Source organism: Rhinatrema bivittatum, chromosome 14 (genome assembly GCF_901001135.1).
Source record: "Rhinatrema bivittatum chromosome 14, aRhiBiv1.1, whole genome shotgun sequence".
Classification (NCBI taxonomy): domain Eukaryota; kingdom Metazoa; phylum Chordata; class Amphibia; order Gymnophiona; family Rhinatrematidae; genus Rhinatrema; species Rhinatrema bivittatum.
The window spans coordinates 68,801,107-68,945,285 of NC_042628.1; the positions used below are offsets into that span (position 1 = coordinate 68,801,107).

The following is a 144,179-nucleotide window of genomic DNA, read 5'->3' on the forward strand; positions in this document are numbered from 1 at the left end:
TTTCAAGTGGTGTATGGCCGCCAACCATTACCTCCATTACCTCTACCACTCTCCGTGACATCTCCAGCAGCTCAAGCCACCGCAATAGAATTGCAACAATTGTGAAAACAGACTAAAGAACTACTCCTCAAAGTGGGGGAAAGAGCCATGAAGACTTACGATGCTCACCACAGGAAGGCTCCTCAATTTCAGCCTGGGGATAAAGTATGGCTTAGTACAAAGTTCCTCCGCTTAAAGCTTCCATCAGCACGTTTTGCTCCGTGGTACGTCGGACCTTTTGTGGTCCTCCGACGCCTTGGGAACTTGGCTTACAGTCTGAAGCTACCGCCATCCATGAAAATTCATAATGCCTTTCACGTGGCCCTACTGAAATCCCTCGTACTGTATGAATTCTCCATCAAAGCTCCAGAACTCACACCGCTTGATGCAGAAGAAGATATTGCATATACGGTTGATGACATCCTGGCTGTACGCAAGAGAGGTAAAAGATGGGAGTACCTTATCTCCTGGAAAGGATATGGACCGGAGGAGAACTCCTGGGAGCCCATGGCCAACATCCTGGATAAAGACATGATCCGTCGCTTCCATCAGTCTCATCCTCGTAAGCCGAAACCCCCTGGGGGGGGGCCCTTGGAAAGGGGGTACTGTTGCACCCATCGGTCGCAGATGGCTATGCCCTCTGTTCCTTACCTTTCTTCTGCCTAACTCCGTTCAACTTGGGAAAATGGCTGCCTCCACCTCTCTGCGCCGACCCCTCCGGCGTCTCCAGTCCGACATGGGCGATTGCATTCGCCATCTTTCTCTCGGGATTACCTAGGGCATGCGCGTGCGTAGCCCTGTACTTTACGTGTGACATGGCGGGAACCTCGGGGGCATCCCCACCGCATGACATCACAAGCTCAGGACATTTAAACCCAATTCACAAATCCAGCTAAGAGTTAGCAAGGAATCCTCCATGCTGATCTCTCCTCACTACCAGACGCTCCCGCTCTGTGTATGCTCGTTCCAGGATGACTTAGGTACCCGCTCCTCGGGGGCCTTGCCTCGTTCCTCTTTACCCTCCGGGGTAACCTGCTACCAACAAGAATGCCTAAGGCACCCGCTTCTCGGGGGCCTTGCCTCGCTCCTCTCTACCCTTCAGGGTATCTGCTACCAACAAGGAAGCCTAAGACACCCGCTCCTCGGGGGCCTTGCCTCGCTCCTTTCTACTCTCTGGGGTATCTGCTACCAACAAGGACACCTAGGTACCCGCTCCTCTGGGGTCTTGCACATCCGAGACCTCCGCTCCTCTGGGCTCTCTCCTACTACAACTACCAGCATCAGAGTGAGTACTGCCGCATTATTCTGTCTTTGCTGTGTCTCATCTCTCTCTCCATAGACTCCAGAGCACCCTGCACCACGGATCTGGTGAGACTGTGGAATTGTCATTCCACTCTGCTACGTACAGACGGAACAGTATCATCTGGCTCTCCTCTCCTAGCTGGGATCCTCACCCAATCCTCGGGTTACCATCTATGTTGCAGTACAATAAATATATATCTCTGTGTCCATCTCTGCCTAGAGCTAGCCTATCGCTGCAAGTCCCCACAGGGCTCCACCCTGTGGGAGGAGTCACCCCTTACAGAGACCAAGGGCCCACGCTTCAATGTCCAAAAGTATAACAATTATTCAAAGTTGTTATATCACAAGAGGATTGTGAGAAATTTCAAGAGGACCTTGCAAGACAGGGAGACTGGGAATCCAAATGGCAGATGAAATTACATAACATAGGTTTTGCCATGCTGGGTCAGAGCAAATGTCCATCAAGTCCAGCATCCTGTTTCCAACAGTGGTCAATCCAGGCCACAAGTACCTGGCAGGATGCCAAAGTTCAATAGAGTCCATGTTGCTTATCTCAGGGACAAGCAGTGGATTTTCCTAATTCCACCTTAATAATGGTTTATGGACTTTTCTTCCAGGAACTGGTCCAAACATTTTTTAAACTCAGCTACACTAACAGCTTTTATCATATCCTCTGGCAACGAATTCCAGAATTTAATTATGCACTGAGTAAAAATGCATTTTCTCCTATTTGTCTTAAATGTATCACTAGTAACGTCATTATGTGTCCCCTAGTCTTTGTAGCTTTTGAAAATGTAAACAACCAATTTGAATTTACCTGTTCCATTCCACTCATTATTTTATAAACCTCTATCATATCACCCCTCAGCTGAAGAGTCCTAACCTCTTTAGCCTTTCCTCATAAGGTAATCGTTTCATCACTGTAGCATTTTCGGCCCTGCTGCGATCTCAAGAATAACGCATAAACACAATAAGGCTGGACCAATTTAATTTTATTATTTCTTTACAGTGCTTCAAGGATACAGAACACAAAATAGTAGCTCAACTTATGTTAGGTACAACTATCAGGTACACTTACTCCGTCCAGATGTATCGTGGGGTCCTACCAGCTCCCTGGGACCCCTCCAAGCTTTCTAAGCCTGGGATCTTATGGTAGGGTGAAAGGACCCGCCCTTCACCCAGAATCCCTTGCGGCGTTCTGCCTTAAGGAGGTCTGGGTTAAATCCCTGAGCCTGACTTCTAAAGGTAGAATGAGGGAGTTTTCGGTACACTCTGTCACAATCCTACTTATCATTTTGGTTGCCCTTCTCTGTACTTTTCAAATTCTGCTATATCTTTTTAGAGATGCAGTGATCAGAACTGCACACAGTGTTCAAGGTGAGGACATGTTCACAATGATGCACATAGGAAAGAGAAACCCAAATTATAGCTACACCATGCAAGGTTCCACTTAGGAGTCATCACCCAGGAAAAGGATCTAAGCGTCGTCGTTGAAATCTTTTGCTCAGTGTGCGGCAGTGGCCAAGAAAGCAAATAGAAAGCTAGGGATTATTAGGAAAGGAATGGAGAATAAAACAGAGAATATCATAATGCCTCTGTATCACTCCATGGTTGACCTCATCTGGAGTATTGTGTGCAGTTCTTGTTACGCTTGGGCTCCGGTCAGGAGTCGTGAACACCACCCAGCAGGGTGGCTCCAGGTGGAGAGAGACAGGAAGCTAGAAACAGTGTCTGGTTCCAGGCTGGGTCAGGGCAGGCAGCAAGTAGCAGTGTCTGGGTTCAGGCTGGGTCAGGGCAGGCGGCAAGTAGCAGTGTCTGGGTTCAGGCTGGGTCAGGGCAGGCGGCAAGTAGCAGTGTCTGGGTTCAGGCTGGGTCAGGGCAGGCGGCAAGTAGCAGTGTCTGGGTCTAGGCTGGGTCAGGGCAGGCGGCAAGTAGCAGTGTCTGGGTTCAGGCTGGGTCAGGGCAAGGCAGGTCAGAAGGCCCGTAGGCCACACACACACAGAAGGCCCGTAGGCCACACACAGTAAGCAAGGCAAGGCAGAGAAGGCCCGTAGGCCACACACACACAGAAGGCCCGTAGGCCACACACCGTAAGCAGGGCAAGGCAGGTCAGAAGGCCTGTAGGCCACACACACACACAGAAGGCCCGTAGGCCACACACCGTAAGCAGGGCAAGGCAGAGAAGGCCCGTAGGCCACACACACACACAGAAGGCCCGAAGGCCACACAGCGTAAGCAAGGCAAGGCAGAGAAGGCCCGTAGGCCACACACACACAGAAGGCCCGTAGGCCACACACCGTAAGCAGGACAAGGCAGGTCAGAAGGCCCGTAGGCCACACACACACAGAAGGCCCGTAGGCCACACAAGGCAAGGCAAGGAATAAGGCCCGAAGGCCGCGCAAGGCAAGGCAAGGAATAAGGCACGAAGGCCGCGCAAGGCAAGGGAAGGTCCAGGGACCAAATGCACAGCAAGCAAGGAAGGCTAGAGCAGGGAGCCCAGGCGAGCTCGATGCCGAAGCACTGAGGGAACTGTCAGGCAGGGTTATAAGGGACAGCCCAGAACATAGAGAGAAGGGAGATGGACTGGGCCTGTCAGGAGATCCAGCTCTAGAGGGACCCCTGGTGGTGAGGCGGTTGCACAGCAGCCATAGCCGTAACAGTACCCCCCCCTCAAGGCCTCCCCCTCCTCCTGGATCCCATCTGTGCAGGAGGTAATCAATAATAACGTGAGACCACTCCGGGGGTGATGCGGCAGGTTCAACTCCTTCCTGAGGCAGTAAGGCAGTCCATACCCCCACCTGGGGTGATAAGGCGGCAGGGTTAGACCCCTCCTGGGGTAGCAGAGGCGGTGCAGATTTCCATAACCCCTCCTGGGGTGACAAGGGGAACACAAACCCCACCTGGGGCAGAGAAATAGTCCGTAACCCTTCTTGAGGCGACAGTAGGGCCGGTCTGGACCCTTCCAAGGTCGGCATCAGGACCGGTACAGACCCCTCCAAGGGCGGCAGCTGGACCAGTACAGCAGGCTCAGATAGTTGAGTAACAAAGTCAGTTGGCAGGCCCGGTTCGGACCCCTCCGGGGGCAGCAGCAGGACCGGTACGGACCCCTCCAGGGGCAGCAGCAGGACCGGTACGGACCCCTCCAGGGGCGGCAGCTGGACCGGTACAGCAGGCTCAGATAGTTGAGTAACAAAGTCAGTTGGCAGGCCCGGTTCGGACCCCTCCGGGGGCAGCAGCAAGACCGGTACGGACCCCTCTCGGGGAGGCAGCTGGACCGGTATGGACCCCTCCAGGGGCGGCAGCTGGACCGGTACAGCAGGCTCAGATAGTTGAGTAACAAAGTCTGTTGGCAGGCCCGGTTCGGACCCCTCCGGGGGCAGCAGCAGGACCGGTTCGAGCCCCTCCAGGGGCGGCAGCAGGACCGGATCAGCAGGCTCAAATGGCTGAGTCAGAAAGTCTGTCAGTAGGACCGGTTCGGACCCCTCCAGGGGTGGCAGCAGGACCGGTTCGAGCCCCTCCAGGGGCGGCAGCAGGACCGGTTCGAGCCCCTCCAGGGGCGGCAGCAGGACCAGATCAGCAGGCTCAGATGGCTGAGTCAGAAAGTCTGTCAGCAGGACCGGTGCGGACCCCTCCGAGGACGGCAGCAGGGCCGGTTCAGACCCCTCCGAGGATGACAGCAGGACCGGTTCAGCAGACTCAGGCTCTTCTCGGGGTAGTGCAGGAGACTCGGACCCCTCTTGGGGCGAAACAGCAGACCCAGACTCTTCTTGGGGTTGTGCAGCAGGTTCAGATGGCAGAGTAGCAAGGTTAGAAGTAGTGTGCATGGAAGACACAGATTGTACTGCCGTGGGCTTGATACCTCGAGCCAAAGTCTGACGCTCCTGATTTTGTTTCTGGAGGAACAGTTTAGAGAAGGCACAGGCAGTTCTAGAACGTCTAGGGAAGGTGCTCGTTAGTGTCCACTTGGCAGCTGTGGGAAGCAGAGCCCTGCTAGAGTTAATTACTTCCCTCTGCTTCTGTTTCTGGTGCTCTAGCGTGGAAGTTATCGAAGGCTTCTTAACCCGGTGAGTTCTGAGATTTTCAGAGCAAGTTTTTTCCAAAGTGTCCAGAGATGAAGTGCTAGAATGCTTAATCCATAAACTGTTACATGAAATAATGTTGTTAACTGGGCCAGAAGCTGAACGCACGGTAGTAGAGCTGACTGTTCTCCCTAATGAAGCAGCTGGTCCTGTAGCTGAACAACAGGGGCACGGTTTGCCTGGTGGTAATAGGCTGGGAATACATGAACATTTCCACCATCCCGACTTTGGAGTAGAACAGTTTAAACACTCTTGGTAGACAGAGACATTTCTCTTATTGCAGTTACTGCATGTCCAGTGTTCCTGACCAGCAAGTTGACAGGCTAGGCAGATCTGATAGCTTGGGTAATTCAAGGTCTGACAGGAATTGCAGGTATAAAACTTTGAAGAAGGAGGCATCTTGTAATAGTGAAAAAGTTGACTCACCGGTTTAGCACACAGATCTATCTCTTCCCCTGGAAATTTGGTGGCTTCGGCATACTGTTACGCTTGGGCTCCGGTCAGGAGTCGTGAACACCACCCAGCAGGGTGGCTCCAGGAGGAGAGAGACAGGAAGCTAGAAACAGTGTCTGGTTCCAGGCTGGGTCAGGGCAGGCAGCAAGTAGCAGTGTCTGGGTTCAGGCTGGGTCAGGGCAGGCGGCAAGTAGCAGTATCTGGGTTCAGGCTGGGTCAGGGCAGGCGGCAAGTAGCAGTGTCTGGGTCTAGGCTGGGTCAGGGCAGGCGGCAAGTAGCAGTGTCTGGGTCTAGGCTGGGTCAGGGCAGGCGGCAAGTAGCAGTGTCTGGGTTCAGGCTGGGTCAGGGCAGGCGGCAAGTAGCAGTGTCTGGGTTCAGGCTGGGTCAGGGCAAGGCAGGTCAGAAGGCCCGTAGGCCACACACACACAGAAGGCCCGTAGGCCACACACAGTAAGCAAGGCAAGGCAGAGAAGGCCCGTAGGCCACACACACACAGAAGGCCCGTAGGCCACACACCGTAAGCAGGGCAAGGCAGGTCAGAAGGCCCGTAGGCCACACACACACAGAAGGCTCGTAGGCCACACAAGGCAAGGCAAGGAATAAGGCCCGAAGGCCGCGCAAGGCAAGGCAAGGAATAAGGCCCGAAGGCCGCGCAAGGCAAGGGAAGGTCCAGGGACCAAATGCACAGCAAGCAAGGAAGGCTAGAGCAGGGAACCCAGGCGAGCTCGATGCCGAAGCACTGAGGGAACTGTCAGGCAGGGTTATAAGGGACAGCCCAGAACATAGAGAGGAGAAGGGAGATGGACTGGGCCTGTCAGGAGATCCAGCTCTAGAGGGACCCCTGGTGGTGAGGCGGTTGCACAGCAGCCATAGCAGTAACAGTTCTAGTCACCACATCTCAAAAAAGATATAGCAGAATTAGAAAAGATACAGAGAAGGGCGACCAAAATGATAAAGAGGATGGAACGATTCCCCTCTGAGGAAAGTCTAAAGAGGTAAGGACTATTCAGCTTGGAGAAGAGAGGGCTGAGGGGAAATATGATAGAGGTCTATAAAATAATGAGTGGAATAAAATGAGTAAATGTTAATCGGTTATTTACTCATTCAAAGAGTACAAAGACCAGGGGCTTTGTACTGAAGTGACTAAATAGTGCATTTAAAACAAATAGGAGAAAATATATTTTTACTCAATGCACAGTTTAGCTCTGGAACTCATTACCAGAGGATGTGGTAAAAGCTGTTAGTGTAGCTGGATTTAAAAAAGGTTTGGACAACGTCCTGGCGAAAAATACATAAACTATTATTAAGGCGGACTTGAGAAAATCCATTTCTTATCCCTGGGAGAAGCAGCTTGGAATCTATCTACCCTTTGGGATCCTGCCAGGTACATGTAACCTGGATTGGCCACTGTTAGAAACAGCATACTGGGCTTGAAGGACCCTCGGTCTTATGTTCTTACATTACATTCTTATTTCTACATTTTGAACTGTGTTTCATTTTGTGCCTGATGATTCTGAAGGTTTTGAATAAAGCTATCATTCTTTGTGGTGGTACCAGCATCTCTATACACCCATGTTAGCAGTGAGCATTTATCTTTATCTACCATCGTCTGCTATGAGGTCCATATTCAAAGGGGGCTGTCTGGCTAAGTTCAGACTTAAAAAAAATCTGAGTAACTTTGCTGCTCACCAGCCTACTGAATATGGATATGTTACTATGGCACTGACAGAAAGGTAAAACACAAACTATGGCGTGCTCTATACTTTCTTGGATGATGGTGACTCGGAGTTTGCACTTAACTCATGTGGCCAGATGGCATGACATGTATGTATGAAATGAAATACTGACATGCTGACAGAACGCGAGAGGAAGGAACTGCTCCTAGATGGAATATTAATTAGTCACAGTGACTGCTAAGCTACAGGAAATATGAATGTAATACTTCTGTTTTGTCATCTTTTGCAAAATAAGGAACTTCTGCCTTATCAGAAGGCAGGAGTCAGAGTTCCGGCACAAGAAGAATCTGAGCACAGCGAGTACCCAAACTACAGGGCATGCATTTCTTCTATTTTCAGGGAGCTTCATTTTCATGATTATAAAGAAGGAGGTTGGGAACAGCAGGCCGATTCATCTCTGGTGAGTAAATTAATGGATTGCTGCTAAAACTAAGGATAGTGCAGTTCCTGGAATCCACTGGATAGCAGGATCCAAGGCAGCGTGGTTTTACCAGAGTTAAATCTTGTCAGACGAATCTGATCAATTTCTTTGATTGGGTGACCAGCTTGTTGGATAAGGTAGAGCGCTACACGTAGTGTACTTGGATTTCAGTAAGGCCCTTGACATGGTTCCGCACAGGAGTGCCCTTGGTATGGAACCTAGAGTAACCAGGGTAGAAACTGATTGAGTGGGAGGAGACAGAGGGTAGTAGTAAATGGAATTCACGCTGAGGAGGGGGCCGATACTAGCAGTGTAGCACAAGGATTGATCCCTGCACCAGTTCTTTATCAACATTTTCATAAGTGATATTGGGAAAAGTTTGTCTTTTTGCTGATGATACTGAAATCTGTAACAGAGTAGACAGCCAGGAAGGTGTGCGAAACATGAAGAGGGATCTACTGAAGCTTGAGGGATGGTCCAGAGACTGGCAGATAAAATTTAATGCTAAAAAATCCAGTCATGCATTTGGGCTAAAAAAAATCCAAGGGAGCAATCTCATATCTCATATGGAGCTTTTTCATTGCTCTAATATCTGAAGATCTCAAGGAGGTCAAATAGGTGGTTAGGGTGACAGCAAAATCCAGAAAGATGCTTGGCTGCACAGGGAGGGAAATGGTCAGAAGAAAAAGAGAGGCGATAATATTGCCCCTGTAAAGGTCCCTGGTGAAACCTCACTTGGAATAATGTTCACAATTCTGGAGACTGCACCTTCAGATGGATTTAAACAGGGTGGAGTTGGTCCACAAGTGGCTACTAAAATGTAGTAGCCTTCATTCTGAAGCATAAGGGGATAAAGATCTAAACTTAAACATGTATACCCTAGAGTAAAGGTGAGTTAAGGGAGATATGATAAGAGACATTTAAATATTTTGGAGGTATCACTGCATAGGAGGTAGGTGTTTTTCAACAAAAAAATGAGGAATGAGGGGTCATAGGATGAAAGTGAAACGGGTAGACTGAGGAGTAACCAAGGAAGTATTTCTTTCCAGAAAGGATGGTGGATGCATAACACAGACTCTCAGTGGAGGTTGGGAAGACAAGGACGAAAGCCAAATTCAAGCATAGGGGTTTCTGAGAAAGTGGGAGGCACTGCAGAGCTGAGCAGTTTTGTGGATGTGGTCTTTTTTTGCCATCATGTTTCTATTATACGCATTGCTGATCAGTTAGATTTATATGATAAATAAGGTGGATAATAAGGTTATGGACAGTGAAAAGCTTTTCCTGAGCTGCAATGAACTAAAAGAACTATGGGCCGGATTTTCAAAAGGTTACGTGCGTTGGGCCCCGGGAAGCGTGTAAGTCCCGGGGCTTTACAAAAGGGGCGGGCCGGGGAGGTCTGGGGGTGGGGGCATGACCAGAGCCCTCCTCACATGTACGCTGCGCGCGCATGTTATAAAATCTACCCCTATGCATGCAAAAAAACTGAGTAACAGGGATACGTAGCACTGTAAAAAAAAAAAAAAGGGTAGCAAATACTGAGACCTGGAAATCAGTTACTATGAATATGAAAGGGCTGAATACCCCTCCTAAGAGACAAGAAGTGATGAGAGAGTTCCTGCAGGAGTAAGGGCAAAGAAGAAAATATTACATCAGATACAGTGCAATAGAAAGGGACACAAAGGGAGGCGGCATCTTCTCAAAATGCCTTTTACAACAATCAGACATCCAGGGTAAATGTTAACATTTATAGGCCAAGGGCAATTGTATGAACCCGGCAGCATTTTCTCCAGGGGTGCTGGGAAGGTATTTGGAGCTCTTCCGAAGGCATCCAGGACTAATACCATACTGACTTATGCTGAAACAAATGTTAAATGATTTGGCGGTGGAAGATACTTGGAGAGGCTTGCATGCAGGTCAGAAAGTTTACACTGAATACTCCCATCCACGAGTCCTCGTTCTGAATTGACTGTACATTTGTAGGCAGCGCTTCTCTGGCAGATAGTGGCAAGGTAATTTGGTCAGCTCATGCTTCTTGCTGGATGGTGGGGTGAGAAGTCCCACTCAGAGCACCAAGGAAAGATTTGGGATGTGAAACAAAAGCTGAGAGACGAGAATACAAAGGAAGAAATCAGAGAAGCCATTCTAAACTATTTTCAATTAAATGGGAAGAGGAGAAGATGAAGCAGGGAATAAATCAGCCACACACATCCCCATGCTAGCCACACAACGCAGCTTGTAAACATTTTAAGATAAAACCCACTAAAAAATGTTTATTTGCACCATGATAAACACCTATTTTTAGTACCTACCAATTGCCTGAAAAACATACCCCTAAATTTGCAATTTGTAAGCCCCGAGGATCAGAAGCCCTAGATTAATTAATTAATTAAGAACCGGTATGATGTCCCCTCCAATACCGGTATAAAAAGGGTTTAAAATAAATAAATAAATAAATGTATTTGTCTTTTCTATACCGACATTCGAATGCTTGCATGAAAGTAGTTATTAGAGGCAGACTGACAGTATGAGAAAGAATAAGCAAAGAAGATGAAAATCAAATAGCACAATTGGAAAAAATACTTGGAAAAACGGCACAGAGCTAAGAGGGAGACGAAACATAATTTTAATAGAAGGAATTGCTTTTAAGCTACAGAAAATGAGTCAAACAGTTCATGAAACAAGAGAATAAAATGAGCAGAATACTAGCCAGCAAATGAAAAGCTGCTACAAGGGATGCATTTGTTACAAAAATGAAAGCCAGGGCAAGGAATCTAATGTCGATGGCAAATTAATATGAAACAGATTTTATGAGGAACTATATACTAATAATTTCACTAGTAAAACACAGACAATACAGGATTCAGATCCATTTATACCAGGAGAAGACCGCTGAATACTAGACAGAAAGATTGCCAGATTTTGCTCTGTGCAAAATGTTACAGGAGTTACAGTGTGCACCAGAGAACAACTGGAAGATGATGAACCAGACTTACAGCCCGATAATGTAAAGTGCGCTTGGCCGTGTGCACTGTATAACAGGCAGAAATTGCGCATCCACTACCCTTATACTGTAAGGGGTTTAGCATGTCGAAAATGCGTGTCCAATTCCCCCCCCCCCCCCCCCCCCGAAACTAATAGCGCTCACCACATGCAAATGCATGTTGATAAGGCTATTAGTTATTCACCGCCGATACCGAAGAAAAATGTGCGGCCAATCCAAGGGCAGGCGTTAATTTCTGAGCAATCTGAAAAGTGTACAGAAAAAGCAGAAAATGCTGCTTTTCTGTACACCCTCTGACTTAATATCCTAGTGATATTAAGTTGGAGGAACCAAAAATGTTAAAAAAATATATATATATATTCGTAATGAACTCCCAAACAATACTTTATTATGGGCTTACCAATCCTTTCAATGTAACAGTACCAATAAACAACCCCAATATTAGAGGAACCTTTTACTCAAATATTCAAACAATTATAAATTCATGCTCTGGGAAATTGTATCAGAAAATTCTTGTGCCTTACAGTCGCCTGGCTCTTGCAACCAGTTTCGTGTATGTAGCACTGTTAATTACCTCATTTACTTTTTCCCATCCATTTCATTTATTCACCAAACATTTTTTTTTAAATTTTTCTTTTTCACTCGTGACCCCAAATTTAAAATTACATCCAACACATCTCCTTAATATTACTTCCCAATTTTACACTATTCACTTTCACTTTTATACTTGCTGTTTTTGTCTGCTATTCTGTATCAAAATCTCCGGTGCCTTTTGCTGCGAATACTCGCAACATTGATGTTATACTTTGATTGCAGTTTTGAACTCCGCGACTGCATACACGTTATTCCAAAGCCTTCTATTCACTCCATTGATCTTAAGCTTCAATTGCAGTACTATCTCCCGCTGCTGCACACATGCTATTCAAACTCCCTCCCAACATCGATGTTTCTGCGGTTGTGTCCGCCTTCCTCAGGGGATGTCTTTCAGTTTTCTGGCCGCACCCGGCTCCTTCCCACAGCACACCGAATCACAAGTGGCGCTTCTCACGCTCGTGAGGAAGGCGGACACAACCGCTGAAACATCGATGTTGGGAGGGAGTTTGAATAACGGCTGAGGGGGGATATGATAGAGGTGTTTAAAATCATGAGAGGTCTAGAACGGGTAGATGTGAATCGGTCTTTTACTCTTTCGGATAATAGAAGGACTAGGGGGCACTCCATGAAGTTAGCATGTGGCACATTTAAAACTAATCGGAGAAAGTTCTTTTTCATTCAACGCACAATTAAACTCTGGAATCTGTTGCCAGAGGATGTGGTTAGTGCAGTTAGTGTAGCTGGGTTTAAAAAAGGATTGGATAAGTTCATGGGGGAGAAGTCCATTACCTGCTATTAAGTTCACTTAGAAAATAGCCACTGCTATTACTAGGAACAGTAACATGGAATAGACTTAGTTTTGGGGTACTTGCCAGGATCTTATGGCCTGGATTGGCCACTGTTGGAAACAGGATGCTGGGCTTGATGGACCCTTGGTCTGACCCAGTATGGCATGTTCTTATGCTCTTATAAGACTTTATGCCCCAACAAGCCTATTCCCCCAAAAGATGGACCTATAAGAATAGGAGGAATCCAAAATATCAAAACCCCTCCTACTGCCCCTAGATAGAAAAATCACACTCCCCCCCCCCCCCCCCGTGACTTCCCGACTACAAAAAGAAAAATAATTGAATCAGGATGATGGTGCAAGAATTTTTCTTTCAATCTTAATAGTAAATCCATTTAGTAAACATATAACAGCCTATATAACTTGATGTAAGTTATAAATTAATAATTTCATTTGTTCGCACAAAACTAGTGGTTACTCCCATGAGGTAGATACCCTAGTTCATCCCTTCATATCTTCAGAGGTGAAGCTACTCCCTATACAATAGGTACTGGTTCACATCACCTTGATAAATACACCTTTCACAATTTCCCATAAGCTCATGGTGGAAGGAACCATCATAAGAATATAAGAAATTGCCATTCTGGGTCAGACCAAGGGTCCATCAAGCCCAGCATCCTGTTTCCAACAGTGGCCAATCCAGGCCATAGAAACCTGGCAAGTACTCAAAAACTAAGTCTATTCCATGTTACCGTTGCTAGTAATAGCGGTGGTTATTATCTAAGTCAACTTAATTAATAGCAGCTAATGGACTTCTCCTCCACGAACGTATTCAATCCTTTTATAAACCCAGTTACAATATCTGCACTAACCACAACCTCTGGCAACAAATTTCAGAGCTTAATTGTATGTTGAGTGAAAAAGAATTTTCTACGATTAGTTTTAAATGTGTTACTTGCTAACTTCATAGAATACCCCCTAGTTCTTCTATTATCCAAAAGAGTAAATAACTGATTCAGATATGCCCATTCTAGACCTCTCATGATTTTAAAGACCTCTATCATATTCCCCCTCAGCTGTCTCTTCTCCAAGCTGAACTGCCCTAACCTCTTTAACCTTTCCTCATACGGAAGCTGTTCCATCTCCTTTATCATTTTGCTTGCCCTTCTCTGAACCTTCTCCATCGCAACTATATCTTTTTTGAGATGCAGCGACCAAAACTGTACACTGTATTCAAAGTGCGGTCTCACCATGGAGCGATACAGAGGCATTATGACATTTTCCGTTTTATTCACCATTCCCTTTCTAATAATTCCCAACATTCTGTTTGCTTTTTTGACTGCTGCAGCACACTGAACTGATGATTTCAATGTGTTATCCACTATGACGCCTAGATCTCTTTCTTGGGTGGTAGCTCCTAAGATATAACCTAACATTGTGTAACTACAGCAAGGGTTATTTTTCCCTATATGCATCACTTTGCACTTGCCCAGGTTAAATTTCATCTGCCATTTGGATGCCCAATCTTCCAGTCTCGCAAGGTCCTCCTGCAATTCATCATAATTCACTTGAGATTTAACTACTCTGCATAATTTTGTGTCAGCTGCAAATCAGATCAGCTCACTCGTAATTAGTTTTAATTATTGGGTGTTTGATGTGTCTGCTATTTTAAAATATTTTACTGGTGTTTGAATGTTTATTCTTCAGCTGTCCAGAAATATTTATTTTCGTTGTTAATATAGTTTTACGATTATGATTGATATTTTATATTTATTGATTTTATTATTTGATATTTTATGAGGAATGGTAGTTTCTGTTTTTGCGTTGCTGCACTGTAAATAGAGTCTGGCTTTTTGCGATGACCCGTTCAGTTTTTGTGTGCATATTTCTATTTCTACTTTATGGTCTATCTATTCTGTATTTGGTGAGGGTCTGTCAGTGTTTTGCATGTGTGACAGAGGTGAAGTATTCTGCTACTGTGTAGCTTCTGTGTAGGGTTATATAGCAGCCTGGCTTCTTCCATTTTCCTAATAGGCGGTGTGTTGGTATTTTAGGAGCTGGTGTTATATTTGCAGTGTTACTTTTCATAGGCAAGATTGTTATTGTTTGAGAGCTGGCAATGTGTTGCTTTGGCACGGGACATTTACTATAATGTAATTGTTTATTCATGGCTTTCTGAGGGTGAAGCCCACATTCAACATGCATTATTTAGATTTTTATATTCCACTTTTCAGCGCTTCAAAGTGTACATCAAACGGATTACATTCAGATACTATAAGTATTTCCCTGTCCACACAGAGCTTACAATTTAATTTTTGCATTACAATAGGCCTAATAACATATGGGTATTTTTGCAGGGTTTTCTGGTTGGCACCTCAGCAGTGCATGTAAACATAATATATAGGTAGTTGTAAGGATATTTTCATCTCAGAAGACTGTACTCAGAATGTTATTTTAATGCAAAATCTGCTATTATAGATGCATAATTTATAATTGTGTGTTTGCAGAGGCCCGGAGTGGGGGAGTGGGGTGCTAGGGCATCTAATACTCATGCATTGGCCATGAGCTCCAGAGGAGAGGAGGTGGACCCAGGTAGGGAGGAATGCCAGATTTTAAAGTTCAGTTTACTGGAGGGAGATGAATGAATCATGGGGGGGGGGGGGGGGGGGCAGCACACTACTTGTTCACACAGGGCAGTAAAAAAGCTAGCGCCGGCCCTGGGTGGCATTATAGCAATAGGAGGAATCCAAAATATCAAAACCCCCTCCTACTGCCCCCTAGATAGAAAGATCACATTGGGAATATGTTAGTGACTGGTGTAGCCCTGTCACATCCAGATAGCACTGCCACTCACCCAGATAAACATTATCTGGATAATTGGGAGGTGTTTCCGGGTCATTCCAGGGTGGAGTTGAGTTGTCCAAATAAATTATCCAGCTAAACTCCATAATTGGTTTAAGCCGAATAAGAACATAAGAACATAAGAAAATGCCATACTGGGTCAGACCAAGGGTCCATCAAGCCCAGCATCCTGTTTCCAACAGTGGCCAATCCAGGCCATAAGAAGCTGGCAAGTACCCAAAAACGAAGTCTATTCCATGTAACCATTGCTAATGGCAGTGGCTATTCTCTAAGGGGCGGATTTTCAGAGCCCTGCTCACGTAAATCCGCCCAAAACCGGGCGGATTTACGCGAGCAGGGCCCAGCGCGCCGGGAAGCCTATTTTACATAGGCCTCCCGGCGCGCGCAGAGCCCCGGGACTCGCGTAAGTCCCGGGGTTCTCTGAGGGGGGCGTGTCGGGGGCGGGCCCGGTCGTCGCGGCGTTTCGGGGCGTGTCGGCAGCGTTTTGGGGGCGGGTACGGGGGCGTGGCTACGGCCCGGGGCGGTCCGGGGGCGTGGCTACGCCCTCCGTACCCGCCCCCAGGTCGCGGCCCGGCGCGCAGGAGGCCCGCTCGCGCGCTGGGATTTACTTCTTCCTCCGGGAGGCGTAAATCCCCGGAGAAAGGTAAGGGGGGGGTGTAGACAGGGCCGGGGGGGTGGGTTAGGTAGAGGAAGGGAGGGGAAGGTGAGGGGAGGGCGTTAGAGGATTCCCTCCAAGGCCGCTCCAATTTCGGAGCGGCCTTGGAGGGAACGGGGGTAGGCTGCGCGGCTCGGCGCGCGCCGGCTATACAAAATCGATAGCCTTGCGCGCGCCGATCCAGGTTTTTAGCAGATACGCACGGCTCCGCGCGTATCTACTAAAATCCAGCGTACTTTTGTTTGCGCCTGGAGCGCAAACAAAAGTAGGCTATTCGCGCGCCTTTTAAAATCCGCCCCTAAGTGAACTTAATAGCAGGTAATGGACTTCTCCTCCAAGAACTTATCCAATCCTTTTTTAAACACAGCTATACTAACTGCACGAACCACATTCTCTGGCAACAAATTCCAGACTTTAATTGTGCGTTGAGTAAAAAAGAACTTTCTCCGATTAGTTTTAAATGTGCCCCATGCTAACTTCATGGAGTGCCCCCTAGTCTTTCTACTATCCGAAAGAGTAAATAACTGATTCACATCTACCCATTCTAGACCTCTCATGATTTTAAACACCTCTATCATATCCCCCCTCAGTCGTCTCTTCTCCAAGCTGAAAAGTCCTAACCTCTTTAGTCTTTCCTCATAGGGGAGTTGTTCCATTCCCCTTATCATTTTGGTAGCCCTTCTCTGTACCTTCTCCATCGCAATTATATGTTTTTTGAGATGCGGCGACCAGAACTGTACACAGTATTCAAGGTGCGGTCTCACCATGGAGCGATACAGAGGCATTATGACATTTTCCGTTTTATTCATCATTCCTTTTCTAATAATTCCCAACATTCTGTTTGCTTTTTTGACTGCCGCAGCACACTGCACCGACGATTTCAATGTGTTATCCACTATGACACCTAGATCTCTTTCTTGGGTTGTAGCACCTAATATGGAACCCAACATTGTGTAATTATAGCATGGGTTATTTTTCCCTATATGCATCACCTTGCACTTATCCACATTAAATTTCATCTGCCATTTGGATGCCCAATTTTCCAGTCTCACAAGGTCTTCCTGCAATTTATCACAATCTGCTTGTGATTTAACTACTCTGAACAATTTTGTGTCATCTGCAAATTTGATTATCTCACTCGTCGTATTTCTTTCCAGATCATTTATAAATATATTGAACAGTAAGGGTCCCAATACAGATCCCTGAGGCACTCCACTGTCCACTCCCTTCCACTGAGAAAATTGCCCATTCAATCCTACTCTCTGTTTCCTGTCTTTTAGCCAGTTTGCAATCCACGAAAGGACATCGCCACCTATCCCATGACTTTTACTTTTCCTAGAAGCCTCTCATGAGGAACTTTGTCAAACGCCTTCTGAAAATCCAAGTATACTATATCTACCGGTTCACCTTTATCCACATGTTTATTAACTCCTTCAAAAAAGTGAAGCAGATTTGTGAGACAAGACTTGCCTTGGGTAAAGCCATGCTGACTTTATTCCATTAAACCATGTCTTTCTATATGTTCTGTGATTTTGATGTTTAGAACACTTTCCACTATTTTTCCTGGCACTGAAGTCAGGCTAACCGGTCTGTAGTTTCCCGGATCGCCCCTGGAGCCCTTTTTAAATATTGGGGTTACATTTGCTATCCTCCAGTCTTCAGGTACAATGGATGATTTTAATGATAAGTTACAAATTTTTACCGACCTCTCTGAAATTTCATTTTTTAGTTCCTTCAGAACTCTGGGGTGTATAACATCCGGTCCAGGTTATTTACTACTCTTCAGTTTGTCAATCAGGCCCACCACATCTTCTAGGTTCACCGTGATTAGATTCAGTCCATCGTGATTAGATTCAGTCCATCTGAATCATTACCCATGAAAACCTTCTCCATTACGGGTACCTCCCCAACATCCTCTTCAGTAAACACCAAAGCAAAGAAATCATTTAATCTTTCCGCGATGGCCTTATCTTCTCTAAGTGCCCCTTTAACCCCTCGATCATCTAACGGTCCAACTGACTCCCTCACAGGCTTTCTGCTTCGGATGTAAGTTATTCAGCTAATTGTAGATGTGGTCAAGAGTTATCCCAGGTCATGTAGGTATCATTGTATGTGTGCGTGTAAGTTTAGTGGAATCACTTTCAAAGCAAACCTACACATCTAAGTTCACTTTGAAAACTGGTGTAACTTGGGTGCATAACAGCCTGCAAATTAAGAACATAAGAAGTGCCCTGCTGGGTGAGATCAAGGTCCACCGAGCCCAGCATCCTGTCTCTGACAGTGGCCAGTCCGGGTCACAAGTACCCAGCAGAGCCCCAATAGTTGCTCTATTTCTTGTATCTCACTCCCAGGGATAAGCATTGGCTGATAACTGTTTATGGACTTTTCCTTCAGGGACTTGTCCATTCCTCTTTTGAACCTCACTATCTTAGTCACCTTGACCTCATCCTCTGGCAACAGATTCCATAGCCTGATTGTGCACTGAGCGAACAAATACTTCCTAAGATTTGTTTTAAATGTGCTGGTTGTTAGTTTCATGGAGCGTCCCCTAGTCCTAGTGTAATTGTTTGAAAGGGTAAATCACCATTCCCCATTTATTCGTTTCACCCCACTCATGATTTTATAAATCTCAATCATATCCCCTTTCAGATGTCTCGTTTCCAAGTTAAAGTGCCCTGATCTGTTTCTCCTTTCTGCATAAGGGAGATTTTCCATCTCCTTTATCATTCTTGTCACACTTCTCTGCACCTTTTCCATATCCGTTCTGTCTTATTTGAGATGGGGGGACCAGAACTGCACCAGTACTCAAGGTGCGGTCACACCATGCATCTGTACAAAGGCATTATGATATTCTAAGATCTGATCTCTATTCCTTTCCAAATAACTCCTAACATTCTAGTTACCTTTTGACCACTGCCTCACAGTGAGCCAAAGATTTCAATGTATTTTCCATAGGGACTCCGCGGTCCTTTTCCAGGATGGCGACTCCTAGCACAGAACCCGGCATTGAGTATGTGTAGTTGGGATTATTTTTCCCTATGTACATTACTTTGCTCAAATTTTGCATTTGACATTTAGAAGCTCAGTCTCCTAATCTCACAAGGTCCTTCTGCGGTTCTTTACAATCCGCTGCCATTTTAACAACTTGAAACAATTTTGTGCCATCTGCAAATTTGGCCACCTCACTTGTTCCTTTCTCCAGATTGTTTCTGAATATGCTAAATAGCACAAGTCCCAATACAGATCCCAAGGGTACTCCGCTAATGACCTTTGTCCATTTGGAAAATTATTTGATTTTACTATTATGTTTGGCCATTCACGGGCAAGCCCTGCAACCAATCACACTCACCTCCATAGCTGCTGACGCCAAGGGAGCCTCTGCTGTGGCTAGAACGCCGTTGCCATGCTTCTCCCGCTGGTCCCCTTAGGTGTGCATGTGTCATGCCTCTGAATTTAAAGGCCCCACAGCAGGAAAGTGCCTGTGGCAGCAGGAGATGACATCAGAGCTGGCTGGGGATTTCAACCCCAGCCACACTCCCACTCGGTGCCTCAGCAGCGGGTCTCCTGCTCTGTAGTATGTGTTGCCTGCGTTCATGTCTGCCTAATCCTTGCCTCATCTTGTCCAAACCTGCCTTGCCCTTCTTCTCCAGCCTGCTTCGCTTCATCCAGTCCTTCTTGCCTTTCTCCTGCCCTTGCCTCAGACTGATGTCTTGCTGTTGACTGGACTTTGCCTACTCTTGCTTGCCGCCTGCCACTGACCGCTGCCTGGATCTTGAGTACTCTTGTTTGTTGCCTGCCACAGATAACTGCATGGACCTGACCTCATTGCCTGCTACCTGCCCCAACCCTTGGCCTGTCTGTGGTGTCCTCTCTGACCGCTGCTTGCCCAGACCCAGCTTGACCCCAGACTCTTATCTCTCTCCTTTCCCTGTGGAACTTTCATCTATGTCCTGCTGGCCCCCAGAACTCAGGGAAAAAGGTGGGTAAAAGTGAAGCTCCTGACCAGTCCCATTTCAGGGTATATCCATCCACATTGGTGTGGGCCTGAGGGTTCGCTGCCTAGGCTACGTCAACCACACCACACCACAGCACAAGGGTCCATGTTCCTTATACCTACCCTCTATTTCCTGTCTTTTATCCAGTTAGCAGCCAATCCCATGATCTTCCAATTTCCTGAGGAGTCTCAAGAATGACTCTTTCAAATGATTTCTGATAATTCAAATACACTGTATCAGCTGGCTCACCTTTGTCCATCCTCAAAAAAATCTAGTAAATTGATAAGGCAAGAGTAATTTGCAAAAACCATGCTGACTCTCCCACATTAAATCATGTCATTGTCTATGTGGTCATTAATTTGGTGGCCTGTTATAAAATTACCCCCATAATTAACGAATGAGAGGTACATGGTAAATGAGGCCAACTATGTGGACCTGAAGAAAAGATTGCCAAATGATTGAAAGAGATGATTTGCTTACAACTTGTCACGTATTAACAAATTCTCAGGAGATTCATTTTGGGGCCAACGTTCCAACTGTGCAGGAAGTATTGGAAGCCTTTATACACAATTGACTTGCACAAAACTTGCCCCTGCTCTTTTTTTCTTCTGAATTTGTGCATTTACTTTTTGCAAGTTTAAAGTATGGGCATGAATCCCAACTCTATCCCCAGAACGCTTCCACGGATGTGAGTGTACATTCACGGGCATTAGTGATGTATTCGCAAACGGGTGGAGAAACTTTCCAAGGCATCAGTTATGTGGGTAAAGCACTGCCTTTAAAAAAAAATGGGTTTCACACTCTTTCAGTGCACTGCAAGTCCCGGGAGGAAGGGGGAATACATTTCGGGAATACATATGCAATTATTTTTGGAATAGCAGACTGCTCACAGTGATTTCTTTATTTCATTATGTATTTTATCTCCTAAGATGCAGCCAGTTTTGAGTGGTTAACATCTTACAATCCACATATTTTTGCACACATAAAACAATACAATCAGACAGCATAAAATTACATCTCCAAGTGATAAAGGGAGCACTATACATATACAATACATGCCTGCATAACAAGGTAGTTTAATAGTACTAGTGTCAAACAAAAGCCAGCCCTGGATGGGCAGTCTTTCAGAATACCACATGATGCACAGAATCTGAGCAGGCATATATGGAGGAGCTGAATTCATGATCAGCTATAAGAAAAGCGAATAGGGTGATTAAGACCCATGTACTGAGTTTATATTATAAGTCTGGGATAATTTCAATATATATAATAAATTAAGAAAAAAGTGTTAGAGCCTATTAGGAATAATAAAATGTTAACAACCTAGGATTTAAACACTGGGGAATAAAAGTTTGGAAGATGTGGGACAGTTTTAGTGGTGGAGAAACCCTAAGACGTTTGATGAGTTGAAGGAGGAGTTTAATTTGACTTTATGGGTTCTGCTAGTTCATGAGGCAACAGATCGTTAAGCAAGAAGAGATGGGGGAAGTCATGCAAAACTAATAAGGGCTTAATATCAAAACTCTCTCATACCGCGAGGCCCAGCATAAACAAGAGAAGAACTGAGTTGTGACATATCTGATGAGAATTTGGATAAGGTGTTCAAAACCACCAGCCAACTTTCCATAGCTTTTGGGTACAATGTATTTCGTAGCTGGCTATTTACCACCTCATAGGCTTCAGAAGAGGTCCCCTCAGGCATCAAATAATTGCTGGAGGCCACGTAGCATGAAAGGAACAAGGCCCAGAGAAAGGAGGAGCACGTGCATGGCTACTAGAAATCACTATCTTGGGATCTGAAACTATTCTTATCACCCTTCCTTCACATGGGAGGTGATATCCGAAAAAGCAAATGGGCAGCTCATCTATTAGCGTCTATAAAATGAATGACAGCAGAGCATTGGAAAAGACCCAACTCACCTGAATTTAATTGCATGCCTTTCCAAATCTGAGTTACAAATTTAGCTACAGTTCTTAAGTCCCTTCCACAGAGGGCTTACATTGATACCTGAAGCAAAGGAGGGGGAAGGGACTTGCCTATGGTCTCAAGGTGTGTTTGTGGGCGAAATGGGATTTGAACCCTGGATCTCAGTTCTCTCCTCTACTACCTATGCTTCCATTCAAATGGATTAAAACAGGTTGGAACATACTGTATAGGTTATGGCCAAAGAAAATATTTTGCACCCAGTTGATTATGATCTAGTGCAATGGTTCTCAACCTTTTTCCCATCGTGTCACACCTGACAGACCACGCTCACATGTGTGACACACTACTCATTACAATTCACGGCGGAAATAAAAAATAAAGGTCCAGTATTATTTTTATTGTTAAGAATGACACAAGAAAAAGATACGTATTCTGTCTGAACAGAAATTGCATAAATGGTAAACATCCCACACCAAAACAGCATCAATTTCCAGCACTTAACAGTAACCACCTTACCTAAGAAAAGGCAACACTGAAAATATTATACAGGCCTTAAGTCATCAATACATCTCCTATTAGGAAAACGGACCAAGTCAGGCTGTTATAGAGCTCTACACAGAAAGTACACGCCAGCAGAAAACCTCACCTGAATCACATATGCTGACCCTCACCTAACAAAGAATAAAGAGACCAAAACGCATAACTAGAAGCATGCAGACAAAAACTGAATTGGAAACCAAAGCAAGCCAGAGTCTCTGTATGCAGTGCAACAAAGGAAAAAAAGAAACATCACCCATCCTTATAAAACAAATCAAGAAATATAAAATCAGTAGCAGTAAAACCATATTAACAAAAAGAATTATATCTCAAAAAAGATATAGTTGCGATGGAGAAAGTAGAGAGAAGAGCAACCTACTCTTTGTTTCCTGTCTTTTAGCCATTCGTAATCCACGAAAGGACATTGCCACCTATCCCATGACGTTTTACTTTTCCTAGAAGCCTCTCATGAGGAACTTTGTCAAACGTCTTCTGAAAATCCAAGTACACTACATCTACCGGTTCACCTTTATCCACATGTTTATTAACTCCTTCAAAAAAGTGAAGCAGATTTGTGAGGCAAGACTTGCCTTGGGTAAAGCCATGCTGACTTTGTTCCATTAAACCATGTCTTTCTATATGTTCTGAGGTTTTGATATTTAGAACACTTTCCACTATTTTTCCTGGCACTGAAGTCAGGCTAACTGGTCTGTAGTTTCCTGGATCGCCCCAGAGCCCTTTTTAAATATTGGGGTTACATTAGCCATCCTTCAGTCTTCAGGTACAATGGATGATTTTAATGATAGGTTACAAATTTTTACTTATAGGGCTGAAATTTCATTTTTTAGTTCCTTCTGAACCCTGGTGTGTATACCATCCGGTCCAGGTGATTTACTACTCTTCTGTTTGTCAATCAGGCCTACCACATCTTCTAGGTTCTCCGTGATTTGGTTCAGTCCATCTGAATCATTACCCATGAAAACCTTCTCTGATACGGGTATCTCCCCAACATCCTCTTCAGTAAACACTGAAGCAAAGAAATAATTTAATCTTTCCGCGATGGCCTTATCTTCTCTAAGTGCCCCTTTAATCCCTCCATCATCTAACGGTCCAACTGACTCCCTCACAGGCTTTCTGCCTCGGATATATTTTAAAAAGTTTTTACTGTGAGTTTTTGCCTCTACGGCCAACTTCTTTTCAAATTCTCCCTTAACTTGTCTTATCAATGTCTTACATTTAACTGCCCAACTCTTATGTATTATCCTAATTTCTTCTATTGGATCCTTTTTCCAATTTTTGAATGAAGATCTTTTGGCTAAAATAGCTTCTTTCACCTCCCCTTTTAACCATGCTGGTGATCGTTTTGCCTTCTTTCCACCTTTCTTAATGTGTGGAATACATCTGGACTGTGCTTCTTTTTTATAATTGAAAATTTTATTGAAATTGTGCATAGAACAAACAACAATGGCTTAAACAAGTAAACAGGAAACAATAAAGATATGTTACCAAAACAAAATAGATCTTCCAATCTACAGTTCTTTGAGAGACAATGCACGTATCATATATGATCCCCTCCCATCCCCCTCCCTCCCAACCCTCCACTTGCATACATATGCGAAATAAACCTTCTAAAGAAATCACAGGCAATCAATCTTTCGGTGAAAGTGTTATGAGATTTAGGAGACCGATGCATTACGGTAAGCCAGCCATTCCCGATACGGGTGCCACACCCTCCGAGCTGATGTCACCTCACAGGCACGAAAAGTACTCACACTGTCATGCAATAGACTGAGGGTCTGCAACTGGTCATGTATCTTCTCTATATCTATTGGACCCGGCTCCTTCCAGACCCGTGCAATCTGGCATTTGGCAACTGATATAATACAATGAACCAATTTCCCCTGTAACACTGGGAGATCAAACGGGAGATTCAATAATACTTGTTCTGGAGTAAGAACCAACACAATCCCCAATATGGTTCTGAGTAATGCAGTCAGGTCAGCCCAGAACTGCTTTAAGTAGGGGCAAACCCACCACATATGGTAGAACGTACCTTCCTCCCCGCACCCCTTCCAACACCGACAATCATAAGTGGAATTGAACTTATGTAGCCTAGAAGGCGTATAATGCCATCGAAATAATACTTTGTATCTATTTTCTAGGATTGGGGAATATGGCAGCCCCTTTTTAGTACTAATGAATATCTGGTCCCATGTCTCTTCCGACAAGGAGCGAGTCAAATCCCTCTCCCAAGCTTGCATATACGGTGGTTTAATTTTAGGGTCCTTATTAAGATAGTTGTACACCTGGGATATAGCTTTTCTCAAGGTATCCGCATGTTCACACCAGACTTCAAATTGTGTCTTGCCAAACGCCATATCCCTCCCCACCATCTCCGTTTGGAAAAAGTGTCTGATCTGTAAATAGGAGAATACATCTCCCGATGGTAGGTCATATATCTCCTGCAATGATTTGAAAGGGAGAAGTCCCTCCAATCCCCATAATTTGCCAAAAGTACTGATTCCTTTCGTATACCAGCTCCCAAATGCTAAGGAGGTCATACCCAAAGGGAATTTAGAGTTCGTCCGAAAGCTGGAACTATAGTAATATCGTCTGTCCCCAGTCAGCTGTATCCTCCACTTATCCCAAACTTGGAATGAATGGAGAGTCGTGGCCGCAGCCTGCACTAAAGAGGGATGCGTGTTCTTGGGCTGCCATAGCAGGGAGCTAAGCGAGGTCACCCCAGCTAACTCTTGTTCAATTACTGCCCATTGTTTCTGTTCCTTTAATCTATGCCAATCAAACAGAGCCCGTAATTGGGAAGCAACCAGATACCATCTTAAATTGGGGACTCCCATGCCCCCCCGAATCCGAGGTCGATACAGAACCGTTCTGGAAACCCTCGGGGGTCTTCGTTTCCAGATGTAGGAAAAAATGCGTTTCTGCCAGCCATTCACTATGACATCAGGGATAGAGATCGGGAGCGCCTGAAACAAATATCCAAGCCGGGGCAGGATATTCATTTTCACTGAGGCTATTCTCCCCATCCAGGAAAGGTAGAATTCAGACCAACGATCCAGATCATAAAAAATTTTACGAAGAAGGGGTGGATAGTTCAGCTGGTATAGCTCCGCTGGATCTTTGCTGATATATACGCCTAAGTATTTAATTTTGGAGGTCGCCCAGCGGAACCTAAACTGCCGTTTGAGGTCTAAAAGCTCCGAGTTATTCAATGTAACATTAAGAATCTCAGATTTGTCTACGTTGAGCTTAAAACCCGACACCGCACTAAAGTTACTTAAGGCTTCTAAAGCCGCTTTTAATGAGGTGGATGGGTCAGTCAGGGTAAACAAAATGTCGTCCGCAAAGAGGGACATTTTATAAGATCTGCCCCCTACCTCCACCCCCCGTACTTGCAAGGTGTTCCGTACCGTGGTAGCCATCGGTTCCAGGAACAATGCGAACAATAATGGTGACAGGGGGCACCCTTGTCTGGTTCCCCGCTGAATATTAAAGGCTTCGGAGTAGATCCCATTGACTTTTACACGAGCCGTAGGATTCGTATATAAAAGCTGTAACCATGTTAAAAATTTGTCCCCGAAATTCATGGCCCTCAAAGTCTGAAATAAAAACTGCCAATGCACCATGTCGAAAGCCTTCTCCGCATCGACTGCGAGCAAGACCATCGGCTCACCCTCCTTCCGGGCCCACCCAATTAAATCAACAATTTTGCGGATATTGTCCGCCGCCATTCGGCCTGGTATGAACCCTGCTTGATCAGTATGGACCAGCCTGCCCATAACCCCATTCAACCGATTTGCCATGATTTTAGCTAACAATTTAAGGTCGATATTGAGAAGCGATATGGGCCTGTAAGATCCACAATGGGTAGGGTCTCTACCTGGTTTCCCTAAAATGGTGATTCCGGCTTCATTAGAGCCTAATCTTAAGGGTTCACCAGCCCGCAGATAGTTAAATAGCTCCCGTAATAGCGGATTTAAAGAATCAGAAAATGCTTTGTAAAATTGAGGTGTATAACCGTCCAAGCCAGGAGCCTTATTCGCCTTGAGATCCTTAATAGCCCACTGAATTTCCAAGGGTGAGATCTCGTGATCTAATCTACTCCGCTCTTCCGATGTTAAAACAGGAAGAGAGACCCTGCCCAGATATTCCTGGATCTGTGCATCAGTAATATGTGTCTCAGCCGCATATAAAGTACCATAAAATTCCTGGAACCTCTTACGAATATCTGGGGGGGAAGTTAGCAGTTCCCCTCCTGCAGACCGAATCCCCAAAATTTGATTTTGCAGTTGTCTACGTTTTAAGAATCTGGCCAATAATTTCCCAGACCTATTTCCCCATGCAAACCTTTCTAGATTCACCATGCGTAATTTGTCTGTCAGCTCGACTGATGCCAAGGCTTTCAATTCCTCCCGGGCCTGTTGTAATGAAGCATAAATAGCCGCCGACAGCGTTTTTTTGTGTTCCCGTGCTAAGTGCTCAATCTTCTGTAGAAGCGTCTGCCTATGCGCTAATTTAGTACGCTTCACATACGCTCCCTGCGAGATACATTGACCCCTCAAGACTGCCTTAAGGCAATCCCAAATCAGGGTGGGCGCTCCAGAATTATGAGTAATATACTCCTGAATACCATCAGTGAGCTGCTGACGAAATCTATCGTCGTGAAGCAGTGTGTCATTCAGCTTCCAGGTTTTGATGCCAGTAGTGGCAGGTTGACCCCTCAGCTTTAAAGTTATGGAGGCATGATCGGACCACTTAATAGAGTGTACATCCACATCCCCAATTTTGTCCATCAGTAAGGTATCAAGTAAAAAGAAATCTATACGAGAATAGGACTGATGGGGAACAGAAAAGAACGTATATTCCCTTCCTGTGGGATTCCGCTGCCTCCATGGGTCCACCAAATTCCATTTATCAATCAAAGATTTGAGGCGCTTTCTATGAGGATGGGAACCCTCCTGTGCCCCCTTAGAGTTATCCAAAAGGGGATTCAGGGTCAAATTAAAATCACCCACAACTATGAGCATTCCCTCCCCCTCCTTTTCCAGAAGCTTATCAATCTGGGAATAGAAGTCCCCCTGCTGAACATTAGGTGCATATATATTCAGTAGGGTATAAGTGGTCCCCTGATAATCAAAACAGACCAGCACGTACCGACCATTCTCATCCCCAATATGTTTATGTATAACATAATCGTCCCCCCGACAAAATAGAGTACAGACCCCCGTGTATTTAGCCTTTGGACGCGCTGCAGAGAAAACCCTATGAGTAAACTCTGGCCAGTGTAATAGATGCTCATACCTCTTTGTGAGATGGGTTTCCTGCAGGCATAATATCTTGGCACCGCTAGATTGAAGATCATGACGTAAAAGATGCCGTTTCCGTGGGGTATGGAGCCCTTTTACATTAAGAGATAGAATGTGTAACGCCATAAAAGAAAGTGTACTGTATCGCAGTGGTCACATGCACAACAGAAATACAAATCCTTAAGCCCATCAGGATACAAAATACCCCTCCACTCCCACATCTCACACACTTGTCCTCCCCGTACATTTGGATTAACCTGTGAATGCCCCACATCGCGATTGTCCTGTTTTCCCATAATCCCCCCCACCCCCGCACCCTCCCCCTTCCCCCTCCCCCCCCCCCCAAGCATATGCGCCAAACTCGCATGACGCTTCTGCCTAGGCAGATGAGACAAGTGAAGTCCCTGTAGCGGCCCCCCGCCACTCCAGTGCCTATTAACTTAAACGATAGAGAAATCGAACTCGAACTGTCCCGAACCAAATATGTTCACAATATCTGAGTTCTGTCCTCTGGTGCGACGTGCATCCTGATATTACCAGTCAAACAAAACAGGTGTCACCGCTTCGGTGTTTCCTCTCCACCAAAACCCCTGAAAAATGCAAACTGCTGTACAATTAGCCCGCAGAGCACATTGAAGGAGCTCCTTCAAGTATCGCCCTTCTTCTCTCCCGTCAAAAGCTGGTTACTTGCATTTCTCCGTAGCCGGCGGCCACCATTCTCCACTCGCTGCCATCTTCTGATCTCCGGTCTCTCCCGCTGTGACTGTGTCGACGGAACCTGGACTGGAAAGCCTGCAGTCATCAAGATGGCCGCCGCATCAGAGATAGTAAAGGCCTTAGATGTAATGCCTTGAATGGTGACTGCTATACCCATCGGGAACAACCAGCGATATCGTAGCTTCTCTCTACGGAGCACTGCTGTTATGGGTTGGTATTCCTGCCTCTTTTTTAAAGTGATGGAGGAGATATCAGCATACACCGCTATTTGGTGAGTTTCCCACTGCCAGGATTGCTGTTTTCGCGCCACCGCTAGTATTTTTTCTTTAATGGGAAATCTCAAAAAGCATGCGATGATATCCCGCGGTTGATTGGCGCCCCGCGGACCCAGGGTACGATGCGCCCTTTCGATCTCAATGTCCGGTATAGTGTCCAGCGTTTCCCCCGACGTCTCCGGTGATAGAAAAAATTTGCAGATGGATCTTACCACCGCCTCACAATCAGCATACAGATCGGACTCTGGGATGCCCCGAAATCTTAAGTTGCATCTACGACTCCTATTTTCTAGGTCCTCTAATTTTGCAGTAACCTCCACACATTTTTGGCTTAAAGAAGCCTCTTCTTCCTGCATCTTATCCAAGCGTATCGCCTGGCCCTCCAGACGTATATCACACTCGTCAACCCGTCGTCCAATGTCCGCCATGTCATCCCGAAGTTCCGCCATTTTCGCCATCATTTCACGCTTATTATTTTTTATATCCTGGCGAAGATCTTGGAACCAACGGCGAAATTCATCGCGAGTAGGGAGAGTAGTATCATGCTGCCCCTGTTCAGGATCTGAATGTTCGTCCTCTGCCATCGCCGTGACACTCGCGTCCGGGGTTTCAGGGCCCTCCGTAGGCCCCTCTTCATCTTTCCCCTTCGCGTAAGTGAATTGCCGCAAATCGGGTCCTTTTCGTTTGGATGTCATGGCTAGATAAATAGAGGATCGTAAGAGGCTCTCAAAGCGTGTAAAAAAGCGGATGGTGCTCGATTCTCAGCAAAGTTAGCGTTAGGCGCTCTGGAGCTACCGACTCAGGCCGCCATTCAGGTACGTGACGTCACCCGTCTCATCTGGACTGTGCTTCTAAGATGATATTTTTTAACAATGACACGCCTCTTGCACACTTTTAACCTTTTAAGCTGCTCCTTTCAGTTTTTTTCTAACTATTTTTCTCATTTTATCAAAGTTTCCCTTTTGAAAGTTTAGCACGAGAGCCGTGGCTTTGCTTACTGTCCCCCTCCCCCCCCCCCCCCCAAAGGGGCATGGGATAAACACTGTAGATCCCTAAAGGCTAGAGGATGGGAATAAATAAAAAAGCTAAACCAGCACAGAGCAGCAGTAATACCCTTAAGAGAAACATAGGGGTAACCTGCATGGAGCGGCAGTTACTAACCTCAAGAGAAACAGTGGGGTAACCTGCACGGAGCGACAGTTACTACCTTGGGCAGCTTGCAGGGCAGACTAGATGGACCATTTTGGTCTTTTTCTGCCGTCATTATTTTACTATGTTACTATTATATATATTAATTCAAATTTGATCATATTATGATCACTATTGCCAAGCGGCCCCACCACCGTTACCTCTCTCACCAAATCCTGTGTTCCACTGAGAATTAGATCTAAAATTTCTCTCTCTTGTTGGTTCCTGAACCAATTGCTCCATAAAACTATCATTTATTCCATCCAGGAACTTTATCTCTCTAGCATGTCCCGATGATACATTTACCCAGTCAATATTGGGGTAATTGAAATCTCCCATTATTACCGCACTACCAATTTGGTTAGCTTCCCTAATTTCTCTTAGCATTTCACTGTCCGTCTCACCATCTTGACCAGGTGGACGGTAGTATACTCCTATCACTATACTCTTCCCCTACACACAAGGGATTTCTACCCATAAAGATTCAATTTTGTATTTAGTCTCATGCAGGATGTTTATCCTGTTGGACTCCATGCCATCCCAGACATAAAGAGCCACACCGCCTCCCAGCTGCTCCTCTCTGTCATTGCGATATAATTTGTACCCCAGTATAGCACTGTCCCATTGGTTGTCCTTCTTCCACCATGCCTCTGAGATGCCACTTAAGTCTATGTCATCATTCACTGCTATACATTCTAATTCTCCTATCTTACTTCTTAGACTTCTGGCATTAGCATACAAACATTTCAAAGTTTGTTTTTTGTTTGTATTTTCATTCTGCTTTTTAATTGATAGGGATAAGTTAGAATTTTTTTAGCTCAGGTGAGTTTTTAGTTACAGGCACTTGGACTACTTTTCTTATTATTGGAACCTCACTGTCGGGATGCCCTAATTCTAATGCATCATTAGTATCCTTTGAAGATACCTCCCCCTGAACCATGCGCTGCTGAGCGACTGTCAGCTTTCCCCTTTGTTCTAGTTTAAAAGCTGCTCTATCTCCTTTTTGAAAGTTAGTGCCTGCAGCTTTGTTCCACTCTGGTTAAGGTAGAGCCCATCCTTTCGGAAGAGACTCCCCCTTCCCCAAAAGGTTCCCCAGTTTTTTACAAAACTGAATCCCTCTTCCTTGCACCATCATTTCATCCACGCATTGAGACTCCAGAGCTCTGCTTGCCTCTGGGGACCTGCACGTAGAACAGGAAGCATTTCAGAGAATGCTATCCTGGAGGTTCTGGATTTAAGCTTTCTACCTCAGAGCCTAAATTTGGGTTCCAGATCCTCCCTCCCACATTTCCCCAGGTTGTTGTTGCCCACATATACCACGACAGCCGGTTCCTCCCCAGCACTGTCTATAATCCTATCTAAGTGATGCGTGAGGTCTGCCATCTTCGCACCAGGCAGGCAAGTTACCAGGTGGTCCTCATGCCCACCAGTCACCCTGCTATCTACAATTCTAATAATTAATCACCAACTATGATGGCTGGCCTAACCCTTCTCTCCTGGGCAATAGCCCTGGGAGACTTGTCTTCAGTGCGAGATGACAATATATCACCTGGAGAGCAGGTCCTTGCTACAGGATCACTTCCTGCTACACCAGGGTGATGTTCTCCTTGGGAGACCTTTCTGATCCAAGGCAGCACTGGGGCTGCCAGATTGGATTTGGGACTTGGCTACTATGTCCCTGAAGGTCTTATCAATTTACCTCTTTGTCTGCCTCAGCTCCTCCAAGTCTGCTACTCTAGCCTCCAGAGATCGGACTCGTTCCCTGGGAGCCAGGATCTCTTTGCACCCAGTGCACACATACAATCTCTCGCCAGCGGGTAAAAAATCATACATGTGACACTCAATGCAAAAGACTGGAAAGCCCCCCTCTTGCTGCTAGAGTGCTGCCTTTATCTTAGCTTTATTGAGTTCCTAGCTAAGCTGAGGATACTAAGGGAATTGGAATTAGAGAACTTTAAATTTACAGGTGAATTTACTAATTAATCAGTTAGTGTCCTACAAGGGGATGATTAAACTTTCAATGAGGGCTGGTACAATAGTATGATTTAGATAAGACCCTGATTGATTTTTAATGAGAAAGTATCTCTTGCCTAAAAATCAAGGGTTGAGTTGGTGGGAAAGACAGACACTAGGATTAACTATCTCTGGCTTGCTTATTACCTCAGGCTCACAAAAAACTGTAAAGAATATATCTCTCTATTTCACCTTCACCATACTTTTATAAGTCCAAAGATTTCCCAAAGCTATACTTACCAATCCTCTTTAACCATCATTAAATTGATCTTCACTCAGTTAATTGAAGGGTTTGAGATTTGTGCGCCGTTAGGGGCGCGTGTTGCGTTCATGCCTATTTTCGCCCTCGCTCCACCCTCTCTACCTTTGTGGTGACTCCCTTCGGCTCAGACGGACAGATGCAGCCGTGGCTTCTCTTGGTCCCTGTATCCCCGGGCTGGCCTGATGCCACGGATCCGCAATGTTCCTGATGACGTAAGGGTGCGCTCGCGCTCCAGACTTTGTACCAGCAAGGGCGCGAGCCTCGGGGGCTTCCCCCTGTAGTGATGTCATCCATTTTCAATTTAAAAGGTCTTTGTTTGCTAACTACAAACGAGTTAGCAAGGAACTCCAAGGGGACTTGCTTTGGCAGTCCACGATACTTGCAACTACAATCCGAGTCAGCAAGGGGAAATCTTTCTCCACTGCTCGGCCTTTTCAAACTTACCAGGAGTACCCACTCCTCGGGAGCTCCGTTCTCTCTCTTCTTGACTTTAGATTGTTGGACGGGATCCGGTACTCGCTCCTCGAGGGCCTATGTTCCCAAAGACTCAGAAGACTCCTATTGCCTGGAGGTGATCGCAGACGTGACCACAGTGAGTCCTATTACAGACAGGAACCGGTACTCGCTCCACGAGGGCCCTAGTTCCTAATCTCTAAGACTCCCTTCAGTCTAAGACGTTATCGCAGGTATGGAGATCGTGAGTTACCATTGCAGATTGCAGATAGGAACCGGTATTCGCTCCACGAGGGCCTATGTTCCTAATACCTTTCTCAGACTCTCTTCTTCCTCAGAAGATATCACATACCTATATCTTATGGATTACTATTACAGATTAACAGATAGGAACCGGTACTTGCTCCACGAGGGCCTATGTTCCTAAATCACTTCTAGCCTCTCTTCTATTCCAGAAGCCATCCCATACACAGTTATTCTGAGTTCTATTTCAGACTGCCTATAGAAACCAGTACTCGTCTGCGGCTCCTGTTCCTGTATAATGAAGACTCTGTTGCATAAGAAGACATTACAGATATCTACAATTGTGAGTGTATCCTGTCTACTCACTACCTATAGTCTCTCCTTACAGCTCAGCAACTCAGAGATCACAGTTCCAGTATCAGAGGGACTTCAGCCCTACCGGGCACATCAACTCATTACTGCTACCTCTGGTGGTTCTACTTCCAGTCTAATAAATAACTATCTGTGTTTGTCTCAATACTCCAGCCTAGCCTGTGGTCCCTCTCAGGATCTCCACTTGAGGGCGCTGTCACCTGCCATCAGCCCAGGAATTCACTATTTCTACTAAGTGTTACTCCTTACACTATTAGAGCGGTATTATCATCTGCCACTCTGTGGGAGCCAACCGACATCAGACCATTACTCCTCTCTCTGCGGAAGCTGATCCATATCGGATAGCTATCTCCTCGTGGGGATCATACAGGTTGCTGGCTCATCTTTCTACAGGAACAAAACATAACAGTTGCTACTCCTTCACTCTGGGGGAGCAGAGCACTAACAGATTGCTAAATCCTTAGCAAAATCCGTAACAAATTGCTAAACTCCTCCTCCTACAGGAGCCAAGCCTATCAGACTGCTATCTCCTCCCCTTGGGAGGAGCTGATCGATACCAGATCGCTTACTCTGCCCTCCTGGCGAGGTAAGCTCTAGCAGATTACTAACTCTGCAGCCTAATTCATAACAGCGCGCTTCTGGTCCTCTTCTACCTCAAAGGGTGCGAGGCCTCTGGAAGCTGGGGCTGTGGAATTCAATCCCAGGATCGCTTGCGGTGACCTCTGGACTCCTCTCCCGGGGGATGCCGGGAGCAGTATGCAGATGAGCCTCCCAGTCCTCTTTCTACAGAAAGGGTGCGGGGCCTTTGGAAGCTGGGGCTGTGGAATTCTATCCCTGGATCGCTTGCGGTGACCTCTGGACTCCTTTCCTAGGGGCTGCTGGGAACAGTATGCAGATGAACCTTCTGGTCCTCTTCTACTGCCATTTTGTCCACAATGACATCAAGATCCTTTTTCTGGGTGGTGACTCCTAAGATGGAACCCAGCCTTGTATAAATGTGCTTAGGGTTATTTTTCTCTATGTGATTCACTTTGCACTTGTCCATTTTAAATTCCATCTGCCATTTCGATACCCAGTTCTCAAGTCTGGCAAGGTCCTTCTGCTGTTCCTCACAGTCTGGTTGTCTATTAAAATTACTTTGAATATTTCTGTGCTATTTGCAAATTTGATCACCTCGCACATTGCTCCCTTTTCCAGAACATCACTGAATAATTTAAACCCTGGTCCCAGTACAGATCCTTGGGGCACTCCACTATTTACCTCTTTCCATTAGGAAAACAGATCATTCAGTCCTACTCATTGTTCCCCATCTTTTACCCAGTTAGCAATCCACAGTAAGACATCAACTCCTTTACCATAACTTTTTAGTTTCCTGAGGGACTTTATCACACGCCTTCTGAAAATCCAAATACCCTAGGTCTTTTGTCTCAACTTTGTCCACATGTGCATTCACACCTTCAAAGAATTCTAAGAAATGAATAAGCCACAGCCTCCTTTTGCTAAATCCATGTTGCCTACCATGTTTATCAGTATGTTTAGTAATTTTATTCTTAGCAATAGCTTGCACTGTTGAACCCAGCATAATTTTACCCGGTGCTTGAGTCTGTAAAGGAATTTAGTCTTACATGGTTATGTGATGTTTCAGTCAGATAAAATAAGGTCCAAGTACTTGTAAAGACAGCAGAATGCCTGAACCGTTCTTGAGGTTGAGAATAATAGTTTTATTGTAGCAAAATGAAATAAACAATGGTTTATATATGGTTTCTGGTTTAACAGAGCAAAGCACTCTTGTTAAAAAGGTTATCAAACGCCTGTGTTAATTCAAAGTTAACTTACACATGTCAAATGCAATGCCAATGCGCTATCCCAGCTTAAAGTAGTAAGTTAGCCAGTTTATCTTACCCTGTCCGTGTGCACGCAGATGTCTTGAGGATGGCTCTGCACGGAGGACCCCAGTTAGACCTCCATCAGGCAAATGACAAGTTAATACCACAGTCTCAGGGGAGTAGAACCAGATCATAGTGATGCTTCTATAAATTATGCAGGGAAGAACGGGGTGAAGATAGCTTGGCTTGCCAAGGCTTAAGCATGGACGAGTCTCCACAGTTAATGGATCATGGCTGGGCTGAGCTGAGCCTGGTCTCGAGGCTTAGCTTGCTTTGCGAAAAGTCTTGGGTACCAAGTTCACAAGTTTGTGTGAAGGGTAGCAAGCAGCACAGTGCTGTGCTGTAGTGTGGTCTGGAATCTGTAAGTCCAAAATCCTTTTCTTTCTTTTCTGGACCGTACATATGCAAACACATGTGATCCAAAAGTTAACCTGGATTAGATGTTGCCACAATCTATTGACATGGAATTGGTGTTGTGGCTTGATGCTGCTGGAGAGGATAGTGGACCCTTGGGCCGACCTACCGAGGGTGACAGGGTAGGCCGGGAGGCGGAGACGCAGCCTGGCAAAGCTTCACCCAGAGCCGGGGACCCCCCAGGAGGAGCCCGTAGGGACCTGGGCCCTTGGGACTTAGGCGCTTGATAACAAATGTCCAGAAAGGCTGAGGTGGAGAGAAGGCTGGAGGCCTATCAGCAGCAGAGGAAGAGCGGGTCGAAGGGCTGGACCAGCAGGGACGCCGGAACCAGGGCAGGCAGAGTGAGAAAAGAGTTCGTGATACCCGGGTAGGCTTGGGAGCTGGCTGAGCTGAGCAGAAGGTCGGGTGGAGGCAGGGCAGACCGGAGGCTGCAGCGGAGTCAGAAGCAAACCGGAGTCTGAGGCAGGCAGCGGGCTGTAGCGGAGTCAGAAGCAAACCGGAGTCAGAGGCAGGCAGCGGGCTGAAGCGGAGTCAGAAGCAAACCGGAGTCAGAGGCAGGCAGCAGGCTTGTAGCGGAGTCGGAAGCAAACCGGAGTCAGAGGCAGGCAGTGGGCTGAAGCGGAGTCAGAAGCAAACCGGAGTCAGAGGCAGGCAGCGGGCTGAAGCGGAGTCAGAAGCAAACCGGAGTCAGAGGCAGGCAGCTGGAGGTCAACAGGAATGCAACTGGAAGCAACTAAGAAGTTGGGAACCTCGTTGCAAGGCGTTTAGGGAACGTCTGAATGCCGGTTATATCGGGAGCCGAGCGTGACATCAGCCGCGAGGGCGGGGCCGGGCTTCCGGGAGCCGGGCGCACAAGAAGGACGTCCTCGAGCGCGAGACCGGAGAGGAGCAGGCCCGCAATGGCAGCCGCCATGTGGGAAGAGAGAGGCCACCGGGGCCCGGACCGGGCAGAATCCGGCGACTACTGGAGCGGAGGTAGGCGGGCCTGAGTCCTATCAGGAAAGGGGCGGTCGGGACCGCAACAGTACCCCCCCCCCCCTTTACGGCCCCTCTTGAGAGGACCGGGCTTCTCCGGGTGGTCACGGTGAACTGTTGCAAAAGGGATTTGTCCAGGATGTTACAGCTGGGCTCCCAAGTGTTGTCCTCGTCACCGCAACCCTCCCAGGCGAGAAGATATTCCCACCTTCGGTTGTAGAAACGAACATCTAGAACCTCGTGTACCTGATAAGTGGGATCATCATCGATGGAAGTGGGTGAAGGATCCGGAGGTTTTCGGTGGTAGCGGGAAAGAACTACGGGTTTTAGCAGGGATACATGAAAAACATTGTGGATTCGAAGAGAGGACGGCAATCTCAGCCAGTACGAGATCAGGCCCACTCTCTCAGTGATCCGGAATGGCCCACAGAACCTGGGTGCAAATCTCCTTGAGGGAAAGCGGAGATGAATGTTTTTCGTACTGAGCCAAACCCGGTCTTCTGGCTGATAGGTGGGAGCCGGGCGTCGGTGGCGATCAGCCGTTCGTTTGGCTGAGGAAGCTGAGAGAGTCAACTTGTCTTGGGTTTTCTGCCAAAGGGTCTGCAATTGTTGAGCCGTCAACTGGGCGGCCGGGGAGGCTCTGGGCGTAGAAATGGGAAGCGGAGTTCTCAGCTGTTTCCCATATACTAGCTGGAAGGGCGAGAGTCCGGTGGCGGCATGAACCTGGTTGTTGTAGGCAAACTCGGCCCAGGGCAGAAGCTCAGACCAGTTGTCCTGCCTTTCGTTGATGAAGGCTCGTAGGTAGGTTTTCAGGGAGCGATTCATCCTTTCGGTCTGCCCATTACTTTGAGGGTGGAAAGCAGTAGAGAAGCTGAGCTGCACCTTGAAGCATTTGCAGAGAGCCCTCCAGTAGCGTGCGATGAACTGCGGCCCACGGTCAGAAACTATGTCTTGAGGAAGCCCTTGCAGCCAGAATATATGCTGGGCGAAGAGGAGAGCCAGTTCGGGTGCAGAAGGTAACTTAGGCAATGGAACAAAGTGCACCATTTTGAAAAACAGTCGGCGGTGACCCAGATAACCGTCTGACCGCGAGACAGCGGCAGGTCGACCATAAAGTCTGTAGCGAGATGGGTCCAGGGTTCTGTGGGGACTGGCAGAAGCTGTAGAAGACCACACGGAGGTCCAGGACTGGGCTTTTGTCGAGCACAGGTGGGACAAGAGCTTACGTAGGTGCGAACATCTTGTCGGATGTTGGGCCACCAGTAGTATCGATTGAGGAGTTCCAATGTTCTCTCTCGTCCGGCGTGCCCTCCAGTGAGGGAGTCGTGGGCCCAGCGCAGGGTCTTTAGACGGTCTCATCGGGGAACCACGGTCCTATCCTGGGAGAGAACCGTCAGGGTGGATAAACGGACCTTGCTAGGGTCCAGAATACTGCGGAGGCTCTCGGTCCTCCTCGGACATGGAGGTCCGCGAGAGAGCATCGGCTCGAAGATTCTTGGCTGCAGGACGGTATTATAGGGTAAAATCAAAGCGGCTAAAGAACATGGCCCATCGGGCTTGGCAGGGGTTTAACCGTTGGGCCTGAGACAAAAACTCTAAGTTCTTGTGGTCAGTGTACACGGTGGTTGTGTATCTTGCTCCCTCGAGCCATTGCCTCCATTCCTCGAAGGCGAGTTTGATCGCTAACAGTTCTTTGTCGCCAATGGAGTAATTCGCCTCAGCAAGGGAGAACTTCTTGGAGAAGTACGAGCAAGGCAATAACTGTCCAGAAGCGGAGTGTTGGCTGAGGACCACCCCCACAGCCACGCTGGAGGCATCGACCTCGACGATGAAGGGGCTTGCCAGATCCGGATGGCGAAGGCAGGTGTCCACCAGGAATGCCTCCTTCAAGTCGGCCAAGGCTTCGACCGCAGCGTCGGACCAGTTCTTGGCGTCGGCTCCCTTGTGGGTCATGGCAGTAAGGGGAGCGACCCGATGCGAGTATCGCGGAATAAAATGTCTATAAAAATTAGCGAATCCCAGAAATCTTTGGAGAGCCTTGAGGCCCCGGGGTTGAGGCCATTTGGTTATGGCCGAGACTTTCTCAGGGTCCATCCGGAAGCCCGTGGATGAAATGATGTACCCCAGAAAGGGCAAGGACTCTGCTTCAAAGACACACTTTTCTAGCTTGGCATAGAGATGATTGTCCCGGAGAGCCTGCAGAACTTGTGTGACGTGGTGGCGGTGAGTCTCCAGGTCCCTGGAAAAGATAAGCACGTCATCCAGATAGACAATGACGTGAGAGTGCAGCATCTCACGTAAGACCTCGTTCATGAGGTTCTGGAAGACGGCCGGGGCGTTGCAAAGTCCAAAGGGCATTACTAAGTACTCGTAATGCCCGTCCCTGGTATTAAAGGCCTTCTTCCATTCATCCCCTGGACGAATACGGACGAGGTTATAGGCCCCTCGGAGGTCTAGCTTCGTGAAGACGCGTGCTCCCTGAAGGCGATCCAAAAGTTCAGGGATCAGTGGAAGCGGATAACGATCCCGCTTGGTGATGGCATTCAAGCCTCGATAGTCTATACGGGGACGGAGTGAGCCGTCCTTCTTGGCCACAAAGAAGAAGCCGGCTCCAGCGGGTGAACGAGAGGGGTGAATGAAGCCCTTGGCAAGGTTCTCAGTCACATACTGAGACATGGCACCAGTCTCTGGCAAGGACAAAGGATACACCCAGCCACGGGGAGGTATGGTACACGGTAGCAAATCTATCGGGCAATCAAAAGGCCGGTGCTGAGGGAGAATCTCAGCCATCTCCTTGGAGAAGACGTCAGCGAACGCCTGATATGGCTCTGGCAAGAGAAGAGACGAGCACAGATGCAAGGACTTCGGTGGATGTGGAAGCTGTAGACAATGAGCAAAACAGAAGGGACTCCATTGGGTTAGCTGAAAGGTATCCCATTGAATAACGGGCGAATGCCGTTGTAACCACGGAAGTCCAAGGACCAGAGGGTGCACGGCCCATTCCAAAACCAGTAGGGAGATTTCTTCCGAATGGAACAGCCCGGTCTGGAGAGTCAAGGGAGCCGTGCAGCAGGTGATGGTTCCAGGGAGCAGCGTACCTCGGATGGAGGAAATACGCAATGGAGGAACCTTTCGCTGTGTGGGAAGAGACAGCTGGTTTACCAGATCAGCAACAATGACATTACCCTCGGCACCAGAGTCAATGAAAGCCCGGATCTGGAGTTCCTCACCGGGGTATTTAAGAGTCACTGGTAAGGTGCATTGAGGAGCTGAGCCCGCAAAGCCTAGGAGTACCTCCTTGGTGTAACCTAGGCACAGTCGTTTCCCGGACGCTCCAGGCAGTTGGCGAGGAAGTGCCCCTTGCCTCCGCAGTAGAGGCAGAGACCCTGCAAGCGGTGTCTCTTCCTTTCCTCGGGGGTTAGTGGAGATCTGCCCAGCTGCATGGGCTCTCCTAGGTTGGCAGAAGCAGGAGGTCCCTTGGGTGCTGGGATTCTGGCGGCAGTTGAGGACAGTGGTGGTGTTCTACGGTAGGAGCGGGTCTCCTTATCCCGCTGCTGTAGGCGGCGATCCACCCTGCCGGCGATGTCAATTAAGTCATTTAAGTCCTCCGGGAGATCTCGGCCTGCTAACTCATCCTTGATGCGGCTGGCAAGACCTTCCAGGAAGATCCCCTAAGGCAATCATCCCGCCAGCCAACTTCCATGGCTAATGTGCGAAAGTCTATAGTATAATCCGCCACCGAGCGTGTCCCTTGCCTGAGATGCAAGAGTTCCGAGGCAGCGGTGGTCTGGCGTGCAGGATCGTCCAAAGCGAGGCGAATGTTGAGGACGAATTCTTGAAGATTCTGTAACAAGGGATCCTGACGGATGTGGGAGAAGCCCAGTCGAGTGCTTTCCCATCCAGTAGAGAAAATATGTACGCCACTTTAACTGCGTCTGAGGGGAATTGCGCAGGCAGGAGAGTGAAGCGCACGTAGCATTGATTCAAGAAGCCACGGCATGTCTTGATATCCCCGGCATAGCGGGTCGGTGCGGGCAACTGGGTCACTGATGCCGGACTGGGTACTGAAGCAGGAGAAGGGACTGGAGGCGGATCCGGAGGAGCGGCCTCCAGACGACTGACCAGCTGTTCCACGGTGGCAGCAAGAGTGTCTATACAGTGCTGTTGCTGCTGGAGACGTTGTGCCATCCCCGGGATGGCCTGTAGGCTTGGGGCCTCCGCCGAGTCCATGGCTTTGCAAACTGTTGCGGCTTGATGCTGCTGGAGAGGATAGTGGACCCTTGGGCCGACCTACCTAGGGTGACAGGGTAGGCCGGGAGGCGGAGATGCAGCCTGGCAAAGCTTCACCCGGAGCCGGGGACCCCCCGGGAGGAGCCCGTAGGGACCCGGGCCCTTGGGACTTAGGCGCTTGTTAACGAATGTCCAGAAAGGCTGAGGTGGAGAGAAGGCAGGAGGCCTATCAGCAGCAGAGGAAGAGCGGGTCGAAGGGCTGGACCAGCAGGGACGCCGGAAACAGGGCAGGCAGAGTGAGAAAAGAGTTCGTGATACCCGGGTAGGCTTGGGAGCCGGCTGAGCTGAGCAGAAGGTCGGGTGGAGGCAGGGCAGACCGGAGGCTGCAGCGGAGTCAGAAGCAAACCGGAGTCTGAGGCAGGCAGCGGGCTGTAGCGGAGTCAGAAGCAAACCAGAGTCAGAGGCAGGCAGCGGGCTGAAGCGGAGTCAGAAGCAAACCGGAGTCAGAGGCAGGCAGCGGGCTGAAGCGGAGTCAGAAGCAAACCGGAGTCAGAGGCAGGCAGCTGGAGGTCAACAGGAACGCAACTGGAAGCAACTAAGAAGTTGGGAACCTCGTTGCAAGGTGTTTAGGGAACGTCTGAACGCCGGTTATATCGGGAGCCGGGCGTGACGTCAGCCGCGAGGGCGGAGCCGGGCTTTCGGGAGCTGGGCGCACAAGAAGGACGTCCTCGCACGCGCGCGAGACCGGAGAGGCGCAGGCCCGCAATGGCGGCTGCCACGTGGGAAGAGAGAGGCCACCGGGGCCCGGACCGGGCGGATTCCGGCGACTACTGGAGCGGAGGTAGGCAGGCCTGAGCCCTATCAGGAGAGGGGCGGTCGGGACCGCAACAATTGGTGGGCATCAAAGCTAGTACCTATATGCATATTTTCACGAAGATGCTGGAATGAGTCAGAAGACATCTGTGAACAATATTGGATTTCATGGCTGGATACATATTTTGTCAAGGCCACAGCTTAGCAAGTCTGTGTCTGGCAGGATCAGCAAAATTGTAAGGTGAAGACAGATGCTCGATATGAAAAAGAACAGCAGCTTCTTCTCCTCCTCTGTGTAGTTCTGACAGGCATTAAAACTGCAGAGGTTCATCTCGTGGCTGGACCTCCATTTTGTGTTGCTCGGGTCTGCAAAGTTTGGTTCGGTTGCACACTCCATTTTAGGGTGGCTAACTTATACCTACAGGTTACCCCTGGAGCCTGTTTTGAAAATCGGTGTTACATTGGCTACCCTGCAGTCCTCGTGTACAGAGAGGCAGATTGGAATGATAAGTTAAAGATTACCAGGACCAAGTCTGCAGTTTTGTATTTGAGTTCTTTTAGAACCCTGGGATGAATACCATCAGGGCCTGGAATACAGCTGTATATTAATTACTTATTCTTTTCTTTTGCGAAGTGGTTTCTGGCTTGGGCTCCATTAGGGGATTTCCAATTGGGTTACAAGATGAAGAAGAATTAAGAGGCAATGGCAAAGCAATCAGTGTGCTATCTGGAAATGCAAAACGAATACCCCGTGTGCACTGAGCAATGTGTGAGAAGTACAAAGCACAGCCAGTAAATTCCTGTCACCATCAGTGAAGAACTTCTCTTTGAAATTATTTCTGAAATTCAAGCTGCTCTCTTGCCATTCCCCACCACCCTAGTGAGAGTGGGGAGTGGACCCTGACAGGAAAGTCACAAATTACACCGTGCTGACCTGTAGGTGAGGACCCCATCCTCACAGCATGAATGCATGCTTTATTCCCCACGGCAGTCTGACGTATGGGTCCTCTCTCAGCATACCTGGCAACGTTTGAGTTGTAATCACACTGACAGACCAAGGCAGTAATCTGGGTGCTAAGAAAATGTGCGCTGGTTTTCAGTGCACATTTTTAATGCCTAGATTTTTTTTTTTTAAACCCACAGTGCACACAATTCTGATTTATCCGTCTAAGTAGCGGTGGCTGCCAGATAGCCACATAAGTCAGTACTTATACAGCTATCTGCTGCTACTTAGCCGGATAAGTACTTTATCTGGCAAACCATACCAGATAGCTGAATAGTTACTGACTTATGCGGTTATCTGGCAGCTGCTTCCCACTGCCAGACAGATGAATAAATCAGAATTTATCTGGCTGAGTGGTGGCGGCTGCCCAGATAAGTCAGTACTATCCAGGTAAGTGCCAGCTGCTACCGCAAGTAATTATCTGGTTAAGTGGCAGCAACAGCCAACTCTTACCTGGAGAGTTTCTGATTATTTTTTAAACTTGTTTTTCATTGCACTGGAAACTTAACTCCAGCTCTAACTTACTCCTGGGCAAATTCTGCGCACAAAAACTTAAAATTCTGCAAAAGTTTGCAAACTTTATATTGGTCAAAATAACACAATTTACATGACAGTCTTTAAGTAATTACATAAGAACATAAGAAAATGCCATATTGGCTCAAGCCCAGCATCCTGTTTCCAACAGTGGCCAATCCAGGCCATAAGAACCTGGCAAGTACCCAAAAACTAAGTCTATTCCATGTAACCATTGCTAATGGCAGTGGCTATTCTCTAAGTGTACATAGTCTCCCCCTTTTATTTATTTTATATTTATATTTATTTCTGTTGTTTTTTATACTTCATCTAGCTATGCCTTTTTCCCCTCCCGCTCCCCATCCCCCCTTTCCCATGCCCCCTACCCCTACCCTCCCTCCCTCCCCATACCCTGCCCCCTGCCTATCCTCCCCCACCGCCCCCTCCCCCTTCCTTCCCCCATTATCATTGCTCCTTTGGCTCTCTTTGTATTCTGATTTTTGGTTCTTTTATTAATGTGTTATTGTTATATTGTTATATTGTTTCATTGTATTTCCCGCCTGAGTTCTTTGTAAACCGGCATGATGTGCTTCACGAATGTCGGTAAATAAAAGTTAATAAATAAATAAATAAGTGAACTTAATAGCAGGTAATGGACTTCTCCTCCAAGAACTTATCCAATCCTTTTTTAAACACAGCTATACTAACTGCACGAACCACATTCTCCGGCAACAAATTCCAGAGTTTAATTGTGCGTTGAGTAAAAAAGAACTTTCTCCGATTAGTTTTAAATGTGCCCCATGCTAACTTCATGGAGTGCCCCCTAGTCTTTCTACTATCCGAAAGAGTAAATAACCGATTCACATCTACCCGTTCTAGACCTCTCATGATTTTAAACACCTCTATCATATCCCCCCTCAGTCGTCTCTTCTCCAAGCTGAAAAGTCCTAACCTCTTTAGTCTTTCCTCATAGGGGAGCTGTTCCATTCCCCTTATCATTTTGGTCGCCCTTCTCTGTACCTTCTCCATCGCAATTATATCTTTTTTGAGATGCGGCGACCAGAATTGTACACAGTATTCAAGGTGCGGTCTCACCATGGAGCGATACAGAGGCATTATGACATTTTCCGTTTTATTCACTATTCCCTTTCTAATAATTCCTGTGTGCAGGAAGATCACAACACCCCCGGTATCAGGGATAGGGCACTGTGTGCAGGAAGATCACAACACCCCTGGTATCAGGGATAGGGCACTGCGTGCAGGAAGATCACAACACTCCCGGTATCAGGGATAGGGCACTGCATGCAGGAAGATCACAACACCCCTGGTATCAGGGATATGGCACTGAGTGCAGGGAGATCACAACACCCCTGGTATCAGGGATAGGGCACTGCGTGCAGGAAGATCATAACACTCCCGGTATCAGGGATAGGGCACTGCATGCAGGAAGATCACAACACTCCCGGTATCAGGGATATGGCACTGAGTGCAGGGAGATCACAACACCCCTGGTATCAGGGATAGGGCACTGCGTGCAGGAAGATCACAACACCCCCGGTAACCGGGATAGGGCACTGCGTGCAGGAAGATCACAACACTCCCAGTATCAGGGATACGGTACTGCATGCAGGAAGATCACAACACTCCCGGTATCAGGGATAGGGCACAAGTTCTAGTCACATTGACTGATCACATTACTTTATTTGTCAAGCTACCAACCGTTTCCATTTCCCATCCCCCATATATTGTCAGTGGGAACCTTGGTAACATCAATAAATAAGAGGACAGCCAATAGGAATACATATTCATTCCTAAACTGACCTTAACTGCCCTGAAAAGTGTCAAATTGTATCATTTTCTGTTAGTGCACACTAACAATGGTTAGTGCGCACTAACTTCCTGTTAGTGCACACTAATCGGAAAAACCGATTTTTTTTACTAAAAAATTGTGCCAAACACGATTTTCTTCTCCTGCCAGACGATTTAGATCGTTAAGACGATCGGGCACACGATTCACATCCCTAATATTAGGAGCTACCACCCAGGAAATAGATCTAGGCATCATGGTGGATAATGCTTTAAAATCGTAGGCTCAGGGTGCTGCAGCAGTCAAAAAGCAAACAGAATGTTAGGAATTATTAGGAAGGGAATGGTTAATAAAACGGAAAATGTCATAATGCCTCTGTATCGCTGCATGGTAAGACCGCACCTTGAATACTGTGTACAATTCTGGTCGTCGCATCTGAAAAAAGATATAGTTGTGATGGAGAAGGTACAGAGAAGGGCAACCAAAATGATAAAGTGGATGGAACAGCTCCCCTATGAAGAAAGCCTGAAGAGGTTAGGGCTGTTCAGCTTGGAGAAGAGACGGCTGAGGGGGGATATGATAGAGGTCTTTAAGATCATGAGAGGTCTTGAACGAGTAGATGTGAATCGGTTATTTACACTTTCGGATGATAGAAGACTAGGGGGCACTCCATGAAGTTAGCAAGTAGCACATTTAAGACTAATCAGTGAAAATTCTTTTTCACTCAACGCACATTAAAGCTCTGGAATTTTTTGCCAGAGGACGTGGTTAGTGCAGTTAGTTTGCTGGGTTCAAAAAAAGGTTTGCATAACTTCTTGGAGGAGAAGTCCATTAACTAGGGATGTGAATCGTTTTAGGACGATTAAAATTATCGTCCGATAATTTTAATATCGTCTTAAACCGTTATGGAACACAATACAATAGAGATTCTAACGATTTATCGTTATAAATCGTTAGAATCGTGAGCCGGCACACTAAAACCCGCTAAAACCCACCCCCGACCCTTTAAATTAAATCCCCCACCCTCCCGAACCCCCCCCAAATAACTTAAACATTTCCTTGCCAAATCCTACCTCCTTCAATCCCCCACCCTCCCGAACCCCCCCCAAATGACTTAAATTACCTGGGGGTCCGGAACGGCAGCGGTCCGGAACGGGCTCCTGCTACTGAATCTTGTTGTCTTCGGCCGGCGCCATTTTCCAAAATGGCTGCCGAAAAATGGCGGCGGCCATAGACCAACAGGATTCGACGGCAGGAGGTCCTTCCGGACCCCCGCTGGACTTTTGGCAAGTCTTGTGGGGGTCAGGAGGCCCCCCCCAAGCTGGCCAAAAGTTCCTGGATGTCCAGCGGGGGTCAGGGAGCGATTTCCCGCCGCGAATCGTTTTCCGTACGGAAAATGGCGCCGGCAGGAGATCGACTGCAGGAGGTCGTTCAGCGAGGTGCCGGAACCCTCGCTGAACGACCTCCTGCAGTCGATCTCCTGCCGGCGCCATTTTCCGTACGGAAAATGGCGCCGACCATACGCGTATGGCCGGCGCCATTTTCCGTACGGAAAACGATTCGCGGCGGGAAATCGCTCCCTGACCCCCGCTGGACATCCAGGAACTTTTGGCCAGCTTGGGGGGGGCCTCCTGACCCCCTCAAGACTTGCCAAAAGTCCAGCGGGGGTCCGGAAGGACCTCCTGCCGTCGAATCCTGTTGGTCTATGGCCGCCGCCATTTTTCGGCGCCATTTTGGAAAATGGCGCCGGCCGAAGACAACAAGATTCAGTAGCAGGAGCCCGTTCCGGACCGCTGCCGTTCCGGACCGCCGCTGGACCACCAGGTAATTTAAGTCATTGGGGGGGGTTCGGGAGGGTGGGGGATTTAATTTAAAGGGTCGGGGGTGGGTTTTAGCGGGTTTTAACGATTTTAACGATATATCACGATATTTTTTCCCCCCCAAACGGCAACAATACGATTCCCTCCCCCTCCCAGCCGAAATCGATCGTTAAGACGATCGAGGACACGATTCACATCTCTACCATTAACTGCTATTAATCAAGTTTACTTAGGGAATAGCCACTGCTATTAATTGCATCAGTAGCATGAGATCTTCTTAGTGTTTGGGATAATTGCCAGGTTCTTGTGGCCTGGTTTTGGCCTCTGTTGGAAACAGGATTCTGGGCTTGATGGACCCTTGGTCTGACTCAGCATGGCAATTTCTTATGTTCTTAAGGCAGTGTCAGAAGCACCTGCACTGTCTGCAGGACAAGGGGAGGAGCTGGGGGGGGGGGGGGGGGCTCATAGAAATGTTGATTTGATTTGCCCCTTTGGTGCCTGCTTTACTTCCTCCTCCTCCTCTTGCCCTTAAGTTATTTTGTCTAAAGTCACCACTGGAAAAATAAGAAAGGGAAAGAACAAGAGCATGAAAAGTCGGAGGAAGAAGTGAAAGAAAACAGAGCGAGAAAGCACGGGGAGGGCAGTATTCCAGGGAATTATTTCCAGGGGTAAACTTTAGAAATGGCTTTTTGATTATTGCCCTCCCTGTACGTAGGTAAATGTATGCATGGTTTTCAACGAGATGTGGACTTTTATCTGCGTACTGTGGAGTAAGGTTTTGTTCTAAAAAGTGAGGCAATTTTTCCCGCAGTATTAATCAAAGGAGAAGTACCTACCTAGCTTTGCTTTGTTTACTGGTGCAAAGCCCCCTGCAGAGTCTGCAGCAGCATGAGCAGCTTTGATCCTTGTCTTCTCTATAAAGCAGAAGGCAGCTCCAGTCCTGAAGTAACTTCCTTCTCTTCCTCTAGGACATTTCTAGCTACGGACCACAGATGTTATATACCAGCCCTGCACTACTGACTGCTCTGCGTTCCATGGGTCTGGGGCTGTTCTTGGAGCTGAGCTACAGCTGCGTGCACGGCTGGTTCTCCCCTTAATAAGGAAAGTGGGTGCCTTGGGAAGGATGCAGAGAGCAGGGCTTCTGCTGCTGAGTGTGCTGTGGGAGGGTAAGTGTGCGACAGACACAGACTCTGGCAGTAGTAAGTATAGTACATGGAAACGAGGCTGCACTCATCGGGGATCTGTAATTGCTTTTATTCCTGTCATAGATCAGGGCAGGGTCTCATTAGATCAGATATTGACAGGCATCCCCCAGCATTCCAGGAGGAGGTAAAAAGTCTGAATCCTGCATGGCCCCAGGGTTTAGGCTCTTCCTCATCCAAGAAGGAGGCTTCAGGTTAGCAAAGAATCTTAATTTCAGGATTTTAAGCACCAATGATTTGGGTGCAGCTGTTGCTTTCAAGAAGCTGATCACTTTGTGTATATGATTTAGACCACATTTGTAACTGTAGTGAGCTTTTTGGGTTTAGCTCTATGTTATGACTAAAATTCAGATTGCAATACTGTACATTTATAACACTGAACGTGTCTGTCCCTGCAGGCTTTTTCTGCCAGAGAGAAACTGGTCCTCCGGATTATGAGGTTTTTGCCAATAATGTAACAGTGCAGGAGGGGCTGTGTGTGCTCATCCCGTGTAACTTCACTTTCCCAGAATACAAAACACTAGGAAATAATCCTTTCGGATACTGGTTCAGGGAAGGAGCCCGAACCGGAAGTGACAGGCCCGTAGCCACCAATAATCCTTATAGATTTGTGTCTGAGGCAACCAAAGGTCGCTTCCAGCTGGTGGGGAACATACTGAACCGGGACTGCACCTTCTGGATCAGAGACGCCAGGATGGAGGATCAGAGAAAATACTTCCTTCGGATTGAGGGTGGATTTAACTTTAATTACCAATTAACAACCAAACCTTTTGTGAACGTAACAAGTGAGTACTTATATTTCTCTGACATGTGACAGGGTATCCGTGTCATTGGCCGGACCCTGTCACATGGTAGGAGCACTTGATGGCCCGCGCCATCTTGTGCTCCTACCATGTGACAGGGGCTGACCCAGTGGCGTAGCCAGAATTGATTTTTTGGGTGGGCACAAGGTTAACATGGGTGGGCTGTAGGCATGCAGGTCTACTAGTTGTTTTTTTACTGATAAATAATGCCAAATTATGCAGCATAGCATTCACATCTACGCCTAAGTATGAGGTTTACTTAATGATACAAACATAATTCACGGTGATTTGTGGTACTTTAGCCTTCTTATTATTACGATTTTATACACGGCTCCTACCTGTCCATAAATTTTGAGAGAGCGGTTGTGTTGCTTATATTTAAATTGCTAACATCTCAAAATATAGCTATATATTTTTACCTTTGTTGTCTGATCTTTGTATTTTTCTAATCAGTTGGTCCTGGTCTCTTTTTCCCATTTTTTCCCTTATAGCTCATTTCCTAATTCCTTTTCAGTTTCTTTCTTCTATTACTGTCTTCTTCCCTTACACACACACACACACACACACACACACTTTCTCTCACAGACTCCCTCTCACACACTCAAGCTCTCACTCTCATATGCTCTCCACCCCCCCCCCCCAAGCTCACATTCTCTGCAGACACACATACAAGTTCTCACTTTCTCACCCCTCCCCAGGCTTATATTCTTATGCACACACAGACGCACATCCAGGCACCCATTCTCACCCACACACATAAACCCAGACTCCCATTCTCACCCACAAACCCATGCTCCCAGTCTCACCCACACATATTCAAGCTCCCATTCTCATCCATACATATACACATTTAAGGTCCTATTCTCACCCACACATACACACATTCAAGCACCCATTTTTATCCACATATTCAAGCTTCCATTCTCACCCACCCAGACAAACCCAGGCTCTCATTCTCACCCATATATACACACATTCAAGCTCCCATTCTCACCCACCCACAAACCCAGGCTCCCATTCTCAACCACACGTACACACATTCGAGCTCCCATTCACCCACATATTCAAGCTTCCATTCTCACCCACATACACACCCAGGCTCCAGTTTTCACCCACACACACTCCCATTCTCATCCACACATACACATTCAAGCACGTGCACAGCTTCCGCTTCCTCCCCCCAAAGCAGGAAGATCAGCTGCCTCTCCTGCTGCCACCGGCCTCCTGCTATCTTCGGGCGTCGGGCGGTATGGCCCGCCGAACTTCCCGTCGGGGGGGGGAGCGGAAGCGCAGCGCACAACGTCCGCTTCCTCCCTCCCCCCCCCCCCCAAGCAGGAAGATCAGCGGGCCATACCACCCGATGCCCGAAGATAGCAGGAGGCCGGTGGCAGCAGAAGAGGCCAGCTGATCTTCCTGTTTTGGGGGAGAAAGCGGAAGCTGTGCGCGGCGCTTCCGCTCCCCCACCCCCAAACAGGAAGTTCGGTGGGCCGTTTGGCCCGAAGATAGCAGGAGTCCGGTGGCAGCAGGAGAGGCAGCTGATCTTCCTGCATTGGTGGGAGGAAGCGGAAGCTGCGCGCGGCGCTTCCGCTCCCCCCCCCCCTCAACAGGAAGACCGGTTGGCCATACGGCCGCAGCAGCGCTTCCCCATGTGTGCCGTGATGGCGCGCGAGGCGTGGGTTCTCTTGTTCGCTGTCGCGGGGATGGTATCCCGCGACAGCCTTGCAGTTTCGGTGCCAGTTGGGTGGGCCTGGGTCTAAGTTGGGTGGGCACCTGCCCACCCAGGCCCACCCGTGGCTATGCCACTGGGCTGACCAATGGCACCGGTAGCCCCTGTGACATAGTAAGGGCAAAGGGCCATCGGCGCCATTTTGATTAGTGGCAGCCGACGGCCCGGGAGCGGGAGATTGCTCCAGGGACACCCACTGGACCACCAGGTACCTGTAAAAAGTTTTTGGGGGGGTCGGGAGGGTGGGGGAAGCTAAGGGATTAGTTTTAAAGGGTCGGGGTGGGTTTAGGGGTTATTTTTGTGTGCCATTTTTCCCGCCCTCCCCCAAAACGATAAGAAAACCCCCACGATCAATATCGTGGGGTTTTCCTATCATTTTGGGGGAGCCCCCGATTTCTGACGATTTTGAAAATATCGTCCGAAGCCCGATTCACATCCCTAGATGCCATTCATGTTGCTGCAGTAGTGATGAGAGGAGCACATGGCAGTAATATCACCCACTTGCTCCTTGGCACTGGCTTCTGTTTGCCACTGGTGTTAGCTGCAGAGGCCTGTGATGTGGCTGTGTCTTCCTCTGTCTCTTGTTTAGGTCTCTCAGAGCAGCCTCAGCTCTCACTCCCTGCGGTACTGGCTGCAGGGGCACCCGTGAATATCACCTGCACAGCGCCAGGGAGGTGCACGGGAACTGCCCCCATCATCACCTGGACAGGAACTTTAAATGCAGCTAATTCCACGGCCAGCACCTCATCTGTAAACCAAGATGGGATGGTCAGCCACGCATCCAGGATCACCTTCACCCCTTCTATAGGAGACCGGGGCAAGAATCTGACCTGTGTGGCGTACTATCCTGCAGTGGGAACCTTCACGCAGACAACTCTCTCCTTAAACGTGCAGGGTAAGAAGCTTTCCATTTTACCTATTGCAAGAACCCTCTCCAGGAAAAGAAGACTGGGGACGGGAAAAATGAGCTGGGACATTACTCAGCGAGTGCCTTCCAGAGCAAAGCAAATTATTCCCAGAACACACAGCAAAGAAGCGAGACACACAGATAGAAGAGAAAGAGAGAGAGATAGAATTAAAATAGTATTGTAAAAGCAGCAACTTTGCTCAGAGCCAAAATCAGAGCTCTAGGGCAGGGGTGAGCAAAATGTTTGCTATTCATACAATTGGTTATGGCCTCCCAAGATGGGTTTATAAATATATACACACAACACACACCAGACAAATAGATACCAGACAATCTACTCAATGAATTGAGTCCTATATTAGTACATATCTATAATTACACTATGGTAAATCAGCACTCATGTAGCATCTACAAAATATTATAATTGTATCAAAAAATGTGCAATAACAGTATGTTAAATACTTGACATCTTATTTAACAAAATAGTTACATACATGCATTAAAAAAAACCCCTAGCAAATCTTATGCAAAATAAAACAAAAATGTTCCTCTACAAAATGCACAGGTACTACACACACGCAAATAACTGCTTGAAATAGCACACACCCAGACAGGCACAGACACAGACATGCCACACCCAGACAGAAACCCACACCCTGACAGGCACAGACACAGACATGCCACACCCAGACAGACACAGACATGCCACACCCTGACAGAAACCCAACACCAGACAGTCACAGACACAGACACGCCACACCCAGACAGGCACAGACACAGACATGCCACACCCAGACAGACACAGACATGCCACACCCTGACAGAAACCCAACACCAGACAGTCACAGACACAGACACGCCACACCTAGACAGGCACAAACACAGACATGCCTCACCCAGACAGAAACCCAGACAGACATGCCATACCTAGACAGAAGACAGACACACTATAGGCAGACACAGGGGCAGATGCAATACAGTGCACTCAGCCGAGCGCACTGTATAACCCTCACTCCAACGCGTGATAAATAGGCGCTAATCCACCCCTAGCACCTGTTCAACCTGCGTCGGATGCGGAGTGAATGTAATAGTGCTCATTACATGCAAATGCATGTGAATGAGCCTATTACTCATTCACTCTGCATGCAAAAAAATAAATGTGCATCTCAGATGCACATTTATCGCTCAGCTATTAACGCCTGCCTGGAGCAGGCATTAATAGTTGAGCGCAGGTAAAAGAAGTACAGAAAAGCAGAAAAAACAGTTTTCTGTTCTTTTATTAAGTAAAAAATAAAAATAACTCTGCAGACGCCTGAGTTATGAAGACCGACGCTGGTAAATCGGCATCAGTTTTCATAACCGGCCGACTGCCAGTAATGAAAATGGACGCCGAGTTTATCGGCGGCCATTTTCATTATTGGCAGATGGGCAGTTATGAAAACTGACGGCGAGTTTAGCGGCGTCGGTCTTCATAACCGGCAACCGCAGCGGGATCACGTTAGCAAGGAGGCGCTAAGGTCACGACCCTAGCGCCTCCTTGCTAGCGCGACCCCCCTAATTTGAGCATTGCATGGCGCCCCCTTGTGGGCACCATGCGCACGTTAGGAAAGCGAGCGATGACTTTTCAGCGCCCGCTTTCCGTGCTTTATATTGCATCGGCCGCACAGAGAGAAGCATAGACACAACACACCCAGACACAGTCGGCAGAAAGACCACATCCCACATGCACAGTCCAACGCAGAGAAACACACTGCACAACACACCCGGGCACACAGGCCACACACCACTATGGTAAAGGCTGGAACATTTTTCAGGAAACTTTGATGCCAGTCAAAATGATTTAGGGGCTGTGAAAAACTCCATCCTACCCTGCCCAACGTTAGTTTTGCTTTTTTACTGTTTTCACTAATTATTCTTACTTTGCTCATCTTTTTGCTGGTGTTCTTTGTCTTTCTTCTCCCGTCCTCGCCCCCTCCTTTTCTCTGGCCTCTTTGCCCCTCCCCCTCCCCTGCCTCACCAGGCTGTGATCTCTCTCCCTGGGCAGGGTCCCGGGGGCAGCAGCAGCAGGAACGCCTCCCGGGCCGAGGCCCGAGACGGGCAGCTCTTCCTGGGTGGGGGAATACCGCAGTGGCTGCTCCCATGTCCAGTTCTACCAGCCGAGCCCAGCACAGCAGAAGCAGCTCCGCTCCCTAGCTAAGCCATGGCCATGCTTGCAATGGATATCACAACGTTTCTGGCAGCTCCCGACCGTGCAATGCCTCCACGTCATTTTTTCTTCCTTGATTGGGCAACCAGTGGGCCCTCTGTAAGAGAGAGCCCCTCCTAGGGGACCTGCCCGTTTGCTCACCCCTGCTCTAGGGGACAGAAAACACTGATGCAATTAAACATTGTGCCAGTTCTTCTTCTTTAAAGCACACACCCCCCCCCCCCTCTGTCTTTCCTTTGAAAGGAAAAGTTTATTTTTTTATCTCAAGGTGCTGCCCTGAGTTTCCCCCGTACTCCTGAGAGTGACTCTGCTGAAAAAGAGTCCCTCACATCGTGTCCCACGGGCATCGTCAGGGGCTCCGAGGACACTCAATCCTGTGCAGACCCTCATATGCCTCCCGCTGAGAGAGAGGTGAGATGGATGCTTCTCCAGTGACTTCTGTTTGTGCTTTACTGCAGATTCACCCAAGACACCAGAGATCACTGTTTCAGACCTCGGGGTACAAGGTAAACTAAACGTTGCAGGTCATTTATTGTAGTCGGCTCTGCAGCTTTCATTCTCTAGTCATATTTTACATTATTTATTTATTGTTAAGTTTTTTATACCGACATTCTTGTATAATATACAGATCATACCGGTTTACATTAAAACAGGAGATGCAGGAAAAAAAGGTTACCTTTGTCAAATACATTTAACATTAATAACAATGAAAATTGTTAACAAGGGATAACAACTATGAAAAAAGAGAAAGATAAACAAAAGTGGAAGAAACATAGAAGTTAAAAAGAAAAAAGACAAAAAAAGGTAGCACCAAGGGTTGCACGAAGGGGTGCACAAAGGGGAGTGCCCCTTTGTCGCGCCCCCTTCGGCGCGCGACGCCAGGTGGAATGGCGCCGTTTACCGGCTCGACGCTGGGCTGGATAACCTCACAAGGGGGCGGGCCTCATGCTCACTGTTTTTCTTCATAGCAATCTCCATTCACATTTTAAAGCTGATTTTTTTTCATTTTTTTTATCAATGTGATACCTGTGTTGGGGCTCTGATGAAAATCCTCTTGTCACCTGTCCATGCTGTATTCATGCTTTCTGTTTCATTATACTATCTACACGGAGCTCTGATAAGATCCACTCTTTACTTGTCTGTGCTGTATTCATGATTTACCTATATCACTGCCACCTGCATGGGGATCTGATAGATTGTCTCTTCAGCTGTCCATGCTGTATTCATGGCCACATGCAACTTCCCCCTTTCCCAACCTGCATGGGTGTAGGGGGACTGGTCATGCAAATTTCAAATGAAATTTAATGTGGACAAGTGCAAAGTGATGCATTTAGGGAAGAGTAACCCAAATTATAGCTTCACAGTGCAAGCAAGGTTCCACTCAGGAAAAGGATCTAGGCCTCATCATTGATAATAAGTTGAAATCTGTATGCAGCAGCACCCAAGAAAGCAAACAGAATGCTAGGAATTATAAGAATAGGAATGGAGAATAAACAGAGAATATTATAATGACTCTGTATTGCTCCATGGTGCGACCTCATCTTGAGTATTGTGTGCAGTTCTGGGTCACCACATCTCAAGAAAGATGTAGCAGAATTAGAAAAGGTAGAGAGAAGGGCAACCAAAATGATAAAGGGAATGGAATGATTCCCCTATGAGGAAAGACTGAAGAGGTTAGGACTCTTCAGCTTGGAGAAGAGAAGGCTGAGAGGAGATAGGATAGAGATCTATAAAATAGAGTGGAGTGGAACGAAATGTTAATCGTTTACTCTTTCAAAAAGTACAAAGACCAGAGGACATACAATGAAGTTACTAGGTAATACATTTAAAACTAATAAGAGAAAATAATGCATAATTAAACTCTAGAATTAATTGCCAGAGAATGTGGTAAAAGCTGTTAATGACTGCATTTAGAAAGCTTGTGGACAAGTTCCTGGAAGAAAAGTCCATAAACCATTATTAAGGTGGATTTTCAGAAATCCACTTCTTATCCCTGGAATAAGCAGCTTGGAATCTCTCTATCCCTTGGGATCCTGCCAGGTACCGGTGACCTGGATTGGCCACCGTTGGAAACAGGATACTGGGCTCGATGGACCTTTGGTCTGACCCAGTATGGCAAATATGTTCTTATGAAGGTATTCAAATGGTGATAAGCACACTATGATTTAATAAAGGGTGGGAACAGATAAGCAGGCGCTTTCAAAATCTTTATAAAAATGAAAATATCATCTCAAGATGAAATAAGCCTCTCTTTCTCTGATCTGGTCTTTAGTGATTGTTTTAACAGCTGCATGAGTTATCTAAATACATAGTGTCTTTTTTGTAAATCCCCATTTTGTGATGTATTATTGATATCCCACAGGCTCTGTTCTCAAATCTGAAAACCATACCTCAGTGACCATTCAAGAAGGATCATCTGTCACTTTCCTGTGCTCTATGGACAGTAACTCCTCTTCTAATATAACCTGGCAGAGGGAATATGCCATCCTTACTGGACCAGAGACTGCAAGCAATTTCACATTGGTGCTGAACTTCTCAAAAATATTTGCAAATGATAGTGGTGAATACTCTTGTGTGGTATCGAATGAACTTGGCACTTCCCACAGCTCCGTCCACGTCACTGTGCAGTGTAAGTGGCGCTGACCATTCAGTGGAACACGTGGCTGCATTCACCCTTTTGCTGTCACTGGAGGGTGGGAGTAGTGGATATACTGTGACAGCAAGGAGGCCTTGTACGCTAGTCTGCTCCTAAACTCAAATTTGTCCACAGTGTCAGCCAGGCCCGAATTTAGACTGCCTAGTTGCCACATTTTGAAGGCCTCAAATATCCAGGCCAAAGAGGCCCCTGCTTCCACGGGCATTACGCCAGCAGGGCACCACAGTGGCACTCTTGTCTGTGGGCACCTAAATCCAGCTGTTTCCACAATGCCCAATGGCATCACAGTGCACTGGGCCTTTTTCCCCCTCCAGATGTAGGGGGGGTGGGGGGAGAAGAGCTTTGATAAATCAAGTGCACTGTGTGGCTCTGAGCAAGGCACTTAACTTCCCTCTGCTCAAACTCAGATTGCGAACAGCTCTTAGAAGCTGAGACCTAGTAACCTCATATTCACTCAGCCGCTGTGTGGCTCGGACAGTTAGCCGAATAACCTTATCTGCTCTCATCACTGAACATACCTGCCTATCTTAAAGTTAGCAGGATACATTTATTCGTCCAACTTTAGGACAGGCCTGCGGCAGGACCAGAGTTAGCCGGATAAGTTGCTGAAAATGTTTTTGATGCCATTTAGATGGATAACTTTTGAGTTATCTTTCTAAATGGCTTTTGAATATGGACCTCAGCATGTACTCTTTTTTTTTTCCCTAAACCGTAGTAAATTAGGCCCATAGTCCTTTAGAAACATTTGGGTTGTTATATTCATGAACTATAATACAAGTTTGTCTGTACTCTTAGGCTCTCCAGGTACTGTAAGAGTTTGTTGACTCCCTGTAGATAGATGATAGTTGGGTGGATTGTGTGATAGTTTTTCAGTTACAGCTCAGTTTTCTGGAGAGATCCAGAAGCTCTTATATCCCCCAGGATGGCTGCATGTCTCTTCTCACGCCAAGGCCTCTGCTGACCTCCTAAGATCCTCTAGGAATAGATCCTGTCTTGTTACATACAGCCCACTCCTGCCTACTGCAACCTCCAGTAGTAGCACAGGCAGCACCTCAAATCTTTGTTTCTGACTCCAGGTGCCCTCGGATGCAACTGCTTAGTGTGTTTGAGGGATGGAGGGGCCTCTTGTAAGAAGGGGGAAGAGCTCTTGAGTCTGCCAGGCTGAAGTGTAGAAGGAAAAGAGACAGAAGAGGGAGGGTAGGGGACTGTAATTCATTGAATCTCTATTGTTGGAAGCTCGTTTTATCTTACTGATCTGTTTTGTAGTTGGACCCAGATTTGGTAACAGAGAGAAACCCAATTGCCACTCTGACTCCCACCAAACCACGTGTTCCTGTGCGATCCAGTCCAACCCTCCCCCAGTGGTATCGTGGCTGATTGATGAGGAGCTCATCACTGGGAATTTTAGTAACGGGACCCTGCAGGTGTCTTCTGCTATTCACGGACTCACAGGCAATAGCTCCTTAACGCTCCGAGACAGCGAGGGCAGCCGATCCCAGATTGCGTGCCTAAGCTCAAACAGACTCGGTGCTGCTTTTGTGCAGCTGACCCGCAGCTCAGGAGGTAAGGTATGCTAGAGCAGTTGATCTGTGGTGTGATACCATTGCACCTTGAGGTAGGAGAATAAAAATGTTGAATAATTTGTCGTTCTTCATCTGACTCTTCTCTTGGCTCTTCGTGTGGTCTGTCTCTCCACTTCATTTGTAATTCTCTTCCTCCTCCTTTCACACCCTCCACCATCTCATTTGTGCCTTCCATCCCTTATCACAGAAAGCTCTACAGGGCTGGGATTCTCACAGCCTTCTTCCATTTCTCTACAGCTCCTCCTCTTCTCTCTTTCAAGCCTCTACCTTATCCATTTTCATATCCATTGCAAGGTCTTCTTCTTTTCATACACACAGCCCTTTCATACACACAGCCCTTTCATACATACACACACGCACTCCCTTTCATACATACACACACGCACTCCCTTTCATACATACACACACGCACAGCCCTTTCATACACACAGCCCTTTCATACACACAGCCCTTTCATACATACACACACGCACTCCCACCCTCCCTTTCATACACAAAACACTTTGTAAACCGTGCACCATTCTTCTTAGCTGTAAGCTCTTTGGTGTAGGGTCCTATAACCCTTTCTTGCTTGTTCTTATGTAGTAAATCATATCTTTATTTTATCTTCCTCCTCCCTCCCCTTACATACAGCTTGTTTAATAAGGATGCTTTGTAAATGGTAGACAGATCTGCCAAAGCTCTCTCGGACCTCTCCTTCCCCATCTTTTTTCTGTTCCATGATTTTATTGCATGCCATCTGCTAGTATTGATGCTCAAAGCTGTCTGGCCCTACAGCAGAGAAAAATATATTTCTGGTAACAGGCTCTTTTGCATTTCAGGGGCAGCAACGTCACCCATGCCAATGATTTTGGGAGGGCTCTGTGGAGCTGGGATTATGGCTCTTATCATTCTGATGGTTTTTCTCCTTGTCCTTGGAGTCAAGAAGTAAGTGCTTCATGACATTTGTCATCTTGTCTTTAGAAAGGATGTGACATTGTTCTATGCTCTTGTTGAATTAGTTTAGAAGCATTTGGTCAAACACTGCTTGAGAAATGACGCTATAAAACTCTTAAAATACAAGGCTAGGTCTGATTTTATATTCCGGAAGTTGGTCAAGAAAATTCTGCTGGATTTAACACACCAAAAGCAAGTAGAGCCTAGAGTTTGTGAAAGAAAAGGCTAGGTAGCCAAAGAGCAGCATCTAGAAGAACCCTGCACGTAGGGTGGAAGCACCATCATGGTTACTGGATTGATTGTATTGGGATTACTATCCACCACAGCTATATTGGAATGGGATTCCAGACTTCCTGAAGTAGTGTGACCCCCGCTATCCCTTTTCCGATATAGATTCCAACTAAGTAAGTATGAGGGCCCTATAATTACTGCTGTAGCCCTATGATGCTAAACAGGTATCTAGGAGCCCCAGCCTAGTCAGTAAGGGACACTATGAAGCCTACCTTGGAAAAAAGGGCTATCCCCAGCAGCCAACGTCTTCACATAAGCCCTATGCAACATCCACCACCATTCAAGTGGCTGTATTCCACAATTCATTACCAAAAAACAGAACAGTTTGGGTTTTTTGGTAATGAATTGTGGAATACAAGCACCTGTAAATAAATAAATAAATAAATACACTTTGGTATGTAATGTGAGGTGATTCTTATTCTGATGAACACTGGTCATTAAGGACTATGTCACCAACTCTTGCAAGCAAGACAAGGAAGCTGTTAGGGAGAGAATACATGATATCATAAGGATGGCTCCACCTTATATGTACAGCACATATAGTATTGTAAACTGCTCTAATGGTTTTAATAATGGAAGTGTGATATATCAAATGAATAAATTAAATGTAGGGAAGAGATATTTTATGATCTTTGAAACCATGACAAAGTGCATTCTGAGATGAAAAACCAACTCTCAGCTCATTAACTGTTTCGTACTCTTGCACCTGCAGGATGAGAAAGGGAAATAAATCGGAAGGAGTGGATGGGATGGTGGATGAAGGCAACTTAATATACGATACAATACAAGATGACCAGCAAACCGTACGTTGAGTTTAATAGCGCGTCACAGAGAACCCCACTCCTCATGGACAATCCACATTCACTGCCCCCGAGCTGCTCCCTCCTCAGTGCTCCTCCCCTCCCAGTCCCTTCAAAATGCTCAACAAAGGCAGCAAAAGGAGGGCAGTGTGTAGTGAGTGGGAAGAGTTTTCTCTAGCTTCGGCTCTTCTAGTCACCACAGCGACTGGAGAAAAGCCAGCAGCCCCTCGCAGGGAGGAACAGAGAACTGGCAGAGCTCGGTCAACACTTCAGGAACAGAGTTACACACATTACAGCATGGGACAGGGAGGGGCTTTTTTATTTAAGAAGCACAAAGTAGCTTACATTTCAATATCTCCATTTAACAGCTGTGTCCCTTCACTCAGGGCCTTCCCCTTTTTCCTGAGCCAAGGCTAATAATGAATACAGAGGCGCTGCAGAAGACACGGGCGGGGGAAAGGGGCTTGAAATCATCACTCGCACAATTTTAGCCAGTGTAGAAACATTTTTCTACTTTCTGGCACCGGGTGCTGGTGAAACCTCTGTTTTTTTTGAGGGGCTCGGCCATTGCCTCTGGCCACAAGACTTCATTTACATCTACCTGGGATATTCCTTCTCCGCCCCATCTGTAGCCCTCTCCCCCCTGCAGTCAGAGCGATGGCCCTAGGCCGTGCACCCTCAGTCTGGTGTCGCCCGGCAGAGTTTGGGCTCAGGCTCTGAAGTAGAATTAATTTAGTCCCTGGTTCAGCTCCGGGAGGCAGCCAGATGAGCAGAATAGTGACAAGAGTTTTCCCACCATTCGATACCAAGCTTATCTCCCTGACAGAGGGGCACAGAGCTGCCTGCGCAGCCTGTGTCTTATTAGCCACTGGGGCTCATGGTCCTTTCTGGTGCTAATGAAATGTTCCTTTGTTCTCACAAATCACCAAAGTCACTTCTATCTCCGAAGAAAGCAAATATGTTTCTGCTGCTGTCGGCCAAGGCCATGTCTTTCTGCTCGCACAGTACGAGCGAACCCACCCCTCGGCCCTGGGGGACTGCTGCAGTGCATTGTGGGTGGGACACTACATGATGACCCGGGAGTGCCTTTTCAGCCCCCTCCTGCCACGGAAATGCCTGGTCTAGCCCTGGGGAGCAATAATAACTGCCCCATGCCCCTTTAATGCATCCTAAGCTGCAGACACCGTCACCAAACTTAAACAAAGTGTCACCCTTCCTGCTTGTAGTTCAGTTTCTCTCCTCTCTGCTGGCTTTTGATCTTCTCCCTCTACATATTTTCCTGTCTTTTAAGCATTTGCTTTTTTTTCTCTGTTCTGCACGTGCATCTTTGTCCATCCTCAGCCTGTCTCACCAGTTCACAGTGGTATAATGAAGGTCTCCGGCGCCCGGGGGCCAATGCATTTGAGTGCCTCTCCCGTGCCCCCTCCCCCCATCCTTCTTGTACTAATGCCTAAGGTCACAGAAAATCTGTGGCGTCTTTACACAGAAGAATTGGGGGGGGGGGGGGGGAACCAAAACGACATTTCCTCATCACACCCACCTGGGACGGCTCATGGCAATCTGCTGTCTGAGGCAAGGGATAAGAGGCACCCGCCCTGCCCCCCCCCTCTCGCCCCAACTCCCCTCTGCCTTTTCCATAAACACCCATATATGCATACACACATATATATTCATTCACTTCTCTCCCTCTTCCATATACACATGAAACACACACACACACCCTCTCATATATACAGAGACACACCCCACACCCTCTCATATACACACACACCCTCTTATATATACATATACACACCCCACCCCCTCTCATATACACACACACCCTCTCATATATATAGAGACACACCCCACCCCCCTCTCATATACACACACACACACACACACACACCCTCTTATATATACATATACACACCCCACCCCCTCTCATATACACACACACACACACACCCTCTCATATATACATATATACACCCCACCCCCTCTCATATACACACACACACACACACACCCCTCTCATATACACACACACACACTCTCATATATACATATATACACACCCCCCCCCTCTCATACAGAGACCCATCCACACCCACCCTCCCTTTCATACACACAGCCCTTTCATACATACACACACGCACTCCCACCCTCCCTTTCATACACACAGCCCTTTCATACATACACCCAACCACACACACACACACCCTCTCATACACACACCCACCCTCCCTTTCATACACATATCCACCCTTTCATATATACACCCACACACACACACACCCTCTCATACACACTCCCACCCTCCCTTTCATACACATATCCACCCTTTCATATATCCACCCACACACACACACCCTCTCATACACACTCCCACCCTCCCTTTCATACACACTCCCACCCTCCCTTTCATACACACAGCCCTTTCATACATATACCCACACACACACACACCCTCTCATACACACTCCCACCCTCCCTTTCATACACACAGCCCTTTCGTACATACACACACGCACTCCCACCCTCCCTTTCGTACACATATCCACCCTTTCATACATTCACCCACACACACACACCCTCTCATACACACTCCCACCATCCCTTTCATACACACAGCCCTTTCAGACATACACACACACACTCCCACCCTCCCTTTCATACACACTCCCACCCTCCCTTTCATACACACAGCCCTTTCATACATACACACAAGCACACCCACCCTCTTATACACACTCCCACCCTCCCTTTCATACACACAGCCCTTTCATACATACACGCACGCACTCCCACCCTCCCTTTCATACACATATCCACCCTTTAATACATACACCCACACACACTCACCCTCTCATACACACTCCCACCATCCCTTTCATACACACAGCCCTGTCATGCATACACCCACCCTCTCATACACACTCCCACCATCCCTTTCATACATACACCCACCCTCTCATACACACTCCCACCCTCCCACCCTCCCTTTCATATACACAGCCCTTTCAAACATACACACATGCACTCCCACCCTCCCTTTCATACACATATCTACCCTTTCATATATACACCCACACACACACACCCTCTCATACACACTCCCACCCTCCCTTTCATACACACAGCCCTTTCATACACATATCCACCCTCTCATACGCACTCCCACCATCCCTTTCATACACACAGCCCTTTCATACCTACACGCACGCACTCCCACCCTCCCTTTCATACACATATCCACCCTTTCATACAAACACCCACACACACCCACCCTCTCATACACACTCCCACCATCCCTTTCATACACACAGCCCTGTCATACATACACCCACCTCTCATACACACTCCCACCATCCCTTTCATACACACAGCCCTTTCGTACATACACACACGCACTCCCACCCCTCCCTTTCGTACACATATCCACCCTTTCATACATTCACCCACATACACACACCCTCTCATACACACTCCCACCATCCCTTTCATACACACAGCCCTTTCATACATACACACAAGCACACCCACCCTCTCATACACACTCCCACCCTCCCTTTCATACACACAGCCCTTTCATACATACACGCACGCACTCCCACCCTCCCTTTTATACACATATCCACCCTTTCATACATACACCCACACACACTCACCCTCTCATACACACTCCCACCATCCCTTTCATACACACAGCCCTTTCATATATACACACACGCACTCCCACCCTCCCTTTCATACACATATCCACCCTTTCATACATACACGCACGCACTCCCACCCTCCCTTTCATACACATATCCACCCTTTCGTACATACACCTACACACACTCACCCTCTCATACACACTCCCACCATCCCTTTCATACACACAGCCCTGTCATACATACACCCACCCTCTCATACACACTCCCACCGTCCCTTTCATACACACAGCCCTTTCATACATACACCCACCCTCTCATACACACTCCCACCCTCCCTTTCATATGTACAACCCTTTCAAACATACACACATGCACTCCTACCCTCCCTTTCATACACATATCCACCCTCTCATACACACTCCCACCATCCCTTTCATACACACAGCCCTTTCATACATACACGCACGCACTCCCACCCACCCTTTCATACACATATCCACCCTTTCATACATACACCCACACACACACACCCTCTCATACACATATCCACCCTTTCATACATACACCCACACACACACACACCCTCTCATACGTACTCCCACGCACACACCCTCTCATACAAACTCACACACATTCCGTTTCATACACACAGCCCTGTCATACATACACCCACCCCCACCATCCCTTTCATACACACAGCCCTTTCATACATACACACACGCACTCCCACCATCCCTTTCATACACATATCCACCCTTTCATACATACACCCACCCTATCATACACACTCCCACCATCCCTTTCATACACACAGCCCTTTCATACATACACACAAGCACTCCCACCCTCCCTTTCATACACATATCCACCCTTTCCTATATCAACCCACACACACCCACCCTCTCATACACACTCACAAGCTGCATCACAAACACACACACACATTGTACCTTTTCTTCTTCAGCTACTGCCGGCTTGGGATCTGGCGGCAGCCTGCAGCTCTTCTTTTAATTTCTTGGCTGCCGGCAGCCTGAGGGTTGGAAGCAGTCCACTGCCTCCTTTTTTTTTTTTTCCCGGTTGCCACCGGTTTGGGATCCAGCAGTGGGCCGCGGTCTCCTTTCCCTTTCATTGACTGCTACTGGTCTGGGCTACGGAGGTGGCACGCGGTCTCTCTTCTCTTTGTTTCCACGCCACCAGCACTGCAGGTTTTCCTGCCTGAATCAAGGGTGAGGCGGCTGTCACAGGAAGGTTTCAGGGGGCAATTCTGCTGCCTCAAAATCTTGCCACCTGAAGCGGCTGCCTCACCCTGCCTCATTATAGAACCACCGCTGACACCCCTGCTTTAAAATTCAAAAGGGTCTTATATGTAATTTTAAAAAGCTGGCCAGTTTCACACTATTAAAATTATTTGATAGCCTCATTCAAATAATTCTATATGGCTATGAGAGTGAAGTCTGGAATGTATACAGGAAGGGAAAGATGTCAATATAAATCCTGCACCTCCAGTTCTGTAACTCTGTGCATCCACAGAAATTTACCCAACAAGGAGCTTGGATGTTTCCCTTACAGCTCATCATAGTAAAAGATATTTTCAAATTCTGGTGTCATCTCACAGAAATAGCAGCAGAAACAGCTTCCACTGCCTGATGTTGTCAACTTACACAAAACCCCACAAAAAAAGATACTTAAAATCTATACAACAAACCTATCATAATGTAACAGTAGTAACACCAAGGACTCAAACAACAAGAACCCTACCTGTGAAAAAGCAATGGTAAATATTACACTGGGTGCCAGAATTCCAATACACCACCTACTGGAGAAACGGAACAAACCTGATTGCTATAGATTATTACACAGACACTACATGCTAGCAGAATCTCTCATCACGGTCACACACACAGAGCAGAGACAGATTCTCACAAACACAGAATACAAAATAAAGGAGCACAAATTAGACAAAAACTGAAACGGAAACCCCAAGAAGCCAGACTCTGTGTATTAACAATGGAAAAACAGAACCACCATTCCTCATAAAACAAACAAAATCAAGAAACATAAAGCACCAGTTATAATAGTAAAACCATACTAATAAAAGAATAAATATTTCAGAACTACTGACAAATAGAATAGCTTCTATTAATTAAAATCATATACATTTTTTAACAGTTTCCCAAGCATCAATACAATATTTCACAAAGACACATCAAATAATACCCAATAATTAAAACTAATAAGGATTAAAAAAAAAAACAAAAAAAAAAAACGTCCTGCTGTCCATACCTGGGAAATCTTGATTTCCAGTCACCCTGAGATTGTCGAGGATTAGGGGGTTAGGAGGGCGCACAACTTTATCCTCCAATATTTAAATTAGTGGGTCGCGCTAGGAAGGGGACGCTAGGGTCGCTTGCGCGACCTTAGCTCCTCCTTCCTAGCGCGACCCACTGCAGCGGCCTGTCTTCCAGTAATGAAAACGGCCCCCGAGTTTATCAGCGGCCATTTTCATTACTGGCAGATGGCCAGTTATGAAAACCGACACAGAGTTTACTGGCTTTGGTCTTCATAACTCGGCGGTCTGCCGAGTTATTTTATTTTATTTTACTTTTTCACTGAACACACAATAAAGCTCTGGAATTTGTTGCCAGAGGATGTGGTTAGTGCAGTTATTGTAGCTGTGTTTAAAAAGGAATTGGATAAGTTCTTGGAGGAGAAGTCCATTAACGGCTATTAATCAAGTTTACTTAGGGAATAGCCACTGCTATTAATTGCATCAGTAGCATGGGATCTTCTTAGTGTTTGGGTAATTGCCAGGTTCTTGTGGCCTGGTTTGGCCTCTGTTGGAAACAGGATGCTGGGCTTGATGGACGCACATTTATCTTTTTGCTTTGGGAGTGAATGAGTAATAGGCTCATTCACATGCATTTGCATGTGATGAGCGCTATCTCATTCACTCCGTGTTAGACGCACATCAAATAGGCGCTAATCCCCTTATTGCATTAGGGGATTGATTAGTGCCTATTTTACCCGTGTCTAACTGCTCGTTAAGAGTGCGCTAGGGATATTGCATTGGCCCCACAGAGAGATCCCAGGAAGGCACCCATTCATTCTCATACACAGACACACCCTCTGGCAGGCACCCATGCATTCACACACATACACCGCCAGGCAGACTCCCATTCATACACATGCACACACTGAAAGCAGACCCCCTCTCTTTCTTTTGCCAGCAACCTCGGAGCCTCTCTCATTCCTCTGCTGCCACTGTCACTGCTGCCGCGTGGCTATTGGGGAAGCGCCAATCACTGCTACTGGCACTGAAGCCCTTTCTGACGCCTTCTCTGTGCAGGCCCCGCGGTATTAAACATTTGCGGGCTTTCTAGTTCCTCCATGATGATCTCGTACATTGCGAGATCAGCATAAAGTGATATTCTTGCATATTCCCAAAGATAACATATGACAATCACTAAAAATTCAAAAATTATTATTTTTTTTTACCTTTGCTGTCTGATCTTAGTTTTCTAATCGGTTTGTCACATGCTTTTTTTTCCACCTTCCCTTTCTTGGTCTTTTGCCAATTCCTTTTACAGGGTCTCTTTTTTTTCTGTTTCTACTCTCTCCACCTGTCTTCTTCCCTCAAACACACACTCAGGTACTCATTCCCTTCTTCCCTCATACACACACACAGGCACAGGCTCTCATTCTCACAAATACACACACATAGGCCAAGGCTCTCACTCTCACATGCTCTCTCATACATAAACATATTGTCTCTTTCTTCACAAGCTGTCTCACACAAATACACAGGTTCTCTCTCACATGCTATCTCACACACACAGGCTCTCACTCTCACATGTTGTCTCACACACACACACACACACACACACACTCAGGTTCTCACATGCTGTCGTTCTGAACATACAGGCTCTCACTCCCACACATAGTCTCTCAACTCACCGTTATAGTTAGTAAGGTTTGGATAGACCCTTGGACACTGTGGCAGCTGACCACGCCCACGGGGGGGAGTCCTGTGAGGGGCCACAGGTCAGGCTCAGCTCTGGACACACAAACACAGATAGTTCTTTATTTAGACAGTTTGAGGAGCCAGCAGAGGTGGCGGTAGTGAGTAGAAGATGTAGTCCGGCTGGGCTAGTATTCCCCAGGGCGCTGGAACAGCGGTTCTTCCGGTAGCAGTGCTGTAGTGGAGAAAACTGAGAAAGTGAGCAAAATAGAACATTCAGAGTCCCAGATATGGAGAAGCACCGAGATAGGGAGAGCTGGCCCTCGAGGAGCGAGTACCAGATCCCTGGAGGTAGAGAGACTTGTTGGCGAAGTACTCACACAGCAGTTCCACGTAGAAGATGGCACTGGCGCTGGAATGGGGGCAGGTCCTCGAGGAGCGAGTACAAGTTTCCAGGGAGACAGCTCTGAGGAGTAGATGATAATAGTACTCACTGAAGGTGTCTGTAGCGAATTCTTCCAAGTAGAAGAGGAGATAGATGCAGGCAGTGAGTCAGGGAACATGGGCCCTCGAGGAGCGAGTACCGGTTACCTGATAGCGACCTGAAAGAAACAATGAGGCCCTCGAGGAGCGGGTACCCCTTTAGCAGAAAGAGTCCAATGGGAGTTGGAAGGCAGAGTCGCTGGGTATGGAGAGCAAATCCCATCCGTAAGATCACCCTTGCTAAGTCAACGGCTAGCAATAAACAGTAGGCTTATATATCCGGGCAGCATGACGTCATCACAGGGGGACGCCCCTGAGGAACGTGCCAATGAGGAAATAAGAATGAGGGTCACGAGGAGCGCGCACCCTAAGGTACCTGAAGAGTATGGCGGGAGGCAGCGCCCAAGCCGATCCGGGGACACCGGAGAGGACAGTAGGCGGACGCCGCGGCAGCCAGGTATCCATGAGGAGCAGGAGGAGTCGCAAGAAAGGAAAGGTAGGCGGAGTGAAGCCGTCGGGAAATGACGGTTGCAACAGTACCCCCTTTCAAAGGGTGGTCTCCTCTGCAGGTACCAGGTTTTGGTTTCGAAGGATATGAGAGATGAAACTGATGGAGCATCTCTTTGTCAAGGATATTATCCAGAGGCTCCCAAGAATTTTATTTGGGGCCAAAAACCTTCCCATGAAAGAAGGTATTCCCAAGTCTTGCCTCATCTTCGGACATCAAGGATAGCTTCGACCTTATATTCTATGTCATCTTCTGCATTGATGGGAGATGGTTCCTGAGACTTGGAAGAGAACTCACTGAGAATGAGTGGTTTCAAAAGTGAAACATGAAAAGCGTTGTGGATGTTTAATCCAGGTGGTAGCTTCAGACTGTAAGTGATGTTGCCAAGACGTCGTAGGATTGGAAATGGTCCAACGTAGCGAGGAGCAAATCGAGTGGAGGGTAACTTCAGTCTAAGGTGCTTAGTGGATAGCCAGACTTTGTCACCAGGTTGAAAGATAGGTGCTTTGCAATGGTGAGCGTCATAAAACCTTTTGGCTCGATCACTCGTTTTGAGTAGCATTTCTTTCATCTGAGTCCATAATTGTAGAGAATCATCAGCAGTGGATTGAGCTGCTGGGGACGTCACTGAGAGCTTCAGTGGAAGTGGCGGTGGTGGTGAACGTCCATATACCACTTCAAAAGGTGTTGATCCAGTGGATGATGCTGGATGAAAATTAATGGCGAAATCAGCCCATGGTAACAGTTTCGGCCCAGTTATTCTGACGGCAACTCACATAGGCCTGAATGAACTGTTTCAGAGTCCTATTCATCCGTTCTGTTTGACCATTTGATTGAGGATGAAAGGCAGATGTATAATCTAGAGAGATGTCGAAGAGCTTGCACAAAGCCTTCCAGAATTTTGCAGTGAACTGTGATCCTCGATCCGAGACTATGTGCTTCGGTAGGCCGTGAAGGTGAAAGATGTAGGCTATGAAGAGCTTCTCAAGCTCCAAGGCTGAAGGTAAGCCAGGCAGCATCACAAAATGGGCCATCTTGCTGAAGCAGTTGACTATGACCCAAATGGTATTCATATCTCCAGAGAGGGGAAGGTCAACTACAAAGTCAGTAGCAATATGCGTCCAGGGCTGTTCCGGAGCTGGAAGCAGTTGCAGCAATCCCCACGGTTGGTCAGAAGTAGATTTGTGCTTGGCAGTTTGTACAAGATGCTACGTAGGAGAGTGTATCTTCCTTGATAGTTGGCCACCAATAATACTTCTGGAGCTTCAGCAGGGTACGGCGTTGACCAGGATGGCCAGCCAGCTTGGAATTGTGCGACCAAAAGAGCACTTTCTTCCTGAGGTGTTTAGGCACGATGGCCTTACTGTTGCGTTCATGCCTGTTCTCGCCCTCGCTCCACCCTCTCTACCTTATTGGCGACTCCCTTTGGGTCTGATGGACAGATGCTGCCGCGGCTTCTCCTCGCCATTCTTCCTGGAATCCCCGGGCTGGCCTGACGCTGCGGATCCGCCATGTTCCTGATGACGTAAGAGAGCGCGCTCGCGCTCCAGAGTTTGTACCGGCTAGGCGTGAACTTCGGGGGCGTCCCCACGTAGTGATGTCATCCGCTTCCAACTTAAAAGGTCTTTGCTTGCAACTACGAATCGAGTTAGCAAGGGGAATTCTGCCTCTACAAACTTACCTAGGGGTACCCGCTCCTCGGGGTCCCCGCTCTCTGTTCTTGCTTTCAGATTGTTAAGAAGGGATCCGGTACTCGCTCTTCGAGGGCCTACGTCCCTGAATGCTCAGAAGATAGAATTTATGTAGTCGGTGTAGGCTGTGAGGAAGTGAGAAGGCTGTAATGCAAAATGCATGCAGCACTGATTTAGGAAACCTCTAGTTCTTTGAATCTCTCCAGAGAAATGAACTGGAGCAGCCAGAGGTACCATAGTCTTTATAGTTACTTCAGGTAACTGACCTTCATTACTGGAAGCAGCACTTTAATTCTTCTGTGTGTGCAGCTGATGGAACGCAGAAGTGAGTTTCTCCAATGCGTCCTGTTGTTCAGCAATGCGCAGGGCCAGGCCAGGAATGGCCTGCAAGGCATTGAGCTGTGCCGGATCCATGGAGTTAGCAATCTGTTATTGTTAGTGAGGTTTGGGTGGATCCTTGGACTCTGTGGCAGCTGACCATGCTCAAGGGGGATGTCCCGTGACGGGCCACAGGTCAGGCTCAGCTCTGGACACACAAACACACAGGCCAATACAGTAAAGTCCGCGGGAGAGCGGCCAGTGCGCGCGATTCAGTATTTAAATTAGGCCCGGCGCCTCCTTTTTGACAGGAGTGGCGGCTGTCAGCGGGTTTGACAGCCGATGCTCAATTTTGCCGGCGTCGGTTCTCGAGCCCGCTGACAGCCACGGGCTTGGAAACCGGACGCTGGCAAAATTGAGTGTCCGGTTTTCGGCCCGACAGCCGCGGGCCAAATTCAAAAATTATTTTTTTTTTAAACTTTTTTTACTCTTCGGGACCTCTGACTTAATATCGCTATGATATTAAGTCGGAGGGTGCACAGAAAAGCAGTTTTTACTGCTTTTCTGTGCACTTTCCCGGTGCCGGAAGAAATTAGCGCCTACCTTTGGGTCGGCGCTAATTTCTGAAAGTAAAATGTGCGGCTTGGGTGCACATTTTACTTTCTGTAACCCGCGCGCATACCTAATAGGGCCATCAACATGCATTTGCATGTTGAGTGCGCTATTAGGTGCCGCGGGTTGGACGCGCGTTTTCCTCCCCTTACTGAATAAGGGGTAAGGGAAAACGCGCATCCAAGAGCAGGCTAACAGTGCGCTCCATTGGAGCGCACTGTACTGTATGGGCCTGACAGATAGTTCTTTATTTAGTCAGTTTGAGGAGCCACCAGAGGTGGCGGTAGTGAGTAGAAGATGTAGCCCGGCTGGCCTAGTATTCCTCAGGGCACTGAAACAGTGATTCTTCCAGTAGCATTGCTGTAGTGGAGAAAACTGAGAAAGTGAGCACAAGAGAACATGCACCGAGTCCCAGATATGGAGAAGCCCTGAGATAGGGAGATCTGGCCCTCGAGGAGCGAGTACCAGATCCCTGGAGGTAGAGAGACTTGTTGGCGAAGTACTCACATAGCTGTTCCACGCAGAAGATGGCACTGGCGCTGGAACGGGGGCAGGCCCTTGAGGAGCGAGTACAAGTTTCCAGGGAGACAGCTCTGAGGAGTAGATGATAATAGTACTCACTGATGGTGTCTGTAGCGAATTCTTCCAAGTAGAAGAGGAGATAGATGCAGGCAGTGAGTCAGGGAACATGGGCCCTCGAGGAGCGAGTACTGGCTACCTGATAGCGACCTGAAAGAAAAAATGAGGCCCCTGAGGAGTGGGTACCCCGTTAGCAGAAAGAGGCCAATGGGAGAAGGAAGGCAGAATAGCTGGGTACGGAGAGCGAATCCCATCCGTAAGATCACCCTTGCTAACTCAACGGCTAGCAATAAACAGTAGGCTTAAATATCCGGGCAGTGTGATGTCATCACAGGGGGACACACCTGAGGTTCGCGCCAATGAAGAAATAAGAATGAGGGTCGCAAGGTGCGCGCGCCCTAAGGTACCTGAAGAGCATGGCGGGAGGCAGCGCCCAAGCTGGTCCAGGGACGCCGGGGAGGACAGTAGGCGGACGCCGCAGCAGCCAGGCGTCCATGAGGAGCAGGAGGAGTCGCAAGAAAGGAAAGGTAGGCGAAGTGAAGCCATCGGGAAGTGACGGTCACAACACTCACTCTCTCACACACACTCAGTCTCTCCACTCACGCTCATACATACACACACACACACATTCTACAGGGCCTCAGCCTCTCTCTCACCTCTGGATCTCGTCTTCACTGGTTGCCGCAAGTTGGGATCCGTAACGGCCCTGCCACAAACGTTGCTCCTGTTCTGCATGTGGCCGACGCTGCTCCTCCTTCCTGCCTGCATGGCTCCAGCAAATCTTTCTTCCGGCGCCTCACAGGCAGGAAGGAGGCAGAGCATCTGGAAGTGACTTTTTCTTCAGGCCGTGGTGGAATGAGCTCCACCATGGCCCCGCTGATCTTCCTACTGTGCACAGCCGGCTCACTGCATCCCTGCTCAGCCGCCGGTGGGATGAGGTCCACCACTGACCACATGGGCCTCCCTGTCGGCCATCAGCGCCCCCCTATAGCCCTGCACCAGGGGCATTGGTCCCCCCTTGGTATGCCACTGCTAGTTCATCTTCTCTCACCTGCTTCTGTCACTTCTTCTCTTCCTCACGATCCCCTCCCCTCTTCCACCTTACCAGCTGTCCATAAAATTTTCAGAAAAATGGACCCGTCTGTAAGATCCGGAAATGCTTCAAGCTGTGCTTCTCCTTCAGCTCCCTCTGACACATCCATGTGCTGGTGGGGGCTGGAAGTGATGGGTTTTGTGCTGAACAAGTGCATGCACTGCACTGCTTGTCCTATCGGCCTGGGCTCTCTTCTCGGGATCGGCCTTTTGCAAGACAAGCTACATTTTTGGATGGGGACCCTCCTCTCTAAAAAGCACCAAATTTCAGAATGGGATCCCCACCCTTCCCCACAAGGCACTGAATTTTGGAGGAGGCTCCTCCTTCTGCCTAGGGATATGTGACATCTAAATCCAACACAGGCAGGGTTACCAACTCCCAAAAACGTTTTTACTGACAGCCTTGGTGGTGAGCAGTGAAAAATAGGTTGGGTTGTCAGTAACAACAGACGATCAGTAAAAACGTTTTTTCGGGAGTTGGCACCCCTGCCTAACTGCCCTATCCCTCTTAAGTTCCTCTTCCAAATCCTCACCCAAACTGCTCTTCCTACCCAGGTCCCTTCTCTCAGCTTTCATCTCCTGTCTCAGCCCATCACCCTCACAGCCTATGTCCCTTCTCCCAGTCCTACTTCCTCTCTCCCAGCCTTTATCCTCTTTTTTTCCTTTTCGCAAATCCTTTCCCCCTCTCACAGCCCTCTGCACCTCTCAGCATGACAGCCTGTGCCCACTCTCCCAGCCTCTTCTCAGCTCCTTCTCAACCTCTCGTCCCACCACTTCCATCCATCTTCCCTCTTCCTTATATAGTTACGCTCATCTTTCCCCAGCCTACAGCCCCTCTTCCAGCCTCTATCATCCTTTCTCTCACTGCCAACATCTCCTCCAGTTCTCTCAGCTAATATTCCTTTTCATGATCAACTTCCCCTCGGCCGGGCCCTTTATCAACTCCTCTCCCTCTCTTTCAGCCCTTCTCTCACCACTCTCCCCCCCCCCCCCCCCCATAGACTTTTTCTCAAGTTTGTTGTGAAATATTGAAAAAGACTTTAGCTAGATATTATAACTCTATACCTACTTAAGGAGATTAAACTCAGATTTGTGGGAAAGAGTACATAAGATAGATGGAAAGAGTAGAACCCATTACATCCCTGTGCAATAAAACTTCCACTAATCTGAGCTCTTCTTAATACTACAGCATCATAAGTCCCACAGTCACTCTCACCAAGCTAAGCCCTCCCCACTGCCACAGCCTCATCAGTTCCACAAGCTCCACCCCCAAGCTGAGCCCTCCCCGGTGCCACAGCCTCATCAGTTCCACGAGCTCCACCCCCCAAGCTGAGCCCTCCCCGGTGCCACAGCCTCATCATTTCCACAAGCTCCACCCCCCCAAGCTGAGCCCTCCCCACTGCCACAGCCTCATCAGTTCCACAAGCTCCACCCCCCAAGCTGAGCCCTCCCCGGTGCCACAGCCTCATCAGTTAAGCTCCACCCCCCAAGCTGAGCCCTCCCCGGTGCCACAGCCTCATCAGTTTCACAAGCTCCACCCCCCCAAGCTGAGCCCTCCCCGGTGCCACAGCCTCATCAGTTTCACAAGCTCCACTCCCCAAGCTGAGCCCTCCCCGGTGCCACAGCCTCATCAGTTTCACAAGCTCCACCCCCCAAGCTGAGCCCTCCCCACTGCCACAGCCTCATCAGTTCCACACTCACCACTCCACAAGCTGAGCCCTCCCCACTGCCACAGCCTCATCAGTTCCACACTCACCACCCCACAAGCTGAGCCCTCCCCACTGCCACAGCCTCATCAGTTCCACACTTACCACTCCACAAGCTGAGCCCTCCCTCAGTGCCACAGCCTCATTAGTTCCACACTCACCGCCCCCCAAGCTGAGCCCTCCCTCAGTGCCACAGCCTCATCAGTTCCACAAGCTCCACCCCCCAAGCTGAGCCCTCCCTCAGTGCCACAGCCTCATCAGTTCCACACATCACCCCCCAAGCTGAGCCCTCCCTCAGTGCCACAGCCTCATCAGTTCCACACTCACCACCCCACAAGCTGAGCCCTCCCTCAGTGCCACAGCCTCATCAGTTCCACACTCACCACTCCACAAGCTGAGCCCTCCCTCAGTGCCACAGCCTCATCAGTTCCACAATCTCCACCCCCCAAGCTGAGCCCTCCCTCAGTGCCACAGCCTCATCAGTTCCACACTCACCACCCCCCAAGCTGAGCCCTCCCTCAGTGCCACAGCCTCATCAGTTCCACACTCACCACCCCCCAAGCTGAGCCCTCCCTCAGTGCCACAGCCTCATCAGTTCCACACTCACCACTTCAGAAGCTGAGCCCTCCCTCAGTGCCACAGCCTCATTAGTTCCACACTCACCACCCCCCAAGCTGAGCCCTCCCTCAGTGCCACAGCCTCATCAGTTCCACACTCACCACTCCACAAGCTGAGCCCTCCCTCAGTGCCACAGCCTCATCAGTTCCACACTCACCACTCCAGAAGCTGAGCCCTCCCTCAGTGCCACAGCCTCATCAGTTCCACACTCACCGCCCCCCAAGCTGAGCCCTCCCTCAGTGCCACAGCCTCATCAGTTCCACACTCACCACTCCACAAGCTGAGCCCTCCCTCAGTGCCACAGCCTCATCAGTTCCACAAGCTCCACACCCATTGAGCCCTCCCCACTGCCACAGCCTCATCAGTTCCACAATCTCCACCCCCCAAGCTGAGCACTCCCTCAGTGCCACAGCCTCATCAGTTCCACACTCACCACCCCACAAGCTGAGCCCTCCCCGGTGCCACAGCCTCATCAGTTCCACACTCACCACTCCACAAGCTGAGCCCTCCCTCAGTGCCACAGCCTCATCAGTTCCACACTCACCACTCCACAAGCTGAGCCCTCCCTCAGTGCCACAGCCTCATCAGTTCCACACTCACCACTCCACAAGCTGAGCCCTCCCTCAGTGCCACAGCCTCATCAGTTCCACACTCACCATTCCACAAGCTGAGCCCTCCCTCAGTGCCACAGCCTCATCAGTTCCACACTCACCACCCCACAAGCTGAGCCCTCCCCACTGCCACAGCCTCATCAGTTCCACACTCACCACCCCACAAGCTGAGCCCTCCCTCAGTGCCACAGCCTCATTAGTTCCACACTTACCGCCCCCCAAGCTGAGCCCTCTCTCAGTGCCACAGCCTCATCAGTTCCACAAGCTCCACCCCCGTTGAGCCCTCCCCACTGCCACAGCCTCATCAGTTCCACAATCTCCACCCCCCAAGCTGAGCCCTCCCTCAGTGCCACAGCCTCATCAGTTCCACACTCACCACTCCACAAGCTGAGCCCTCCCTCAGTGCCACAGCCTCATCAGTTCCACACTCACCACCCCACAAGCTGAGCCCTCCCTCAGTGCCACAGCCTCATCAGTTCCACACATCACCCCCCCCAAGCTGAGCCCTCCCTCAGTGCCACAGCCTCATCAGTTCCACACTCACCACCCCCCAAGCTGAGCCCTCCCTCAGTGCCACAGCCTCATCAGTTCCACACATCACCCCCCAAGCTGAGCCCTCCCTCAGTGCCACAGCCTCATCAGTTCCACACTCACCACTCCACAAGCTGAGCCCTCCCTCAGTGCCACAGCCTCATCAGTTCCACAATCTCCACCCCCCCAAGCTGAGCCCTCCCTCAGTGCCACAGCCTCATCAGTTCCACACTCACCACCCCACAAGCTGAGCCCTCCCTCAGTGCCACAGCCTCATCAGTTCCACACTCACCACTCCACAAGCTGAGCCCTCCCTCAGTGCCACAGCCTCATCAGTTCCACACTCACCACCCCCAAGCTGAGCCCTCCCTCAGTGCCACAGCCTCATCAGTTCCACACTCACCACCCCACAAGCTGAGCCCTCCCTCAGTGCCACAGCCTCATCAGTTCCACACTCACCACCCCACAAGCTGAGCCCTCCCTCAGTGCCACAGCCTCATCAGTTCCACACTCACCACCCCACAAGCTGAGCCCTCCCCACTGCCACAGCCTCATCAGTTCCACACTCACCACCCCACAAGCTGAGCCCTCCCTCAGTGCCACAGCCTCATCAGTTCCACACTCACCACTCCACAAGCTGAGCCCTCCCTCAGTGCCACAGCCTCATCAGTTCCACAATCTCCACCCCCCAAGCTGAGCCCTCCCTCAGTGCCACAGCCTCATCAGTTCCACACTCACCACCCCACAAGCTGAGCCCTCCCCACTGCCACAGCCTCATCAGTTCCACACTCACCACCCCACAAGCTGAGCCCTCCCTCAGTGCCACAGCCTCATCAGTTCCACACTCACCACTCCACAAGCTGAGCCCTCCCCGGTGCCACAGCCTCATCAGTTCCACACTCACCACTCCACAAGCTGAGCCCTCCCTCAGTGCCACAGCCTCATCAGTTCCACACTCACCACCCCACAAGCTGAGCCCTCCCCGGTGCCACAGCCTCATCAGTTCCACACTCACCACTCCACAAGCTGAGCCCTCCCTCAGTGCCACAGCCTCATCAGTTCCACACTCACCACTCCACAAGCTGAGTCCTCCCTCAGTGCCACAGCCTCATCAGTTCCACAATCTCCACCCCCCAAGCTGAGCCCTCCCTCAGTGCCACAGCCTCATCAGTTCCACACTCACCACCCCACAAGCTGAGCCCTCCCCGGTGCCACAGCCTCATCAGTTCCACACTCACCACTCCACAAGCTGAGCCCTCCCCAGAACAGCCTCATGTGCCCCTCATACGTTCCAGAATAGAGTTGATAATCCTTATTTCTAGCCAAAGAATGTCCTGGGGCTGATGGAACAGTTCATGCAATCTCCAGCCCCCATGGGCTTGCGCTGATCTTGTTCACACTATCCACTTCTGGCTTCTTTCCAAGAGACCCAGTGTGGCAGCAGCAGAGAAGAGGACAGAGGCCATGTCACCTGCCTCCATGAGCTCCTCCATGGGTGTACCAGAAGAGATGAATGAGTCCCTGCACTATGCCACCATCGATTTCTCCAAAGTGCAGCCCAGGAGGAAGGCAGCACCAGAGAGCACAGAGTACTCAGAGGTCAAACTGAAATAACAGAGTGGGGAGCTGGGAACCCTGTTCTGCACCTCGCTGCTGGCATGAAGCACCACCACCACAATATCGGTTTAAGATGGCTATAAAAGCTCTTCTTTGGGGCCAGACCTTGGGTTGTGAGTTGTGGACGTGTGGACCTTGTCCGTTTCCAAATTCTGGTGATCGTGGCCCACCACGTGCCTGTGAGCTACTGCAGTGGTGGCCATTGCTTTCTGCAGCCCACGGTGGTCCCTTATTCAGAGGTTGGCTAGGTATGGCCCCACCTCGCTTCCAAGATCTGACAAGTTCAGACACTCCCAGGGCAGTCCTGATGGAGAAGGGGGAGATGCCTGAAAGTTTAAGGTGGGGATGGGATGTTGTTAGTAGCTGTTAAAAAAATATTATTGCTGGTTGTTCCATCTTATCCTCAAGTAAAGCCATTAACAAAATTGTTTCTCCCAGCTTGTTACAGCGGCGCAGAGCGATGGTGGCTGTTTACATTGTTTTAGTCTGAAATGTGGGGTCTGAGTTAATGAGGCCTGGAAAATAACAAGGCACTAGTACACAATGATTTTCTGGGCGGGAGCTGTCAGGAGAGGGGGTGGGCTGCTGAATTTCTTTACAGGTATTGGTTTGAGCAAGTTTAAAACTAAATAAAGAAAACCCAACCACTTAATTGTAATTTTGATTGTAAATCAGATGACAGTGAATAATGTACACAGACAAAACGTAGATCATGTATATGAATATATATAAAGTGGAATGAGCTGTTGTCAGCCTGGGTGCCAGGGGGACGTTATTTTAATTAAATGATTAGTTCACCAACCCATCCTAGTCTGTATTCTTTCAAGGAAATCCCGCCTTTTTTATTAGCAGGCATAAACCTTTCACCTTTGCACTGGACCCATGCCGCAGCCTGGAGCTGTGCAGCCTGGAGCTGGGGAAGCACTGGGAGCTGCATGCCCACATACCCTAGTGAGTCAGATGATGTGGCCCGAATCTTTCTAGGCCTTCCAGATCCTTGCATTAATGTTATTCCCAGACGTGGTATTTAGAAATAGGTTGGAACTGAGTGAGCTGGTGAGGAGAAACCTTGCTCATGTAACTTTACCCAGCTATTGAGTGGAACACACCCAGATAAGTCTCCTGCTTAATATATACCTGGGTAAAGTTATCAGGGTAACTCTAGGACAGGTGCTTTTCTGACCAGGCTAACATTAGCCAGGAAGCACCGAATAGTCACTGGCCAATATGTACACCCTCTCCCTCAAACTTCAGCATCCCCATCTCTTCCTATGCGGCTAAACTTGGTGCGGGTAATGAGTTACTCAGAGAAAACGTAGCCTGGAAGCGGTGGGAAATTTTCACAAGTTCGACTTTGTCCGGGCAATTACCTGGGCAAACCTTTTTCATTATCAACTTCATAAATATGAGGCTAGTTTGGGTGATTTCCTGGGGGCTAGGGGAGGGGCCGGGGGAATGTCCAAGATGGCAGTTCCGAGGTTTAACCACCTGAAACATGGAATGCTGTAGCGGAGTGAGTCAGCTGAAACGATTCCTTATTCGGGAGAAGATGCATCCTCACTGCCTCTGTTTGTAGCTTTGGTAACAGAAAATCTCAAGGTCAAGGAGGCTGGGGGGAGGGGCAGTACAACCTACCGAACCTCGACAGAAATCTCAGTTGCAACATGGGGCATAGCCTGGGTCATCTCAGGACAGAGGGGCGAGGGGGAAAAGGTCATCTCCCAGACTCGGTGAGACTAGAACGATGAGGAATAAATGTTTGAGAGGGGCATATACCGACTTACGGGCTGATACAGTAAAAGTCGCGGGAGAGCGGGCACGCGCACAGGCCACTCTCCTGTGCGTGCGATTCAGTATTCAAATTAGGGCCAGTGGGACAGGAGCGGCGGCTGTCAGTGGGTTTGACAGCCGACGCTCAATTTTGCTGGCATAGGTTCTCAAATCCTCTGACAGCCGGCGTCTGGTCCGTAAACCAGACGCCGGCAAAAGTGAGCTTTCGGTTTTTGAGCCACGGGCCGACTTCAAAATTTTTTTTAACTTTTTGTGACTTTCGGGACCTCTGACTTAATATCGCCATGATATTAAGTAGGAGGGTGCACAGAAAAGCTGTTTTTACTGCTTTTCTGTGACTTTCCCGGTGCCCGGAGAAATTAGCGCCCACCTTTGGGTAGGCGCTAATTTCTGAAAGTAAAATGTGCGGCTTGGCTGCACATTTTGCTTTCTGAATCGCGCGGGAATACCTAATAGGGCCATCAACATGCATTTGCATGTTGCGGGCACTATTAGGTTCGGGGGGGGGAGGGGGGTGTTGGACGTGCGTTTTCGACCCCTTACTGAATAAAGGGTAAAGCTAGCGCATCGAAAACGCGCATCCAATCGGCCTGTTAGTAAGGAGATAGACAAGGAGCAGAGGCTGAAAGGGATTACGAATGAATTTCCATTATAATCAGAGGAATTTTTTAAATTGTTTAAATAGTCTGGAGAAATGTTCCATGAAGTAGTTTTTAGATGAAGGGAGTAAGTTCTTGGCTCTTAATATCACCCATGGATGCACAGATGTCTAAGAAACGATGCAGTAGTAGTATCAGGGGGCCGTGCATGAGGGACAAAGTCTTTTATTGTTTAATGTAGCCACCCTGCAGGGTTCTGCTGGTCAGAGGCAGTGCTCCAGGCACTGCAGGCTGGCAGAAAGTTTGCTTCAGTCGAGCAGTTTCAGGAAGGGAAGTGGCGCAATGCTCGGTGGCGGCACTGGGCCCAGGCCTGTGAGGAAAGGCAATGACCCTGGCAGGTCACCGTTGTGCAAGAAAGACGACAGCGAGGACTGTTCAACAGCAAACCTGGCGTTAATCAGTCGACTCCTCTGCAGCATTTCCAGATCTGATGAGGGCAGCTTTCCAAAATCGTTTCATTTACCCGGTCTGAAAATGGCTCGGCCTTTACTCGTGGTGTGCAGGGGATTCAGCCTCCCTCCCTCAGAACCCTCCCCCTTCCCACAGGCACCACCCCCCCCCCCCCCAGTCTCCAGCAGTCTCGCTCCCTCCACCCCCTCTCCTCTAGATTCTAAAGACACAAGGAAGCCAGGCGGCATTAGGCCTGATGTAACGTGTAACAGGTGTGGGCTCGGCCCTCAGAAAGCCAGGAATAAACAATTACAATATAGCAAATCTCCCGTACCAAAAACAGCACTAACTGCCAGCACTCAAAGCGAAAAAACCTTACCTATGAAAAGGCAACACTGCAATTATTCAAACAATGATGCAAGGAGGCCACAATCAAAATAAAGAGCAAACAGTGTCCCTTCTGTAAATAATTAGCAGTCATAACACGCACTTCTGGCAGCTATCGTACCTTCATTTGCCTTCTGCTTAATCGTAGGCCAACAGTTGGTTTTTTTAAGTTTTTAAATTGCAGATAAAACGCACTTATCTTGCTTGATGAAATTGCATTCCCCGAGACAGAACCGTGTTTCGAAAGCCTGAATCAGGGGGTCATTTATCTCATAAGGTCATGGTTTTCTCTCTTCATCGTAGAGGCAAGTGATATTTTAACCAAAATAAAAAAGTATATATTTATGTAGTCCGTCGTCTCCAAACAGACATATAATCCACATACGTTTGTAAAGTGCCCTCACTTGTATTCTAGAGAAGAGCATTTATTTTAAGCACATCAATGGCACAGGTAACTTTAAAAATCTTGTATGTTTTAGGAGCAGAGGCCAAACGTTACCCATGATGCCAAGATTCTGGTGCGGATATACACACCGGAAGCCTGAGATAAAAGCTCCAGAAACCGTATATATAACAGTTTATAATAAATTCAAAATCAAATGAATGTGTACCAATCAGTTTTGAGATTGAGACCCTGAGAATTTACATAAAATATCCAACATTGCTCCCATCGTTTTAACTGGATAACCCGATTGCTTCCTCTCATCAAGACCCACGCCTATGCTTAACACCTGCACCGCGCCCCTTCTCTGCCCCACACACTCACCCTCCCCCCCCCCTCCTAGTCCTCTCCCACATATTTATATTGAATGCACCGCTTATCCCCCTCCCCGCTTTATCCCCCCCTTCTCCTTTTCACCCCTCGCTCCTCTGCTGTACATCTACCCCCATCCTCCTAAAGCTGCCGCTCTTTGCCCCCTCCCCTCGCTCCCCCCCCCCCCTTGTACATTGATTGTATATAATTTGGTTGTCATGTATCTAATCTTGTTTTTTGTATTTATTATCTGTTCACAAATTCCTTTGTCTACCCCTACCCCTTCCCTCCTCCCCCCCCCCTAGTTCTCATATCAGTTACAGTGTAAAGCCACTTTGGCTGAATTCTCGTTGTATGGAAACTGACCTGATGTTTTTCTTATCGAATGTCGGTATATAAAAATCTATAAATAAATAAATAAGTGCGTTTTATCTGCAATTTAAAAACTTAAACCCACGAACTGTTGGCCTGTGATTAAACATAAGACAAATGAAGGTATAATAGCTGCCAGAAGTGCGTATTAAGTCTGGCTACATTGATAGCTTTTTATTTACAGAAGGGACAATGTTGTTTGCTCTAACACTGCAAATATTTCAGCAGGCTCTAAAATTCCGATATAACTCCTATTTAGAAAACACCACCAGCCAGGCTGCCTAAAATACTTGTAAAATAAAATACAAATACATGTACCTAAAAGTATTGTACAAAAGCTTTGAAAACTACATAAGTCCTTACTTCAAATGTCAGATCAGAGACATTCACATCTCAAGATGGGTCCTATATGGTCTCAATGACTTACATACAGACAGTATTTTTGGATAATATTTATTCCTTGTTTGTACCCAGATCAGTCCAGACTCTTAGGTTTAGCCTCCCTTCCGGCAGATGGAGACAGGTAAAGTATCGCTGACACTGCCACATAACCTGAGGTGCCACCTGCCATCCCTCAGTATTTCTCTGTCTCCAGCAGATGGTGGAGGTGCAAAGCCTGCAGTCTGAGGCTAGTAAAAAAAATAAATAAATAAAAGATTTGGACTATTTGAAATTGCCTCCCAGGAGGTTGGTAGGTCCTGGTGGGGCCATCCCCGCTGGTTTTTGAGGCAGACGAGCAGGGGGTGGGGGACCCTTTATTGCTCAGGCCTTTATCTCTAGGCACAGAAAACTGGTGGTCCCAGTTCCCTCGCCCTCAGGAGGACTGACAGAGCCTGCAGCCAATCTTCAATTTGCAGGGAAGTGTTCTTTTTGCTCTCTGGTTGTTTATCGGCACTAGTAAAGTTTGAAAAAAAAAAAGAGTTTTGTGTGCTTTACCGTCTGAAGGAGGGTTCACGCGGCTTCTGTTTCTACCGATCCGCAGGCGCCTGAGAGTAGTCGCAATCCCGGAGCCCTGGCAGCATGCTGCGTGGATCTAGCTGCACGGCGTGTGGCGATGTGCGCGCGAGCCTTTCCCGCTGCGGCCGTTGTTCCCAGTGCCTCTCCAGGGGAGAGGGCACCTCGGGAAGGCCTGCGGCAGCGTCGAATTGGCAGCATGAGCCTGGGAGGCTCTCTGGTGCGTTGCTGAATGCACAGGACCCCTTCCCGGTAAGTGTGGGAACGGTGGCCATTTTGTCCACCTTTGCAGTTGCTATGTGAGCCAGGGAGGGAGATTCCCTCCTCCTTTGTCCTCAGCTGATAAGACCCGCGGGGGAGACCAGCAGGCTCAGGGGCTTTGGTCATAAGGTGAGGAGGACCTCCTGGAGGAGGCTTCAGACGATTCGTCAAATTTTTCCTCTGACTTTGTCCTATTGCTACACAGGGCTTACATGGCTAGAAAAGCCGCTGGGCAGTGCAGGGTCAAGCAGGGGGCATTGGTTCATCCGCAGCTGGAGAAGAGGGTTAGAACCTCATGGACTGCAGGGGCTACGGGGGTTCAGCGAGTCCTAGGGATGCCCACACCAGCGAGTGCGGTGCATAACCTCTCTGAGGTTTCAGAGGATGAGATCGACAAGCGCAGGACCCGCAGGATGCAGATCAGGCTATGGTGGACCAGGACCCGGAAGAAACGCTGGGGAAGGCCCCAGCTGTAGAAGGAGGAGTTGAGTCCCCTGATACCCCATGTTTTAGAGGAATTAGGGATCAAAGTTCCGCGAAAGGAGTCAGATCAGTAAGACATAGACCCGGTCATTTGGATGGCCTACGGGGTCCAGTGAAAGCCTTTCCTTTCCATAAGTTGGTCAAAATGTTGGTATTTAGGGAGTGGGATACTCCTGAGATTGGCTTGAAGGTTAGCAGAGTGATGAACAAGTTATATCCTTTGCCTGAGGATACACTTGAGCTCCTGAAGGTGGATGCCTCGGTTTCAGCTGTCACTAAGAAAACAACCATTCCAGTGGCTGGTTCTGCAGCACTAAAGGATCTTCAGGATAGGAAGCTTGAAGTTCAACTCAAGAAGATTTTTGAGGAGTCTGTCCTTGGTATACATGCGGCGGTATGCAGCAGTTTTATGTTGAGGGCTGGTCTGCTACAATTCCATGTCTGACTCAGATGAAGCAGACAGAGCGCTGGAGACTAGGGATGTGAATCAGGCTTCAGACGATTGAAAATATCGGACGATATTTTCAAAATCGTCAGAAATTGGGGGCTCCCCCAAAACGATAGGAAAACCCCACGATATTGATCGTGGGGGTTCTCTTATCGTTTTGGGGGAGGGCGGGAAAAAACGGCACACAAAAATAACCCCTAAACCCACCCCGACCCTTTTAAACTAATCCCTTAGCTTCCCCCACCCTCCCGACCTCCCAAAAAACTTTTTACAGGTACCTGGTGGTCCAGTGGGGGTCCCTGGAGCGATCTCCCACTCCTGGGCCGTCGGCTGCCACTAATCAAAATGGTGCCGATGGCCCTTTGCCCTTACCATGTGACAGGGTATCCGTGCCATTGGCCGGACCCTGTCACATGGTAGGAGCACTGGATGGCCGGCGCCATCTTGTGCTCCTACCATGTGACAGGGGCTGACCAATGGCACCGGTAGCCCCTGTGACATAGTAAGGGCAAAGGCTATCGGCGCCATTTTGAATACTGGCAGCTGACGGTCCGAGTGCAGGAGGTCGCTCCCGGACCCACGCTGGACTTTTGGCAAGTCTTGTGGGGGTCAGGAGGGTCCCCCAAGACTTGCCAAAAGCCCCTGGTGGTCCAGTGGGGGTCTGGGAGTGATCTCCTGCACTCGGGCCTTCGGCTGCCAGTAATCAAAATGGCACTGATGGGGGGTCCCTGGAGAGGGAGATCACTCCAGGGTCCCCCACTGGACCACCAGGTACCTGTAAAATGTTTTTTGGGGGGGTCGGGAGGGTGGGGGAAGCTATGGTATTAGTTTTAAAGGGTCGGGGTGGGTTTTTTGTTTATCAGCTCGGGCGCAGCCGATAAACAAAACTGCGATCGGGCCCGATGAAAAAAAAACCACATGTGAATCGGAACCGGAATCTGAACCGATTCCGGTTCCAATTCACATCTCTACTGGAGATTGTAGTTGCCTATGGAGCCTATGCATTATATGACCTCATCAGGACTTCTTCCAGAATGATGATGTCAGTGGTATCATCCAGGAGACTTCTGTGGTTGAGGAACTAGTCGGTAGATGTTTCAATCAAGTCTTAGTTGGGAGCATTACTTTTAAAGGGAAGCTACTCTTTAGACAGGACTTGGAGGAGTTGATCAAACATCTGGGGGAGAATAAGCAAACTGTCAGTCACCTTCAGATGCTGAAAGCAATTGTTCCTGTCCCCCTGGAGGAACAGGGGATAGGCCACTATTCCATGTATTTTGTCGTTCCCAAAAAGGAGGGAACATTCCACCAAATTTTGGACTTGAAGAAGGTAAACATAGAAACATAGAAACATAGAAATGACGGCAGAAGAAGACCAAACGGCCCATCCAGTCTGCCCAGCAAGCCACGCAGTTTATCCATTTATTTTATTTTTTTTTTCCCACCCTTTTTCTCCCTCCCACCCATCACTATTGGCTTTCAGCACCCTCCGGCCCCAACTCCCTTCCACCCCTCCACCATGCAGAGAGCAGCGCCGTATCCGCATCCCAGTGGCTCTCAAGGTTCCTCATTTTTGGAAGGAGACCCTGCATTCTGTAATTGCAGCGGTGCACAAGGGGGAGCTTTTAGCTTCCCTGGATTTAACTGAGGCATACTTGCACATAGGGATTTGGCCCAATTGTCAGAGATATCTAAGATGTATGGTCCTAGGAAGGCATTTTGAGTTTTGCTGTCTTCCGTTCAATCTGGTGACAGCTCCCAGGACTTTCACCAAGGTGATGGTCATGGTGGCAGCGGCCCTCCGGAGGGAGGGCGTCTTGGTTCACCCATATCCGGACAATTGGCTGATTTGGGAGAAGTCAGAGGTCCTTTGTTGACAGGCAGTGGACTTGGTCCTCCAGTGCCTGAGATCACTGGGGGGAATAGTCAATCTGTCCAAGAGTCATCTTTCCCCTACTCAGGTCTTGGAATTTCTGGGGCATGTTTCAATACCAAGGTGGGGAAGGTTTTTCTCATCAAGGAGTGCATTACCAAATTGCAGGTGCGAGTCCACGGATTGTTGGAGAAGCAGGTGCCCAAGGTCTGGGATTACTTGAAGGTTCTCAATCCTATGGCTTCCACCTTGGAGTTGGTTCCTTGGGCATTTGCTCATATGCAGCCTCTACAGTCAGCATTGCTTTCTCATTGAGACCTGTTGTCGGAGCAGTTTCAGCTTCTGCTACCTCTTACGGGGTTAGCCAGGACCAGTCTTTCGTGGTGGCTTTTTCTGGACAAGTTGAGGCGAGAAGTGGAGGTGCTGGACTGGATGATTATTATCACTGATGCCAGTCTTTCCGGGTGGGGAATGGTGTGTCAGGACCAGTCCAGGGGCAGTGGTCGGCAGAGGAAGCATTGTGGTCCCTCACTCATTTAGAGATGAGGGCGGTGCATTTTGCTCTGCGTGCATTTCTACCTCTGTTGCGGAGAAAGCCAGTTAGGATCTTGTCGGACAATGCAACAAGGGTGGCTTCCATCAACCAACAGGGTGGCACCAAGAGTCAGGCGGTGGCTCAGGAAGCCCAGGAGTTAATCAGCTGGGCAAAGCAGCATTTGGCACTGTTAGCAGCCTCTCACATCACCGGCACGGACAGTGTGCAAGCAGATTTTTTCAGCTGGCAAAACTGGATCCCGGAGAGTGGGAAATGTCAGGAAGCAATGTACCTCATCAGTTGCAGATGGGGGAGGCTGCACATGGATCTAATGGCAACTTTCCGAAATGCCAAGGCTTCACAGTTATTCAATTGAAGAAGGGAACGAAGATCAGAAGGGGTCGATGCCTTAGTTCTGCCTTGGCTAAGAAGCATCCTTCTGTACTCGTTTCCGTCATGGCTGCTGATGGACAAAATCTTGTGGCATATAGAGATCCATCCGGGCGAGCTGATTCTAGTAGCGCAGGAATGGCCGAGGCAGCCTTGGTTTGCAGATCTAATCAACCTAGCGGTGGACAGTCTGTTGAGGCTCGCTCATCTGCCAAAGCTTCTGCATCAAGGCCCATATTTTCAGATCAAGTGGCTCGCTTCTGTCTAGCGGCTTGGCTTTTGAGAGGAAGTGCTCAAGGAAAAAAGGATATTCTGAGGATCTCATTTCTACTCTTTTGCAGGCTAGAAAGACTTCCACCTCTTTGCCAAATGTGAGGGTATGGAGAGTTTTTGAGGCTTTGTGTACAGAACAAGGGATTGATTCTATGCAGGTATCCATGGCACATATTCTGACCTTTCTGCAAAGAGGATTGGTGAAGGATTTGTCTTTTAACTCCCTCAGAGTTCAGGTGATAGCTTTGGGCTGCTTTCGAGGCAAGGAACAGGGAGTGGTTCTAGCTGCGCATCTGGATGGGGTGTGTTTTCTCCAAGGGGGCAAAGCATTTGCGTCCTCCAGTTCAGAAGTTGTGCCCCTCTTGGAGCCTTAACTTGGTCCTTAAGATTCTGTGTGCGGAGCCGTTCAAGTCTCTTAAAAGAGCTACTATAAAAGATCTCACTTTGAAGGTAGTTTTCTTGGTGGCAATTTGTTCTGCTCAAAGGATGATTCCTTCTTTTCTGCTGAAGGTGGTATCGTCATTCTACTTAAGTCAGTCAGTGGAGCTCCCTTCTTTCCCAAGTTTGGATGCTACGGTGCCTCATGTGAGAGAGTTGCGACTCTTGGATGTCAAGCATGCATTGTTGCAGTATCTTAACGTCACTCATAGCTTTTGATTGTCAGAATACCTTTTTGTACTGTGGAGTGGTGCAAAAAAGGGTCGTAAGGCATCAAAAGCCATGATTGCGCAGTGGTTGAAGGATGCCATTGGTTCCGCGAACATCTATCAGGGTCGTCTTGTCCCAGAGAGGATAAGGGCTCATTCTACCTGTTCCCAGGTGGCCTCCTGGGCCGAATATCAGCAAGTTTTGCTGCAAAAGATTTGCAGGGCAGCTACTTGGAAGTCATTGCACATTTTTTCCAGGCTTTATCATTTGGGTGTCCAGCCCCCAGAGGCCATGGGGTTTGGTGAGAGTGCACTTCAAGCGGGACTCTTGCAGTCCCACCCTGTTTAGGGAAGCTTTGGTACATCCCAGGAGTCTGGCCTAATCTGGGTATGTACAGGGAAAGGAAAATTGGTTCTTACCTGCTAATTTTCATTCCTGTAGTACCACAGATCAGTCCAGAGTCCCACCCAGTGGAGGAGGGGAGACTTGGAGAGTCTGCTCAATCTGTTATTATAGTTAATCTGAAAAATGGCACAGGTTTTGTTAGTCCTGCATGTTTTTTAGTGTGGCCAAGGTTCTTTGTTCTAAGTTTCCATTTCCTTCTGCTCATTCAGGGCGTTGTTGATGTGTGGCTATCTGTATCTTGGCTTGGGTATTTCTCAGTACTGAGAGACTGTAGGTGGCACCTTGGTTTATGTGGCAATGTCAGCGAAACTTCCTCTGTCTCCATCTGCTGGAAGGGAGGCAAAACCCAGGAGTCTGGACTGATTTGTGGTACTACAGGAATGAAAATTAGCAGGTAAGAAACAAGTTTCCTATAGCTCCAATAAAAGCTATCACAGCCTGTCAAGCATAACTTTACCCCAAGAGACAAATCTGTAATATTGAAACAAAATTAACTCCCAGGACTCAAACAGCAACAACCCTAGCCAGGAAAGAGCAGCACTGCAGATATTACATCAGGTCCCAGAAGACCAATACATGTCCTATTGAAAACCGGACAAGACGGACTGATGTAGACCCCTGCACGGAAACTATACACTGGCGGAATCCCTTACCTGGATCACACATACAGAACACAGACAAACCTTATCAAAGGTAAAATAAGAGACCAACAAACAACAAAATAAAGAAATATATAACATCAATCATAAAAGTAAAACCATATTAATAAAAAGAATCAATATTTAAAAACAACTGATTTATAGAACATCCAATAATTAAAACCTCATAAAATTGTTTATCAAATTTCTCAAAATACCAATATAATATTTCAAAAAAGAAGACATTTCGAATAACATCCAATAATGAAACTAAAGGATTTAAAAAATCTTGCTCTCCATACATAGGATGTTTCGATTTCCAGCCACTTTGAACTTGTGGAATTGGGGAAAGGGGAGCTGTACAAACTTTATTCTCTCACTTACACAGAGATATACACCCATAAGTACTGGTTCTCACCTACCCACCCACACACTGGCAATCACATATACACACAAAGGCTCTCACCAACCCCTCCACATAAACACACACAGGCTCTCTCTCACACACACTCATGCACACTCACACACACATGCTCAGTCTCTCACCCACACATACACAGGATGTCACCCACCTAGCCAGGTAGTCATCCACACATCCACAGGCTCTCACCCTCCCCCCCATACAGTCACCCACCCACACACAGGCAGTCATGCATACAGCCACCCCCACACACAAACTCTCATCCACCCATGATCTCACCCATTTCCCCCCCCCCCCCCTGACACACAGCTTATCATTCACACATACACAGCCTCTCACCCACACACCCAGGTAGTCATTTACACACAGACACACATCTGCTCTCACCCCCCCCCCCCCCCACCACCACCACACAGCGTCTCTCAAACACAGTCTCTCATCCTCACATATACAGGATCTCATCCACACCACAGGTCACACATAAAGCTAAACTGGCCTCCCGACCTGTCAGACCTCCCTGTCCCAGCAGTCTGTTCCCCAGTCTCCTCCCAGACTTCCCAGGCCCTAGCCCTCTTGCTGCCCAGTCCCCTCTCCCTTCTCACACCAATCCCCAGCAGTCTTGCTCCCTCCTCCCTCTATGTTAATGTTAGTCAGAGTCAGTGAGAGTCTGAGAGGGTATATGGGAGGCCTCCCATACTCTTTCAGACTCTGACTAACCTTAACACTCAAACACTGCCTTTGGAACCGATTTCTTCAACCTGTTCCTGGCTGATTTTTTGTTGTGCTGCTCTGCATCTCATGCAAATGGTGCAATTTCATATTGGAATCTGGTCAGCTGAGTCCAGCCATTTATAAGAACATAAGAACATAAGAAATTGCCATGCTGGGTCAGACCAAGGGTCCATCAAGCCCAGAATCCTGTTTCCAACAGAGGCCAAACCAGGCCACAAGAACCTGGCAATTTATCCAAACACTAAGAAGATCCCATGCTACTGATGCAATTTATAGCAGTGGCTATTCCCTAACTAAACGATTAATAGCCGTTAATGGACTTGTCCTCCAAGAACTTATCCAAACTTTTTTTGAACCCAGCTACACTAACTGCACTAACCACATCCTCTGGCAACAAATTCCAGAGCTTTATTGTGTGTTGAGTGAAAAAGAATTTTCTCCGATTAGTCTTAAATGTGCTACTTGCTAACTTCATGGAATGCCCCCTAGTCCTTCTATTATTCGAAAGTGTAAATAACCGATTCACATCTACTCTTTCAAGACCTCTCATGATCTTAAAGACCTCTATCATATCCTCCTCAGCCGTCTCTTCTCCAAGCTGAACAGCCCTAACCTCTTCAGCCTTTCTTCATAAGGGAGCTGTTCCATCCCCTTTATCATTTTGGTAGCCCTTCTCTGTACCTTCTCGATCGCAACTATATCTTTTTTGAGATGTGGCGACCAGAACTGTACACAGTATTCAAGGTGCGGTCTCACCATGGAGCGATACAGAGTCATTATGACATTTTCTGTTGTATTAACGATTCCCTTCCTAATAATTCCTAACATTCTGCATTCTGTTGCTTTTTTGACTGCTGCAGCACACTGAGATGATGATTTTAAAGTATTATCCACTATGATGCCTAGATCTTTTTCCTGGGTGGTAACTCCTAACCTAACATCGTGTAACTACAGCAAGGGTTATATTTCCCTATATGCAACATCTTGCACTTGTCCAAATTAAATTTCATCTGCCATTTGGATGCCCAATCTTCCAGTCTTGTGAGGTCCTCCTGTAATGTATCATAATCCGCTTGTGATTTAACTACTCTGAATAATTTTGTATCATCGTCAAATTTGATAACCTCACTCGTATTCCTTTCCAGATCATTTATATATATATATTGAAAAGCACCAGTCCAAGTACAGATCCTTGAGGCACTCCACTGTTTACCCTTTTCCACTGAGAAAACTGACCATTTAATCCTACTCTCTGTTTCCTGTCTTTTAACCAGTTTGTAATCCACGAAAGGACATCACCTCCTATCCCATGATTTTTAGTTTTCTTAGAAGCCTCTCATGAGGGACTTTGTCAGATACCTTCTGAAAATCCAAATACACTACATCTACTGGTTCACCTTTATCCACATGTTTATTAACCCCTTCAAAAAAATGAGGCAGATTTGTTAGGCAAGACTTCCTTTGGGTAAATCCATGTTGACTGTGTTCCATTAAACCATGTCTCTCTATATGCTCTACAATTTTGATCTTGAGAATAGTTTCCACTATTTTTCCCACCACTGAAGTCAGGCTCACTGGTCTATAGTTACCTGGATCGCCCCTGATAAAGGGGAGCCATTTTTAAATATTGGGGTTATATTGGCCACCCTCCAGTCTTCAGGTACAATGGATGATTTTAATGATAGGTTACAAATTTTAACTAATAGGTCAGAAATTTCATTTTTGAGTTCCTTCAGTACCCTAGGATACATACCATCCGGTCCAGGTGATTTGCTACTCTTATATCCGACTGACTCTCCTTATCCTGCCTGGCACCTCCAAGCCCTCCAGTTGACCAGCTCTCTGATCTGCTTCAGCCAGCAGCTCCCAGCTATCCTATGCTTGCACTCTGACTCTCTGCTTTTCGCATGAGGTAGAAGGCAGGACCTTACTTTGAGCAGATTTGCCGAAGCAAGGTACTGCCTTCTGCTCTGTCCTGGGCTTCTCTGCATGTCATGCAAAAGGTGCAATCATATTGGGCCTGACCTGCAACTGCTGCCAATTGGCCTCGTTGCTGTGACCATGAGAATCCGTTCCTGCACATCAGACTAGTGCTTGCCTTCTTGGTGGCCCGGCCACCCCAGCCCTTCCTATTTCTGTTGTGCATGTAAGAGATGGGATGCACGCAGCCTGTAGGCCATAGCCTACCCTCCAGCTTCCACATAGACAAGTGACAAGGGCCAGGGATTCACTGAAACCCTTGAAGGCCCTGACTGCATGCCACTGACCTTTACCTAGCTAAAAATAGGTGTGGTGGATAAACAACTCATGAATATTTTGCTGGGTGAAAAGTAGCTAATCCAGGCAGTATGTGTAGGTTGGGAAGGGAGAGGGATAATATGCAGAGATGGCATTTTCAAAACTACAAGCATTATTTGCAAGGGAAAGTGTACCTACAGAAAAGCAGGGACAAATCTCCAAGGGTAGTTTTTCCTGGAGCCATTTTCAAAAGAAAAGCATGCTTGAAAACTGGTGCAAAGCCTGTGGTTAAATATACTCTCAGACTTTGCATCATCGTGCCCAGTTTGTGAGAATTGCCTCTTAATGTTCTGTTCAGAAACTCAGATGGGACTGTCAGACAAGCAATAGCATCTTGTCCCAGTGTGAAGTGTTCTTACAACGATAAGAGGATAGTCAGCCTCAGTGGCAGCTGGTAGTGCAGTATTATTGTCATTGCTTTCCCCTGCCTCCAAGTACTATTTTCCCTCTCTTCCCTCTTTACCTTTCCTCTTCACACCTTGGACCCCTCTTTAATCCTTCTCTACAACCTTTCAATGCCTTTGGTCTCTTAATTTAGGTGCGGAGGTGCGATTGCACCATAGCACCTATGCTCAAGCCGCCACTGGTGAACCTTGTTTAGCCAGCATCAGTGTGTTGGACACCTTTGTGAAGGGTTTCTACATGCCAACCATGAGTTATCCCATCATTTGGTCATTTCCAAATCCTGTGTGTTGACCTTTTGCCCTCTAGATGCTCTTTGACTTGTTTCTATCACTTGCATGAGCGATGGTTCATAGTAATCAGAAAGACTACATCATGTTGACCGTGTAGGTTTGGTGGAATATGGTGGTTGTGGTTTGTAGCTGTGATGTCGCAGTGGCTGCAAAATCCAACAGGAAACTCAAAGAGCTATTTGTAGTCTGGCAAGCTGTTGATGAATATGTTGACGTAGAATAAAGATATGATTTTTTACTCCTTTTGTTCCTTTCCTCCTTACTGAATGACTTTGTACGTTTGTCTTTTTGTTGGCATTGCATAATTTTTAATAAAGAAGCTTGGGAGATTCAGGATGGCCCCCTGAAGAGAGGAATGGTTCTTTGAAGCTCCTCATTTCTTCCTAATTCTTTTACCTTCAATATGCCTCATACTAAGCGTAAGGCTCGGATAAGGGAAGAGCCCCCAGTTACTCCCAAATCCGATCCTGTTCAGCCTACCATCGAGGACTTCTTGACTCCAAAACCTGAGCTTGCTCCGGAAGCGTCCTTGGCATTCAGAGCCGTGGAGTGGGCGGCTCCAACGCTGATATTACTCTGAGTTCCAGCGCTCCTTCGACCCCACCACTACCCCTTTCGGCGGCCATTTCTGGTGATTCCTTACTGTCAAGTGAGCTTGTTCGCCCTAGATTGACAGTGCTGGGGAGGTTTCTTCTCCAGGAGCCGCAATAATATTTGCTGATATCTTGAAAGATTTTCCCAGTGTCCTCGGAGCCAATCGGGGACTACGAAAGTGAAGAGAATTCAGCGGTCAGAATTTGTTTAACAACTTCTACTCTGGGGGAAAATGTGAGTAATCTTTCAGAGGCAATGGATATTCAGAGGGGTGAAGGTACAGACGATTTTCATCTTGTTCGACCTGTTTTGTCTAAACCTTCCATGATAACCCTGGATTCTATCTGGTCAGCTTTAGTCACCCTTGAAAAATCTATTTCTTCACTGGTTGATGTTACTTCTACCTTTTCCAGTCATATTCAAGTAATTGAAACTACAACAAGCCAACAAGTTACCACATTAAAACAGGTTCAAGATACGATGACAATCTACGTGTCTCAACTGAGGAAGATGAAAAATATTGAAAATCCTCTTTGACATTTGAATCTTAGGATTTTGAATTTTCCTAAATCTAATTATATATCTGTATTAGATATGTTTAAAAAATATTCATCTGAGATCCTCAAGATTCCTACTGAAGTCATTCCTCCTGTTGCTAAAGCTTATATGATAAAAACTTTGGACTCAGGACAAAGAGTCAGATTCAAATCTGAATCAGGTGATGGAATCTTCCATGGAAGCGACTATTTCTCAGCGTGGAACTCTTTTCATTTCTTTTGTTTTCTCCCAGGACAGAGATCTTGTTCTGAGACAATTTTTCCAACACAGGCTTTCCCTTTTTTATGGCCAGCATGTCTGGGTATATCCGGACATTACTCGTATTAAAAAAGACGTAAAAGATTTCTAGCGGTGCATTCTGAAATTATGGCACTTGGGGCATTTATGTTATGATTTCCATGTAAATGTTTAATCTTACATCACGGAGTTAGATATGTTTATTTAGATCCTGCCCAGCTACATGTATATCTTGATTCTCACACCTCTGCTCCTTCTGTTTAGCATTATATAATGGCGATGGGATGTAGTGTACTTTGCTCACTGTTATGCCTCTCTTAGATATGGCTTTTTCTAAGGGATAACATTTTGCTTATGATTTTGCTTTTATTTTCCAGAATCTCCTGTATGCTTATTATATATGTTGGATTCTGGTCTGTCAATATTTTGGATTTCTACTGTTTATGTTTCCTTTGATGATATTTGTATTGACATCCTAGTCTCTTGCATTATTTCCACAAGTTATGTGCTTGTAAAAACTTGAAAATGTCAATAAATATAAAGTAAAAGAAAGAAAGAAAGAAGCTTGAACTCTGAGGCAGAAGTGCTAGCTGGGCTGACATTGTTTGCAGCTTCATGGTTTAATTCCTAGGTCTTTTTTTCTCTCCCAATATATTCAATTTCTTTATTACTATTTGTTCTTTTTTTTGGGGGGGGGGGGGAGAAATATGTGCCCCTCATACAGTCCCTTGTTTTTAGAAATCTCCCACACCAAAGATTACTGTTCAGTTGTTGATGCTGTATTGATGCTTTACACATATTATCAGTGGGATGCCTGCCTGGGGCTTCAGCTGTCTGCACTGTATTCCTGCTTTACCTGTATTCAGTGTCCTAACAAAGATCTGCACAACAACTACCGATGGAGTATTCGTGCATTAGGTGTATCAGTGTGATGCCTGCATGGTGCTCTAATAAAGATCCTCTTTCAGGGCTGAACCAACCTACTGCGCAAATGGGGATGGTGCCACACAGCTGAGCTGGACAGGGAGCATCTGCACAGACACCGACTTATTCTTCACTCCTTACCCTCAGCAGCAGGAGGAGCAGGTGATGCTAAACATAGCATCAGCTTTCTAGACATGGGTCCAACCTCATAGTGTGAGCCATGAGATCTATGGAACGTACTCAGCTCATACCATGTGACTGGTCCTGTGCATAGGAAGCCGACACTGTGTTAAATGTCAATCACTTCTCCTTCTGGACAGCGAGTATGAGGAGGAAGTCAAGCTGCGTTGGGGATTTGGGGGCACAGAGGAGCAGGGTGAGTTGGAGAGTTGGTCTGGCAAGAGATTTCGTGGGGAGTGGGATGATGAGTGCTTTTGAGAGGGGAGGGAGAAGAATTTTGGGATAGCTTTGGGGGTGGGAGGGAGAAGAGGATGTGTGGAGAACCTTCCAGGAGTGGGATGTGGAGAGAGACCTTGAATGCTGGGAAATCTTTCTGGGGTTTAGGGGTAGAGCCTGCCAGGAGTGGGAAAGGGGATGGGGACAAACCTCATGGTGGAGGGAAAGCGGTGAACAATTTATGGAGGAGATGTGGATAGAGCCTTCCAGGGATGAAAAGGGGGATTTAGGGAGAGCTTCTTAGGATTGAGGAGAGGGAAGATCAAACTTGGGTTGAAGGGCTGAGAGGAACAGGGAATGAAGGGGAGGAAATAGGAGAGGAGAGGACCCAGGATGGAGAAGAAGGGGTACAGGGAGAAAGAGAGCACCAGGAATACAGGGCAAAGGTCAGGGAGTGGGGAGATAGTGCCCTGGATAGAGGTGATGGTGAGGGAGCAAGAAATGGAAAAGGGGGTTGGTTATTTGGTGGAAACAGGAGAAAGGGCCTTTGATGGGCGGGAGAGAGAGAGAGAGAGAAGGCGAGGGGACTAGGAATGATAAGAAAGAGAGACAACCTTAGATTTTTTGGCAAGAAGAGAAGGGGAGGAATTCAGGAAGATAATGTAGGAGAAAGTGGATAAGGAAAGGAGAAGAAAGAATAGCGGAATAAAGAAAGGATGAGAAGAGGAAATATAAGATAAAGAGACAAGGAGGAAAAGAAGAGAAGAGGAGAAGAGATGAGAAAGAGGGAAGGTAAGAAAGTATTAAAGTATCCACCAAAGGAAAGAGACAAAAAAGGGAGAGAAAGAACTGAAATAGAAAAGAAAAAGGGAAGACACCAGAGAGAGAGAGAGATTAAAATAAAAATGAAACAGAGGAAAAAGGCAAAGAAAGGAAAAAAGAGCCACCCTGAGCCAGAAAGTGAAGCCAGAAATGCCAAAGGTTGGAAACTATTTTATGATCTGATAGAGAGTATTAAGATCTTCAGTACAGAATATCCCGGGCTCCAACTCAAAGTCGGACCTGAATGTATCTCCCGCACAGAATTTACAGATTGGGAACAGCTGGATTTTGTAGGGTGATTTTAGTTCTCTTATATGTAGGACATACCTGCCAGCCCTGAGGCTTTGTATTGGTTTTGCAATATTTAGAGGTAACAAAATTTAAAGCAGATGCTTTTCAGTATAGTTTAGGAGTAGATTATTACAACTTCCCATGGAGATAGGCCAACAGACAGCACCACCCTGTCCTCCTCCCCCCGAAATGAACTGCTTGCTCACTACTGGCATTACAAAAAAACAAGTGTGCCAGTTTCCCCCACCAGAGGTCTGGTCGCTTCACTCTGACCCCACTGCACGTGTAAACGGGATCAAAGACTCAGAACGTTATTGCTGGGGAAAAAATGAGAAGCCTGCAAAAGGCTCCGTTACAACCCACAGGGGCAGGAGAGACTGCATCGTAATCATTTGCCTGTCCATAATCTGTTCTGCAATTCAGGTATCAGTGTGGTGATGCATGGGGGGCTTTCCGATGACACAAAGCAGGGCAGCTCTCCTGATTTACTTACACAGATGCATAACAATATATGTAGTAGGGGTGTGCATTCGTTTTCGACGTATTGGCAATCCGCAACGTATATGTCCCTATTTGTTGTATTCGTGGGGAAGCGAAACGTATCGCGATTCCTCACGAATATAATGTATCATCCATTTCATACGCTTGGCAGCGCACGCTTTTCTTCGCTGCCATTTGCAATCGGAGGACGCCATTTGGGTGTATCCAGAGCCAAAAACCAGCCCTTTCCTGTGAGTCATCAGTGACCTCACAGCCCTCTCAGAGTGGGTCAGACAGGTTGGCACGGACACCAGAATGCAATATATCAGCAATAACACACACATAGCCTTGCTATGCACTAATGTAATGTGTGTGTGTGTGCACACACAAGGCTTGCTTGTAAGCACAAAAGAGGCAGACTGGGGATTTCACTGCACATACTGTCCCAATAATAAAGTTCAGTCTGCTAAACTACCCTAGTTAGGATTGACCTCTGTCCTCGACTGCTGTGCCTGTTCGTCCAGGCCTTACATCCTTAAAGGGTTTGACCTCGATTGCTGTGCCTGTTTGTCCAGGCCTTATGTCCCTAGGTGGGATTGACCTCTGTCCTCGACTGCTGTGCCTGACATTCCAGGCCTTATGTCCCTAGGTGGGATTGACCTCTGTCCTCAACTGCTGTGCCTGTTCGTCCAGGCCTTATGTCTCTACAAGGGTTTGACCTCTGTCCTTGAATGCTGTGCCTGTTCGTCCAGGCATTATGTCCAGTCCTAATGACTGAACCCTTATTGCAAAGGGAAACCTCAGTCTCTGGCAATTAAAACTAGTAATCCTTCACAGCATGGATCCTTAAATAAAACAGTTTTCTTTAGTTTCAGGTCAGAGAAGAGAACTTCCTCCGTCTTGCTTTATGAAGTCATGATTTCTTTGCAAATGCTTAAATCCTAACAATTTGTACCATTATACACTCTAGGAGCCAACCCATTCCAGGGAGCCCTTTCCTGCTCAAAGGAAAGGGAACTCTCCCCAGTGTGTTGCAGCCTATCTCTTACCACCTGTTGACCCATGTTCAGAACGAGAAAAGATCTCCAAGGTACTTAGACTGTGGCAAACACAGTGAGACCATGCTCACAGTGAGACCCTGCTCCACATCGCCACGCTTTGAAGGCTCGTGCTCCACTCTAGGGGCCAACCCATTCCGAGGAGCCCTTCCCGGCTCAAAGGAAAGGGAACTCTTCCCGGGTGTAGCCAGCCTGTATCTACCCTCTGACCCATGTTGAACCACTGTTTACATGGTAACCTCCTCTGCCTCGGCCTTGAAAATTCTCGTTTGTATATCTGCTAACTCCACCAGATTTTAAAAGACCAACGAGAGCTCACTAGACGGCGAATGGAAACACCCCACTCTAGGGGCAAACCCATTCTAGGGAGCCCTTTCCTGCACAATGGAAAGGGAACTCTCCCTGGGTGTAGCCAGCTTGTATCTACCCTCTGCCTCTGTGCCTTGCTGCCATACACCAGATGACTCACTCAACTCCTTGTGGTGTTCTGGCCACTATCATAGTTGCTCAGTGTGTTGGTGCTAGTCTTTCTGCTTGCCATGTTCCCCCTTCATTGTGCTGTAGAATGTTGATGCCACTTGTCTTGCCACTTTGCCTGTCGTGCTGCCTTCGAGGGTTCATGCATCTGTTGGCGGTGCTCTCTTTTGAAGCTATGGTGTGTTTTTGACTCTCTCGCTGCTGCTTTGCACCTCTATTAAAGCACTCTTCTTGCTACTCCTGGGACCCCTTTACCCCTTTAAAGTACCTTAGGCTATTCATGCCACTTTGGTGCCACTTTGCCACAGTCTAAGTCCCTTGGAGCTGTTTTGTTGTTCTGATGATTGCTCCACAGAAGTTTCATCAAAATTAATAATAAAACCCCAGTTCTGCAGCCAAAAATAGGCTGCAAGTACTTCCCCCATTGACTTTAATGGGAACCGGAAAACGAATGCACGTATCAACGTATTGGGGGCGCCATTGAATGAATGCAACGTATTTGGCTGCCGACGAATACGAATACTGAATCGGACGAATTCGTGCCCTCTGCACATCCCTAATATGTAGTTAAGAGAAAATTTCACAAATTGTCACCAACTTACCTATGTGTCTCCTTAATCATGAGATAAAATCCAGTGGGAAAAAGGAAGAAGGATCATAATACGTGATTTTTTTTTTGGTAAGTGCAATTATTTATGAAGTCCTTATGCTTGAAGGAGCTGTTGGCTTTCTCCTTATGCCCCAGCCAGCTCTCATCAGGGAACCATCAAGCACAGCCTCTCTCCTTACTATTATAGGCATATATAAAGTAAAATGTCTCATTAATGAGGCAGCATAAATACAAACCTCCTCATGCCCTCTCATCTGGCTCTCATCATGGAGCCATCATACACCACCTCCCTTCAAATGCCTTCCTATCCAGCTCTCATTTATTTGTTTATTTACTTATTTGTTTAATTCAATTTATGACTCACTTTCCAGATTTTACTATAAAATCCCCAAAGCTATGTACATGAGAAAATCATAAAAAATACATATAATCAATAACAAATATATAATCACAATAAAATCAAATAAAAATTCAAAAATCAAAATGAAACATCCTTTACAGTCTGTACCACCATGCCATATCTCACAAAACACATCCTATCTACACTCAGTGAATCCCTCCCTAGAGCCTAATTGGTCCTGAATTTTGAATTCTCACCAGGAAACCTTCAGACACGTCCATCATCAGTATTTTCTGGAATTACACACAGAGCATGGCCACATTACATATTTCATAATAGAAACCAGGATGCTTGCAGAAAGTCTTGTGAAACATGCTTGAGCAGGAAAACCAGCAAGGAACAGTTACCTAATCCTTCCACCCATTAGTCACAGTAGCAGAACATCCCCTTTCAAACCTGGAACTGACACACATTTTGCTACCTATATTCACAAAATAATCCGTCATGCTCACAATATATCTTATCCCATCCAGTACAGAATCTGTCTGCAAGTTCCTGGTACAATGTAAACCTGGTCCAACACCATCACTGCCTGGCTTCCTGCCATCAGGGCACAAGAATCCAGGAGCATAACAGATTGTGTCCCACTGGACCAGCCATAGTAGCCATTCTCATGCTGCTAACTCTAAAAATATGAACAAGACCTATTCTCCAGTGCGCATCATGTAATAGGGATGCGCACAGGCAAAAAACTTTATTTTGGTTCATGTATTCATTTTATAGGTCAGAGTTATTCATTGGATTTGTTTCAGACAAAAATATTGTATATTCATTCTACTCATTCATTCATTTCCCTTTAAAGTCAATGGGGGAAGCAATGCAGCCTATTTTGGGCTGCCAAATTGGGGTTTTCCAATCATTTCTAATGCAACTTGTGATAAGACATCATCACAAGGGTGAAGAGAACTCAAGTGCACTAAGACTGTGTCAACAGTATGTGGTATCAAACATGGCAGGAATAGCCCAAGGAACAGTAAAGGGACAAAACAATGCCAGCAGTGGCAGGCACTCTCCAAGTCAAAGCAGCTGAAACAGTGGCCAGAATAACCCAAGGCTCCAAAGAGGGGCAAAGGGCACCAACAGTGGCATGAAGAGATCAAGGCACCATGAAGAGGGAATGAAGCACCAAACGTGGCACCGATAGAGGGTCAAAGCATCAGAAAGGGTGGGATGACGATCCCAAAGCAGCTACAAAGGTTAAGAGTATGCAATAGGTGTGGACATTGTTTAAAAAAAACATCTTAGAAGTGCAGTCCAGATGTATTCCATGCATTAAGAAAGGTAGAAGGAAGGCCAAATGCTTGCTGGCTTGGTTAAAAATTAAAATGAAAAAGGCTGTTTTAGCCAAAAAACTTCCTTCAAAAATTGGAAGAAGGATCCATCTGAAGAAAATAGGAGAAAGCATAAGCACTGTCAAGTTAAGTATAAAACATTGATAAGACAGGCAAAGAGAGAATTTGAAATGAAGTTGGCCGCAGAGGCAAAAACTCATAATAAAAACTTTTTAAAATATATCTGAAGCAAGAAACCTGTGAGGGAGTCGATTGGACCGTTAGATGACCTAGGAGTTACAGTGGCACTTAGAAAAGATATGGCCATCGCGGAAAGACTAAATGAATTCTTTAATTCTGTGTTTACTAATGAAGATGTTGGGGAGATACCGGTTCTGGAGACGGTTTTCCAGGGTGAGAAATCAGATGAACTTAACCAAATCACTGTGAACCTGGAAGATGTGGTAGGCCAGATTGAGAAACTAAAGAGTAGCAAATACCTGGACCGGATGGTATGCATCCCAGGGTACTGAAGGAACTCAAATATGAAATTTCAGATCTATTACTAGTCATTTTAACCTGTCATTTAAATTGTCCATTGCACCTGGAGGGTGACCAATGTAATCCCGTCATTTGTGGCATCTTGTGCCAACTGTGCCAAGCACAAACCTACTTCTGGCCAACCATGGGGATTGCTGCAACCACTTCCAGCTCCGGAACAGCCCTGGATGCATATCGCTACTGATTTTGTTGTTGATCTACCCCTTTCTGGAGGTATGAATACCATCTGGGTCACAGTCGACCACTTCAGCAAGATGGCCGACTTCGTGGCACTACCTGGCTTACCCTCAGCCTCGGAACTTGCGAAGCTCTTCATAGTCCATATCTTTTGCCTCCATGGCCTACCGAAGCACATAGTCTCGGATTGAGGATCACAGTTCACGGCAAGATTCTGGAAGACCCTGTGCAAACTCTTCGACATCTCTCTAGATTATACATCTGCCTATCATCCTCAATCTAATGGCCAAACAGAATGGATGAATAGGACCCTGAAACAGTTCATTCGGGCCTATGTGAGTTGCATCAGAATAACTGGTCCGAACTGTTACCATAGGCTGAATTCACCATTAATTCTCATCCAGCAACATCAACTGGATCAACACCATTTGAAGTGGTATATGGACGTTCCCCATCACTGCCACTTCCACTGAAGCTCTCAGTGACGTCCCCAGCAGTTCAATCCACTGCTGAAGAAATCCATCAATTATGGACTCAGACGAAAGCAATGCTACTTAAAGCGAGTGATAGAGCCAAAAGGTTCTATGACGCTCATCATTCCAAAGCGCCTGTCTTTCAACCTGGTGACAAAGTCTGGCTATCCACTAAGCACCTTAGACTAAAGTCACCCTCCTCTCGATTTGCTCCTCGCTACATTGGACCATTTCCAATCCTCTGACGTCTTGGCAATGTTACCTACAGTCTGAAGTTACCACCTGGATTGAACATCCATAACGCTTTTCATGTTTCACTTCTGAAAAACTCATCATCAGTGAATTCTCTTCCAAATCTAAGGAACCAACTCCTATCAATGCAGAAGATGACCTAGAATACAAGGTAGAAACCATTCTTGATGTCCACAAATGAGGCTTCTCTCATGGGAAGGTTTTGGCCCCGAAGAAAATTCTTGGGAGCCTCTGGCTAATATCCTTAACAAAGAGATGCTCCATCACTTTCATCTGTCGCATCCTTGGAAACCAAAACCTGGTACCCACAGAGGAGATCGCCCTTTGAAGGGGGTACTGTTGCAACCGTCCCTTCCCGATGGCTTCACTCCGCCTACCTTTCTTTCTATGCACCTCCTCTCGCTATGGATGGACGCCTGGCTGCTGCAGCGTCTGCCTGCCGTCCTCTCTGGCGTTCCTGGACCAGCTTGGGCGCTGCCTCCCGCCATGCTCCGCTGGTACCTTAGGGCACGCATGCCGCGCGGCCCTCACTCTTTTTTCCTACTTGGCATGAACCTCAGGGGCGTCCCTCTGTGATGAAGTCATGCTGCCTGGATATTTAAAGCCTACGATGTTTGCTAGCTTTGAGTTAGCAAGGGGAATCTTATGGATGGGATTCGCTCTCCGTACCCAGCTACTCTGCCTCTCCAGTTTTCCATTGGAATCTTAACGCTAATGGGGTACCCGCTTCTCAGGGGCCTCACTTGCTTTTCAGGTTGCTATCAGGAAACTGGTACTCGCTCCTCGAGGGCCCATGTTCCCTGACTCGCTGCCTGCTCCTTCCTTCTCTTCTGCCTGGAAGGATTCGCTATCTTCAACACCAGTGAGTACTACCATCTTCACCTCAGAGCTGTTCCCTGGAACCAGGAACTCACTCCTGGAGGCCTGCCTCCGTTCCAGTCCTAGTGCCATCTCCTACGTGGAACCGCTGTGTGAGTACATTACTTTCAAGCCTCCCAGCATTCAGGGATCAGGTACTTGCTCCTCGAGGGCCTGCTCTCCCTATCCTGGGGTTCTCCATACTGGGGCTTTGTGTTATGTTCCGTGCCCATGGACGGCCAAGGGCGTGGTCCCCTACCTTCCCCTAGCAATTCCCCTGGGCCGGTGCCTGTCGTTCCGGCGCAAGTCCCCAGCCTGGCCGCCGGGTGGGGAGCCGTCCCTGCTCCCCCCTCACGGCGTTCTGCAGTCTTTCCTCCGCGGAAGAAATCCAAGATGGCCGCCATCATCTTTAGGCACGAGGCCGCGTCTCCTCCACAGATTTAAAGGGGCCAGGCCCCTTAACTACTCACAGCTGTCTCTAATGGGCCAGAGTAGAGGAAGTATAAAGGGAAGCTTCCTCTGCCCATTCTTCAACTTGGCAACATCCCACGTATTCAGGTCTGCTTGCCTTGGTGAGTTCTTGTACTTCGGATCCTTGTTCCTGTCTTGTCTTGGTGTTCCTGGTTCCTGACTTCAGATCGGCTAGCGATGATTCCTGGTGTGTGACTTCGGACTGGCAAGTGGCGACCCTCCGGCACGTGACCTCGGTCTTCTTCTGGACCATCGTCTCCAAGGGCCCACCTAAGTCCCAGCGGCCCGGTTCCCTACGGGCTCCTCCAGGGGAGACCGCGGGCTTCCAGGGGTGAAGCTCCAGTTAGCCCTTGCACCGAACTCTCGACTCCTTGACCTTTCAAAGGTCCACCTAAGTCCCAGCGGTCCGGGTCCCTACAGACTCCTCCTGGGGGGACCGCGGACTTCCAGTGGCAAAGACTCCGTTCTTCTCCTTGACGTCATGACTCTGTCTGCTTCCACAAGTCGCCTCAGTCTCCAGTGCCGAGGGTCAGCTGGTCGCATCTTCTGTTCTGCCTCGCCACCCGACGGGAGAACCTACGGATCTTCCTCCTAAGGTACACCATCCTCCCGTTGGCCCAAGGATCCACAAGCCTGAGCATAACACTTTGTGCATATTCCACTGTACTCATTATTCTCAGTTGCTTCTACTATAGCACTGCTACCGGAGGAGTCGCTGTTCCAGCGCCTGAGGGATACTAGCCCAGCCGGGCTACTTCTACTGCTCACTACTGCCACCTTTGGTGGCTTCATCACATTGTCTAATAAAAGATCAATCTCTGTGTTTGTGTGTCCTAAGCTGAGCCTGACCTGTGGCCTCCCACGGGACTCCCGCCCGTGGGCATGGTCAGCTGCCACAGTGTCCAAGGGTTCACCCCAACCTCACTAATTATAACAGAGATTTAGATGGTCTAATGAAACCTTTTTGCAGGTTTTCCTCAATGTACTCGGACATGGCCTTGTTCTCTACCACTGACAGCGGGTAGACACGTCCCTTAGGAGGTTCAGCATTAGGTTTCAGTCGTATTGCGCAGTCATAAGATCTATGTGGTGGAAGGATTTCTTCTTTGGAGAAAACATCATGAAATGATGCATACTGAGACGGCAGTCTTGGCATCACTGGAGTTGTAGGCATGCAGAGAATAGGAGAGACCTCCTTTAAGCATTTGCCATGACATTCTGGGCCCCAACGGGAGAGTTCTAATGTAGCCCAGTTGAATTGTGGCATGTGCAGCTGCAACCAGGGTAACCCCAGAACAATAGGGTGCATGGCCTTATCTAACACAAAGAAGGAAATTGACTCTTTATGGAGGGCTCCGGTGTGGAGAGATACTGGTTCGGTACAACAGGTAACATCACCCAGTAACGGCTCTCCATGTATAGACGATAAGAGTAGTGGAGTCTTCAAAGTGGTGAGGGGAATCCTCATATGTTCCACTAATCGTCATAGAATAAAATTACCTCCTGCCCCTGAGTCCCCAGAGCAAGGGTCTGGAATTCCAAAGGTCCGCAGATCAGAGAGACAGGAAGAGAGAGTGGAGGAGAGAGCGTAGTAAGGCCTAAGAAAAGTCCTCCCGCAGGACTTAGGCCCGTCCATTTCCCGGACATATGGGGCATGTTTGGACTGCATGACCAGCTTGTCCACAGTACATGCACAAACCATTCTTCTTCCAAAGTCTTCTCTCTTTGGATGTCAGGTGACTGCGACCAAGTTGCATCGGTTCTTCATCACTGGCAACAGGCATTACAGGAACCATCCTGAGTGCAGGCTTAGCACGAACTTCTTTCTGAACAGGTCCTTTACCAGGCTTGAGTTCTTGCACCTTATCACGAAGCCGGTGATCAATTCTAGTAGCTAAGGCCACTAGCTCATCCAGCAAGTCAGGTGTCTCATGAGTGGCCAGCTCGTCATTCAAGCGGGAATCTAAACCTCTGAAGAAGAGAGTTTTCAGGCATCTAGGGTCCCAAAGAAACTCAATTGCAAGAGTCTTGAACTCTATAGCGAAATCAGCTAGTGGTCGGTTGCCTTGCTTCAGGTCCACCAAAGCAGAACCAGTACAGTGTGTCGGGCAGGATCATCAAAAATGGATTTGAACAAGTCCATAAATCCTTCAATATCCTGAAGTATAGGGTCTTTGCGTTCCCACAGCGAGGAAACCCAAGACAAGTCCCTTCCACCAAGATAAGATAGAATGAAAGTAGTCTTGGCGTAGGCTATAGAGAAGTGAGAAGGTTGTAATGCAAAATGCATGCAACACTGGTTCTCCGAATCTCCCCAGAGAAACATACTGGAGCAGCAAGAGGCACAGTAGTCTTTACAGACTTCAGGTAACTGACCTTCATTCCTGGAAGTAGAGTCTTGATTCTTCTGTGCGTGCAGCTGATGAAACGCAGTAGTTAGTTTTTCCAATGCGTCTTGTTGTTCAGCAATGTGCCGGGCCAGGCCTGGAATGGCCTGCAAGACATTGAGCTGAGCCGGATCCATGGAGTTAGCAATCTATTATGGTTATTGATGTTTGGGTGGATCCTTGGACACTGTGGCAGCTGACTACACCCATGGGGGGCAGTCCCGTGAGGGACCACAGTGTCAGGCTAGACTCTGGGCACACAGACACAGATTTGAATCTTTTATTAAACAGTTTTGGAAACCACCAAAGGTGGCAGTAGTGAGTAGTGGATGTTGAGCGCGGCTGGGCAGGTCTCCCACAGAACACTGGAACAACGAATCCTCTGCTAGGCTGTGCTGTAGTGGAAAGAGACTGAGAGTTATGAGTACTAGGGATGTGAATCGGGCTTTGGACGATTGAAAATATCGGACGATATTTTCAAAATCGTCAGAAATTGGGGGCTCCCGATAAGAGAACCCCACAATTTTGTTCCTGGGGTTCTCTTATCATTTTGGAGGAGGGCGGGAAAACGGCACACCAAAACAATCCCTAAACCCACCCCGACCCTTAAAACTGTTCCCTTAGCTTCCCCCACCCTCTCAAACCCCCCCAAAATGTTTTACAAGTACCTGGTGGTCCAGTGGGGGTCCCGGGAGCCATCTCCCGCTCTCGGGCCATCGGCTGCCACTAATCAAAATGGCGCCGATGGCCCTTTGCCCTTACCATGTGACAGGGTATCCGTGCCATTGGCCGGCCCCTGTCACATGGTAGGAGCACTGGATGGCCCGCGCCATTTTTAAAGATGGCGCCGGCCATCCATTACTCCTACCATGTGACAGAGGCCAGGAGGGTGGGGAAAGCTAAAGGAACAGTTTTAAAGGGTCGGGTGGGTTTTTTTGTTTATCGGCTCGGGCGCAGCCGATAAACCAAACCGCGATCGGGCCTCACAAAAAAAAAAATTAACGGTGTGAATCGGAACCGGAAACGGAACCGGTTCCGGTTCCGATTCACATCTCTAATGAGTCCACAGTAAGAAGCATTCAGAGTCCCAGGTAGAATTAGGAGAAGCTTCGAGACAGGGAGAGCAGGCCCTCGAGGAGCGAGTACCTGATCCCTTAGAGCAGAGAGACTCAGTTGTATTGTACTCGCGTAGCAGCAACAGAGATTCCACTAGACGAGAGGTCTGGCACCGGAACAGAGGGCAAGCCCTTGAGGAGCGAGTACCTGGTTCCAGTGAAGCAGTACTGTGGAATAGATACTAGTAGTTGTACTCACAGATGGAAACTGTTAGTGAAGTCTTCCAAGTAGAAGGGTTTGAAGATGCAGGCAGCGACTCAGGGAACATGGGCCCTTGAGGAGCGAGTACCGGTTTCCTGATAGCACCTGAAAGAAGCAGAAGAGGCCCCTGAGGAGCGGGTACCCCATTAGCAACCCCGAAGGGTGTAAGAGTTCCAGATAGCGCTGGAGTGGCAGAGCAGCTTTGGTACGGAGAGCGAATCCCATCCGTAGAGATACCATTGCTAACTCGATGAGCTAGCAAATACTGTAGGCTTAAATATCCGGGCAGCGTGACGTCATATCAGGAGGACGCCCCTGAGATTCGCGCCAACGTGGAAATAAAGATGAGGGCGGCATGCGCACGCGTGCCCTAAGGTACCTTGGAGGAGCATGACGGGAGGCAGCACCAAAGCCACTCCGAGGATGCCGAAGAGGACGGCAAACAGACGCCGTGGCAGCCAGTAGTCCGAGGTGAGCGGGAGGAACCGCAAGTAGTGAGAGGTAGGCGGGGCGAAGCTGTCGAAGACCGACGGTCGCAACAGTGACAAATATCTATTGGGGGGCCCTAGTGCACAAAATGGGGGTTTGTACCTCTCAGTCCCATATAGATCACTGACCTGGGGCTGTCCTTGACAGGGCCCGCGTGGAAACATATATGGGCCTCCACTCACAAGCTTTCTATTTGTTGCAGAAGAGTTGGACTGGGGGTGCGATTACTTCACAAAACATACCAAACCCCAATGTACTGTAAAGCGTTGTTCCCTAACTATGATACCTACTGTTGGAGGGACTGTGGGGAATTAGGCTCATATATCAATTGTGGCATTGTCCTGGGATTACATGGTTTTGAGGGGAGGTGGCAAAAGAGATCGCAAACATTATCAACACTAAGTTTCACCTCCTTCCCAAACTGGGTTTGCTAGGGATCTGGCCAGACTCCAGGATCCCGCTTAAATTTCGGCCATTAGTGGGACAACTGTTGTTGGTGGCCAGGTTCACAATTGCAGCAAAATGGAAATCTAACCCAGATCTTAAGCTCAGGGACAGAGCATTATGGATTTAGAAAAACTTAGATATGATGTACTTAATAAAGGTTTTAAGTTCCGTCAGATATGGGGGTCCTACCTTACTCACCATAATATTGATCATGTGTGAGGGGTAAATTGAGGGCAAGGATGCAAATTTTGTACCATTACTATATTGGAGCACGCTTTGCTTTTTCACCAATGTAATTGCTTTGTAACTATGTACCGCATTGTTGGTCCGGGTATGTTGGGTACTTGTAACACCTGGTAATATGACCTGTTATATGTCTATGTATGCCTGAAAATGGATAAATAAAATGGTTACAAAAAAAAAAAAAATTTTGAGACAGTGTTGAGATTTTTTAGGTTACAAAATAGCGACAATTCCACAGGGGCGGCTGAGAGTCTGTTCCAGGAGGGGTTTCTCCGATTAGTTTTAAATGTGCCCCATGCTAACTTCATGGAGTGCTCCCTAGTCTTTCTACTATCCGAAAGAGTAAATAACCGATTCACATCTACCCGTTCTAGACCTCTCATGATTTTAAACACCTCTATCATATCCCCCCTCAGTCGTCTCTTCTCCAAGTTGAAAAGTCCTAACCTCTTTAGTCTTTCCTCATAGGGGAGTTGTTCCATTCCCCTTATCATTTTGGTAGCCCTTCTCTGTACCTTCTCCATCGCAATTATATCTTTTTTGAGATGCGGCAACCAGAATTGTACACAGTATTCAAGGTGCGGTCTCACCATGGAGTGATACAGAGGCATTATGACATTTTCCGTTTTATTCACCATTCCTTTTCTAATAATTCCCAACATTCTGTTTGCTTTTTTGACTGCTGCAGCACACTGCACCGACTATTTCAATGTGTTATCCACTATGACACCTAGATCTCTTTCTTGGGTTGTAGCACCTAATATGGAACCTAACATTGTGTAATTATAGCATGGGTTATTTTTCCCTATATGCATCACCTTGCACTTATCCACATTAAATTTCTTCTGCCATTTGGATGCCCAATTTTCCAGTCTCACAAGGTCTTCCTGCAATTTATCACAATCTGCTTGTGATTTAACTACTCTGAACATTTTTGTATCATCTGCAAATTTGATTACCTCACTTGTCATATTTCTTTCCAGATCATTTATAAATATATTGAAAAGTAAGGGTCCCAATACAGATCCATGAGGCACTCCACTGCCCACTCCCTTCCACTGAGAAAATTGCCCATTTAATCCTACTCTCTGTTTCCTGTCTTTTAGCCAGTTTGCAATCCACGAAAGGACATCGCCACCTATCCCATGACTTTTTACTTTTCCTAGAAGCCTCTCATGAGGAACTTTGTCAAACGCCTTCTGAAGATCCAAGTATACTACATCTACCGGTTCACCGGTATACAGCTGCATAAGGCTTGGGGATAGAAGGGAGAGTGCTGGGATCATCTATGGAGGTGGGGAAGACATAGAGAGACAGTGTGGGAGTCACTCACAGGGATGAAGTCTGCTTGTGCATCTGTATGTGTGTGTGAGAGAGAGGAAAGCTGTGGATCTGCAGTGACACTGCTTCCCCTCCCCCTTACAGCTCTCAGTGCCATCGATGCGACCTCATCCTTTCTCTTCCGAGCCCTCCTCAACCACTGTGCCCTGCACTCCAGTCTTCCCTGGGTCCCTTGCACGCTGCAGCTCACCACTTGCAACTTTCAGCCGTGCCTCTGGTTTCTCCCTGCAGCAGTTGGCCAAAAAACAGGACCTCGTTCCCCTGAATGGCTCCCATGGTCAATGTGGCTCTTGCCGCTGCCACCCACTGTGTATCTGTATGGCCCCCCCATGCATCAACTCATCTTTTCTAAATGAGGAGGTGGGCAGTGTGAATGGAATGAGGCCACAGTGACATGTGACGGCCCAGGAAAAACATGGAAAAATTCAGATAAAAATGTTTTTTGGGGGGTTTTTTCTTAAAAGGCCAAAAGTGGAACATTCTTAAAGTTCCCTTTTATATTTGTATTATTGTGATTTTCTGTAACTTAAAATATTGCTACAAGAAGGATGGATGGGGGGAAGAGGGGAGCAGTTGGGCAGGTGCAAATGGAAGCATTGGTTCCTGGTTGCTGAAGACCCATGGTACCCCACAAGTGTCAGGGGCAGGGGCACTTCTGAGGGAGCAGGTACCACTCTGGCACAGTTTTGTAAGGTAGCAAGAACACTGCTCATTCCCTGTCTTAGACTGCCATCTGCTGGCTATAAGCAAAACTGCCTTTACAAAATCAGCAGATGCTAGCTTAAAGCTGTCAGCACTTCCTTGTATTTGTGATAATGGGAAATTGCTCCTATTCACAAGTATTTTACAGAGATACAAAAATATCCACCTTCATTACCAAACAAAGTAAAGTTAACTTACATGGCAGTACATTAGTCCTGTTCAACACTTCAAAATGAAGCTCAAACTTCCTTAAAATGGGGGAGTACTTCAAGAAGTCGTTAGCTGGACTGGAAAATCTAGGGGAAGCAGAAGAGCAGTGGGCAAAACTATAAGGCAATATTATAAGGGAAAGGGAAAATAAATAAAGGAAAGAGGAAAAAGAAGCTGCTATGGTTTTCTAAAGTAGCTGAAATAGTAAGAGAGAAAAGGTTAGCATTCATAACCTACAAGATATTGCATATCTTTCAATGTTTCTAGTACATGGAGAGGTAGATATTCAGCCATAGCTGGGATATTCAGTGCATCTCTGAATATACCCAGCTATCTACAAGTTAGCTGGATAAGTTTATTCAGCTATCTTTAGACCTGCTCAATAATTTATCCGGATGAATATCAGCAGAGCAAAGTTAGCCAGTAGCCATGCCCAGCAACATCCAGTCCCGCCCACCACTTAGATAACTATTTAGCTAAATAAATCACTATCTGGCTAAGTGGTGACCACTGAACGTGGCTGAATATTCAGTGACACTTAGCAGGATAAGCCCGAGTTTATCCAGCTAAATGGTGCTGAATATCAACCTCAGGGAAACTTGCCAGTATATCATAATTTATACATGGGTATGTTAAAAGCATATCAGTACTTGAATCTGACTTCTGTTACCTCTACATGTAGAAAAAGACCAAATTGAGCAATCTAGTCTGTCCAGCTGTAATTCTTCCTATGTGGGTAAACATAGGAACTGAAAGATGTTTCATCATGTTTTCATGATAACCTTGTTTTCGAATCTATTGAGTTTGCTGCCTCTGGGCTTTTGCTACTTTTCTTTTATTGAACTTTCTTATATTATGATATTTACTTATCAAATAAAAAAGCATTCTGTGATGCTTGGTCAGTACCAGCTTGTAGCTGACACCTCTTCTCCTGTTAACGGTGTTATGCGTGCCGTCCGCAGCAGACCCGCGGGACGGCTCTCTCACCTCTCTGTAGTAACTCCAGCTCCTGGTTCCTCCTCTCTGGCGGCGGCGGGCTGCCAGCTCCATCCTCAGGCCTCCCCTGGTGCCTCCAGCTTAGCTGCTGTCCCTGGTGTTCCCAGTCCAGCCACCACGTCCATTGCTTCACGTCGGGTGTCTCCGCGTGGCCCGCAGAGACTCTGCTACTTGGAGCCGCACATCCTCGAGGCTTAAGTAGGGAATGCGGCGGGAAATTAGCCGCGTCCCCGGATGATGACATCAGCGGAGCACTGGTACTTAAGCCCAGGCTCCGCTCCCTAGCTTTGCCTTTGCAACAGGTCTCCTCGCTGGTCGAGAACTCATTGCCTCCTTAGAGATTCATCTCGTTCCTGTGTTCCTGTTCCTCATTTGATCCTGGTTCCTGTCTCCTTGTTCCTACGTTCCTGCCTTGCAACTTTCTATGGATTGCCTACACGGACTTTGACTTTGCTTCGCCTGACCACGCTATTGACTTTCTCCAAGCCCGGACCTCTGCTTTGCCTGACCACGCCGTTGACTCTCTCCAAGCCCGGACCTCTGCTTCTCCTGACCAAGCCATTGATTTTCTCCAAGCCCGGACCTCTGCTTCACCTGACCATGCCATTGACTTTCTCCAAGCCCCGACCTCTGCTTCACCTGACCACGCCATTGACTCTCTCCGAGCCCGGATCTCTGCTTCGCCTGACTACGTCATTGCCTCTCTCCAGATCCTGACCTCTGCATTGCCTGACTACACTTCTAGACTATCTCCTTGATCAGACCTCATCCTTGCTTGCCACTGCTTCCAGATTGCCGCCAGCCTTGACTCAAGCCTGTTCCTCGATGCCTCTTCTGCTTACCTCCTGGACTTGGTCAATTCAGGCTTCAGCCTGCTCTTGCTCGGGCGCCCCCTGTCTGCCTTCGTTCCTTAGATGTCTGAGTTTCCAGGACACTACCTTGTCCAGTGTAAGACTGTACCATCTCTCTCCTGCTGTCTCTGGGCTGAACTTGATCTCCTCATTGACTACATACAGAGGCCCACCTAAGTCCAGCTGGCCCCGGCACCCAAAGGCTCAACCCGCGGGGAACGAGGGCTGGTACTGGTGAAGCTCCAGTTGGCCTCTGTTCATCAGTTCTCTCAGCCTGCCGACGGTGGGGACCTGTAGGTTCTTATCTACGGGTTGCGTAAATCCCACCTGTGCCCAAGGGTCCACTTCCGACACAACAAACGGAAGATGTACAAAGCTCCAGAGTTCCTCACATATGGATCGGATCAGTGCTGTCATGAATCCTGCCCGCGGAGCTATCCCCCGCGAGCAGGCTCCTCACCTCCATGCTGCTGCCTTCCCCATCGCGTCACGGAGCCGCTGACATTCTTCGCAGCCGGTGCCACAGTCAGCTCTCCTTCTTCACCATGGCAGGAGCCGCGGACTTTGGCCTGCCTCTCCGGCATGACGGGCCTGCTGCATTGCTTCTTCGTGGCTGGAGCCGCCGCCGACCCCAGCATCATCTTCGCAGCTGGAGGCTGCAATCCTCGGGCTTGCCTGGCGGCCTCTGCTTCCTCCTGCAGCAGCAGGAGCCGCTGCCAACGTCGGGGCCTGCTCCTCGGCCCAGACCTGCTTTGTCCTCGTCGGCGTCTGTGCAGGGCCGCTGACCATGGTCCTGCACAGCTTTCTGTTCCTGCCCCTAAGCGTGCAGCCGCGCCTCCTTAAAAGATTTAAAGGGCCCATGGCCAGATATGCCCTGGGCCCCTCCTAAGGACTGTTTCCTGTGTCAGCCCTATATAAGGGTTTCTCCTGCATTTCAGCTTCGCCTTGCATCGGAGTTACTTCGCTCCTGGAAGTTCCTGTCTTCCAGCACTCCGTCAGGTCTCTGTTCATTGTTGGAGCTCCATGTCTCATCTCTTCCTGTGTTCCCTGTCCTCGTGGCCTGAGGTTCCTCGTCCAGGCTTCCTGATGTCTCGCCTCCTGATGTCTTGCTTCCTGACATTTCACTCTTCCTGATGTCTCCGAGGTTCCGCCCTCCTTCGCCATTTCAAGTCCTCATTATCCGCCAGCTCTTGTGGTCCTCCAGATGACACCTTGTTCCGTCACTGGAGTCTCGTCACAGCCAGATCCATTTCCTGTGTTCCCGAGTCTTCCTGGACTTGCCAGCTCCTGTGGTTCTCCGGATGACACTGGCTTCATCATTGGAGTCTCATCCCGGCTGGATTCTCTTCCTGTGCTTGTTCCACTCTCCCGTGGTCCGTGACCAACCTCTTCAGGTTGTGTAGGGCGCGCAGTGGGACAGGGTGGTCCGCGACCAGTCCCGCGGGTGTGGGACTGGTCGCGGACTGGTGCGTAGGGTGCCCTGAGAGACAGTGCCAATGTCTAACCTTCCCAACTTCTTGTCTCGTCCAAGAATCTTCCAAGTTCCCTGTCTCGTCGAGAGTCTTCCAAGATCCTCAACCATTTCCAATGTCTTCACGTCGTGAGTCTTCTGTGTTACAAGGCCTCCATCTGCTCTCATCCTCAGTCCGGTTGTTGCTTCATGCCAATCCTAAGCGGCAGGTCCGAAAGGGCTGGGAACAGTCGGAGGACTGTTCATATACCAACATCAGCTTGTTGGCTCCGGAAGCATACAGGTCTGGCAGAGGGTCAGACCTTGTCTTCGCCCATGCTGGGACACGCCGCCAACCCTCGGTTCGGTCCTGGATTCGCCTGGGCTCAGGCCAAGGCCCAAGGGCACACTAAAACCCCTCAGCTGAGATCGCTCCCAAGTGTTCCCGATATGTAACAGAATGCAAGGCCTTCCTAGGCCGCCCGTTATGTAACAGAATGCAAGGCCTTCCTAGGCCGCCCATTATGTAACAGAATGCAAGGCCTTTCGAAGGCCTCCCGAATATGTAACAAGTGCAGTAACACGCTACACACCAGCAGCATGTTTCCTGCTCTTCATTTCTACTCTAGGGATGTGCTTTTCTTTTCAAATGGCATACAAACACCAATGAAACAAGCTGGTTTGTTTTGGTCAGTTTAAAAATGAAAAGAAAAACTTATACCAAGTAAATTCCCTTTTAATTTTCTTTAATTTCATATTCATTTTTAGCAGAAATTACAAGGAGAGACAGCATAACACTACTTTTTAAATTTATATTCCACTTTTTGTGACACTTCAAAGCAGATTATATTCAGGTACTGTAGGTATTTCCCTATCCCCAGAGGGCTCACAGTCTAAGGGAATCATTCACCAAGCTGTGCTAGGTTTTTACTATGTAGTAAACAGCATATAGCATGGGGTAAATGCCTTATAGAAGTGATAACATGTATTATTTTAAATACCACCCATCATTTTACCCACAGTAATGCTGGTATGGTAATGAGCTGCTTTGCATGCATATGTATACAAAGCAGTTCATTACTAGGCAAGTTCAGTTTGCCTGAAAAATCATATTTATTTAACACTTTTCTATACCGACCTTCATGGTAGAGACCATATCAGGTCGGTTCACATCGAATAGGGGAACTGAACCAAGAACAGTAACCAAAACAAAAGGTTGAACATGAAAAAGCAAAGTTACATTTAACAGGGAAATTGGAGGCATAGACTGCTGGAAGGAAGGAAAGGCTAGAGATAGCGGAGAAATTATTAGTATAAACAGAGCAGTCAGGAGGCTCTTATTCTGGGCTTAGGGGTAATATGGAAATCCATTGCTCCTAAAGGAAGTTCTGTCGACTATTGTGTGTCATGGGTATCTGAGAAGGCTTGGCGGAAAAGCCAGGTCTTAAGTTTTTTCTTGAATGTTGGTAGGCAGGGTTCCATTCTGAGGTCAGCTGGGATGTTGTTCCAGATAGTTGGGCCTGCTGTAGAAAAGGATCGGTCTTTAGTTGAGATGAGGCGTGTGGCTTTTGTAGGTGGGGTCTGTAGGGTTCCTTTATATATTTATATATATGCCATGTTATTTTAATAAAAATTTGCCACAACTTAAGAGTTGCAGTTAACTTTCCCTAGGAGCATTGGAAGGCTAATGCGGGTCCTGATGCACTCATGGCTGGAAATTAAAGAGTCAGAAATGCCCAAACAACCCAACTTCCAACGCGGGGCTCATGTGAGATTCATTGATCCTGCCTTGCTATTGGTCTCCACCCCTCCAGTTGTTCTGGTATATAGCATGGCTGCATCCAGCGGGAAACACCATCTGATAACTTGCTTCTGAGCTCTCCACATTGCAGTCCAGGGCACAGTCTTTGTGCTGTAGAGAAAGGGGCAGTAAAACAATTCTCTTAACACATAGCTGAGTTTTGCTCTTAACCCCTTCATAGCCTGTACACGCTGGGGTATATTTTAAAACACAGCGCACGCGCGAACAAAAGTACGCTGGATTTTATAAGATACGCGCATAGCCGTGCCTATCTTATAAAATCCGGGTTCGGCGCGCACAAGGGGGTGCACATTTGTGCAACTTGCGCACGCCGAGCCCTGCGCGCGCTGCCCGTTCCCTCCGAGGCCACTCCGAAATCGGAGCGGTCTCGGAGGGAACTTTCCTTCCGCCTCCCCCCACCTTCCCCTCCCTTCCCCTACCTAACCCACCCCCCCGGCTCTATCTAAACCCCCCTTACCTCTATCGCACAAGTTACGCCTGCTAGAGGCAGGCGTAACTTTGCGCGTGCCAGGCCGGCTGCCGCGCACCATGTTCCGGTCCGGGGGCTGGTCCGGAGGCCGTGGCCATGCCCCCGGAATGCCCCTGGGCCGAAACCACACCCACGGCACCGACCCCCGGATGACGCGCCGACCGCGTCACGCCCCCCAACACGCCCACCCCAAGAAAGCCCCGGGACATACGCGCGTCCCGGGGCTTTGTGCGCGCCGGAAGCCTATGCAATATAGGCTCGGCGCGTGCAGGGCCGTTTTAGAAGGGTTACGCCCGTACCTTATGCGCGTAACCCTTTTAAAATCCGGCCCTCAGCTGTTATTTGGAGGGACATACCTCAATTGTTCAAACTGAAAAAGGTTTTCAAACCTTTCTTTTATTAATGCTTATTTTTCCACCATTCCATAGTGGTGGCTTTCCTCCTGCTGTAACATTTATCCTCTCTTCACATTTCTGCCTTTTTAAGTCATAGACACACGTCTTTCCTCAGTGATCCAACCTTACACAAGCACAACTTCAAACACACACAGTACAGGCTCCCTTACATACATGATTCATAGCCTCACTCTATTCAACTCCCCCTGTCCTCCATACACCACTTGCTTTGCAAAGAAGGATATGTAAATAGTTTTACTTTCACACACACACACACACACACACACACAAAACATAAACACACAAGTAGGAAAACCTCAACAGAAGCCATGAGGAACCAGAAAACACCCCAGAGGGTGACACTCAAGTAAGTTGGAAGCTGGATTTGGATCCCATCAGTCCATCTGTTAGACAGCATCTGGGCAAAAGCAAAACAGAGGTGGTAGGGAGCTGCATGTTCTCCCTACGCTGAGCTCCAGAAGGAAGTAAACTCCCCAGCCAAGTAAAGTCATCAGAGGAAATTGAAATAAGGAGGAAGAATTGAAAGTCAATAGTACAATGGGTACACTATCTGCCAAACTGATAGGTGAGATAAGGATGACATCAGCCAATCAGAATTCACTTCTGACCAGGCCCTGCCCACACCACCCATAACTCTGCCCATGCCTCTCCCATTCCCATAAAAGTGAATGGAGTTGCCCCTCTCATGCTCCACACAAGAAACCGTGCGACAAGGCATACAGCAGTGCGTAGGTTTATTTACCTGCAGTGAAACTCTGTTGCTTATCTCATCTAGAACTTATTTACTAGAGATGTGAATCGTGTCCTCGATCGTCTTAACGATCGATTTCAGCTGGGAGGGGGAGGGAATCGTATTGTTGCCGTTTGGGGGGGTAAAATATCGTGAAAAATCGTGAAAAATCGAAAAAACGTAAAATCGCAAAACCGGCACATTAAAACCCCCTAAAACCCACCCCCGACCCTTTAAATTAAATCCCCCACCCTCCCGAACCCCCTCCAAATGACTTAAATAACCTGCGGATCCAGTGGCGGTCCGGAACGGCAGCGGTCCGGAACGGGCTCCTGCTACTGAATCTTGTTGTCTTCAGCCGGCGCCATTTTCCAAAATGGCGCCGAAAAATGGCGGCGGCCATAGACGAACACGATTCGACGGCAGGAGGTCCTTCCAGACCCCCGCTGGACTTTTGGCAAGTCTTGTGGGGGTCAGGAGGCCCCCCCCAAGCTGGCCAAAAGTTCCTGGAGGTCCAGCGGGGGTCAGGGAGCGATTTCCCGCCGCGAATCGTTTTCGTACGGAAAATGGCGCCGGCAGGAGATCGACTGCAGGAGGTCGTTCAGCGAGGGTTCCGGCGCCTCGCTGAACGACCTCCTGCAGTCGATCTCCTGCCGGCGCCATTTTCCGTACGAAAACGATTCGCGGCGGGAAATCGCTCCCTGACCCCCGCTGGACCTCCAGGAACTTTTGGCCAGCTTGGGGGGGGCCTCCTGACCCCCACAAGACTTGCCAAAAGTCCAGCGGGGGTCCGGAAGGACCTCCTGCCGTCCAATCGTGTTCGTCTATGGCCGCCGCCATTTTTCGGTGCCATTTTGGAAAATGGCGCCGGCTGAAGACAACAAGATTCAGTAGCAGGAGCCCGTTCCGGACCGCTGCCGTTCCGGACCGCCGCTGGACCCGCAGGTTATTTAAGTCATTTGGGGGGGGGTTCGGGAGGGTGGGGGATTTAATTTAAAGGGTCGGGGGTGGGTTTTAGGGGGTTTTAGTGTGCCGGCTCACGATTCTAACGATTTATAACGATAAATCGTTAGAATCTCTATTGTATTGTGTTCCATAACGGTTTAAGACGATATTAAAATTATCGGACGATAATTTTAATCGTCCTAAAACGATTCACATCCCTATTATTTACAGATCTGGCATAGCAGTGTGTGATGCAGTCTGCTAGCCAGTTTGACAATGTACATTTAGACACTGCTGTGCCCAGTCTGTGAGTAAGTTCTAGATGAGAAAAGCAACAGAGTTTCACTGTAGGTAAATGAACCTACGCACTGCTGTATCCCTTGTCACATGGGATCTTGCGTATCTCTGAATGAGGTTATACTCTCCATATTAATAAAATGATATTCCTCTTAATAAAGCAAGCCATTACATTTCTATGATCCAAAGTCTCAACTTTTCACTACATAACAGAAGCTGGTCTGTCATAAAAAAAACACAGATAGCTGCACAAGTTTACCTTTTATAATAGTTCTAACACTTATGTAAAAACAAAAGCTACAACAAAACCATTCTTTACATTTTAATTTCCTCTTTGCCACCATTTAGTAAGTGACATCTTATTTATAAGAATCCATTTTTGTTTCAGCCTCTTCAGACCTTACAGACTGGTGAACCTGTCTTACATAGAAACATAGAAGTGACGACACCCGACGTCACGAGTGCAGGAGATCGCTCCTGGACCCCCGCTGGACCCCCAGGGACTTTTGGCCAGCTTGGGGGGGCCTCCTGACCCCCACAAGACTTGCCAAAAGTCCAGCGGGGGTCCGGGAGCGACCTCCTGTACTCGTGCCGTATTGCCAATATTCAAAATGGCGCCGGCGCTACTTTTGCCCTCACTATGTCATGACCTTACAGACTGGTGAACCTGTCTTACATAGAAACATAGAAGTGACAGCAGAAGAAGACCAAACGGCCCATCCAGTCTGCCCAGCAAGCTTTCACACCTATTTGTTTCATAATCTGTTACTCTGACCGCTGAGGTCAGGGCCCTTATTGGTTCCAATTCCCTTCCACCCCCACCATCGATGCAGACAGCAGTGCTGGAGCTGCATCTAAGTGAAGTATCTAGCTAATTGATTTGGGGTAGTAACTGCCATGACATAGTGACATAGTGAGGGCAAAAGTAGCGCCGGCGCCATTTTGAATATTGGCAATACGGCACGAGTGCAGGAGGTCGCTCCCGGACCCCCGCTGGACTTTTGGCAAGTCTTGTGGGGGTCAGGAGGCCCCCCCAAGCTGGCCAAAAGTCCCTGGGGGTCCAGCAGGGGTCCGGAAGCGATCTCCTGCACTCGTGACGTCGGGTGTCAGGAACCAAAATGGCGCCGGCGCTACCTTTGCCCTGTCATATGGTAAGGGCAAAGGGCCACCAGCGCCATTTCTATTAATGCAACCGTGGCCCGAGAGGGGGAGATCATGGGAGATCGTGCCGGGACCCCCCCCCCCCCCCCACTGGACCCCAGGTAATTAAAACATTTTGGGGGGGTTCGGGAGGGTGGGAGATTTGTTTTAAAGGGTCGGGTGGGTTTTAGGGTTGTTTTGGTGTGCCGGTTTTCCCGCCCTCCCCCCTCCCCCGATTTACGATTTTTTGACGATAAATCGGGGGAATTGTTATTGTATCGCGGCTCTAACGATTTTTGACGATTTTAAATATATCTGACGATTGTTTTAAATCGTCAAAAAATGATTCACATCCCTATTAAACATATCATGTAAATAGGGGGAAAATGGGTGGGATCGAATCTGGGTAGGGCTCAGTGTGTTTTATGTATTCTACAAGATTCTATTAACATGTTTGTAGTTCTATCTTTAAGATGGCTAATTGCATACCCGATGAAGGTATGTAATTATATTATATTTGTTGATTGATGTTAGCCAATGCCATCCTTGCGTGTTTGCGTGAATAACCATGTTTTGCGCTCTTTTTGAAGGATTTAAAGTTGCTTTGAGAGCTCAGGTGTTGGTAGAGAGTTCCATAATTTTGGCCCAGCAATAGATATCGCTCTGTTTCTTGTAGTGGATAATCTGGCGACTGGGAGTGAAGGAATGACTAGATTTACTTTACTTGCTGTTCTGGTAGGCTAAATGGTAAATTTATCCAATGAAGAAAGGTGAATAGTGGAGGGCCTCACATCTGTCCTCAAGGCTAATGCTCCCCTATCTACTCTTGAAAACCCCTCCTACATGGGATTGATTATGCAGATATTTTTATGTAGGAGACCATAGAGGTCCCTACAATTGCATTTTGCAAAAATGATTTTACATTGCTTTCTTTCCATCTCAGGAAAGGAATGGCTTCATCCCTTTCTCTTCGGTTTCCATCAGGCTTTGCTTTGTTTCAATTCGTACTCTTTAGCGCTGTAAACTGTATGCATTTTGTTTCTAAGGAAAAGGAAGAGACAAGCAGCTGGAGCCATGCACGGGTATCCTTGGGAATGCACAGAGAAAATGCTTTCTCCCTCCACCATCATCACCTCCTTGTAGCCTCAGTTACCCTCTGTGACTCATGCACTGTGCTGAGGGTAAGCAAGGTTGTGGGGAGAGGTGATGGCAATGGTGCGAGGCTCCATTATTTTCCCACAGTACTTTCTGGTTCCTTGTGCGTACTCCTCATCATGGAGCAGGTAGATGGAGACCTTTTTTGAAGATGATTTCTTCCAAGTAGAATAAGCAGAAGTGGGTGCCTGGAACTGGATGTCCTGGCCATGCAAGCTTGGTCTTTGCTGTCATGGCTTGGCATAGAAAGTAAGTTGCTTTCATCTTGTGCCAGCTACAGTCCCCTCTGCAAAGTTGAAGACTTTCCTGGACCATGCAAGAAATGTATTCTTTAGCATCCTCTAGAATTTGGTTTGCGAGCACTTATTTTCAGTTTCAGAGGGATAATTTTTCTTTTATCTTGTTTGCGATCAGTGCTTTCCTTGGTTCCCAGATTATTTCCTGCTCCTTACCATGGTCTCTTATAAATTCCCCCCTCCCCCAACCATTTCATGCCAGGGCTGGTGAGTTCATCATCCCCAGCTTGGAACTCCATTGCTCTGGCTTGGTCTCCCAGTGCAAGTGCCAGAAGATAGGTGCTGGTTCCCCCTGCAGTAGTTGAGGGGAAGTCAATGGCAGTGGTGGCTGACTTCAGTAGTATCATGGGTATATTACCTGTCAAACTGATTGACAGGTGAGATAAGGATGACATCAGCCATCACTTCTATACCTGGCCCTGCCCACACCCACCCATAATTCTGCCCATGTCTCTCCCACTCCCATAGAAGTGAATGGAGTTGCCCCTCCCATGCTTTACTCATAAGAACATAAGAACATAAGTACATGCCATACTGGGTCAGACCAAGGGTCCATCAAGCCCAGCATCCTATTTCCAACAGTGGCCAATCCAGGCCATATGAACCTGGCAAGTACCCAAAAACTAAGTCTATTCCATGTTACTGTTGCTAGTAATAGCGGTGGTTATTATTTAAGTCAAATTAATTAATAGCAGGTAATGGACTTCTCCTCCAAGAACTTATCCAATCCTTTTTTAAACACAGCTATACTAACAAATTCCAGAGTTTAATTGTGCATTGAGTGAAAAAGAACTTTCTCCGATTAGTTTTAAATGTGCCACATGCTAACTTCATGGAGTGCCCCTTAGACTTTCTATTAACCGAAAGAGTAAAAAACCGATTCACATCTACCCATTCTAGACCTCTCATGATTTTAAATACCTCTATCATATCCCCCCTCGGCCGTTTCTTCTCCAAGCTGAAAAGTCCTAACCTCTTTAGTCTTTCCTCATAGGGGAGCTGTTCCATTCCCTTTATCATTTTGGTCGCCCTTCTCTGTACCTTCTCCATTGCAATTATATCTTTTTTGAGATGCGGCGACCAGAATTGTACACAGTATTCAAGGTGCGGTCTCACCATGGAGCGATACAGAGGCATTATGACATTTTCCATTTTATTCACCATTCCCTTTCTAATAATTCCCAGCATTCTGTTTACTTTTTTGACTGCCATAGCATACTGAACTGATGATTTCAATGTGTTATCCACTATGATGCTTAGATCTCTTTCTTGGGTAGTAGCACCTAATATGGAATCTAACATTGTGTAACTATAGCATGGGTTATGTTTCCCTATATGCATCACCTTGCACTTGTCCACATTAAATTTCATCTGCCATTTTGATGCCCAATTTTCCAGCCTCACAAGGTCTTCCTGCAATTTATCACAATCTGCTTGGATTTAACTACTCTGAACAATTTTGTATCATCTGCAAATTTGATTACCTCACTTGTCGTATTTCTTTCCAGATCATTTATAAATATATTGAAAAGTAAGGGTCCAAATACAGATCCCTGAGGCACTCCACTGCCCACTCCCTTCCACTGAGCCATGCCCTCCCAAAAACACACCTCCAGCCCCAAACCACATCCCTTATGTTATCACTGGAAATGACACCTGACTGTCTTTTGATGACATCACCAGATGTCATACCCAACCCCACCCCCCAAAAATACACCCCCTACAACATCATTACGCTTTTGATTACAATGGAATTAATGGACCCTGTTCGCTTTTTTTTACCACACCGGAAGCCCAAATAACTGCTACCGGGGTGATGACAGACTTTCTGACCTGGATTTAAAAGTTACTAGCTGTGACATAGCAGGAAGCTCTCTCATTCTGTCCACAGTGGAAGGGACAATTCCCCCTTCTTTCCTCCCCTCAGAAGGCGACAGTGTGAACCTGCAGGCAGAATGAACCTGCCTAGCAGACATTCAATGCGCAATTTGGCTGATCTTTTGTAGTATACAAAAAAATGATTAATAGCAGGGTGTGTGGGGGCTAGAAACTCAGATAAGCAAAAAGTGAATAAAACAAGCCTTGAGTTTTTTAAAATACAGGCCACTGTGTTTTACAAATACGTCTATAGCACCTACACAGTGCAAAAAACTGTTTTAAAATTCTGAGAAAATATAGGCTAGGTTGTTTTGTAGATCATATAGACATGCCTGACTGAAATAAACATATGTTTGCTAACATGTGATAGCGGTCATGCGCGAACACAATCCCAGACAGAAAAACAGTAACTGGTCACAAATATAAATGGGTAACATGTTAACTAGACGTTACGGAAACTTTGTAGAAAATATTGTTTAACCTCAATATTTTCTACAAAGTTTCCGTAACGTCTAGTTAACATGTTACCCATTTATATTGTTCGTTGTCTGTATCAAGTTGTTATACTGTAAACCGGAGTGAAGGCAGATAGCTATACTTCGGTATATAAAAGACTTTAAATAAATAAATAAAATAAAATAAATAAATATATATTTGAACTAATAACTGTGTCACATGAGTTTTAAGGATCTATGGAAGGTTTTTTTCTTTAACACAGTTAAAAACATTGCGAGGTCAAATTATGGGAGACAAAAGGCATCCCCACACAAACATGTGTAGCAAGTGATGCTTATGGGTTTATTAAGGCTCAGGCTTTGTAAACTGGAGGCTGCAGCAGACATTTCAGTACCTAGGGGAATGGACAGTGTAGTGACCCAGATCTGTGCATGAATAATCTAATTAGGGTAAAACAATGGAGAATATGATGTCTTTGGAGGAAAACTCCCACTCAAAAGAGCTAACTTTACTGTAAGGGCTAGTGTAGGTACAACTGATGTTCATCACACGACAGAATGGGCAGCCAGTGTTGAGATGCAATACACAACACTTTTAAAGATTGCTTGTGGGTTAGGCCCCTGTAGGGAATAAACAAATAAGCATGGGAATAGCTGGCTTGTTACGGCGGTTACTACCCCAAATCAAATCAGCCTGATACTTCACTTGCAATGCATATCCAGCATAGCTCTCTCCTTCAACGGCAGGGAAAATGAAGAAAAGATGATTTATATCCAGCATCAACCAACAAGGAATGAATTACATAGTCTGGGTAAACAAATAAGCATGGGCGTAGCTTGCTTGTTACGGTGGCTACTACCCCAAATCAATTAAGCATGATACTTGACTTGGAATAAGTATCCAGCGCAGCTCACTGCTTCAGCAACAGAGGGAATTAAGTAAAGAGGATTTTTATTCAGACAACCAACAATGGCTGAATTGCACATGCAGGGTAAACAAACGGGAGTAGCTTGCTTATTACGGCGGTTACTACCCCAAACCAATTAGCTAGATACTTCACTTAGATGCAGCTCCAGCACTGCTGTCTGCATCGATGGTGGGGGTGGAAGGGAATTGGAACCAATAAGGGCCCTGACCTCAGCGGTCAGAGTAACAGATTATGAAAACAAATAGGTGTGAAAGCTTGCTGGGCAGACTGGATGGCCGTTTGGTCTTCTTCTGCCGTCACTTCTATATTTCTATGTAAGACAGGTTCACCAGTCTCTAAGGTCATGACATAGTGAGGGCAAAAGTAGCGCCAGCGCCATTTTGAATATTGGCAATACGGCACGAGTGCAGGAGGTCGCTCCTGGACCCCCGCTGGACTTTTGGCAAGTATTGTGGGGGTCAGGAGGCCCCCCCCAAGCTGGCCAAAAGTCCCTGGGGATCCAGCGGGGGTCCAGGAGCGACCTCCTGCACTTGTGACATCGGGTGTCAGGAACCAAAATGGCACCGGCGCTACCTTTGCCCTGTCATATGGTAAGGGCAAAGGGTCACCGGCGCCATTTCTATTAATGCAGCCGTGGCCCGAGAGCGGGAGATCACGGGAGATCGCGCCGAGACCCCCCCACTGGACCCCAGGTAATTAAAACATTTTGGGGGGGTTCGGGAGGGTGGCGGATTTGTTTTAAAGGGTCAGGTGGGTTTTAGGGTTGTTTTGGTGTGCCAGTTTTCCCGCCCTCCCCCGATTTACGATTTTTAACGATTTTTTAAAAAAACCAAACATGACGATCAGATTTCCCTCCCCCCAAGCCAAAATCGATCGTTAAGACGATCGATCACACGATTCACATCCCTAATGTTTAACGAACCTACCCTGGATAATGTGTAATGTTGATCACATCTTTCAATAATATAGAGGAATTTTGTTTAGTCGTTTGAGTTAATTTAATTTAAAAAAAATGTCCCCTTCTTTTCTTGTTATTTTTCTTTTTTCATCAGATCAGATTCTGTTAGATGTTATATTTTGGTGGTTTTATTTGTAACAATGATTACGCGTGTCTTTCTCACGTTTTTCGAGTTTACACACTGTTCTATGTAATGGTTGTTGATGATGTAAACCGGAGTGAAGGCAACTAGCTATACCTCGGTATAAAAAAAAAAAAAGAAAAAGCGTAAATAAATAAATAAATAAATAAATAAATACATACATACATACTCTCCATTTTCTATCTTTTAACCAGTGCTCAATACACAAAAAGACACTGACCCCATCCCATGGCTTTGTATTTTCCTCATGAGAGACTTCTTAGGAAATTACAAATTCATGGGATAGGGGTCAGTGTCCTATTGTGAAATGCCAACTGGTTAAAGGATAGAAAACATAGAGTTAGGCCAAATGGTAAACTTTCCCAATGGAGAAAGGTGAATAGTGGAGTGCCCCAGGGATCTGTTCTGGGATCACTGTGTTTTATTTATAAATGACCTGGAAATGGGAACAGCAAGTGAGTTGATCAAATTTTCTGTTGATACAAAATGAATCAAAGTTGCTAAATCACAAGAAGATTGTGAGAAAATGCAAGAGGACCTTGCAAAACTGGGAGACTGGGCATGCAAATGAAATGTAACAGAGACAAGTGCAAAGTGATGCACTTAGGGAAGAGTAACCCAAATTATAGCTACATGATGCAAGGTTCCACATTAGGAGTCACCACTCAGGAAAAGGATCTAGATGTCATCACTGAAAATACATTGAAATCTTCTGCTCAGTGTGCAGCAGCCAAGAAATGAATTAGAATGTTAGGGATTATTAGGAAAAAATGGAGAATAAAACAGAGAATATTATAATGCCTCTGTATCGCTCCACGGTGCTACCTAATCTTGAGTATTGTGTGCAATTCTGGTTACCACATTTCAAGAAAGATACAGCAGAATTAGAAAATGTAGAGAGATGGGCGACCAAGATGATAAAGAGGAGGGAACAATTCCCCTATGAAGAAAGGCTAAAGAGGTTAGGACTCTTCAACTTAGAGAAGAGGCAACTGAGAGAAGATATGATAAGAGGTCTATAATAGAATGAGTGGAATGGAACTAGTAAACGTCAATCAGTTGTTTACTCTTTCAAAAAGTACAAAGACCAGGGGATACAATGAAGGTACTAGATAATACATTTAAAACTAATACGAGAAAATACTTTTTACTCAATGCATAATTAAGCTCTGGAATTTGTTGCCAGAGGCTATTCGTGTGGCTGTGTTTAGAAAAGATTTGGACAAGTTTCCTGGAGGAAAAGTTCATTAACCATTATTAAGGTGGAGTTGCAGAAATCTACTGCTTATTCTTGGGATAAGCAGCTTGGAATCTATCTACTCCTTGGGATCCTGCCAGATATTTGTGACCTGGATTGGCCACTGTTGGATATTGGGCTTGATGGACCTTTGGTCTGACCCAGTATGGCAAATCGTATGTTATAATGTTCTTATGGACTTATGTGAGAAAGGTTAGGAAAGGAAGCTTTCTGCGGAGTGTTTCAATTAGAGGAGAACATAAGAAGTGCTGTGTTGGGTCAGACCAATAGTCCATTGAGTTGCACAATGGCCAATCTGGGTCACTTAGTAGTGACTAGAAGGGCAACCAAAATGATAAAGGGGATGGAACAGCTCCCCTATGAGGAAAGGCTGAAGAGGTTAGGGCTGTTCAGCTTGGAGAAGAGACGGCTGAGGGGGGATATGATAGAGGTCTTTAAGATCATGAGAGGTCTTGAACGAGTAGATGTGACTCGGTTATTTACACTTTCGAATAATAGAAGGACTAGGGGGCATTCCATGAAGTTAGCAAGTAACACATTTAAGACTAATCGGAGAAAATTCTTTTTCACTCAACGCACAATAAAGCTCTGGAATTTGTTGCCAGAGAAGGTAGTTAGTGCAGTTAGTGTAGCTGGGTTCAAAAAAGGTTTGGATAAGTTCTTGGAGGAGAAGTCCATTAATGGCTATTAATCAATTATACTTAGGGAATAGCCACTGCTATTAATTGCATCAGTAGCATGGGTTCTTCTTAGTGTTTGGGTAATTGCCAGGTTCTTGTGGCCTGGTTTTTGGCCTCTGTTGGAAACAGGATGCTGGGCTTGATGGACCCTTGGTCTGTCCCAGCATGGCAATTTCTTATGTTCTTATGATCTTAATGGGAGGATCACCTCTTTGTTGCTCATTTCTGTCTGCCTAACTAAGTGTTAAGGGACCCATCCTCCAGAAACATGTCCACACTGTTTTCAATCCACTTATATTATTTGCTTTGACCATGTCCCTATTTACCTTGGTCTCAAATCTCACCAAACCCAACGTGTCTCCACATCAAGTTCCCTCCACACAGACCAGATGCAATGAAATTGCCCTTTTCTTTAAGAACAAAATCTCCAACATCACTGCTAAATTCACCCCCAATACCAAAAATTCCCCCAATACCAACAGCATAACCCCATCCACCCCACTCACACCACCAGCCTCTCCTCGTTTGAACCCTCCTCAACTCTGGAAATAGAGAACATCTTAAAAAAGATGAGACCTTCTTCCCATCCCTCAGAAACTATTCCCACCAAACTCCTACTCACTATTCCCAAAGCCATAGCCACTTCACTCTCCAATATCGTGAACTGTTCCCTTGAACACGTCCTGGTCCCTAACTCCTTAAAACAAGCTGTGGTCAAGCCCATCCTAAAAAAACCCTCCCTTGATCCCTCCAACCTATCTAACCTCCGTCCCATCTCCAATCTCCCTTTTCTCTCCAAAGTCATTGAGAAATTAGTAAACTCCCGCCTCTCTGACCACCTAGAACAATCCAACATACTCCTACCAACACAATATGGTTTCCGAAAACATCTCAGTACGGAATCCCTACTCCTCTCCCTTACAGATACCATTATCAAAGGAATGGATGCTGGTAACTCCTATCTCATTGCCATGCTAGATATCTCCGCCGCATTCGATACCGTAAATCATAACATCCTCATCAACACTCTCATCAGTATAGGAATCTCAGGCACTGCTCTTTCTTGGATTAAGTCTTACCTCCAAAACCGTAGTTACACAGTCCTCACCGACAACTTCACATCCCCCCCTGTTAATCTCGACTGTGGCGTCCCCCAAGGATCCTCCCTCTCTTCCACCCTATTTAACATTTATATGCTCCCCCTTACCAACCTCCTCTCCAACCTTGGTGTTACACACTTCATCTATGCGGATGATGTGCAAATCCTCATCCCCTTCACAAACTCCATTCTCACCGCACTACAAAACTGGGACACTATTCTTGCCTCCATCAACCAGCTCCTCACTGACATGCACCTAGCCCTCAATCCTCAAAAAACTGAACTCCTTCTCATCTCCTCTAGACATGCGTCAATACCTATTCCCTCTACCCTCTATTCCACCAACTTTCCCTCCGACACACGAAACCTGGGTGTTATACTCGATAACCAACTCACTTTCAAACCATATATCAAATCTATCCTCAGCAGCTGCTATTTCAAATTACAAACCCTCAAAAAACTCAAACCCCTTCTCTATTTCTCTGATTTCCGTACTGTACTCCAATCTATAATTTTTTCGAAGATTGATTACTGCAACGCTCTCCTCCTTGGACTCCCTGCTACCCACAACAAACCTTTACAACTCCTTCAAAATGCCACTGCACGCATCCTCGCTAATGTTAATAAGAAAGACCACATCACTCCCACCCTCATTGATCTCCATTGGCTCCCCATTCACTCACGAATTATCTACAGACCCTTACCCTATTTCACAAAAGTATTACTAATGAACATTACAACTGGTTAAACCCTCCTTTCCTCCCTCGCACCTCCACAAGACCTACCCGCTCCTCACTCCGTGGACTCTAATTTCTCCTTTCATAAAATCTACCAGACTTATCTCACTACCAACAGAGCCCTTTCCCTCGCAGGCCCCTCCCTTTGGAACTCTATGCCTCTTGACCTACGCACCGAAACCTCCACACCCACTTTCAAAAGAAACTCAAAACCTGGCTTTTCCTCCAAGCATACCCCCAATCATCATCACTTACTAACACTCTAACCCTATCATCATCTCTTACCAACACCCCATCTCAGGACCTACATCTAATTCTTTCCCCCTCTAGCCCTCCCCCCCGTCCCTCCCTCCCACTCAGAAAAATCAGTAAGGAATTACAAATGTTTCTCTTAACCTTTGTATATAAAGAATGTTATGTTATATAACCTCATATATAACCTCCCCTCAACGAGTGCCTATATTCCGCGGTCATATAACTTTGTATATAACCAGTGTACATAAACGAATGTTCTCTAAACCCTGTACATAACTTATCCCTTTGTGTCATTGTTCACCCTCCCCCCGCCCCCCCCCCCCCCCCCTTTGTCACTCCCAACCTGAATCCCTCCCTATTCAATTATCTAGTTATTTGCTCTGTTACTACACGTTCTCTTGCATACTGTTCCTTGTAAAGGCAATGCCCTATATATACTTTGGTTGTAAGTTTACTTGTAAACCGACACGATGTGCAAACGGTTGTCGGTATATAAAATCATTTAAATAAATAAATAAATAAATAAATAAATAAAAATAAATTAATGTCCTCTGACAGCAAATTCTAGAGCTCAATTCTATGTAAACTGAAAAAAAAATATATTTTCTTGAATTTATTTTGAATCTGCTTTCATTTTCATGGAGTGGAGGGGGGGTCTGCCTGTTCAGGGACCCAGAAAAAACATCTGATATCTTCATTCTTTGAGAAATTTCTGATTTCAACCTTTGCAGGAAAGCAGATTCATTCTGAGGGCCTGCAGACATTACAGACACCAAGGGAGAGTCGATAATAGCAACAGAGGAATCTACATTGATTTGGGGAAACGTCTTGGAGGCAAAGGAGGCCAAAAGTTTTATTGTTGATTTGTTTTGTGTGTTTTGCTAGACTATTATTCTTGTTTGACTGTAACTTTGGAAGAACAGATTTTATTACCATTTGCATCAGTGTGTGGAGAGTATTATTTACTGCACTGTCACTTGGCCCAGAAGCCATTGCTTCCCCACTATTTGAATGTATCACTGGCACTGTAGTGAGTTTTGCCCGGCCTCACCAGCACCTGAAATTGTACCCCTTTCCTAAGGGAAGGCCTGGAATAAAGGGTTAACACAATCATTTAGAGTTTTGCACTCAACTATTTTGTACCTCAGATCTGGCAACGCAGGTGCACTCTTCAGCTCTTGCTCCTGCTAAAACCCGCAGCATGGCTCCTCTCAAGTGCCACAGGTCCAGGAGACTGAAGAGGTGACAGCTGTCAACACTAGAGACACTGAGAGACCCACAACACCATGGAGTTGGCGCCTGTTTGGAGGGACATTTTAGGGCTGAGTGCAAATAAGGAATCCGGTTTGAGCTGAATGAAGTTTTCTTGCAAAAATAGCCCATACATAGAGGTTGGGGGTCACTTCTTTGTTAAAGGTCCCAGTAGTGAAGCTGAGGAGACTCTGAGGATATGAGCAAACTCTTTGTGGTAAAAGCCTAGGGCAGTGATGGCAAACTCCAGTCCTCGAATGCCACAAGCAGGCCAGGTTTTCAGAATATCCACAATGAATATGCGTGAGATCGATTTGCATACAATGGAGGCAGTACAGGCACATCTTTCTCATGCACATTCATTGTGGATATCCTGAAAACCTGGCCTGTTTGTGGCACTCGAGGACTGGAGTTCGCCATCACTGGCCTAGGGTACATCTGAGCATGCTCAAGGAATGGCGGGAGCAGATGCAGGAGAACACGCATCCTACATGGGATGGAGATGCTTCAGAGAGCAAAGAGAGAAGCACAGGAGTTAAGCAGCCAGCATGAAGTGGGTAAAGCCTGTCCAGGTCCCAAACTGGACCAGACAGTCCTCCTGGGGAAGTTTATGGAGCATAGCCTTGCAGAATTCCCTCACCTTTAGAGATGTTATCTGAAGCGACTCCAGCACACTAAATGTGGGCCTATGTAACTCAGATACTCCTTGAAATTCATTGGGAACACAAGAAAGAAAGCTGGGTGCCAAATAAAACCTTCGAAATGATGGAGAAAGGGACAATCTGTTCTAAGAGATGAGACCTCGCTCACCAGTAGCAAGTCCCTTAACTGTTCTATGAGAGCACATGGATGCTAGTGCGGCTGATGCAGGAGGAGATTGCACTGGAACTTACTGTATTATAGTTCATTGCTTGAAACAGAAACTGAGAACTGTTGAACTCGCTGCTTGCTGGGGAAGAGCCACCTGGTCAATCAATTTTCTCTTCTAAATAAAAATCAGGCCAGTTTGGGAAGCACGCTAGCTGGGTATGTCTGTATTTATTTGGAAATCAGGGACAGGATTTGCTTGTGTGACACAAGAGGATTTCTGCCTTTGCAGTAAGGTTATTCTACCTGCGGTCCACTATGCCCTCCAATACTCCACAGAATAAAACCCCTAAAACCAAACAGGACCCTTTCCTTAGTATATACTGGTTAAAAGGACAGTGAAATAAAATAAGCCAGTTTTCCTTTTAATCAAAATGTACAACTGTTGGGTACAGGGTAGCGAGCCAAGGAGAAAGAGGAAGGGGATGCTGACCTGGGTTGGATAGGATACTGCAGCATGGACCCCCTTCTCATTGGATCTATCGCTAGCAAGGTCGGAAATTGTGCCTTCAGCACACAAGGTTTACTGATGGCCATATGGTAGAAAAGTCAGAACTCAGTTACTCCTTATGGATAATACATTAAAATCCTCAGCTCAGTGTGCGGCAGAGGACAAAAAAAAAACCAACCTAAAAACAAATAGAATGCTAGGAAAGGCCCAATAAGGAATGGAGAATAAAGCAAAAGTGATGGATTCCCACCAAATGGTGGTGATTGGGGAAGGTTACCTTACGAAGGTTTGGAGGGTTTGGAAAAATTAATGAAGTGTGCAATTATAGTGAGCTGCCATTAGATGGCAGTCTGCATCATCAAGAGGGCAAGTTGTATGATATCCCCTGAAGTTTACAGGGGAAGTTTCTGGAAGAGGTTATTATATTGGATTGTAATTTGTTTGATCCTTTTAAGAGGACAGGAAGGCAGGCCTTCTGTGGAGAATGTTGTGAGGTTATCGATTGTGGGCTAATGTTTGATGGGGAGAAGAATCCACCATAGTGGACACAATTGGCTGGCAAGAGCCCAGCAGCCCAGGGTTGTAGGGAACTCCTTCCCAAGGGGCCCGGTGAAGGTTTTCTGTGGTCCTTGCCAGGGGACAGGGTGCTGGAAAAGAGAAAAGTATCCAAGAAAACATGGAGTAAGGATGCTGGGGAGGTCCAGGAGCCAGTGATGGAGGTGCTTGGTGGTTCATCTATGAGTATCTGAAGCTTGAATTTGGGGGTAGTTGGACATGGAAATTGGAAACAAAGAGAGCTATCTTACCTATGGTGAGGTGTTAGGTGGAACACTTATTCTGGATGATTTGATAAACACATCTCCATGGTGATGGGAAGGAAGAGTATTGTGAAATTGTTTGAGATATTGAAGATATTCCTAAAAGGAGTCAAACACTCTGGCTGAGTATTTTTCTTGGTCAAATGTAAAGCTGTATCTAAGCTGTCCATATCTGTAGAATATAACCATCTTAACTAGTTTGTTAACCCTTTTACTATCTTCTACATAGTTTGCTCGTTACACCAGAAAAATAAATGATTAATTGTTGTTGATACTCTGAGTGCTTTTTCTTTGGGATACTGAGATTTCCAGCCCAAATCAGAAATAGCAGGGACAGAGTCTACAGAAGGTATCCTCCAGGTGTAACATAGAAACATAGAAATGACGGCAGAAGACCAAACGGCCCATCCAGTCTGCCCAGCAAGCTATGTACTTTTTTTTTTTTTCTTTTCACATACTTGTTACTCTTGGCTTTTAGTACCTTTCAGTTCTATTTCCCTTCCACCCCACCATTAATGCAGAGAGCACTGCTGGAACTGCATCCAAGTGAATATCTAGCTTAATTAGGGGTAGTAACCGCCGCAATAAGCAAGCTACACCCATGCCTCTGTCCACCCAGACTATGCAATTCGGATCCTTGTTGGTTGTTGTCCATATACAGATCCTCTTTTCTACATTCCCCCTGCTGTTGTATCAGAGAGCTATGCTGGATATGTATTGAAATCCAAGTATCGGCTTATTTGGTTTTGGGGAAGTAACCGCCGTAACAAGCAAGCTACATCTCGCTTTTTTGTGAATGCAAAACCTTTTTTTCTTTTATTCTTCCACATTTCCTCTTGCTGTTGAAGCCCAGAGCAACGCTGGAGTCTCACCAACCGTGTGCATGTACATTGAACAAGGGCATTATCTCCAGGTAGTAGCCCTCATTCTCGCGAGCCACATTAACAATCAACAAATATTGAACAAGCCTAATAATTGGCAATACCTATAGCCTATGTCCTAACCAGTAAATTTACATACTCTTACCCACCCCTCTGGGTTTTTTTTGGAGACGGCAGCCCTCCATCCTTCCGCTCCGTGAAGGTGGTATACCATTAGCATCCCGCTCCGTGAATGCCACTCCAGTGTAGGGTTCGCTACTACAGCTCAAGAACGTGCCTTACTCTTTTTACTGCCTCTGTCTGACCATTTTCCTTTTGAACCCTTTCAAGAGATTGGCCCTTAGCTTTATGAGTGCCAGACCCTCTTACATTTTATGGCCTCGTATTGGGGGGGTTATACGGAGAATATCATATTGCCTCTATATAGATCCATGGTGCATCCTTATCTTGAGTACTGTGTGTAATACTGGTCGCCCCATCTCAAGAAAGCTACAGTGGAATTAGAAAAGGTACAGAGGACGACAAAAACGATAAAAGGGGTGGAACATCTCTCCCATGATGAGAGGCTATGTAGGCTGGGACTCTTCAGCTTGGAAAAGGGATGGCTAAAAAGGGACATGAAGTTATAAAATCATGATGGGGTAGAATGGGTAAATAAAGGACGGTTAAACATTTATACTTACAAATTCTAAAACAAGAGGACACTCCATGAATCTAACAACCAGCAGATGTAAATAAATCATTCTGCGCACAATCAAGCTGTGGAATCTGATGCAAGAAAATGTGGTTAAGGTGCTTAGCACAGCGGGGTTTAAAAGAGGTTTGGACAAGTTCTTGGGGAAAAGTCCATAAAGCATTATTAACCAGGGAGACCAGAGAAAGCCCCTGGGAATGAACAAGGAATAGATGTACTTTTTGGGATCTGCTGGGTACTTATGACCCAGACTGGACACTGCCAGAGACAGGATGCTGGGCTTAATGGACCTTGGTCGACCCAGCAGGGCACTTCTTAGGTTCTTATGTTAGCCATAGCCTCTAAGAGGTATCCGAAGCAGTGACCCAGTTCCTGGCGGGAGACCCTAGGCCAGGCCTGATTTTCTATTCCTCCCCCTCCTGATGAGCTATGGTACCCCAGAGTACTGTTTCAAATGAAAGACACAGCAACTACAAATTCCACAATGTTTTGGGATGGACATGTCCAAATCAGGACTGACCTAAAGCTTTCCTGCTCTGCTGAAGGCATCTCTGAGATGAAAACTCTTACAGGTTAGAATCCAGAGACTGTGTCAAACGCTTGCACTCTCACACCATGATATGGAAGGCGGTAGAGTAGGAAACCAGATGCAAGCATGAAGACCTTGTCCCCCAATTCTGCCCTGTCACCATTAGGGGAGTACAGCTCACGGTGGATCATGGTGTGGAGGCAGTGGGGTTGCACCTCGGGGATGGGCACACTTACTTCACCGGGTTCCATAAAATCCACGTTGGCGTACACTTCCATGAAATTTGCCTTTGAGAAAATCTCGTTGCTGTATGGGCTTTCCTTCCTGACCGTGGGAGGCCCAGCTATACCTGGGTGCTTCTCACACTGGCCTTCCTTTTTCCTATAAAGCAGAGAGAGAGAGAGAGCATGTGTGTGCGTAGGAAAGAATGAGAGGTGAAAAGAAAGGCGAAAATATGAGGATGTAAAGGAAGGAAGACAGAAAAAAGAAAGCAAAGCAAAGGGAGGAGGAAGAGAAGCTGGCAGTGAAGTGTGAGAGAGAGAGAGAGAGAGAGAGAGACAGGGGTCAGGGCAGAGAGAGGCAGCCTGGAACTCACCTCTTCCATAGATGCTTGATCAGAGCCACAGCAAGGAGAAGGACCAACATCGCTCCAGACACAGCCACTGTGGGGATGATCCATGACTGGGACCCTGAAAGAGCAGGAGCCACATGGTCACTGGGGGTCTGCAAACACTAGGGGTCTCCCCTCCCGTTGCTTTGAGAGAAGAGATTGCATCAGCTCTCGTGAATTGATTTGGAGTGGTGACACTTCAAATGGGAAAGAAGCAGTGCCCTTATGAAAAATGACCCCACCCTGTCCCGTGATTTGCTAACAGGAATATCTGAGTGTTTGAGATGTGAAGTCATTCTCCCATTCCACTCAGATTAAAAAACACAAAGGTCCCTTTTCCAGGTATCTGACATGGCCTTCAAAGTTTACATATCTATATAAATAAAAATGTTGAATAGTTTGGACAAAATCGCTAATCTCAGAAACCACTGAACCGATTGCTTTCAAATTTGGACACAACCTTCATTTCGCATACAGGAAGGTTCTTCTGTACTTACATTACACATATGTCATACCTGTGACAGGTAAAATAGGTTTAAAAATATTTCGAGAAAACAGCGACATCTGCTGGACGTAAGCGCCATCTGTTACACCTTACACTAACACACGCTACACTAATCATTTCGCCAGTCCAGGTCCACGTTTCACTTCCATTTTAACACATTCGCGTACTTTTTTCGCCGGAAGATAACTATTTCCTTTACAAATAAAATACACCCACCACCCTCCTCACACCCCCCACACACATACCAAATTGATTTACTTCCCACAGCCTCCCAACACACACACAAAACCACCCTCCTCACAACCCCCACACACATGCCAAATTTATTTACTTCCCAGGCCCTCACAACACACACAAAACCTGATAGAAGTCCGGGAGGCTCCAGCGGGGGGCCAGGACCGGTCCGGGATACATCTCCTGCACTATGGCCATTGGCTGCCAGAAATCAACATGGTGCCGACGGCACTTTCCCTTACTATGCCACTCGGGGACACCAATGGCGGCAGTAGCCCATGTGACATAATAAGGGCGAGGGCCCCTCGGCGCCATTTTCAGGACGGGCAGCCGGCGGTTACTATGTCAGAGGACCTACCGCTGCCATTGCTCCACCCCATTGACATAGTAAGGGCAAAGGGCCGTCGGAACCCGTTTCAGTGCTCGCAGCCGACAGGCCAACGCCAATACATCGCTCCTGGACCGCTCCTGAACGCTCGCTCCACCGACTGACATTTTTATCAGGTCTCGGGGGGTCTGGAGGGTGGGGGGTGGTGATGAATTTATTGCGAACATCTTGGGGAGGGGTCACGAGGGGGGGCAGGTTTCATTCATTCAGCAACTCTGGGGGGGGGGGGCAGGGGGGCTACTGTTTTTTGCAGGGCTGGGGGAAGGGGGGCAGGAGAGTGTGGGGTGGTTAGTTTAAGAGAACTTTTCTCATAGGGTTGTTTTTTGGGGGAAGGGGGAGGTTCACACACAAATACATACACTAAACTTGCACGATCTTGGGAACGCACCAAAATAGCCCTCCCCAGACCACAAAACAAATTTGGAAGTGCAAATTTGGTTAGGTACTCCCCTATTTGGCTACATAACACGCACAGACGCCCAGGGACAGACCACACGTAGCACCAACAATTTTAATTTCCCAGGTCTTGGGAGGGGGGCAGGAGGGTGGGGGTTATTATTTGATTTAAAGGGTTGGGATTGGGGGTTTTTTTGGGGGGTGGGGGGGGGGGGTCCCACAGAAATAGAAAGACAAAGGTTTTCTGATCTGAAGGGTAGGCAGTAGGCGGGGGGAGGTAACAGTGAGGAGAGGGAGAATGGGGGGAGCTGAGTGTCAGGGGAGGGAGAATGAGGGGAGAGGTGAGTGTGAGTGTGAGGGGAGAGAGTTGGAGTGGGGACAGGGGAGGGAAGGGGGGGTGAGTGACCAAGGGGGAGGAGGATGAGTGACTGAGGTACATGAGCAAGGAGAAGGGGGAGGGAGGGTAAAGAACCTGACTCTGTCACTGCAACGCATGGCCGGGTACCGCTAGTTATTCAATAAAAAGACACATAGTCTGGAATTTCCACTCTGCCCACCACTAGTAAGGTCATTCTTGGATGAGTGACCAATTCTGGGCTTTACACTTCAAGAAGGATGTGGTGAAACAGCATCACTCAGCCACCCCAGCAAACTGTCCAGACAAAGCATATTGTGTTCACTTTACGCCACAAAGAACATATTTTTTAAACAACAGGAAACCAGTAACAGAAATTGCAGCTTGTCTTCAGCTTTCCTCTATAGTTAATGGGGTATCCCATTCTACCCTCCCTGTCCTTGCCTTTCCCAGCTCAAGCAGGAGAGGTGGAAACCCTGACCAGAAGAGTGGATATCCACACCCTTTCACAGAGCTTAAAAAATAGATCAGAGGCCTAGACAGAGTGAAGGGCTCGGGCTTGTTCAACATGGAAAGAGGAGATTATGAGGTGACATGATGGCAATCACGTGGATTTCATTTGCAGCAGGGGGAGATTTCTGTTAGTCATCAGGAAGAACTCCCTGTTAGAGTAGTTAGACACCGAAGTCATCAGGAAGAACTCCCTGTTAGAGAGGTTAGACACCGAAGCCATCAGGAAGAACTCCCTGTTAGAGTAGTTAGACACCGAAGTCATCAGGAAGAACTCCCTGTTAGAGAGGTTAGACACCGAAGCCATCAGGAAGAACTCCCTGTTAGAGTAGTTAGACACCGAAGTCATCAGGAAGAACTCCCTGTTAGAGAGGTTAGACACCGAAGTCATCAGGAAGAACTCCCTGTTAGAGAGGTTAGACACCGAAGCCATCAGGAAGAACTCTCTGTTAGAGTAGTTAGACACCGGAGTCATCAAAAAGAACTCTCTGTTAGAGTAGTTAAACACCAGAGTCATCAAGAAGAACTCTCTGTTAGAGTAGTTAGACACCGAAGTCATCAGGAAGAACTCTCTGTTAGAGTAGTTAGACACCAGAGTCATCAAGAAGAACTCTCTGTTAGAGTAGTTAGACACCGAAGTCATCAGGAAGAACTCTCTGTTAGAGTAGTTAGACACCGAAGTCATCAGGAAGAACTCTCTGTTAGAGTAGTTAGACACCGAAGTCATCAGGAAGAACTCTCTGTTAGAGTAGTTAGACACCGAAGTCATCAGGAAGAACTCTCTGTTAGAGTAGTTACCCAGGCAGCTGGGAGAACCTCTATCACTGGATGCTCCCAAGAGCAGATCAGACACACACATCTCTCTGGGACTAAAGAACAGAGCCTGCCTAGAGGCCGGGAGGGGGATGGATGGAGGTCCTAGCCAGCTCAATCTCTCCATGATTTTTCCAACCCTAGAAGAAACATAGCTCCTACCATGAACAGGTAAATCGAGCTGCATCACTCCCAACTCATTGCTCGCAGAACAGACGATGCCAGATTCCAGTGATGCCGACCCTACCAGAAGACTCCTGACCACATTACCATTCATGGAAACATTAACATTGAAGAATGAATCAGTCTGGTTCACATTCCTGTCCGAGAGGTGCCAAGTGATGAGTGCCGGGGGGTTGGACTGTACCACGCATTGACATTCAAACTGACTGTACTCACGCTTGCAGCTAGATACCGGCAGGATCTCTGGCCTGTCTGTAAAGCAGATTGAGATTTTATTTTATTTTATTTATTTAAAATTTTTATATACCGGCATTCATGTTGCAAACACATCATGCCGGTTTACATATAACAGGGGTGTACAGTAAACAATTCAATAACCTATTTGTGTAGAAGGAAGCAGTTACAAATAACAAGGTAATAGAACTGGGAGGAGAGAAGAAAAGAGAGAGAATAACATTAGGTATAGGTATTTACATTAGTAATAACATTTTTACATGTGGAAGTGGTAGAATCTGGCTGAATAGAATAGAGATGAGTCAGTGTTTCTCAGCTCTCACAGACACACAGACTATGATGCCAGATAAAGACCCTAGACCAGTGGTTCTCAACCCTGTCCTGGGGACCCCCCCAGCCAGTCGGGTTTTCAGGATATCCACAATGAATATGCATGAAAGAAAATTTGCATACACTGCCTCCATAACATGCACATTTTCTCTCATGCATATTCATTTTGGATATCCTGAAAACCCGACTGGCTGGGGGTTCCCCAGGACAGGGTTGAGAACCACTGCCCTACACCCATCTAGTTCCTGCACATTGTCCCTTCCAAATATGACACTAACTGATCTCTGGCCTTATCCCTCACTCCCCCACCATTGAGAGATTGAAAGCCCACTGGGGAAGGGAAATATCTACTGTATCTGAGTGTTACTTGCTTTCAGCTCAGGTTTGGAAAGGTAAGTAATCAATTCCAAAATCCAAATCCCAACTCCACCAAAACCTGCATCCATCCCGGACTTTGTCCTTCACTACCCTTACTGTTGAGGATCTTCTATGCTAGTGATGGTGAACTCCAGTCTTCGAGTGCCACAAACAGGCCAGGTTTATGATATCCACAATGAATATGCATGAGATGGATTTGCATACAATGGAGGCAGTACATGCAAATCTTTCTCATGCATATTCATTGTAGATATTCTGAAAATCTGGCCTGTTTGTGGCACTCGAAGACTGAAGTTTGCCATCACTGCCCTATGCCTTTCTCAGGCTTTACCAATTTCCCCAGCACCACTGGGGATCCTTTGTGCCTGCCCCTATCACCACTCACTCCCCCGACCACTGAAGATCCTCTGTGCGTGCCCCAGGTTTCACCACACGCTCCCCCAACCGCTGAGGATCCTCTGTGCCTGCCCAGGTTTCACCACACGCTCCCCCAACCGCTGAGGATCCTCTGTGCCTGCCCAGGTTTCACCACACGCTCCCCCAACCGCTGTGGATCCTCTGTGCCTGCTCCAGGTTTCACCACACGCTCCCCCAACCGCTGAGGATCCTCTGTGCCTGCCCAGGTTTCACCACACGCTCCCCCAACCGCTGAGGATCCTCTGTGCCTGCCCAGGTTTCACCACACGCTCCCCCAACCGCTGAGGATCCTCTGTGCCTGCCCAGGTTTCACCACACGCTCCCCCAATCGCTGAGGATCCTCTGTGCCTGCCCAGGTTTCACCACACGCTCCCCCAACCGCTGAGGATCCTCTGTGCCTGCCCAGGTTTCACCACACGCTCCCCCAACCGCTGAGGATCCTCTGTGCCTGCCCCAAGTTTCACCACATGCTCCCCCAACCGCTGAGGATCCTCTATGCCTGCTCCAGGTTTCACCACAAGCTCCCTCAATCGCTGAGGATCCTCTGTGCCTGCCCAGGTTTCACCACACGCTCCCCCAACCGCTGAGGATCCTCTGTGCCTGCCCAGGTTTCACCACACGCTCCCCCAACCGCTGAGGATCCTCTGTGCCTGCCCCAAGTTTCACCACATGCTCCCCCAACCGCTGAGGATCCTCTATGCCTGCTCCAGGTTTCACCACAAGCTCCCTCAACCGCTGAGGATCCTCTATGCCTGCTCCAGGTTTCACCACATGCTCCCCCAACCGCTGAGGATCCTCTGTGCCTGCCCAGGTTTCACCACACGCTCCCCCAACCGCTGAGGATCCTCTGTGCCTGCCCCAGGTTTCACCAAACGCTCCCCCAACTGCTGAGGATCTTCTGTGCCTGCCCCAAGTTTCACCACACACTCCCCCAACCGCTGAGGATCCTCTGTGCCTGCCCAGGTTTCACCACACGCTCCCCCAACCGCTGAGGATCCTCTGTGCCTGCCCAGGTTTCACCACACCCTCCTCCAACCGCTGAGGATCCTCTGTGCCTGCCCAGGTTTCACCACACGCTCCCCCAACCGCTGAGGATCCTCTGTGCCTGCCCAGGTTTCACCACACACTCCCCCAACCGCTGAGGATCCTCTGTGCCTGCCCCAGGTTTCACCAAACGCTCCCCCAACCGCTGAGGATCCTCTGTGCCTGCCCCAGGTTTCACCACACGCTCCCCCAACCGCTGAGGATCCTCTGTGCCTTCCCCAGGTTTCACCACACGCTCCCCCAACCGCTGAGGATCCTCTGTGCCTTCCCCAGGTTTCACCACACACTCCCCCAACCGCTGAGGATCCTCTGTGCGTGCCCCAGGTTTCACCAAACGCTCCCCCAACCGCTGAGGATCCTCTGTGCCTGCCCCAGGTTTCACCACACGCTCCCCCAACCGCTGAGGATCCTCTGTGCCTGCCCAGGTTTCACCACACACTCCCCCAACCGCTGAGGATCCTCTGTGCCTGCCCCAGGTTTCACCAAACGCTCCCCCAACCGCTGAGGATCCTCTGTGCCTGCCCCAGGTTTCACCACACGCTCCCCCAACCGCTGAGGATCCTCTGTGCCTTCCCCAGGTTTCACCACACGCTCCCCCAACCGCTGAGGATCCTCTGTGCCTGCTCCAGGTTTCACCATACACTCCCCCAACCGCTGAGGATCTTCTGTGCCTGCTCCAGGTTTCACCACACGCTCCCCCAACCGCTGAGGATCCTCTGTGCCTGCCCCAGGTTTTTCTACTCGCTCCACCAACCACTGAGGGCCATCCCTGATGTCTCAGGTTTTACCACTCACTTCCCCATCCACTGAGAATCCTCTGTGACTGTCTCGGGTTTTCTTAAATTTTGTTACTGGATTTGCCTCTACCAGATCCCTGGGCAGTAGTTCCATACACTCAGAACTCTTTCAGTGAAGAAAATGCTTTTTACTCCTGAGTCTATTTTCTTTCTGCCTCATACCATGACATCATGTTTCAGAATTATTTGTTGGCTAAAGGAACCCTTACACAGGACGTCCAAGTGCAGCAGAGTGGAATTCTGGGCACCGAGCTCATTCCTCGCTGTGCAGAAGTATGTCGGATGGTTTCTTGATATGTTTGTGGCCTGAAGGATATGGCCACTCTCAGGCAATATGGTGAGCGGGCTCTGCCTGTGCACTCTGTACCAGGTGAAGTTGGTTGCTGGTGGGTTGCTGTCACTGGAGCACTTCAGGGAGACACTGCTGCCTTCCTGTAAACTTGTGTTACCATCTGCTGTCCTCACAGATGTGTTCTTGGGAGCATCTGAACCAAGGAAAAACACGACTATATCATAAACGGCATTCTGTGCTCATGTCAAATGAACTGCTGCAAAGCCAAACAGATAGTGTAGGATGAATGGACACACAGAGACAGACAGATGTAGGACAAATGGACATATGGAGACAGATCAATACAGATGACGTATTGGATCATCTTACCTCATGCATAAGCTGCTTCCTCATAATGGGTCTGATTTCCAAAAGCTTTTTCATGCTTATAACTGGGTTTTAAGTGGGCTTTTGAAAATTGCTATAATATATGCCATTGAATTGTCAATAGGTTTTACCCAGGTTAAAAGCACTTAACACGGGTAAATGGCTTTTGGAAATTGCTACTATAGTATGTTACATTTACATATTTTAATTCCATTGGAAATTCACCCGATAGACTGTCAAGAGGCCTCACTCCGTGCAGATGGCCTCACTGTTTCAATTCAATCCCCCCAACAATGGTCCGGATTTTAAAAGTCCTACGCATGTAAATCCTCTGGCGGGGTTATGCACGCCTGGCCTATTTTATAGAGGCCCGGCGACGGGCTGTCCGGGGGTGGGGCGGGGGTGGGGTCAGAGGTTCCCGGCACAGCGGCTATTTGCTGCTGTGCCGGGGATCATGCGCCGGCAGTTGGCCGTCACGCACAACTTACTTCAGCCCTGGTTTGGAAAAAAAAAAACCAATAAAAAAAGGTAGGGGGGAAAGGGCGGGGGAGGTAAGGGAAGGGAAGGTGGGGTGGGGGTAGGGAATGGGGGAAGGCAGCGCGGCTCGGCATGTGCTGACCCCCGATTTTATAACATGCGCGCACATGTTAT

General features: G+C 47.5%; 1 protein-coding gene across 3 annotated transcripts; it reads left to right on the forward strand.

The window, feature by feature from the left end:
* Positions 1 to 7,877: 7,877 nt before the first annotated feature.
* LOC115075945 (sialic acid-binding Ig-like lectin 13) lies at positions 7,878 to 95,104 on the forward strand. 3 transcript variants are annotated; one of them, XM_029576925.1, is made up of 10 exons: positions 7,878 to 8,009; positions 47,668 to 47,865; positions 48,300 to 48,686; positions 51,020 to 51,325; positions 54,002 to 54,049; positions 55,906 to 56,172; positions 57,466 to 57,762; positions 58,604 to 58,709; positions 59,722 to 59,812; positions 93,499 to 95,104. In XM_029576925.1, the coding sequence occupies exons 2-10, from the start codon at positions 47,823 to 47,825 to the stop codon at positions 93,526 to 93,528; spliced, it is 1,575 nt and encodes a 524-aa protein (XP_029432785.1). In that variant the 5' UTR covers positions 7,878 to 8,009; positions 47,668 to 47,822; the 3' UTR covers positions 93,529 to 95,104. The 3 variants fall into 3 exon arrangements, with proteins under 3 accessions (XP_029432785.1, XP_029432783.1, XP_029432784.1); XM_029576923.1 differs by lacking the exon at positions 93,499 to 95,104 and adding an exon at positions 77,583 to 78,579; XM_029576924.1 differs by lacking the exons at positions 54,002 to 54,049; positions 93,499 to 95,104 and adding an exon at positions 77,583 to 78,579.
* Positions 95,105 to 144,179: the final 49,075 nt, after the last annotated feature.

Excerpts from the sequence above, each read along its gene's own strand:
- LOC115075945 (XM_029576923.1), top strand. The coding sequence starts at position 47,823 with ATGCAGAGAGCAGGGCTTCTGCTGCTGAGTGTGCTGTGGGAGG. Across the intron at positions 56,173-57,465 it reads CGTCCACGTCACTGTGCAGT|TTGGACCCAGATTTGGTAAC; the intron begins GTAAGTGGCGCT and ends TCTGTTTTGTAG. Across the intron at positions 58,710-59,721 it reads CTTGTCCTTGGAGTCAAGAA|GATGAGAAAGGGAAATAAAT; the intron begins GTAAGTGCTTCA and ends TTGCACCTGCAG.